This window comes from Gorilla gorilla, chromosome 10, assembly GCF_029281585.2.
Source record: "Gorilla gorilla gorilla isolate KB3781 chromosome 10, NHGRI_mGorGor1-v2.1_pri, whole genome shotgun sequence".
In the NCBI taxonomy this organism is placed as follows: domain Eukaryota; kingdom Metazoa; phylum Chordata; class Mammalia; order Primates; family Hominidae; genus Gorilla; species Gorilla gorilla.
Window position 1 is genome coordinate 125060271 of NC_073234.2, and position 115381 is coordinate 125175651.

A 115381-nucleotide genomic window follows, 5' to 3' on the forward strand; every position below is an offset into this window, starting at 1 on the left:
ATGAGATATCAGGCATGACCCATAATAAGTACCCAGAAAATAGGTCGGGGGCAGTGGCTCAAGCTTGTAATCCCAGCACTTTGGGAGGCTGAGGCGGGCAGATCTGTTGAGGTCAGGAGTTCGAGACCAGCCTGGCCAACATGGTGAAACCCTGTCTCTACTAAAAATACAAAAATTAGCTGGGCATGGTGGTAGGCACTTGTAATCCCAGCTATTCAGGAGGCTGAGGCACAAGAATTGTTTGAACCCAGGAGGTGGAGGTCGCAGTGAGCCGAGATTGTGCCACTGCACTCCAGCCTGGGCGACAGAGTGAGATTCTGTCTAAAAAAAAAAAAAAAGGTACCCAGGAAATGATATTCCCCCTTCCACCCACCCATGCCCCTTTGGTGGAGGACCAAGCATCAGCATACACCCACAAAGTGGGGACAAGTGGCTATCCTGCCCCTCAGGAGCCTCGTCAGCAGGGCCCGCTCCAAATTGATCTTTTCCCCCCATTTTTGCAGACAACATCAGCATCTCTTGGGGCGGGCGAAGAAAATGCCAGCGTCAGCACACCACATGCCCCAGCCAGACACCGCTGCTCTTTATTAATTAACCGCCAGATGTTAGTTTTGCATCTTTTATCAGAGGGAGGTTTGTCATTGGGACCTTGTATGTCAGGCCATTAGGGAGAGTCAGGAAAACATCCCTGGGGGGACCCTGGAGTTGGCAGGGAGCCGGGAAGGAGGACATGAAGCCAGGTGTCCGGCCCTCTCCCATGTGAGCCACACAGCCCCCAGCCCAGTGCACGCCTCTGCCCCAGCCGCCCCAGCCCCCAGTGCCTCCCTGGCAGTGGCTAGAGCAGCCAGCCATCTGGTCCTTCAAGAAAGGTCCCTGAGGAGGCTACTCGGGCACCAGTTCACTGGGGCCACCTTGGGAAGCAAAATAGCCCCAGCCCTGCTCTCCAGAGCTCACAGTCACAATGGAGAGACAGCCACAATCCAGTAAACCCACATCAATAACATGATGACAAATTGTGATCTGTGTCATGAAGGAAACTGACAAGCTTCAGAGAGAGGGCAAACAGCAGGCAGGGGACCTAATTTAGATGAAGCGGTTCCCCTGGGGAGGTGACATTTAAGTGGAGTCGTGAAAAAGGAGCCAGGGGCAGAAGGTTCCAGGCAGAGGACACAGCAAGGACAAAGGCCCTGGGGCAGGAGCGAGCTTGGCACACTTAAGGAACTGAAGAAAGATCCGCAAGGCTGGAGCGTGGTAAAGGGGGCAGCCACCAGGCTGGCAGGGTCAGCTGGGCCCAGACCAAGGGTCCTCAGGGGACATGGGGAGGAGCATGAAATTCTTGTCCAGAGGGCACTGAGGAGCTACAACAGGCTTTGGAGCAGGGGAGCGATGTAGTGAAGGGATTTTCACGTTAGGAAGGTCCCTCTCTCTGCAGAGCAAGGAACAGATTGGCTGTGATATGGTCAATTGCAAAGGACAGCAGGACCCAAACAATGGCTTCATCAGGACACAATATATTCCGGGTGCTTCCTGGGTGCCAGGCAGGATTCACACTTCAAAGTTTAGGAGGCAGAAATGGCAAGTCTTATTCCTCCATCAGATGTGGGGTGTGATGAAGAGTAAAGCATCTAGAGGGTTCCGAGTTCCTTGCTGCAGCCACCCCTGAGTCTTTTCATGCTCCCAACACCCTCCAAGACTGGAATTATGGGTTGTCTGCATTTTACAGATGAAGAAATGGAGGCCCAGAGACATGCAAGAGTGTGCTCAAGGTCACACTGCTAGGAGCAGCAGGTCTTGCATTTGAACCAGGTCTGCCTGCCACCGTCTTTACTGTGAACAGCTGTCCAAGCTCAGGCAGGTGGCAGGTAACAGCTCACCTTTACCCTGCTGCTTTGCGATGCCTGTTTCAACCTCTCCCAGTGACACAGCAAAGGCCACTGGGCAGAGCAGAGAGAGGGGTCTGCCTCGCTATCTGACCTGACCAGGCAGGGGTCAGTAAGTCCCAGCTCCAGGCTGTCCCAGCCCAAAGGTCAGCATCATCTCCCTGCAAATAGATATGGCCCCATTACTCTGGGTTATTATTTTCCACCTGATCCACGCACCATAGGATAAACAGGTGATTACTTCTCCCCTCAGTTCAGTTTCTGATTTGCACATAATAAATATCACCCCCAGGAAGTGTGTATGTGTTGTGTGTGTGTGCGTGCGTGCACACACACACATACGTCGGGGGTTGGAAAACAGAGCTCATGTCTTATTTATGAGGAATAAACAGGAGCGCAAGCTCACATAATCAACACATATTTAAGCTGGCTCTTATTCACCCTTTTGACTCTAATCAGGCCGGGTCTGTGAGTGGCTGTGTGTGTGTGTGTGTGTGTGTATCTGTGTGTGTGTGCATCTGTGTATGTGTGTGTGCACAGGCTACAGAGGGATGCCCCTGCCAGAATCTTTAGTCCACCCTGGTCAGGGCTGATGGTTGGGGCATAGATGGCTGAAGACATCACCTGACCCTAGGGGTTCACCCTGGGGGTTCCTCAAGAGGTAGTTGGGGGAATCCAGACTTAAGATCTGGAAGGAGGGCATTTGCTCCCTCCAACAAGTTCATAGCGCAATTTTTTAAAATGTTGCCATAATGTGTCTGAGCTATCCAAAATACTTGCAACCAGCAATATAAATTGTGCAGCATTAGCCACAGTTCTGTTTGCAGTGACATGTAATATCACACATTTTTCAGCAAGATAGAAAAGCAAAAGTGAAAAAAAAAAAAAGCCAAGCAGAATCAAGGTCACGTGCTCATGCACACCAGAGCCAAGACTTGAACTTGGGACTCAGGCTTCACAGCCCAAGTTAGTGCTACCTCATCATGCTGGCTTCCTGATCATGAGGAGAAAGAAAAACAACGGGAGAACCCATCAGTGTGCCCACCTGCTATTCTTCAGCTCCTGTTCCAATGAGAGAGAAACTGAGACCAGAAAAGTGAAGGGATTCGCCTATGGTCATGCACAAAACCATGCAAAGCTTGAATTCAAATCCAGGTCTTACTCTTTTGTTACAGTCACTATTTTGTGGACTGGGAATTCAGTCAGGGCACAGCAGGGACAGCTTGTATTTGCTCCATGATGACTGGGCCTTCATTTGGGGTGGCTCGAATGACTAGAAATATGTCCCAGTTCTGCCGGGCATGGTGGCTGTCACCTGTAATCCCAGCACTTTGGGAGACTAAGATAGGCAGATGGCTTGAGTCTAGGAGTTCAAGACCAGCCTGGCCAACATGGCAAAACTCTGTCTCTGCAAAATATACAAAAGTTAGACAGGCATGGTAGTACACACCTGTAGTCCCAACTACTTGGGAGGCTGAGGGAGGAGTATCGCTTGAGCTTGGGAGGTCGAGACTGCAGTGCGCCGTGATTGCACCACTGCACTCCAGCCTGGGTGACAGCAAGACCCGGTCAAAAAAAAAAAAAAAAAGAAAAGAAAAAAATGTTCCAGTCAAATGGGTTTTCTTGATTTTTCTCCAAGTTGAATATGCTGGGGCTGAAATGCCCACAGTGGCTCTTTCACTCACATATCTGACTCCCGGAATCAATGGCTGGGACATCTAGAGCTGGCTGAACATGTCCCTCCTCTCCACCCAGCCTCTCCACTTAGCCAGCTTTGGACTTCCTCACAATATGGCGGTCTCAGAGTAGTTAGACTTCTTACGTGGCAGCAGGCTTCCACCAGAGAAAACATTCTGAAATCATGGATGTGTTTTCTATTTTGGTATGCTTGTTTATTTCTATGAATACATTGTTTTTGTAAAAACACAAATGATGAGTGTGTGGTGTAAAAATTCAAACAGTGGGTCAGGCTCAGTGGCTCATGCCTGTAATCCCAGCACTTTGGGAGGCCAAGTGGGGTGATCACCTGAGGTCAGGAGTTTGAGACCAGCCTGGCCAACATGGTGAAACCCCGTCTGTACTAAAAATACAGAAAATTAGGTGGGTGTGGTCACAGGCACCTGTAATCCAGCTACTCGGGAGCCTGAGGCAGAAGAATCGCTTGAACCCGTGAGGCGGAGGTTACAGTGAGCCAAAACTGCACCATTGGACTCCAGCCTGGATGACAAGAGCAAGACTCTGCCTCAAGAAAGTATGGAAAGTATAAAGATTAGAGCCAAAAAAAAAAAAAATCAGAATTCTACCACCTAGAAATGAACGTTTGGTGAACTTCAATCAAGGAATTCTTCTGCAACCAAATTGAAAATCAAAGGGTGAATGGATGAATGAGTGACAGGCAAAAGGACGAATGGGTAAGTATATGGGTGGTGACTGAATTGATGGAGAGAAAAAAAAGAAAATTTGGGAGGCCAAGGCAGGCGGATCACTTGAGGTCAGGAGTTCGAGACCATCCTGGCCAACATGGCAAAACCCCGTCTCCACTAAAAAATACAAAAAAAATTAGCTGAGCATCGTGGGAGCTTACCTGTAATCCCAGCTACTCAGGAGGCTGAGGCAGGAGAATGGCTTGAACCCGGGAGCAGAGGTTACAGTGAGCTGAGATGGTGCCACTGCACTCCAGCCTGGGCAATAGAGTGAGATTCCATCTCAAAAAAAAAAAAAAAAACTGTGACTGTTGAGGATTCTAAGAGTTGAGGAAAGAGACAGCTAAGGTTCTGTGGATGTTGGAAAGGTGGTGTTAAGAGACCTGGCTCTCCAAACCTTCACCCTAGCCACTCAGCAGCCATGACTGAAGCTCATCTGCTGCAGAGTCCAGTTCCCATAGAAATAGAGCATTCTAAAAATAGAACACTTCCCTCCAGTGAATCATCTAAGAGGAGATGGTCTCTTGCACGCGGGAAGGGGGCCCCCACCACACAGAGCCAGGATGGTTTACCCTCGACCGTGCCTCCACGCTAGTTACCTGCCTGAATCCTCCTTCAACTCAATCCACCTTCAACTCAGACTCTCATCCTTCCCTGCCCTTGAGTGGCTCCTGCCACCTACAAGGTGGAGTCCAAACTATTACTACCATTCCTACCACCTCTACTACTATTACCACCATTCCTACCACCACTATTACTATTGCTACCATTCCTACCACCACTATTACCATTACCACTATTCCTACCACCATTATTACTATTACCATCATTTCTACCACTACCATTCCTATCACCACTATTACTACCACTACTATTACTATTACCACCATTCCTACCACCACTATTACTATTACCACTATTCCTACCACCACTATTACTATTACCACCATTCCTACCACCACTATTACTATTACCACCATTCCTACCACCACTATTACTATTGCTACCATTCCTACCACCACTATTACCATTACCATCATTCCTACCACCATTATTACTATTACCATCATTTCTACCACTACCATTCCTATCACCACTATTACTACCACTACTATTACTATTACCACCATTCCTACCACCACTATTACTATTACCACCATTCCTACCACTACCATTCCTGCCACCACTATTACCATTACCACCATTCCTACCACCATTCCTACCACCACTATTACTATTGCCACCATTCCTACCACCACTATTACCATTACCACCATTCCTACCACCATTATTACTATTACCATCATTTCTACCACTACCATTCCTATCACCACTATTACTACCACCACTATTACTATTATTACCACCATTCCTACCACCACTATTACTATTACCACCACTCCTAACACCACTATTACTACCATTCCTACCACTACCATTCCTACCACCGCTATTACCATTATCACCATTCCTACCACCACTATTACTATTATCACCATTCCTATTACCCCTCTTACTATTACTACCATTCCTACTGCCATTATAACTACCACCACTATTACTATTACCACCATTCCTACCACCCCATTACTATTACCACCATTCCTAACACCACTATTACCACCATTCCTAACACCACTATTACTATTACCACCATTCCTACCACTACCATTCCTGCCACCACTATTACCATTATCACCATTCCTACCAACACTATTACTATTACCACCATTCCTATGACCACTATTACTATTACCACCATTCCTACCACCACTACGACTATTACCACCATTCCTACCACTACCATTCCTGCCACCACTATTACCATTGTCACCATTCCTACCAACACTATTACTATTACCACCATTCCTATGACCACTATTACTATTACCACCATTCCTACCACCACTACGACTATTACCACCATTCCTACCACTACCATTCCTGCCACCACTATTACCATTATCACCATTCCTACCAACACTATTACTATTACCACCATTATTACTATTACTACCATTCCTAACACCACTATTACTATTACCACCATTCCTACCACCATTATTACTATTACCACCATTTCTACCACTACAATTCCTACCACCACTATTACTACCACCATTATTACTATTACCACCATTCCTACCACCCCATTACTACCACTATTGCTATCGCTCCCACAATTACCATTATTACTCCCATGATTGCTGTTACTACTACAATTACTATTACTGTCCCCACTATTACTATCATTACCACCATTATTGCTACCTTTACTGCCACCACTATTACTGCTATTACTAATTACTACCACTATTACTATTGTTACCATACTATCAATACAACTAATACTGTTGCTACCACCACTGTTACCACAATTACTACTGCCACTATTACTACCACTATTGCTATTGCTTCCCCAATTACAACAATTACTCTCACAATTGCTGTTACTACTACAATTATTACTACCACCACTATTCCTATTACCACCATTGCTACCACCACTATTACTACCACTATTGCTATTGCTCCCACAATTACTATTACTCCCACAATTGCTGTTTCTACTACAGTTACTACTATTACTACCACCACTATTGCTACTTTACTGATTACTGCCACTATTACTACTATTACCACTACTATCAATACCACTGTTACTATTGCTACCACTATCACTACTACTACTCATTTGCCTTCTCTTTTATTCTTCTGCAGTAATCTTTATTGTTATTTACAATTTTTTACTACAAAGGTAACACATAATTCACTATAGAAAAATTAAGAAATTAGAGATAATTTGAGAGCTTGTTGGGAGGTTCTAGCAGGGGAGTGCAGCTACTCGTATACCCTTGACTGAAGACTGGTCCTCCTCTCTCAGGGATTGTTGTCCTCTTTGACCAAGTGTGCAGCTTCGGTAGGGACGCACATGGAGTGGTGAGGGAGGAAGGGGACACCTACCTAGCCAGCCAGATCAGCCGAATCAACCCTGGCGATCAATGGGTTGACAGACTTCACAGCCAGATTGCCCTCACATCCAGGAAATTAGAGATAATTTCAAAGAAGAAAGTAAAATTCACCCCCAAGTACCGCCATCCAGAGGTGTCAGCCACATTAGGTCCCCAGTCCTGAGTGGAGTCTCAGGCGCTCCATGGCCAGCTGCACGCCACCTTCACACCCCATTTCCTCTCTGACCGTGGGCTCCAGCTGGACTGAGTCTCTAATGTTCCCACAGGCACCTGCCCGCTGTCCCCTTGCCTCTGGGCCTTTGTCTATGCTGTTCCTTCTGTGTGGCATGGCCTTCCTCTTGGACTTCATCTGGCTACCCCCCTGCCCTGAGCTTGCTACACTCCCTAGGCTCTGAGCATAGACCAGGCCCCCTAGGGAGCCTTCTCTGAGGACCCACACCCCTTAAGCTGGGTCTGGGGCCCCTGATGGACCCCCACAGTCCACAAGCATCCCCAGTTGAAGCCCATCTCACCCTGTGTGATAAGTCCCTGTGTCCCTGTCTGTCTCCCCCACTGTAGAAAGTAGGGGTCATGACTGGGCCACCTCTGTATGCCTGTCACAGGCCTGCCACAGAACAGGGGGGTCTATACATGCTCATTGAATGAATGAGTGAATGCCTCAGTCTGGAAGGGCTTCTTAGAAGAGGTGGCATTCAAGCCAAGGTCTCAAAGGTGGGAAAGAAAGTAGTCCAGACATGGGGCCAGGCAGTTTTTCCTGCACCAAATGACGGCTCTTCTGCATTGACTTTGACCTGGGCTGTCACCTGGGCCCAGAGCGTTTGCAAACCCTCTAGGCTCCCAGCAGCATGTTTGAGGAAGCCAGGCAGCTCCTGCCCTGTCCATGCCACCACACAGACACGACCAGATGTGAAGTGCAGGGGACCTCTGTGTGCTAGTGATTTCTCGTAACCGCCCGCCAACAGACAAGGTGAACAGTTCACGTTTACGAATCCTTGTTAACAGTGTGGCAGGAGATATTTCACTTTAAGTGCCCCTTTCTACGGAAAAAGAGAAAAAAATGATAACAGAAAATGTAAGTTATCTCATCATGGAGAGATGCTGAGAGCTCTGAGCCAGGCCTTCAAGGAGACAGAACAGAGGCTAGAACATGAGGAGGGGAGTCCCTTTCATGCCCCGCCCCCACAAGTAGTCAGGCCCCAGGGGCATTCCCAAAGCAGAGATTGGCAGGAAAGCCAAACCTAGCAGGGGAGTAAGGTGGGCACAGCATAGCAGCTGGCTCCACATATCCAAACAGGCAAAGAGAAAAGTACAGGGCTGGTTATGGCAACCTTTAGAAAACAAAAAAAGAACAAAACTGGAAACAACCTAAGTATCCATCAGTAGGGGACTGCTTAAGTATAAATTATAATATGGCCATTTGAATGGAGTACTATACATTTAGGAAAAAGAATACAGTTTTTCCATGTGGACCAATAGAGAAGCATGTGCATGAAATATGACTAATGGAACAAGCACATTATAGGACAATTTATAGCATGGTACCATTTATGTAAAAGGAAGCATGTATGTGCTTGATATGCACATAGAAGTATGTGGAGAGAGTTACACAAAAATCTATTCACACGGCTACTCTCTGGGGAGTGAGATGGCAGAACTGGGGATGGGGAACAACTTTTGACCTTGGTTTCATTTACTTTTGTGTTAGTTTTTACTGTGTACAGTATTACTTATTGTTATTCTTTTTGTTTGTTTTTATGCTTTTTTTTTTAAAGACAGGGTCTCACTCTGCCACCCAGGCTGGAGTGCAGTGACACCATCATAGCTCACTGCAGCCTCAACCTCCAGGACTCAAGCAATCCTCCAGCCTCAGCCTCCCAAGTAGTGGGAACTCCAGGCACTTGCCACCATGCCCGGCTCATTTATTTATTTTTTGTAACAATGAAGCCTCACTATGTTGCCCAGGCTCAATATTACTTTTATAACTTAGAAGTTTAAATCTTTTAAAATGTTAACTTGAGAGGAGGGAGTGTTTTATTTTTTTCCTTTATATCCTTCTCTATTGTTTGAATTTTTTACAACCATTATGTCTATAAATATAAAAATATAATACAATTTTTTTTTGAGATGGAGTCTTGCTCTGTCACCCAAGCTGGAGCACAGTGGCATGATCTCGGCTCATTGCAATCTCTGCCTCCTGGGTTCAAGAGATTCTCCTGTCTCAGCCTCCTGAGTAGCTGGAATTACAGGCGCATGCCACCAAGCCTGGTTAATTTTTGTGGGTTTCATCATGTTGGCCAGGCTGATCTTGAACTTCTGACCTCAGGTGATCCACCTGCCTCAGCCTCCCAAAGTGCTGGGATTACAGGCATGAGCCACTGCGCTCGGCCATATAATACAATTTCTTTTTTAACAAAAATATATTGGCTTTGATGTCAAGCAGACCTTGTTCTTGTTCTCAACCTTTCCTTTACCACCTGGTTGGCTCAGCCTCTCTGAGTATCAATTTCCTCTGCAGCAATTTTGGATATTAACAGAATGTACAGGCCAGGTGCTGTGACTCATGCCTATTATCTCAGCACTTTGGGAGGCCAAGGTGGAAAGATCCCTTGAGGCCAGGAGTTCAAGACCAGCCTGGGCAACATAGTGAGCTCTCATCTCTACAAATAATAATAATAATAATAATAATAATAAAGAATTAGCCAGGCATGGTAGTGCATGCCTGTAGTCCTAGCTGCTTGGAAGGCTGAGGTGAGAGGATCACTTGAGCCCAGGAGTTCAAGGCTGCAGTGAGCTCTGATCACACCACTGCATTCCAGCCTAGGCAACTGAGAAAACTTCATTTCAAAAGGGAGAGAGAAAGAGAGAGAGAGAGAGAGAGAATGTATGGAGCAAGCGTGCATTGCAGTGAATGTCAGCTTTATCATTATGATTATTATACCCCATCAAGGGAGATGGCAAGCTCTTGTACACCATCCCAGTTGGTGAGTTAATGCCCATCCCTGTGACAGACTCTATAAAGCTACTTAAAATGTTGTAGACCAGTGGCTCACAAACTGTTTTTAGGAATGTAATTCAGTTACAAATGAAATCTTAGGGGGAAGCCCAGAATGTATAACACAGGAAGGAGAAGATTGTATCAGCATTCAAAGTGTAACACCCATACTGAGTGGATGTTTGCAGCCTTATGTTTGTCCTGTATCCTGTCCCCTTCTTTTGGTGACAATACCCTGGTCTTCCTTTCGGGGGAAATGTCCCTCCCCCAACTCTCAAGCCCCTCCACAGCATCAGAGGTGGGCGTGGACCTGATGCCTAAAGCATCCTCTGGACACAGGGAAAGAAAGGTTCAGGGACCAGAATAACCAGTTAGGGCCAGTCAGTCTTGTCACTTCCATGCAAAGTGTGAAGAGAGGGAAGGTCTTTTCCTTTTTTTTTTTTTTTTTGAGACAGAGTCTCCCTCTGTCACCTGGGCTGGAGTGCAGTGGCGCAATCTTGGCTTACTGCAACCTCTGCCTCCTGGGTTTAAGCGATTCTCCTGCCTCAGCCTCCCGAGTAGCTGGGACTACAGGTGTGTGCCACCACTCCCGGCTAATTTTTTTATTTGTTTAGTAGAGACAGGGTTTCACCATATTGGCCAGGCTGGTCTCGAACTCCTGACCTCATGATCTGCCCTCCTCGGCCTCCCAAAGTGCTGGGATTACAGATATGAGCCACCATGCCCGGCCAGGAAGGTCCTTTGCTTCCTGGATTTGAGCCTGGGATGGGGGTGGGGTAAGCCTAGAGCTGCCAGAGGCCATCCTTAGAGCCTATGAATGAGGCCCATGCTGGGAAAGGTGAACCAGGGAGACGGAGAAAAATGGGCCCTGGTGACAAGGAGGAAAGCCCCTGAATCGCACTGTGCCTGAAGCCAGCACTATCCTCTGGAGTTTTTTATTGCAGGAGCCATTATGCTCTAGTCAGTTGGGTTTTCTGTCACTTGCAACCAAAGAAGAGCTAAATGATGTAATACATTTATTCATAAAGCCAGTTAGGAAAAAACAATGAAGGTGCTTTGATAGACATTAACATTTGAAATCAGGAGTTAGGGATGACAGCTGATGTCTTTTATCATCCTTGCATTCAATTTCTTCTTCTTTTTTTTAGTATTAACTTATTTTTTTATTTTAGTTTAGTTTTTCAATTGACACATAATAATTGTACATATCATGATGTTTCTATACATATAATGTATAGTGATCAGATATCAGGGTTATTAGCATATCCATCATCTGAAACATTTCTCATTTTACATGCAACTTATTTCTGTATTTGGTTTTCGTTGCCTGATGGTTCCACTATCAAGGAGATCTGGATTCACAGGTAAGAGGTTGCAAATTGTTTGTGGTTTAATGTAGGACTTGGGTGCCCAAACGCTGGAGCAAGACAGTCGGAGCTCAAATACTCCCCAGCTGCGGAGTCTGGGGCAAGCCACTTGACCTCTCTGAGTCTCAGTATACTAGCACCCACCTCACAGGAGGGTTGGGAATAGGAGATGAGTGAATACATGATACACGTGAAAGCATTTAGACAGTGCCTGACACCTGGTTTGGGTGAACTCGTGTTCTTATTCTGCCACATTCTAACTCATCGGAGCACCTGTGTGCTGCCTCGGGCTGACAGGTTTACCGGAATAAAACTTCACCTGCTATGTCGGTTTCATTGGCAAACATCCTGAGATGGCAGGGCATGCTTTTATAAAACTTATTTGCCAATGCTTCTCTGTGATTTAGGATTTTCTGGATAGTGACCTCAGAGCCGTGCTGCAGGGACAAAGAAACCTCTAGAGACGTTTTAGGAAAGTGATTTTGAGCTCAACATGCAGAACATGTTCCAGTGCATGAAGCTGTCTAGAGTGGACCAGGCTGCCCTCCAGGTAAGAGCTTCCTGTGTCAAGAAAGTGTTCATAATTAGGCTGATTGTCGTGCCGTGAGCATCATAATAAGGATGCCAGCACCAGATGGAAGGAAGACTTCATTCACGCATTCATTCATTCATCAAACGTTTACTGAGTTCTTTTTTTGTTTTGTTGAGAGTCAAGGTCTCACTTACTCTGTCACCTGGGCTGGAGTGTAGCGATGCCTTCATAGGTCACTGCGGCCTCAATCTGCTGGGCTCAAGGGATCCTCCCAACAACAGGTGCATGCCACCACACCCAGCTAGCTTTTTAAATTTTTGTAGAGACAGTGTCTCACTTTATTGCCCAGGCTGGTCTTGAACTCCTGGCTTCAAGCTATCCTCCCACCTCGGCCCTGCAAAGTGCTGGATTACTGGATTACCATGCCCAGCCTCCAGAGTTCTTACAAGGAGGCAGGCACTAGGCCGAACGTCCCCTCTAACTCTCAGATTAGGTAATTTCACAAATAATTTCTTGCAAAGGTAAGAAAGACTCAGCCGGGCGCAGTGGCTCATGCCTGTAATCCCAGCACTTTTGGAGGCCGAGGCAGGTGGATCACCTGAGCTCAGGAGTTCGAGACCAGCCTGGGCAACATGATGAAACCCTGTCTCTACCAAAAATACAAAAAAAAAAATTAATAACAATTAGCTGGACATGGTGGCATTTTAAAAATTAGCTGAGCCTGATGGCACACGCCTGTGGTCTCAGCTACTCGGGAGGCTGAGGCAGGAGGGTCACCTGAGCCCAGTTCAAGACCAGCCTGGGCAACATAGTGAGACCCTGTCTCTACAGAAATTTTAAAATTTAGCCTGGCATGGTGGTCCACACCTGTAGTCCCAGCTACTTGGGAGGCTGAAGTAGAAGGTTCTCTTGAGCCTGGGAGGCAGAAGTGGCAATGAGCCGAGATCACGCCCCTGTACCCCAACCTGGGTGACAGAGTGAGACCCCATCTCAAAAAAAAAAAAAATGAGAGAGAGAGAAAGATTCCTTCCACCAGCCTTCTGTGGGCTGTTTTCATTTTTAAAGAGTATCAAGTGTGCATGCTTCATGCTAAGGACTGGGTTTCTGATGGTGGCCCCTCAGACACCACTGCAGCTTACCTGGGAGTAGAGAGGAAAGGCAGCCCCACCTGCCTTGCTACACATATTACCTGCCGGTGTGAACAGAACAAGGGAGAAAGACACACCCCCCCAACACCTCCGACCAAGGTAGGGTTTCAGATCATAACAGCAGTATTAAAAGTGACCAGCTAAGCCGGGTGTGGTGGCTCACACCTGTAATCCCAGCACTTTGGGAGGCCCAGGCGGGTGGATCACTTGAGGTCAGGAGTTCAAGACCAGCCCAACCAACATGGTGAAACCGCCTATCTACTAAAATACAAAAATTAGCCAGGCATGGTGGTGGCTGCCTGTAGTCCCAGCTACTCAGGAGGCTGAGACCGGAGAATCGCATGAACCTGGAAGGTGGAGGTTGCAGTGAGCCGAGATTGTGCCACTGCACTCCAGCCTGAGCAACGGAGTGACACTCTGTCTCAAAAAAAAAAAAAGTGACAAACTAAGCATGTAACACATGTGAGCTCATTTCATTTCAGCTGCCCTGGGTCGGGGAGAGGGGTTGGGTGGGAAGGTGGGGATAGGTAGGCAGTTTGGAAGCAGATCGCCCTCCCCTACTCACTCACCAACACCTTCCCTCCACGTATGCACAGCGGAAGACCTCAACCTCCTCTATCCCCTGGTGAACAAACAGGCAAGTTGGAGAGCAGACGGTGGTACCAGCAGCAGGAACAGCAGATCAATCAAATTGTCTTCACCAGAAAGCTTAGATCAGGTGCCCGGAAAGAAAGCATCCATCAAGGGGTAGAACATTGGCCTTCAAGGAGTGTCCAGTAGGCCCTGGAAGGTCCTAGCTCCCTGGAACAGAACATCTCTATCTATTGAGCATTTTCTGTGTGTCTGATAGTAATGACAATAATAGCTGGCATGTATTCAGTCCATGCCCAGTTTAAGCCTCATAGAACTTCTGTAAGGCGATTGAGGTGACCCTCTTTTTATTTCAGATAAGAAACCTGGGGCTCAGAGAGGCAGAATGTCTCTTCCAATCAGCAGGCCTGCCTGGCTTCAAAGCTCCTGCCCTCCCTACTCTGCTACCCAGCGTTCTGTGACTCCCATAATCCTCCCAAAACCTCCAAGGGTGCTTTTATGCCCATTTCACAGGTGCAGAAACAGAGGTCCAGAGAGGCAAAGTCACTTGCCCAAAGACCCACAAGAGCTGAGCTGGCCCTCAGCCCGGTTCCATCTGATCTCCAGTCCTCGGGCTTCCCCTCACCTGTGGCCTCCCTGAGCAAGAACCTGAAGGAGACAGAGTGTGGTACACAGGCTCATTTCTGGTTCAGGGGACAGTGTGTGCGGTAGCAGGAGAAGCCTCCAGGCCCATCGTAGAAAGGCATAGCCCCCCGCCTCTCTTTCTCTGCAGCCTGGGGAAAATCTCACTTCCTATAGGGGCTGCTGCTCTAGCCAATTAATCTCCACATTTCTCCTTCTAAATGTAAATGGCAGGTGAGTGGGATGTTATGGGTTTTGGAAAAATAAAAAGCAACACAAAAGTAATTTGTGTTCAATTTGTGTGCAGCTCTTGACAAAAGCCCCAAAGAGACAAGGACTCCCCAGCCCTAAGTTCCATTCTGGGCCTCCACCTTGGAGGGTGGGGAGGGCTCAGTGAGGAATGAACGGGTTCTTCACATCTCACGACTTCTGGGAAGGACAGCCTCCCCCGCCCAGCGCCCCACCCTCCTTCTCCTCCCCTCACCTCTCCTTTGTCTCTCTCCCTCCCTAACCTCTCCTCCCTTTCCCAGCTCTCTGCTTCTCTCTCTCCCCAACCCCCAGAACTCCGCTGGTGCACTGCACCGAGAGGCAATTTATAAAGCAGATGTTTACTGCAAGGTTTTACATGAGCTTGGTGCCTCGCCAAACGTTATAGTAATTGGAGGCTGCGTTTAATTACTGATCAATGTAAAGTTAGGAAGAGACAGGCTCGGAAAATGCCTCTGGTCTAGACTTTCCTCTCTGCCTCCAAGAAGGCAAGAGCTCCTGAGCCGAGGCCTGAATAGCAGCAAGAATTAGTAAAACAGGCTTGCAAGTAGCTACTGGCCCACTGGGCTCTAGGAAATGGTACTGGGGAGAAGAGACCAGATTTTGCTATAACCATTCCTCTTCTTGCTAGTTCATTATTGATGGCTTCTTTGTGCCAGAACTGTGTTGGGCACTGGGGTCACAGGGAGTAATGAATTTCTCCCAATGCCTGGGCCAGGTGATTTACATACATTATTGTTCAACATAAGACAGGTATGCTAGCCAGGCTCTAAGTCCAGAAGTGATAGCTTGTGACTTCCAAGGCTAAGTCATTACAGACACCGCAGCCTCTGTCTTGTTCTCTTAGATCATTTGCTCCAGGGGAAGCCAGCCACCATATCATGAGGACACTCAGGCAGCCCTGTGGGGAGATCCACGTGGGGAGGAACTGAGGAGCCACCTTGAGGATTGGATCCCCCAGCTCAGTCAAGCCTTCAGATGGCTGCAGTCCTGGCCAACATCATAACTGCAACTTCACGAGGGATACCAAACAAAAGCCATCCAGCTATGCCACTCCCAGGTTCCTGACTCACAGAAACTATGAATGCTAAATATTTATTGTGTTAACTCACTGCATTTTAGAATAATAGGTAACTAATACAATAGCCATGGAAAAGAAGGAAATACAAGGAAGCCTGATAAGTAGGAAACACAAATAAATATGGCAAGAAAGAGTCCAGCCATATAGTTATGTAATTATTTAATAGATATATATATATAAAAGATAGATTGAGGCAAGGTGCAGTGGCTCATACCTGTAATCCCGACAGTTTGACAGGCCAAGGCAAGAGGATCAGTTGAGGCCAGGAGTTCAAGACCAGCCTGGGCAATATAGCAAGACCCCATCTCTACTAAAAATAAATTGTTAAAAAAGATAGATAGACAGAGATAGATATGGTCATAGATACCTATGAATGTAGATATGGATACAGATATTTTGATATATTGATATATATTTTATATATGATATAACAATATAATCACAATAAATGTGAATGAGTTAAATTCATCAATTAAAACATATTATTTCATTCTTTCCTCACAATAACCCCAGGAGATAAACATTATTATATCCACTTTACAGGTGAAAAAATTGAGGCTCAGAATGGGAAAGAAACTTGCCCAAGGTCTCCGAACTCAAAAATGGTAAGGTTGTGATTCAAACCCGGGTCCTTCTGAATACAAAGCCCAGAGACTCTGATACCACACTGTCTTCCTATTTCCTTGTGATAGAAGAGGAAACTGAGACTCAGAAAGGGTGAGTGACTTGCTTAGGGTCACACATCAAGGCATTGCAAAGCTGGAGTCAGAGCCAAGCACCTGACTCATTGTCTGGTGTCTGCCCAGTGACCTTTGGAGCTCTGCCATCAATGCACAAGCATCTCAGGGGTCTTCTGTCTTTGTAGCTGTTTAAGACGGCTGGGGACCCTTGACTGTGGTCAGAGAGATGCTGTAGAGTCAGATGGTGGGGCCTCCTCAGGGGAGGACACCAGCACAAAGCAACATGCAGGAGTGCAGGGTGGGGGTGGCTCGATGCATTGAGCTGAACTCCGGTAATTACATCAAGGCCAGAAGCATAATTTGTATCTGGGTGATGAATGTCTGTGTTTTCGGGCCTGATTGCCCTATTTACATTTGGAATTTGCTGATCTATTATTAATGTTTCCTGGAGGCCAGGGTGACGGGTATGTGCAGCTGGGGAGCCCCCTTCCCCCCAATCCAGGGAATATTAGTTCTTAGGCTCTAGCTACTCCAAGCCCCATTTACCTGCTCCTTGTGTAACCCTGACCTTCATGAGGCTCTCTTGGACCAAATGGCATGGGGCTACCTGAGATGAGATTTCCCAACCTCTTACAGACCTGTGCATGCACACTCAGATGTACGTATGTGGCAGGCACAGTAATTGCATACTCACACACTCACACCTATGTATATACATACCTACCTCCTTATCTACCCTTACACACCCTCACACAAACATGCACCTACATGAAATGCATATGCATGTGCATGCAAACACTGATGTGTACATGTGCACACACATACAGCATGCACACACACCATCACATGCACCGACCATGCTGAGAACAGCACAGCAGCTTGCCATGGTCTCCCAGCCAGAGTGGTGATGGTCGAGTCCATGAACCATGGGCCCAGATGGTTAGCATTTGAATCCCAACTCTGCCGCTTACCAGCTGTGTGATCTTAAGCAAGTTACTTCACTTCTCTGTGCTCTGTTTCCCTCTATGTAAAATGAGGATGATAACCTTATTCATCTCATAAGATTGTTGTGAGGAAGTAGTGAGCTAATGAAACACCCTTGCCTAATGCGTGGTAAGCACTGGATATGTATTTGCAATGTCGTTATTAATGTTATTGCTTATGTTCCTGAAACATAGTAGACTCTGAGTCATTTTGTTGAAGGGATGGTTAAACACACCCTTCCAAGTTCAGGTACACAGTCCCACTGTCCCTCCCCCAACATTTCTGCTTCTTCATTTCTTCAACCCCTCCTGAGGTCAAGCTCCACAGCCTCTTCTGAAGCCCCTCCTGTCTGTTCACCCCTCTGTGTCTACCTCAAGGCTTCAGACCAGACGGAACTATAGAAAGAGCACTGGAGTTGGAGTCCCCAGACTAAGAATCAGACCATGGCTCTGCCACTTGCCAGCAGCATGACCCTGGCCCTGCAATTCTAAGACTCAGTTTCATGATCTAGCCCATGGGGTAATGATAGAAATTACCTTAAGAAACAACCACCAATGGATGGCTACTGGTGGAGGGACGGATAGGCAGTGTAGGGATGAGCATGTATATTCCCTGGCCAGGCTGGGCCCTGCTGGGGGCTGTTTGTGGAGGGGAGTGACTACACTGTCATGCAAATGAGTATGCAAATTACATGCTCACATGTGCATGGGCACCCACATCCTTATAGGGGCACTTTCACACAGACATGTACCTACAAGGGAATGCATGTGTAAATATGCAAACACACATGATGCAGCCACACGGGAAGTGCCAGGACTTGGAGGAGATGGTGCTATGTGACCTTGCCTGAGTCTCCATACCTCTCTGAGCCTCCATTTTCTTTGTTCGTTAAATACAATGAGCTGCACCTGGCCCATGTTTAATTGTGTTGAGGACTGAATAGACAATGATTGGTAATTCTGATCATGGTGCTTAGTATACAGTAAGCACTTAATACGTGGCAGCTATGATGAGCTTCTTCATTTGCGAAGTCTCAGGCTGGAAGGAGTGCTCTCTGAGACCCCCACCAACTCCAAGGTCCTGTGAGTCTGTGGTTTTCGGCCCCCAATCCCTTAGAGTTTGTCAGCCATCTAGACTGGAAGGCCCTTGTGTAGTTTCCAGAAACTGGCTCCCAAAAGTTGATTCTGCCATTCTTTGCCTATGCTGGAATCTCTGGCCTGTGGCAACTCTAAGAGTTATGCTGGTGGACCCAGTGACAGATGAGGAAACTGAGGCCCTGGGTGAGGCAAGAGTCACCAAGGCCAGCCCAGAGCTGGAGGTGGGACGGACATTGGAACCTAGACTACTGGTTACCCTGGGCTGGGCTTCTGCAGGCAGCATTTTTTTTTTTTTTGAGACAGAGTCTCACTGTGTCACCCACGCTGGAGTGCAGTGGCGCGATCTCGGCTCACTGCATCCTCTGCCTCCTGGGTTCAAGCGATTCTCCTGCCTCAGCCTCCAGAGTAGCTGGAACTACAGGTGCATGCAACCACGCCCAGCTTTTTTTTTTTTTTTTTTTGTATTTTTAGTAGAGATGGGGTTTCACCATGTTGGCCAAGATGGTCTTAATCTCCTGACCTCAGGTGATCCACCTGCCTCAGCTTCCCAAAGTGCTGGGATTACAGGCACGAGCCACCGCACCTGGCCTGCAGCCAGCATTTTTGCAGCCTTCTCTGTGCAGAGCAGAAGCTGGGCGTGTTGGCTCAGTCTGAGTGTCCTACTTCAAGATGTGACCCATCTCAGGGTCACCAAGCCCTAAGCAGTGCTCCCCACCACACACACAGACACAAATCAAATACATTGTATGTGAAGACCCCATAACAGGAATAGGCACTACCCTGTATTGAGTACTCACTACGTAGAAGCACTTCCCACCTGTTTCATCTCATCCTCATGTGTAGGAAGCTGAGGCAAGGAACGCGTTCAAGGACACACAGGTCAGAAATAACAGAGTTGGAACTTGAACCTGGGTCCTCTTGACTCCAGAGTCTCTGCCTTTAACTTTGATGCTCCAGTGTCTCCCCAGTGAAGTCAAGCAGAGAAAATGGGTTTGCAAACTGCAACAGGCAGGGCCGACCTGGGATCAGAGGCCTTGATTGCTCCTGGGTTTGGGGGGTGGGGGAGTAGGAAGAGGTGCCTGGCCTAGAGGCTGCAGTAGCAAGAACCGCCCACTGCGCCCTCCAGAAAGGGGCCCCCGTTTTCTTGTGATGCCAGGGAAGGTCGGGCAGTGAGCACATTAAATAAGGCCATAAATTTGTCATGAAGACTGGAAATGAACAGGGCTTATCATTTATGGATGGAATAATTAAGCCACTGCTTTTGGTGGCTTTGCTGAGGGCTGTGCCTGGACTCCAGGCGTCGCCAGCAACCAAGTCAGGGACCCCTTGGGGGATTTCACTGTCATTCCCCGAAACCCCAGCATCTCACACCAGACACTGAGGAGACTCCACCAGCGGCCAGGACAGCCACCTACTCAGTCAGTACAGACCTCCCGGGCTGCATGAGGTCATAAAAACCCTGACCAATCCCAGGGAGACCCCTCTCTCAAACTCTGCCCATGGAGGGGTTGCCCACCTCCTTAGATAGAAGTGGTAGACCTGGCTTCCTGGAACGAAAAGAGGCCCCTGGTATGGTAGAAAGTGTGAAGCATTTAGACCAACCTGGGTTCGAATCTTGGCTCTCTCATGCTCCAGCTGTGTGCCTCTGGGCCAGTCACTTCACCTCTCTGAGCCACCTCTCAAAAATGGGCAAAATAGACCAGGCACAGTGGCCCATGCATGTAATCATTGTATTTGGGGAGGAGGTAGGATTGCTCTAGGCCAAGCGTTTGAGTCCAACCTGGACAACACAGTGAGACTTCATCTCTACAAAAAACATTTAAAAAGTAGCCGGTATGGTGGTGCACACCTATAGTCCCAGCTACTCTGGAGGCTGAAGCAGGAGGATTGCTTGAGCCCAGGAGTTCCAGGTTACAGTGAGCTATGATTGCACCGCTGCACTCCAGCCTGGCAGACAGAGTGAGACCCTGTCTCTGAAAAAAAAAAAAAAAAAAAAAGAGGCAAAATAGTGTTTAGTGTTGTATGAGTTATGTGGAGGATCGAGTTAAATCATAGCTATGAAGTGCCTAGTGAGGATCAGGCATCTTGTAAGTGCTCTACAAATCCAGCATGTCATTTCTTTCACCCAACAGAGTTCTCAGGCAGGACTAGAAGGCTCAGAGAGGCAAGGAGACTCAACTGAGGAAACACAGCAAGTGAGCAAAAAGTGGTGCCTACTTCCTTCCCCTGGAGTTCCCTGCCATCTATCATGCATGGTAGAGGGCTCAGCTCATTCCCCAAGAAAAGACTGAGTTCCAGTCCCCTCCCTGCTCCCAGCTACGGCAGGTCAGTGGAGAAGAGAGGGAGGTCATTGTACAGGTGATTGTAGCCACTAATATTTCCAGAGCTCTTGCAGTGGGGTAAGAGCTATCCTAGGTGCTCTGCACTTGTGATTTCATTTTATTCTCCAAACAACACTTTGAAGTAGGAACCATTATCATCCCCATTTTAGAGGTGAAGAAACGGAACTCACACCCAGATCCTTGACCTGAGTCACTTAGCCAAGATGTGGAATTTGTGTGTGATTTCTTGGGTCCCAGCAATGTCAGGCTTGGGGGAGGATAGCAAATTAAGACTATTTGGATTCTGCCGGCACATTCCAGATTTCCAGCTTTGCTATTCCATGTTCTTGAGTGGGTTCAAGCCCTTTTTTACAGATTGGGAGACTGAGGTCCAGCCATTGAGGCAGAGCCTTAGAGCTTGCCCACTAGTTCTCCAGGGCCTGTCCCATCAGTGGCAGACACCAAGGCTGATGCAATCAGAGAGGCCTCGGCCACCTGCCTTGGGGAAAGGTCTGGACCCTCCTTGCCTCCCCACCCCACCCACTCTCCATCACTATGGCAACCATGCAGGTGAGCCTCATCACCGCTAATCCTCTAATTACCAGCCACCTCTTCAATCGGCTGTAATTACTTTGGGGACACAGTTAACCTCTCATTAGGAACGCACGGCCGCTTTCTCCAAAAGCACAGCAGTGACATGCCTAGTAATTTACCGCCCCGGCTCGCAGGGCCGCTTTGTATTTAACTTGGGCGCCATTGCATCCCTGTCATTACTCCAGCCCGGTTGTCATGACGATTAATCATTCAATCCCTCATCAGCAACTTTTGCCAAATGTCACCCTGCTCTTGATCAAAATCCATCCTGCAGCCCGACACTGGGGGACTAATGACTTGGAAATAGGCTTCCCCATTCCTGAGAGCTTTTCCCCAAAACTCCTTTTCAGCTCCTTCCAGGAAAGGGAAAGAAAAATGTGAGCTCAGTGTGAAGGGGGGTGAAGGGGGGTGAAGGGGGGTGGTGAGGGTGGCAGAAAAATTAGCAGGTATTGAGTGCTTACTCTGTGCTAGGCACCTGAGGGACATCTATGCACTTAACCCTAATGGCAACACATTTCCTAGAAGGGGAAATTGAGGCTCAGGGAAGCTGAGTGGCTTGCCAACAAGGAAGTATAGAGAGAGTCTTCTTTAGATCTCTCTGATTCCCAAGCTGGCCTGTTTTGACCAGACCTCAAGAATCTTGACTATCACCAATTATCAAGGATCCTGGAATGCCAGAGTTTGGACAGCCCAGTTTAATGGGCCAGAAATTAGCTGGCCCATAAAATCCAGGGCAAAAAGCATTAAGAGACAAACCTGGGCACTTTATGATAAGGAGCCCAATCCAGGATGAACAGATAACTGTCGTGAATACCTATGTCCCAAACAACATGGCAGCAACATCTGGCAGACAGCAACCTCAGAATCCAGATGAAGAAATAGGCTGAAACATATTGGTAATAATGCCATAAAATTATCTAGACTAAGATTCTTGACCTGGGGTCCTTGGAGCTTCATGATGGACCTTGGTGACCCATGAGCCCCCTGAGAATCATGCTACATTTTGATTGGATGTATGTGCATTTTTCTAGGAAGATGCTACAGAAAATGCTAAGAACTGCTCTAGCACGTTTGTCTCATCTTTCCCCGTATCCCTATTTTATAGAAGGGAATACTGAGGCCCAGGTAGGGGCCATGGCTTGTCCAAAGTTCCATAGCAATTCAGGGTGGAAACCCCAGGTCCAAGCAGTGATGAACTCTTTCTCAGATGCCTAGAGCAGCCAAGTAGGGCTGGGCAGGCTGTGCAGTGCACAACCCCAGGGGCCTTCATGAAGACAGTGATGTGCATGACACCCTCCTCTCTGGGTTCTGCTAGATCAAGGGGAAGAATTTTTTCTCCTTCACAGTGGCTGCCAGCCCCCCTGGTCCTCGGACTTCTAAGGAAGCCCAGCCCCCAATCCTGCTAAAGGAATCTTTCCTAGGCCCCTCCCAGGGAACGTTCCTGCTGGCTGGGCCGCCAGCATGTGTGAGACATAATTACAGCACGTTGTAAATGGCATTAACAGACTGTCACAGCAGCCACATGGTATTAGCAAATGGCTCTATCTTCATCAGGCAGTCCCCGCAGCCCCCGGGATAGAGCACTTCCCAAGGGGTCTTCTTCCAGGTCCAGGTTGCATAAGCCTCCTGGTGGGGGACTAGGGGTGGGGGCAATGATTCAACTAACAGAGACCTGGCGATTCTCCAAGGCTTTCTGAGGTCTCAGCAAAGAGCTGAGTAAAAAGTTAGGAAATCTGATTTGTAAACCTAGTTCAGCAGCAAACTTTCTGTGGGGGACAAACTAACCTTTATCAGGCAGCTACTTATGTGCCAGGTGCTCTAGAATGTAATCTTATTTAAACCTCATAACAACAGCTAAACAATTTTATTCACCTTGCTTTACTGAGGCTCAGAGGGGAAAGGTCGCTTGTCCAAGTCCCTTCAGCTAATAAGTGGCAGGTGTAGGATTCAAACCAAGGTCTGATGCCTTCAGAACCTGGGCTTTTCCATATATCATGTTGCTTCTTCGGAAAATTCTTTGATCCGTTTTCTGACAATAGAATCTATAGCCTTGAAGGTAATTGTCTAAAGCTGCCAGCCCGCTGGAAAGTCACCAGCCCCTGAGCTCTACTTAATGGGGCTTCCATGGGAGCAACATAGTAACAATATGGTAATAATTGAGATAATAACAATTGTTAAATGTTTCCATACAGTTTATCCTATGATTCTTTGTAACAAACCTATGAAGAAAAAGGAACAAGTAGTCCTATTTGAGAGAGTTCAATACTAAGGTCCAGAGGGGGAAAGGAACTTCCTCAAAGCTCCACAGTAAGTCTGTAGTGGAGCCAGGATGAATTCCTCTTGTGTCCTAATTCTCAGTCCTGTTGTTTTCCCACAAGCCACTGAGAAAGGTGTCCATAGGGCTGCGTCTGGAGACTGAGCAGGAGAGCATTCATTCTTCCGGGTGCTTCCTGCCCTCCCACCTGCCCAGTGGGCACCAGTGATTTATGCTTTATCTGGGAGGCCTCCAGGCTGCAGGCAGCAGGATAGGCTGCTTCCCGACTGGTAAGCAAATCCCCCGCTGAGCAGGTCATATTTTATCCGGGCCACCACCTGCCAGCTCATTTGCTTACAGATACAGGTGCTTCATCAGGAAGGAATTAACGATTACTTAGCCCAGAGACCCCGGCAGATAGAGAGCAAGCCTGGGCCATAGCTGGGGTGGGAAACCAGGAACCTGTCTGTGAGGTCTCTATCTCCTCCCAGACCCTTAGCCTGATCTGGAACCAAAGGATAGGTAGGAGTCAAGCAAGGATAGAAGGAGGGGCCAGGTGCAGTTGCTCACACCTGTAATCTTAGCACTTTGGGAGACCAAGGTGGGAGGATCTCTTGACCCCAGGAGTTTGAGATCAGCCTGGACAACATGGCAAACCCCATCTCTACTAAAAATACAAAAATAGTTGGGTATGGTGGCGCACACCTGTGGTCCCAGCTACTCGGGAGGCTGAGGCTCAAACCCAGGAGGTGGAGATTGCAGTGAGCTGAGACTATACCACTGTACTCCAGCTTGGGAGACAGAGCAAGACTCTGTCTGGAAAAAAAAAAAAGAAATAAAAAAAGGATAGAAGGAGAAACCTACCTGCTTTGGAGGAAGCTGATCTCCTGCTCCCAACCCCATCCACATTCTACCAGTTCTTCAGAGTTTGGTGCCAATAACCCCATTCTCGGCAGCCTTCCAAGATCTTCTGCTTACCTTACCAAAAATAATACTATAGTAAATTGAACAGTCCCAGATTGTTTATTGGTGCCTAGTACTTTATAAACATTGCCTCATTTAATCCAGACCAACAAATAGGAGGCATTTTTAAACTCCTATTTTACATATAAGGAAATTGAAGCTCAGATTAAGCAACTTGTCCAAGGTCACACAATGAGTAACGGGCAGCGCCTACGCTTCTCTGATTTCAGATCTCCATTCTAAGCAGGATGTACTGCCCCACCCAGCCTGTTCCCTGAACCCCAGACTTTTCTTTTTCAGTGCTTTATTTACTTGCTCATTTATTTATTTATTTATTTTTGAGACAGGGTCTCATTCTGTCACCCAGGCTGGAGTGCAGTGGTGCAATCATAGTCCACTGCACCCTCAACCTCCTGGGCTCAAGTGATCCTCCCACCTCAGCTTCTCAAGTAGCTGGGACTACAGGCGCACCACACCTGGCTAATTTTTATTTTTATATTTTTTTGTAGAGCCAGAGGTTTCACTATGTGTCCCAGGCTGGTCTCAAACAATCATCCTGCCTCAGCTTCTCAGAGTGCTGGGATTTATAATCGTGAGCCACCACACTGGGCCTATTTACTTATTTTTAAAATAATTTTTAAATTTCAGATCCACAGAAAAGTTTTTCTTTATTTTAGAAACATTAGATTTTGGATTTACAGAAAAATTACAGATGGTTCAGAGATAGTACAGAGTTCCCATATACTCCACACCATTTCTCCTATTATTAACGTCTTATGTGAAGATGGTACATTTGTCACAGTTAATGAACCGATATTGATACACTATTATTAACCAAGTCAAAACTTTATTTAGATTTCCTTAGTTTTTACCTAATATCCTTTTCCTGTACCACGATCCTATGCAGGATACCACAGTACATTTAGTAGTCACTTTTTCTTCGGCTCTTGTTATGTGGGTCTGTTTCTTGAACTTTCTTTGTTTTGATGACCTTTAGGATTCTACAGAGTACTAGTCACATAATTTGTACAATGTACCTCAGTTGGAATTTGTCTGATGTTTTTCTCGAATTAGACCACGGTTATCTGTTTTAGGAGGAAGACCACAGAGGTAAGTTGCCATTCTCATCACATCAAAGTACGTATTATCAACATGACCTGGCCAGGTGTGGTGGCTCATGCCTATAATCCCAGCACTTTGGGAGGCCAAGGTGGGTGGATCAGGAGTTCAAGACCAGCCTGGCCAACATAGGGAAACCCCATCTCTACTAAAAATACAAAAATTAGCTGGACGTGGTGGCACACACCTGTAATCCCAGCTACTCAGGAGGCTGAGGCACGAGAATTGCTTGGACGTGGGAGGCAGAGGTTACAGTGAGCCAAGACCACACCACTGCACTCTAGCCTGTGTGACAAGAGTGATCCCCTGCTCCCAACCCCATCCAAATTCTACCAGTTCTTCAGAGTTTGGTGCCAATAACCCCATTCCCAGCAGCCTTCCAAGATCAAAAAAAAAAAAAAAAAAAAAAAAACAAACATGACCTATCACTGTTGATCTTAACCTTTATCATGAGGCTGAGCTAGTGTTTGTCAGTCTTCTCCACTGTCCTATTACTCTGGAGAGCAGTGGCATGATCACAACTCACGGCAGCCTCAACCTCCCGGGCTCAAGCAATCCCCCCACCTCAGCCTCCTAAAGTGCTGAGATTACAAGTATAAGCCTGTAATGTTACTTTTGTGTTTCCTCCTTTCCATATTGCACTCTTTAGAAGGAAGTCACTAAATGCATCCCAAACTTAAGGAGTGGGAAGTTACGCTGCACCTCCTTGAGGGCAGAGTATTTACATAAATTATTCAGAATTATTCTGCAAAGAAGATTTGTATATTCTCTTCTTTGTTTGTTTATTCAATCATTTATTTTTATTAGTGTGGACTCATGGATATTTGTTTTATACTTTGAGTCATGATCCAGTACCACTGTGTGCTTTTTAAATGATACTTGGCTCTTTCTTCCTTGGTTCATCAGTAATTGCCAAAATCCGTTCTAAGGCAATCTTATTCCATGGCATTTTAATAGGCAATCCCCTCAAAATAGATTTTGGAGGCAAGTCATTTGAGTAATGGTGGAAAAGGATTGGAAAGAGATCTTGACTGCATTGACTGGTCAGATTTTTTTTTTTTTTTTTTTTTTTTGAAGCTAGAATCTTGCTCTGTTGCCCAGGCTGGAGTGCTGTTGTGCAATCAGAGCTCACTGCAGCATTGACCTCCCAGGCTCAAGGAATCCTCCTGCCTCAGCTCTCAAGTAGCTAAGACTACAGGCATGCACCACCATGCCCAGCTAGTTGTTTTTTGTTTTGTTTTGTTTTTGTTTTTCAGAGATGAGGGGGTGGTCTTGTTGGTCTTCAACTCCTGGCCCCAATTGATCATCCAGTCTTGGCCTCCCAAAGAGCTGAAATTATAGGTGTGAGCCACCATGCCTGGCCCAAATCTTTTAATGGGCTAATAATGTGAGTAGTGAATCACTTAGAGGAAGGTCTAATAGGCAACATTTCCCTCATTTTTTTTTTCCTGGAACCCTGTTCTGGGGGCAGGGAAGGAGGGACAGGTAAAGGACGCATAGGAGAAAATCATCAAACCAGGAGCTCTTAAGAGCAAAGATTATGTTTTATCCTCCTCTTCCTCTCCAGAAATTAGTACAGAGAAGGTGCCAAGGAAAAGCAGTTAGATAGGTGGAAGGATAGATAGATGGATGGAAGGGTGAGTGAAAGGGTGAATGGATGGATGGATAGATGGATGGATGGATGGATGGATGGATGGATGGATGGATGGATGGGTAAGTGGATAGTTATGTAAATGGATAGATAGAAACATGGAAAGATGAACAGACAGAAGGATTTGTGGTTGATGGATGGATGAATGGGTGAGTTGGTAGGTGGATGAATGGATAAATAGTTGGGTTGGTAGGTGGATGAATGGATAAATAGTTAGTTGGGTTGGTAGGTGGATGAATGGATGGATAAATGAGTTGATAGGTGGGTGGGTGGATACATAGATGGGTTGGCAGGTAGATAAATGGATGGATGGATGGACAGACAGAAGGATGGATGGATGAATTGATAGATTGGAAGGTGAATGGGTTGGTAGATGTTGACTTCCAGGTTTTTGTTGTTGTTGTTCTTGTTGTTTTGAGATGGAGTCTTGCTTTGTCACTCAGAATGGAATGTAGTTGTGTGATCTCGGCTTACTGCAACCTCCATCTTCCAGGTTCAAGCAATTCTCCTACCTCAGCCTCCTGAGTAGGTGGGACTACAGGTGTACATCTGGCTACAGGTGTAGCCAGACTACAGGTCTGGCTTATTTTTATATTTTTAGTACAGACGGGGTTTTGCCATGTTGGCCAGGCTGGTCTCGAACTCCTGACCTCAGGTGATCTGCCCGCCTCGGCCTCCCAAAGTGCTGGGGTTACAGGCGTGAGCCACTGTGCCTGGCCTCTGACTTCTGGTTTTGATAGTTTTCTTTTTTAGTAGAAAGACTATCCCCCACTTCTGTTACCCACAAGCTCCCAGAGTTAGGGCTCGAGATAATTGGTCACTGCTGACAGAGGCAGTGAAAATAGTGACCATTTATTATACCCTAACTCATGCCAGGCACTTTGCATGCTCCTTCATCCTCACAACAGTCTATGTGGTAGGTATTATTATTTCTCCCCATTATTCAAAGGAAGAAACTGAAGACCAGAGAAGTCAAGAAACTTGGACAAAGTCCCCCAGCAGGAAAAAGTGATGGAGCTGGAATTGGAGCTGAGATCTAAGTCTCTTTACTCTCTGGATTCCCCACAATGGCCTTAGGTCTCTAGGCTTATCATCACTTCTCATCCCTTTGCTGGGCCCCACCAGGTCAGTGGGAAGATGACAAAGATCTTCAGTGACCTGGAGAAGAGAGAGGCAACATTACAGGACTTGCTATATCTTTTCATCCAGCACCAGGCTGCAGAATGGTCCCAGCTGAGATAGAACAGAGTCCCTGGAAACAAAGCACCAAGGGGTCTTCAGACCACATGCGCGTGTGTATGTGTGCATACATTTAAAGATCTATAGAGGTTTTTTTCTTTATTCTTTCTTTCTTTCTTTCTTTCTTTCTTTTTTTTTTTTTTGAGACGGAGTCTTGCTCTGTTGCCCAGGTTGGGGTGTAGTTGCACGATCTCAGCTCACTGCAACCTCCACCTCCCAGGCTCAAGCGGTTCTCGTGCCTCAGCCTCCTGAGTAGCTGGGATTTACAGGCATGCACTACCAGGCCCGGCTAATTTTGTATTTTTAGTAGAGTAATTTTGTATATTTAGTTTCAACATGTTGGCCAGGCTGGTCTCGAACTCCTGACCTCAGGTGATCTGCCCACCTCAGCTTCCCAAAGTTCTGGGATTACAGGCATGAGCCACCACACCCAGTTTATAGTGTTTTATATAGCTACCTGTGTTGCTTCCAAAAATATGATTTGAAGTAGTTGACATTTTAAAAATCCCTGCCTAGTTATGCCATTAAAATTAGAAATAAAATACAAGAGAGTTAAGTATAAAGAGGGTTGGGAGCAGAGAGGTATCCAGGCTCTCACATCAGAGGGAGTGAAGTAGGGAAAAGGCCTATACTATTAGATGCGGGAATGGGGAATATGCACAAAAAAGACTCTATTCTCTGACCGCCCTGTCTCTGCTTTTCATAGTCTTGCAAGGTCCTCATATTCCCTTAAAATTGTTTAAAAGCCACATTTAAAAAAAATGTTTTTTCCTATCAGTATAGAAAGAGACAAATTACATCAGAAAATCTAGGTTAAGGCAATAATGGCAATTGAAGTCTAAACCTGGTCTGAGCTTCCTAGCAGCCGTGGCAAAAAGGCAAATGGGTTTGTTTTCTTAGTTCTCATGGTCTTCCAAAATCAATGTTTAAGGAAAGTATAATAAAGTCTAGGTTTTCCAGAGAGAGAGACTTTTCTCCATGCTGAATCCTGAGAGAAGTATGTCCCCTGGGCCATTGGAGCCTCCATGTGACATAGAATGACCCTGAATAACATCATGGTTCAGTTTCTTTATCGCTGTTTTGCATTCTACATGTGGTTCCTTCTCATGTCAACCCTCAGCAACCACCAAGGGCTCCATCAGTTTGTGGCTTTTAAACGATTTGTGGCTTTTAAACAATGGGTAAGCAGTTCTCCTGGGGAAGGAATAATTTGATCTGACTTGATCCAGGGACCAAGCTTGGATCATCTGGAGGGTGGAGGATGGGTGTCTTCGGGTGGCAGCAGCAGCGGCAAATAAGACTCCAGCAGCCCTGGGAGCAAGAGGGGGGTGTGGGAGGCAACGGACACAGGGCGTTAACATTCCTAGTATCCAGGATTGGACCAGAGAAACCAAGTCTTTCACTCCTTTCTTCCTCCCTGGAAAGGCCTAACCAGGGCATCTGCCCACCAGGAAAAGCCCTCAGCCAAACCTAGTAGAATGAGCTTTGAAATCAGATCATCAAGACTCAAGCCCTGGATCAGATCATCAAGACTCAAGTCCTGGCTCTGTCGCTGGTTAGCTGTGTGACCTTGAACAAGTCTCCAAACCTTTCTGGTTCTCCATGTCCTCATCTGGAATGCGGAAATAGTCACTGCTCCATGAGGTTGCTGAGAGCCTTAGATGAGGTAACGCATGTAAAGTCAGGTTAGTATTATAGTTGCCAGTCTCCTTTCTGCCTTCATTTTCTCTCCTTGTCTTGGAACAATCCAGTGTGCTAATGGACCCCATGTGGGAGAGCAGAGCCTGATGCTTCTAGAGTGGCCTTCTTGGGGGTCCATGGCTAGGTTTTACTATGCTCATGAACCCATGAAACAATAGGCAATATTAAGTGTACAGAGGCATTTTTCTAGGTAGAAAGTCCATAGCTTCTATCAAGTGCCCAAAGGGACCCAGGACCCCAAGAAGCCAGCTGTCACTGCCCTGAGGGGTGGCTCTGACCCTCCTGTCCTTTGCCGCCCTAACCCCAGACTCCAGGCCCAGTCCTCAGGTCATCTGCCAGCCTCAAGCGTCATCGGGCCCCAACCTGGCTGGGTTCCTCCTTTGCCACAGCAAGGGGGATGGGCAGACCTGGTTCTTAGAAGGGTGCAGCCTTGATCTGGGCTGGTACCAGGAAATAAAGCTCCAAAAGTGTATTGAGGTCAGGCGCAGTGGCTCACGCCCATAATCCCACTGCTTTGGGAGGCTGAGGTGGGAGGATCACTTAGGGCCAAGAGTTCAAGACCAGTCTGGACAACAAAGCAAGACCTCGTCTCTACACAAAATTTAAAAATTAGCTGGACACAGTGGTGTGAGCCTGTAGTCCCAGCTTCTCAGGAGGCTGAGGCAGGAGGATTGCTTGAGCCCAGGAGTTTGAGGCTGCAGTGAGCTATGACCGCACCACGGCACTGCAGCCTGGGTGAGAGTGAGGCCCTGTCTCAAAACAAACTCCAAATAGTGTATTGAGAACTTATAATGAGCTACAACTGTCTGCACATGTGATCTTCTTTAATTGGCCCTGAGTCCTGGGATGATTATCCTCATTCTAAAGGTGAGGAAACTGAAGCCCAGAGAGGGGAGTGGGAGGGCTCACTCAGAGCTAGAGGCAGTGCTGGGATTTGGGCCCAGTGCTGGTTGATTCCGGAGCCCGTGCTCTTTCCATAGTGTCACAGGGGGCCCAGGAAATCCGTGGGGGTCTGAAGATGGGAACAGGCCTGCAAGGTACCGTTGTTCAGGTTGTACCCTGCCCAGGGACATCTGGTTGAGGGAGTGGCATTGGGAGTGAAATGCGTCTGAAATTTGGCTCGAGGCCCACTACTAGCCTAGGCTTGTCCTAAGGGCCTTCAACAGCCTAGAGAAAGAGTTGCTTTTCTTTTCTGGGGACAAATTATTGTCCCCAGAATGGGGCTTTTTCCTAATGGGTCAGCCCAGAGTGAGCACCATTTTTTATCATTTCAATAAAGCCCCCAGAAAGGCTCCCTGCAATTCTGGTGGAAACACATTTTTTGGGTTTGTTTGTTTGTTTGTTTTGAGACAGGGTCTCGCTCTGTTGCCCAGGCTGTGGAGTGCTGTGGTGTGATCATAGCTCACTGCAGCTTTGACCTCCCAGGTTCAAGCAATCCTCCCACTTCATCCTTCTAAGTAAATGGGACTATAGGCATGCACCACCACACCCAGCTAATTTTTTGAATTTTTTGTAGAGATGGAGGTCTCACTATGTTGCCCAAGCTGGTCTCGAACTACTGAGCTCAGATGATCCTCCTGCTTTAACCTTCCAAAGTGCTGGGATTACCAAAGTGCTGGGATTACAGACATGAACCACCACACCCGGCCATGAAACACATTTTTAAAAGGTGAGCACACTGGCATGAGCTGAGACTCTCTGCCTAGCTTCTACAATGACACTTTCAAGATGGAGTCCCATGGGACCTACCTGCCCAGAGACGCCAGCCCAGCCTCAGCAGGCAGAAGACAGTTCCTGACACTCTCCAAGATAAGCCAGGGCCGAGGAGGTACAGGGATTGGGACATCATTTACTCTGCTCGGCTGTTCCTAGAGTGCCCCCTCCCACCCCATCTGGCCCCCATCTCCCAACCCCCCGCTAACACGGGACCCTCAGGCATGGGATGCAGAGCCCCCTAGTAGAGAACCATAGAGACCTCAGGCCTATGGTCATTTTCCTAGCCACGGTAGTAATCTACAAACCAGTGGTATCTTTTCAGGAAAGGGTGGGCAGGCCCTCCTGGTCCCTAGAAAATCCCTCCCATGACTGGCATCTCCCAGAAGCATCCTCCCCAGGCCAGCCCTATGGTCACCTATAAGGACTGATTGCCCAGGTCCACCACCACTCAGCACCCATCCTGTCCTCTCTCCTCCTCCTCTCATCCTCCCCCTCCCTGCTACCACTTTGGGCCTGATTAACCCCCTGAAATCTGCCATGCCACAATGACTAATCAGGCTCATGCCCTACTAATTGGCACTGAGACCTGACAAATGGCTCTGCTGTGGGATTCCAGTGCTGGGCTGGGCTAACTTTCCATACCCAAGCAACCTCCAGTTTGCCCCTAAGACAGGTGGGCTGGAGCCCTAGCAGAGAGGGGGAAGCAGAGGACCCAGGACAGAGGGAGGGTCGCTTAGCAACCCTCTGATTAACTCAGGTCTGCCACTTCCTGGCTGTGTGTCTTAGAGCAAATTATCTCCCTCTCTGAGCCTGGCATTCAGACTCTGAGCTTCATCTCCAGTTTTAGCTCCTTAGGTACCCTGCTCCTTCTGCTCCATCCAAACCGCCCAATGACCATGGTCTAGTCTCAGCACTCTGGGGGAAAAAGGTGTGGGCATTATATGTGTGCATGTGTGCATAAGTTTATTGTAAACTTTATTGATATGACAGATGTGTAGCACACAATTTTTTTTTTTTTTTTTGAGACAGGGCCTCCCTCTTTTGCCTAGGCTAGAGTGCAGTGGTACGATCATGGCTCACTGCAGCCTCGACCTCCTGGGCTCAAGTGATCCTCCCACTTCAGCCTCCTGCATAGCTGGGACCACAGGCATGTGCCACCACGCCTGACCAATTTTTTATTTTTATATTTTTGTAGAGACAGGGTCTCACTATGTTGCCCAGGCTGGTCTCGAACTCTTGGCCTCACGTGATCCTCCTGCCTCAGCCTCCCAAAGTGCTGGGATTACAGACGTGAGCCACGGTGCCTGTCCTCTAGCACACAATTTTAAAACAATAGTAAAATACACAATAGCCTTTTATTGTAGATTCCATAGAGTCAATTGATTCTCATAAAATGCTTTCATGGATTTTTGCCAAATTCTGGTATTAGTAGCCAATCTATGGTTAAAATTGATGAGCAAATGTAGTTCAGGCATGAATATTGGTTGGTATTTTCATTTACGTGTTAAAGGGTAAGCTGAAAGTGAAACAACGACATTGTATTCCAGAACTTCGCTCATTCAGCAGTGATGTGAGCAACTTCTTTGTTGAATTGCATAATAATTTTTGAGTACAGGAAGAATATTTTCTCAATTTTTTATGCTATTCACTTGCAATGGCTATAAACACAACATACAGGCCAGGTGCAGTTGCTCACACCTGTAATCCCAGCACTTTGGGAGGCGGGGATCACTTGAGGCCAGGAGTTCGAAACCAGCCTGGGCAACGTAGCAAGGCCCCATCTCTACAAAAAAATATTTGAAAAATTAACCAGGCATGGAGGTACATGCCTGTAAGTCCTAGCTACTCGGAAGACTGAGGAAGGAGGATCGTTTGAGCCCAGGAGTTGGAGGCTGCAGTGATCTATGATCACGCCACTGCACTCCAATCTGGGAGGCAGATTAAGATCCTATATCTAAAGCAAGCAAACAAACAAAGTCTACAAGCACATATAAGTTTAATCTGTGTTATTAACATATTCTGCATTTCTTTCTTTCTTTTTCTTTCTTTTTTTTTTTTTTTTTGAAGCAGAGTCTCGCTTTGTTGCCTAGGCTGGAGTGCAGTGGCGCGATCTCAGCTCACTGCAACCTTCACCTCCCAGGTTCAAGCAATTCTCCTGCCTCAGCCTACGGAGTAGCTGGGACTACAGGCACGTGCCACCACGCCCAGCTAATTTTTTGTATTTTTAGTAGAGATGGGATTTCACTGTGTTAGCCAGGATGGTCTCAATCTCCTGACCTCGTGATCCCCCTGCCTTGGCCTCCCAAAGTGCTGGGATTTCAGGCGTGAGCCATCACGCCCAGCCTTTTTGTTTTCATTTGAGACAGAGTCTTGCTTTGTTGCCCAAGCTGGAGTGCAGTGGTGTGATCTCAGTTCACTGCAATCTCTGTCTCTGTTTCCCAAGTTAAAGTGATTCTCCTACCTCAGCCTCCCAAGTAGCTGGGACTACGGGCATGCGCCACCATGCCCAGCTAATTTTTGTACTTTTAGTAGAGACAGGGTTTCACCATATTAGCCAGGCTGGTCTCGAATTCCTGACCTCAGGCAATCTGCCCACCTTGGCCTCCCAAAGTGCTGGGATTACAGGCATGAGCCACTGTGCCTGGTCATTTTCTACATTACTTTCTAAGTTTGGAGTATCAACAAAACAATAAAGTAAGCCTTCATTTGTATCACTTGCCAATTTCTGTGGTGTAAATACTCTAATTTCAAACCACCAACATGATGTTAGTAAATGCAGAGAGGGGGAGAGATGGGTAGATACTATTATATGGTTATCTCCACTGTATAGATTCCACAGATGCAAATAACCTCAAGAAATTATTTACATCTATTGAATATATATTATACAGATAATAGCAAGATGTAGTAAAGCACTAAGGATTGATGAGTTTTGAGTATTTATTACTGTTTTAATATGAATGTATTTAGCTATATGTTTATATAATTTAAATTTTAATAATCACCAAATGTTGTATAAGGAAGAATTTGACTGGCTTTTGTCTCTTATTCCTGGGAGGGAGACTCTAAATCCTTGGAATTTCTCAGAGTAATAGGAGTGACTTTGTTATTTATGAGCTCTTTGGCTTGTTTGTTTGAGATAGAGTTTTGCTTTGCCGCCCAGGCTAGAGTGCAGTGGTACAATCTTGGCTCACTGCAAGTTCCGCCTCCCAGGTTCAAGTGATTCTCCTGCCTCAGCCTCCCAAGTACCTGGGATTACAGGTGCCCACCACCACGCCCAGATAATTTTTATATTTTTAATAGAGACAGGGTTTCACCATGTTGGCCAGGCTGGTCTCGAACTCCTGACCTCAAGTGATCCACCACCCCCCCCACCCCGCTCAGCCTCCCAAAGTGCTGGGATTACAGATGTGAGCCACCATGCCTGGCCTATTTGTTTTGAGATGGGATCTTGCTCTGTCACCCAGGCTGGAGTGCAGTGACATGATCACGACTTGCTACAGCCTCAATGTCCCAGACTCAAGTGATCCTCCTGCCTCAGCCTCCCGAGTAGCTAGGACTACAGACACACACCACCACAACCAGGTAATTTTTTTATTATCTGTTAAGACAGAGTCTCACTATTTTGCCTAGGCTGGTCTCGAACTCCTGGGCTCAAGCAATCCTCTCACCTTGGCTTTCCAAAGTACTGGGATTATAGGCATGAGCTACTGCACCCGTCTTATATGCCCTTTGGATCACACCTGAGTTTATACTAAGAGATGAAATGACTCAGGATGGGGTTGGTCACCAGAAAAATGAACCATGTGATTAGAAAGTCTCTGAGGCTCCTAACCTCCAGGCGGGGGAGATGTCTGCAGATTGGCTTCAGTCATATGGCCATTATTCAATCACATCTACATAATGCACCCACAATAAAAACTCTTGACACCGAAGCTCAGTAGAGCTTCCTGGCTGGTGAGCACACTGATGTGCTGGGAGGGTGATATGCCATGACCCCACGGGGAGAGAAGCTCTGAGGTCAGGACCCTCTCAGACCTCACCCTATATGTCTCTTCATTTGGCCAGTCCCAATTTTATCCTTTATAATAAGACTGTAATTGTACATATAGTGCTTTTCTGAGTTCTGTGAGCCACTCTAGCAAGTTACCAAATATGAGGGGGGTCATGGAAACTCCTGAATTTGTGGTCAGTTGGTCATATGTGCAGGTGGCTTGGGGATCCCTGATCTTGCACTTGACATCTGAAAGGAGGGCAGTATTTTTAGGACTCAGATGCTAACTCTGGGTGGTCAGCATCTAAATTGGATTGAATTGCAGTACACCAGCAGGTATCAGATACTGTGTTTAACAACTGGCTTATAAAATTCCTGAAATTGTAGCAGTTGGGTTTCACTGAGGTGGCACGAGCACCCCTGCCTTGTACTACCTATGAGCCTTCGCATATGCCATTCCTCCTTCTGGAATGCCCTCTTTACACTCAGCTTCATTCTTTATTGACTGAGTTATTCAAAATCTTTCTTGAGTGCATGCTCTGCATCAAGCACTATGCTAGGAGCTTGGGAAAGTGAAGAAGATAGACAACCTCTGCAGTGGGTGCTATCAACACCCCACTCAGGTCCTGTGGGATCCTTTTGTCTATTGCTCTGCACCACTCTGCAAGCTTCCATGTGCTGTCCTTCATCTGCCTGCACTTGAGACTCTTCCTCAAAGGACTATCTCTGGGCTTCTGGAGCCACTCTTCTGCCATGTGCAGAGACCCCAGGGGTCTCTCCCTTCACCTTTCTGCTAGGGCAGTTCTTAGTCAATGACTGACAGTGAGCATGAAAGCCCAGCTTTCTTGCCTCAGACCAAGATAACCCTGCCATGTAACTCACACTCCAGAGCTCCTGTGTGGGACCGTGAGTCTTGTCCTGAGGTTGTACCCTGCCTGGCTTCCTTCCCTTCCCTGTCCTGTTTTCCCCACACCCTTCCTCATCTCCCTTGGGATCACTGGCGTAAACCATCATTTGCACACCAATTCTTGTCTCAGGGTCCAAACCATCTCTGTTCTGTGGAGCTCACAGTCCAGTGGGAAGCCCCCAGCCAAGAAAAAAAAAACACCCCACATTTCTTTACAAATGAAGATCAGCGCTCTGAAGGAGCAAGAACAGGGTCTCTGAAAGCTGTAGCTCAGACTTGCCCAGTCAGAGCAACTAAGGAAGGCTCCCTTGAGGAAGGGGTGCTTCTTATAGGATGAACTCTGAAGGATGAGGGGGAGTTTAGCCAGGTTAAGGAGCAGAGAGGCTTTGCAGGCAGGTGGCCTAGCAGGTGCAAAGGCCCTGTGGTAGGAGAGAGAGAGGTGGGTGTGGCCTGGAATGCAGAGTGAGATGAAGCTGGAGGAATTGGCAGAAACAAGACTGTGTGGCTTGTCAGCCTGAGTGGAGATTGGGGTCCATGTTCTGACAGGACTGGAAACACACCTAGCATGGCAAGAGATTTAAATTTTGAAATTTATCCAATTGTAAAATATAAAAGATCTTCAAGTCACAGGAATTAACCATGTGAATCAGCCCACCCAATGAAGAAGGTGACTGCATGAACAAGCATGTTCACTGCGGTGGTGTATGTGATAGAAAAGGAAACTGAGAAGCAACCTGAATGTCTGCCAAGAGAGGACAGGTTTAATACATTTGGCTATTCATTCATCGGATCCTCTATCACCTTTAAAAAGCATGAGGGAGATGTGGACATGCTCACACAGAGCTCCCTCTAGGCTGAGCTTTCGGGTGCAGAAAAAAAAACACGCAAATTAGATTATTGTACGCTCACATCCTCTGAGAAACAGGGCATATCCAGAAAACATTGACAGAGAGTTAACACACATACACGCAATTGTTAAAAGCAGCTACCATGGTGTATGACACATAGTAAACAGTCAATAAATAGTCGAGTCACCAACTGATGAATGAATGAATGAATGAATGAATGAATGCCTTGTTGCTTCTGGGGAGTAGAAATGAAGGTCAGAGAGAGTTTTACTTTTTTTATCTTCTATGCTTCCCTGTGACTAATTGTTTTCTATTCGCATATTTTCTTTTATAATTTTAGCTGTTGAAGTATAATTTACAGACAACAAAATTCACTGGTTTTAAGTGTATAGTTTGATGAGTTTTCACAAACACATACAGTCATGTAAACAACAACACAATCACTATGTAGAACATTTCCCCAAATTTTCCTCCCTGCTGGGGCCCCAGCTTTGCCTCCTTTCTTGCCTTGGTCCTGAGAAAGGAAGTTGAGCTCAGAGAGGAGGCAGGAGGGACCCCGGGCTCCTCTGAGGGAGTTACCTCGTTTAATCCCCACACAGCCTGGCATGGTACGAGGCTCCCTGTTTTAGAGGGGAAGGACAGCTCAGAGGGTGATGAACTGAGGATTCACCTCCTCCCCTGTATTTGCCTACTGAGATGCTTGGAAGCCCTTCAAGATCAAGGAGTGAAGGAAAAAACATCCTAGAAGCACTTGGACCACTGTGAATGTAAGAATGGAGTTGGAGGCCGGGCATGCTGGCTCACACTTATAATCCCAGCACTTTAGGAGGCCAAGGCAGGAGGATCCCTTGAGGCCAGATGTTCAAGACCAGCTTGGGCAACATAGTGAGGACCCCCCCCCATCTCTACAAAAAAAAATTTTCTTAATTCGCTGGGCATAGTGGTGTGTGCCTGTGGTCCCAGCTACTCAGGAGGCTGAGGTGGGAGGATCACTTGAACCCAGGAGGTCAAGGCTGCAGTGAGCAGTGATTGTGCCACTGCACTCCAGCCTGGACAACAGAGCAAGACCCTGTCTCAAAAAAAAGGGGGCCAGGCGTGATGGTTCACACCTGTAATCCCAGCATTTTAGGAGGCCAAGGTGGGTGGATCACTTGAGGTCATGAGTTTGAGACCAGCCTGGCCAACATTGTGAAACCCTGTCTCTACTAAAAATACAAAAATTAGCCGGGTGCGGTGGCTCACGCCTATAATCCCAGCACTTTGGGAGGCCAAGATGGGCGGATCACGAGGTCAGGAGGTCGAGACCAACCTGGCTAACACGGTGAAACCCCATCTCCACTAAAAATACAAAAAATTAGCCAGGTGTGGTGGCGGGCACCTGTAGTCCCAGCTACTTGGGAGGCTAAGGCAGGAGAATGGCGTGAACCCAGGAGGTGGAGCTTGCAGTGAGCCAAGATTACGCCACTGCACTCCAGCCTGGGCAACAGAGTGAGACTCCATCTCAAAAAATAAATAAAATAAAATAAAATAAAATAAAATAAATACAAAAATTAGCCAGGCATGGTGGCTCACTCTTGTAATGCCAGCTACTTGGGAGGCTGAGGCGGGAGGATCACTTGAACCCGGGAGGTGGAGGTGCAGTGAGCCGAGATCGTGCCACTGCACTTCAGCCTGGGCGACAGAGTGAGACTGTCTCAAAAAAAAAAAAAAAAAAAGGAGGAGGAGATGGACAAGGTCATCCTGTCGCCCCCTCTGGTCTCGCACCACTGGGGCATTGCAGGGAGCAGGAAACACCACTGCTTCTCTGGACTACTTGGGTCCATCTCTCCGCTGCCCCCACTGCACCGCCATGAGCTAGCCCAAACCCCTCCAGCTGTGACCTGTCTGACTACAGGAGGAGGAACGAAGGAGTCCCTCCCTACCTGCAGGGTGGAACGTTGGACCCCAGGGTTGGGAAGACGGAAGGAAGTAGACAGCCTCAGGAGACCCAGCTACCTGCCTCGCTAAGAGCTGTTCCTCCTACCTTCCTATTTATATTTCTTGTCGCTTTCCCTACCAATAAAACGGTAATAGTAATCCATTTTTAGCACCCCCAAAGTCCCTACTGCTGGGCTCAGGGACACGAGATGCAGCCTCTGGCTGTCCATAAACACGAGAGACAGATGTTGTCAACATCTGGAGACAAGGGAGGCCCTGTTTGTGCCTGGGTCTGGGAAGTGTGCCCATCTGGGAGGAGTGTTCCCAAGGGTAGGAGGCCCCCATCTGTCACTCACCTGGACTGAGGACACTTCCACCCCAGAGGAAGGCCCCTAGGCCCTGGCCAGGGCTTCCAGGCTTGGAGCCCCTTTGGAGGGGAAGCTGGGCAGGCGCCGACTGCCAGGAGGGGACTTCAAAGGCTCCCCTAATCCCTGTGACATTTTCAGACACAGGAGTTGGCTTTTTTCATGCTGAGGATCAAAGCCCAGAGCTTTATAAATAACCCTCATAAAAGCCAAGGAGCTTGTAAAGTCAAACAATAAGTCACAAAGAGTGTGAGCCTTTCGGAGTAGGAGAGAGGCTGGGGAAGTCCAGCCCCTATCCTCGCTCCGCCCCACCAGATGGCCACTCACCAGCACTCCCGGATGAGCCGAGAGATAGAAGGCCCTGTGGGAGGTCAGGAGGAAGGTCTAGGGGTGGCCTGGGTTGGACTTGGAGGTTCCTCTGCCACCCCTAATAGACATCCTAGATCTGGCCATTCATTCATTAAATCATTCTTTTGCTCATTCATTCTTTCAGTCAATCAGTCAATCAACAAACATTTCCTGATCCCATCCGTGGAAAAGACCTCTGGCCAAGGAACATGCACTTTGGGGTCACTAGGGTTCAAATCATAGCACTGCCTCTCCCAACTGGGTGACCTCCAGCAAATTACTTAATCTCTCTGAGCCTCAGTTTCCTCACCTTTAAAATGGGGATACATTTTGAACCTGTCCTAAGAGAGTTCTTGAGGAACTTCAGTGGGCATGGCAGGTGGGAAACACTCAAAACGTGGGTTATTATTACCGTTAATCAGACAGCAATAGTAGTCATCAAAGGTGGTCTCTACAGGGTTGTTTTTGTTGTTGTTGTTGTTTTGCCTGGCTCTCAGTCTCCCCTAAATAACTTCCCCTTCTGCAGGGCCTAACTGGGAGGTGGGTTTTGGTTTGTGTTTTCTGTGAGTCACAGAGGCCATGAGTCATCACCCAAGAAGAGGCTGTTTCAGAGCCAGGGGGTCATAGATTGTAGTCCCATGCCCAGCACTTTCCAGCTGTGCGCCCTTGGGGGCCCCTGTCCTCCCTCTCTAAGCCTCAATTTCCTCATCTGTAAAATGAGGGCAGTGGGGAGGATCCAGTGAGGGTAGGAATATCCAGTGACTGGCGCATAGTAGGTGCTCAGTAAGTGGCTGTGGATGCTTTTTTAGCCCTTTTCCCAGTGAGAATTTCCAAGAGAGAGGTCAGCATCAGTGTGGAGGAGATTAGAAGATGATGGGGGTCCCTGAAGCTCAGCATGTTGGAAGCTGCGGCCTGGGACCTCCCTTGGATGAGGAGGCCAGGAAGTAGGACAGACTGTACCAGTGTGTTGCCCTCACCTCATCAAACGACCTTTTCTTTTTTTATTTTTCCTTTTTTTGTTTTTTCTTTCATGAGATGGGGTCTCACTGTCGCCCAAGTTAGAGTGCAGTGGCATGATCTCGGCTCACTGCAGTCTCCACCTCCCAGGTTGAAGCAATTCTCCTGCCTCAACCTTCAAAGTAGCTGGGACTACAAGCACACACCACTACACCTGGCTAATTTTTGTTTTTTTGTTTTTGTTTTTTTTTTTAGTAGAGATGGGGTTTTGTTATGTTGGCCAGGCTGGTGTCGAACTCCTGACCTCAAGTGATGCACCTGCCTCGCCCTCAGAAAGTGCTGGGATTACAGGCATGAGCCATTGTGCCCAACCAAAAGAGCCTTTTCTAATTGCAGAGAGTAGCTTCAGGATATCAGTAAGTTCATTTCATAGATGAGAAAAACTATAGTCCAAGGTGGTGAAGGCATCTAAACTGGAATTCAAACCCAGGCCTGGCTGATTCCAGATTAGCCTTTTCTGCAGCTCCTGTACAGGCGCTAAAGGTGGGCAGCCCGGAGCCAGCTTCTCCCTGGCTTCTCCTAGGCAGCATCTAGCTGACCAGGTTATTCCAGAGAAGGCAAATTAGTGTCCAGGGCTGGCCTCACATCCAGGCATCTCCTGTTACAGGGGATTCAAATTTAGCTGCATCCACCCCAGCTGCCAGCATCCTGGTTCTCTGCAAAGAAGGTCGAGGGCCAGGAAGCCAGGCAGGCGTGCCAGCGAGTGCCATTCATTGGTTCAGCTACTCACTCATTCAGTGCGCGGTCAGTCACCGAACAAATGCTTATTAGCGCCTTCCACGTGCCAGGCCCATACAGGACACCAGGGCTACAGTGCAAACCAGATTAAGTGTGGTGCCTTATCTAACCTCCCCTGACCCCGGAGCTCACAACATGTGAGTAGATGATAGGGGTATTGTGATGAAGCTGAGGGTGGGGCGTGTAAAGATGTTGCTTGGCCTCTCATGGAGGAGTATCAGTGAGAACTTCCCAGTGGAGGTGACAAGTGAGCTGGGACCAAACTCAGTAGAAGGTAACCTGGGAAAGGAGACCAGGAAAGGCATTCAGGCCAAGGGAACAGCCTGGGCCAAGGTGGGAAGGCACACAGTATAGACATAGAAGAGCCCCTTCCCCCAAACACGCCTTTGTCCTGTTTCAAGCACCCTCTGGCCAGGTGCGGTGGCTCATGCTGGCAATCCCAGTGCTTTGGGAGGCCGAGGCAGGAAGATGGCTTGAGCCCAGGAGTTTGAGACCAGCCTGGATAACACGGCGAAACCCCATCTCTACAAAAAATACAAAAATTAGCTGGGTGTGGTGGTAGGTGCCTGTAGTCCCAGCTACCTGGGAGGCTGAGGCTGGAGAATCATCTGAGCTCAGCAGGTCAAGGCTGCAGTAAGCTGGGATCACACTGTTGCACTCCAGCATGGGCGACAGAGGAGACTCTGTAAGAAAATAAAAATTAAAAAAAAATCCAACTCTGAGTGACTGGTGTGTCTGGTATTCTGTGATCCTCATATCCACCTTGTCGTCCACCGCCATGCCCAGGTAGATATTATTATTCCCTTTATGGCACCTGAGTCAAGGGAGGCTCAGAGAGGTTGATAATTCGCTCAAGGCCACACAGGATCCAGACCAGCCTGATAGATGCAGCTGTCAGTAGCTGTTTTCTATTTTGTTTTGTGATGGAGTCCTGCTCTGTCGCCCAGGCTGGAGTGCAGTGGCGTAATCTTGGCTCACCGCAATCTCCGCCTCCCAGGTTCAAGCGATTTTCCTGTCTCAGCCTCCCGAGTAGCTGGGACTACAGGTGCCCACCACCACACCCAGCTAATTTTTATATTTTTAGCAGAGATGGGATTTCACCATGTTGCCCAGGCTGGCGTCAAACTCCTGACTTCAGGTGATCCGCCAACCTTGGCCTCCGAAAGTGCTGGGATTACAGGCATGAGCCACTGTGCCCAGCCCCCAGCTAAATTTTTTTTAAAAATGTTTGTAGAGATGGGGTTTTGCCAGATTGTCCATGCTGGTCTCAAACTCCTGGGCTCAAACAATCTTCCTGCCTTGATTTCCCAAAGTTCTGGGATTACAGGTGTGAGCCACCTCACCTGGCCCAGGAGCTGTTTATCTGGGGCTCTCTCAGAGCCTCCGGGGCTTACAGTCTGCACCTGGGCAAGTCATCTCTCCTCGTTAAGCCTTAGTTTTCTCATCTGCAAAATGAGACCCAAGTGGCTGACTCCCCTGGACAGCCCCCACCCCACACCTGTTATAGCCACTTCTCCCACTGACCTCATCAGGGCAGGTGGCCTGGAAGCAGTGGTCCCTGGGGGAGGCGCAGCCACAAACCCTGTCCCAACTAGGGCAGGGACAATGGGATCTCCCTGGTGGCTTCTGGCCTAATTGCCAGCAAACCCCAGGGAGCTGTGGCTGCTTCATGCTACTTCCTTAGGATCATTTCATGACTCGAGAGGCATATTGGGAGCTCCTCTGAGCCAGCCCTGGGACCTAGCTCCTCTGTGGCCAAAGGACGGGCTTCTAACACCAGACTGGGCACCTCTACCTGCTGATCCACACTGGGTGCCTCTCATAGCTGCTCTCTCCCGATTCCCAAGGTACCTTGTGAGGTCAGTACCTATGTGCCCCCTTTCCAGACAAGACATCCCAGAGAGGGGGAGGACTGCCTCAGTTCCTCCTTCTGGGAGATAAGAATGATGAGGCCTGCCTCATGGGCAATACTGGCCCTTCCTGAGCCTCAGTTTCCTCATCTGTAAAATGGTGTGAATCTGACTTGCCAGGTTAGTGTAAGAATTTACCACCAAATAATAACAATAGCACACAATTATTATTATTATTGAGATGGAGTCTTGCTCTGTTGCCCAGACTGGAGTGCAATGGAGCAATCTCAGCTCACTGCAGCCTCCGCCTCCCAGGTTCAAGCAATTCTCCTGCCTCAGCCTCCTGAGTAGCTGGGATTACAGGCACGTGTCACCATGCCCAGCTTATTTTTGTATTTTTAGTAGAGATGGGGGTTTCCCCATGTTGGCCAGGCTGGTCTCGAACTCCTGACCTCAGGTGATCCACCTGTCTCGGCCTCCCAAAGTTCTGGGATTTCAGGCATCAGCCACCAGGCCAAGCCAATAGTGCACAATTATTGAGCACTTACTACGTGCCAGCTGCTTTTCAGGGGTTCTGTGTGCATTAACTCTTTTAGTTCTCACAGCAATCTTAGGAGATAGGGTTTGCTATTATCCTCATGTTACACCTGAGCAAACAGAGGCACCAAGAGGCTGAAAAGAAACTCCCCCAAACACATATAAAGGTCTTAGCACAGAACAGGCCTCCATAAAGGTTAACGCTTATTTCTCCTTCATTCCCTCCAATATCAAGCGAAGCCCTTTCCCACCATCCATACCCTTCCAGTTTCCTCTGCCTTCTCTGGACAGCCACAGAGGGTGTCATTCATGGGATCACCTGGGGACCAGAGTTGCAAAGCTTTTACCTTAACTAAAGTTAGACACAAAAGGAACTTCCAGCCCCATGGGGACCGTGAACAAAAGAACATGCCCCCCGGTGAGAGATGCTGAGATATAAACCAATCCTGGGACAGAAATCGGAACAGGGGTCCTTCCTAAGTCCCTTCCACTCTTAGATTCTAAAAGCAGGACTGCAGTGTGGTCTGTGTGGTGCCATCTCTCTTGCATGTTTCTCCCTGGGGCTGGGAAATGCCAAGCTATTGTCTGGCACTGGGGGAGGGGGAGTTTCTCTGTGACAAGGTCCTGGGATTGGTGAGTACACCTCCTTCCACACCCCATGCACGCCAGCCCCCCAGAGCAGCTGGGCAGCATTTCTGCTGTCTGTGGGCTCATTTATCATTCAGAGGGGGGCATTGCTGCCGTGAGGTCCCCAGGGACGGCTCTGCCATGGCCCCATCTGATTGAAATCCAGGCCCAGCACACACTCAGCCAGGAGAGTGGCTGCCTGGAACCCGAAATAAATAACACCATGGGCAGGAGGCACAAATCTGCTGCTAATTATGGCATATCCTGATTAAATGGGGTGCGTAAATAAATATTTCAGCTCAGAAGATGAATAGGCTGCAAGAGCTGCTGTGGCCAGCCCTGCTCCGAGCCCCTCTTGCCCTTCTTCTTCCTCATGGTGCCAAAGGACAGGGCCTTGGCTCCACTTGCAGTGTGGCTCAAGATCTGTCACTCCCCTACTCTGGACCTCAGTTTCTTCTTTGTCAAACAGTGCCAAAGATCACCATTCAGCCAACTTTGCAGTTCTGGGGTGTGAATATGAACAGAGCATTTGGGGCGATCAGATTTTGACAGAGCCAAGGAGGCAGTGATTATGAATGGTAAAGAATTTGGAATTTGGGCTGGGTGCAGTGGCTCACACCTGTAATCTCAGCACTTTGGGAGGCCAAGGTGGGAGAATAGCTTGAACCCAGGAGTTTCAGATCAGCCTGGGCAACATAGCGAGACCCTGTCTCTGTAAAATAAAATTTAAAAATAAATAAAAGCATGAGAAAGTTGGAGCCCACCAGTCTTGAGTTTGAATGCCAGCTGTGGAACTCTTTCTGTGCTTCAGTTTCCCCTTCTGCAAATTGGTGGGATGTGAAGAGCCAGTGAACCCTCTGGGCTGTGGTAGCTACTCTTGATGGTAACCCAACTCCATACACTTGAGTCCTGGTAGTTATTGTCATTATACATGGAGGTGCCCAGAAGACCCAGCCTCAGGCAAGGCCCGCATTCTCCACTCCGTGCCCATGTGGACGCCCTGCCTGGAGACCGTGCTTGCTCTCCCAGATGCCACCTCCTTATTTCCGTGAGGCAGAGCGATAATAGAATCGGGGGCCCAGGGGAGGGTAGGAGGAGGGAGAATCATCCTGGAAAAGTTTAAATCAATTAACTTCCTTCCAGAAAACAGACTGGGAAATGTAATGGAGAAATAATGACTCTTCTCCGCAGGATTAAATGACATAGACCAGGGCCCAGCAAGGAACTGCAGAGGCAGGCTCAGAAGTCTTGTCTCTGACTGCCTGTGTGGCCTTGAGCAAGTCTTAGTCCTTCTCTGAGCTTCCTCTGAGCTGCCCTCTTCCTTCTCTGAGTTTCCTCATCTGTACAAGGAGAGGGCTTGGACCAGCATCAGGAATGGCTAATCAATAGCATGGCTTCCCTAACTCTCCCCTTCCTTGCCCACTGCAGGCATTGCTAATTGGTTGCAGCACCATTCTCACTAAGCCCAGATGAAATAGCAAAACAACCCAAGCCAATGCTCCAGGCATTCCCTCCTGATGAGTCAGAGTGGGCACCCAGGCACCAGACCAGTTTAGATGGTCTCCAAGTCCTCATCTAGCACTAGGCCAATATTGGTGTTATTATTATTGCTATTGTAGGTGTTATTATTGCTGTTGCAGACTCAGTGTCCATCATAGCACTAACAACAAACGTTAAAGTTCACTGAGTGTTAGCTGTGGGCCAGGCACTATTCTAAGCACTTTCACATTTTAACTTACTACAGCATCATAACCATTGGACAAGGCAGTTCTTCTTCTTATTATTATTATTATTTTACAGATCCAAGGCCTAGAGAGGGGAAGTGATTGGCCCAAGGTCACACAGCTAATAAGTGAGGCAAGGATTCAAATCCATGCCTCTGAGGCCAGGTGTGGTGGCTCATGCCTGTAATCCTAGCACTTTGGAAGGCCAAGGTGGGCAGATCACTTGAGTTGGGGAGTTGGAGACCAGCCTGGCCAACATGGTGAAACCCCGTCTCTACTAAAAATACAAAAATTAGCTGGATGTGGTGGTGCACACCTATAATCCCAGCTACTCAGGAGGCTAAAGCGGGAGGGTCTATTGAGCCCGGGAGGCAGAGGTCACAGTGAGCTGAGATCACACCACTGCACTCCAGCCTGGATGACAGAGCCAGACCCAGTATTAAGGAAAGAAAAAAAAATCCATGCCTCTGCCTCAACTGAAACAGTCCAGATGGGGTAAAGAGACCCTTCCCTTCTCTTGTAATTGGAAGTCAGGGGAAGAGAGCCATCCTTTCTCCCTGCTAAGCTCTGTGCCAAATTCATCACACACATGATCAGTTTGGAACTGTAATTATCCTCATTTTCCAGATGGGGAAACTGAGGCTCAGAGGGTTGATGGGACCTGCCCAAGGTCACGTGGCTGGTTGTTTTCAAGGGGTAGGGGGGTGGCACTGCTCTTCTTTTCCCATCTGCCCTCTCCCCACCTGCACTGTGAGCCCCTGAGGGCAGAAGCAGTGCCCGTTTATCCTGGAATCTCCGGCCTAGCACCTGGCACACTGGAGTTGCCGAATGAATGAAGGATGCAGCTAGTATGAGAGGAGTGCCAGGCTTAGGGTACCTGCCAACTCTAAGACCATCACCAGCTCTCAGACCCGAGCTGACTCCTCGTCCCTGTCCTTTGCTGACTCACCTGCCCTGCATGCGTGACCTCTCACCTCTGTTCATGGTCCCAGATGACCCAGGGGCTTCTGGTTGGGGTCCAAATCCATCATTCCTGCATGGTCTGTCCCAGCCCTGCCTCCTCCCATCCATCTTCCCACTGCAGCTCCAGAGAAGGGGACGGTGCTGGGATGGAGGGGGAGGGGCATGGTCCCACCCCAGGATACTGTTGGCTCACTGAGTCCTCCCCAGTGTCCTCCCATCACCTCTCAAATAGCCACTCCCCAGGGCCAGGCACAGCGGCTCATGCCTGTAATCCCAGTACTTTGGGAGGCTAAGGCGGGCAGATCCCCTGAGGTCAGGAGTTCAAGACCAGCCTGGACAAACTAGTGAAACCCTGTCTCTACTAAAAATACAAAAATTAACTGGGCATGGTGGCAGGCGCCTGTAATCTCAGCTACTTGGGAGGCTGAGGCAGGAGAATTACTTGAACCTGGGAGGTGAAGGTTACAGTGAGCTAAGATCATGCCATTGCACTCCAGCCTGGGCAACAAAGTGAGACTCCCTCTGAAAAAATAAATAAATAAATAAATAAATAAATAAATAAGCCACTCCCCAATCACATGTCCCTTTGGTCAAATACCATGATACTCAATGTATAAGACAGCCAAAAGCAGAGGGCTCTGGCTGGTGGGTGCGGGTTAGGGGAGTTCAAACTTGTGCCCAACCCTCACTCCTTCGCTCTCATTAGCCCCCAGGGTGGAGTCTCCCCAGAAACTTCCAGAAAGAAACTGTCCCAGGGACCAGGAAGGCTGAGTTTGAGTTTGATGAGCAGCCACTGGCTCACTGTGGCAAATCTCTTCCCCTCTCTGAGCCTCAGTTTCCCCAGTGATGACATGAGAGGATTGAACCAGAAGTTTTCAAACCTTTATTGTTGAAACTGTAAAAACGCTGAACCCCAATTTGAAAAGGGGTTCAGACCCCAATTTGAAAAGGGATTTATCCCCCTGTCTTCATGCCACCCCATGCCAGGTCAGAGGGGGCCTAGCCATCTCTCCAGAAGAGTTCAACTTTGTTCAACAAGCACATATTGAGCTCTTGTTGTATACCTGGGCTCTGTGCCAAGCCTTGACCATACAAAGATGAAAAAGACCAGGTCCTTGACTTCAGATTAAAATTGAACATGCCCTAGTTGAAGTTGGCAGTGTAGGGACTGGAGTGCAGATTCCAGAGCTTTATCTTTTCCACTACCTCCGCCCACCCCTTTCATCAACTAGAGGTCCCTGAGGCATCTTCCTAAAACCCTAAGGCTCCTAGAAATGTTTTGAAAGTACCAGATTAGACTTTTTTCAAGCATTTTATTATGAAAAAATTCAAACATACAGCAAAGTTGAAAGACATTTACAATGAACACTTTAATATCCACCACCTGGTGTCTACCATTAATATTTTACTGTAGTTGCTTTATCCAATAAGGGCACCCTCCCAGCCCTGCAAGATTTCATGACTCAGAGAGGGCTATAGTGAGGAGTTTGAGTTCTTTTTGGGAAACCCTATGAATCTGTGATGGCAACACCAGCGGCTGCAACAGACACAGGCATTTAAGCAGTATATATCATGCAGCAGTTTCAAAGCTTATGGCATTGATCAACAGGTGGGCAACTTTCATCCACAAGTGATTCAGGGATCCAAGCTCCATCCATCTTTTAGCCCTGCCCTGCCTAGGAAGAGTCGATCTTCTGCCTCGGGGCACAAGAGAAAGTTGGTGGAAAAGGGGCACAATCACTTTTTTTTTTTTTTTTTGGACGCTGGGTCTTGCTCTGTTGATTAGCCTGGAGTGCAGTGGCACAATCTTGGCTCACTGCAGCCTCCACTTCCTGGGCTCAAGCAATCCTCCTGCCTCAGCCTCCAGAGTAGCTGGGACTTCAGGTGCACACCACCACGCCTGACTAATTTTTGTATTTTTTTGTAGACACAGGGTTTCACCATGTTGCCCAGGCTTGTCTCGAACTCCTGGGCTCAAGCGATCCTCCTGCCTCAGCCTCCCAAACTGCTGGGATAACAGGCGTGAGCCACCGCGCCCGGCCTCACAACCAATTCTTATATCACACTTGCTCACAGTTCATACACAGATGATAGTATGCATGTATGTATCATACACAGATACATAGTTCATTAATACAGAGATGAAAAAGACCAGGTCCCTGACTTTAGAGCCTTCCAATAAGTGAAACAGACGCTTATTTCCTCTTAGCTGTCCCTTTCCTGAGAGAAAGCCCATCAGATTTTCCATTTTGCAAGGGTGGGTGGATCTGACATTGGAACACTGGAGGAGGGATTTGATTCAATAAATCTTTACTGGGCACTTTCCATGTGCCCAGCATATTCATGTGGTTGAACTCATTGAATTTTTTCCTTCACTCTTGCAAGAGCATTTTCCCCATTTTATATGAGAGAATGTTGAGATTCAAAAAATAAGCATATATATATATATCTCGGAATGGATGCCAAGGCTCAGAGTGGTGAAGTAACTTGCCTAAGGTCACATAGCTAGTGATGGAGCTGGAATTGAACCCAAATATCACTTCCTAGTTCCTTGCTTTTTTCTGCATCATCAGGGTGTCTGCTGGAATCAGGGTGAAAACATACAGAGGGTAGGTTTCCTGACAAAAGCCATTCCTCAGGCCCAAGCTAGGGTCTCCATATGCATCTCTTCATCTTCTCCTCCCTTACATTCCATGAGGTTGGTGCCGTCATTCTTGCCTTTTCAGAAAATGGGAAGCTGAGGATCAGAGAGGTGAAGCAACTTACCTGAGGTCACACAGCCAGTTTGGTTTCATATTTCAACCCATTTGACCTGGGGCACATCTTGATGTATCACTGGTTTTTATGCTGAACATAAAGGCAGCAGGATTGTTCCTTGTCACAAAGATGGTTTAAAAGGCAATGAGACAACACTGGCTCCACTAACAATGGCAAGAACATATTTTAAGGCCATGGAGTGGCATCTCTGAGCGATAATGGTTTACAGAACAACTCCAGGCAATTTAGTAGATCCCCTAACTCCTGGATCCCAGCCAGAAAGGGGCTCTGTGGCAAGGGCAGCCAGAAAGGGAGCTCTGTGGAGCTCCCTGGGTCTGAGCCCAGGTCTGGGGCTGCGGGAGGGAGCCCAGTGCAGCTGGGCAAGAAGTTGGGACCCAGCCTATTGATGACGAAGGGCCCAATCAATGCTATCTCCCTGGGCCATGCCTGGCCAGACATTGATTTCTACTGCTGTTGTTAACTCCCTGTTTATGTAACGCCTGAACTTTGCACAACTGAACTGTTTAATGTGCAGAAGAGGGCCTGTTGCCATGAAAACCAGGCTGCTCATGGCAGCTGGGATGCAGCGGTATCCCTGTTTTATTGGCCTGAGCTGAATGTATTTTAACCTTGATAAGTCAATAACTTTTTGTACAAAAGGAAATCTGCCAGGAGGGCTTAGGAGGACCTGGGAGAGCCTGCTGGCCTTTCCAGGTTGGAGAGGAGGCGGGGCTGGCTGGGTTTAATCCCCTGGAAATATCCCTGCCACTCACAGCCTGGGAGAACCATGCCCAGCTGGCCAGAGGACAGAGAGAACCTTGGAGGGGGATGGTGGGGACCACCCATGCCTCCAATCACTATTTCCTGTCTGGTAAGGACTGCAGCTTAGTCAGAAACCCACTATGGCAAAGAAACCGACCAGGGTTCAAATATTGGCTCCACACACTCAGGAGCTCTCTGTGACCTTCAGCAAGGCCAGTGACCCCAGCCTCAGAATCAGCATCTATAACACAAGCCATCAGTTCCTCTTCATGGGTGTGTTGCAAAGTTAACAGATCATGTATGCAAAGCACCTGGGGTAACTCCTGGTCAACAATGGGGCCTTCATAGATTATTGTTGTTGATATATTTTACAATAATAATCATTGATTATATTTGTAGAACACATTAGGCTCCAGGAAATGTTATATCCATTTTCTCATTACACGCCTGGCTAATTTTTGTAGTTTTAGTAGAGACAGGGTTTTGCCATGTTGGCCAGGCTGGTCTAGAACTCCTGGCCTCAAGTGATCTGCCTGCTTGGCCTCCCAAAGTGCTGGGATTACAGGCATGAGCCACTGCGCCTGTCCATCATTACACTCCTTGATTTAGGCAGGGCTGGGGTTGATAGCCCCACTTTTTAGATAAGGACACTGAGGCCCAGGGAAGTTGGCTCTCTTATCTGAGGGGTCACGTGATGAGATGGTGGTGCCGACTGAAGGAACCAAGTCTCTTGACTCCCAGCTTAGTGCTCTTTCAAACTCAAAACCACAAACACAGAAATAGCCTCCATGCTATCAGGAATAGCCCAACATCCAGCCCCAGACTCATGGCAGACATCATTAATCCACGGCAGCACCGCAATCTTTCCCTTCTGAGCCTGGGCGAGACCTCAGAATCCTCCTCAACACAGAGCAGGTGTTTGAGATGAGACTCATGTGGAACCAGATGCCCTGAAAGGGCTCTGGGTTCAAGTTCCACTCCTGGCCCAAACTTGCATGACTTTGGGCAAGTGCCCTCCCCTCTCTGGGCCTCCTGGTCCCCAGTGGTGAAACAAGGGGGACATTTAATGGTTCTTGATTCTGAGGGGGTCTCCCAGGTGGAAGGGACCCCCTACCGCCTCCTGGTTCCTATCCCAACTCCCCTGCAACCAATCCCTCTGAACCTTCTTCAACTCCATCCACAAATAATGACCTAGATCCTACTATGTGCCAGTGACTATGCAAGGTGCTGGGGACACAGCGGTGAAGAAATGACAGTCTCTCCCCTCCCAGAGCTAAGTCTAGAGAGGAAAACAGAAAATAAACGTCATCCAGGCCGGGCGCGGTGGCTCATGCCTGTAATCCCAGCACTCTGGGAGGCCGAGGCGGGTGGATCACTTGAGGTCAGGAGTTCAAGACCAGCCTGGCCAACATAGTGAAACCCCGTCTCTACTGGAAAAACAAGAAAATACAAAAATTAGCCAGGTGTGGTGGTGCATGCCTGTAATTCCAGCTACTCGGGAGGCTGAGGCAGGGGAATCACTTGCACCTGGGAGGCATAAGTTGCAGTGAGCCGAGATCACACCACTGCACTCCAGCCTGTGCAATGAGTCTGTCTCAAAAAAAAAAAAAAATAAGAAGAAAATAAATGTCATCCTGCAAGTGCTCAGAAAGCTGCCAACAGCAGTAAGCACTGAGGAGGGGCAAAGCAAAACAAAAGGGAGGTGTTCTGGGGGAAATAACTTCAGATCGGGTAGTCAGGGAGGGCTTCCCCGAGGAGGTGACATTTAAGCTGAGACTGGAAGTATGAGAACAAACCAGAGAGCAAAAGGAAGAATGTTCCAGGCAGAAGGAACGGCTTGGGTCAAGGCCTTGAAGTGGGAGATAGTTTGGCACCTTCAAGTAACCAAGAGGAGGCTAAAGTGGCCAGAAGGGAGTGAGGGTGGGATATAGTCAGGGAGATGGGCAGGGTTCGGTTCCTGAGGCCACTTGGACCTCCTCAGCCCTACACATAGCTCACCCCCTCCTCCTTGCCCCACTAGGCCTGCCCCAGAGAGAGACTCAGGTACTGGGGGGCGGGGCTGGGTGAATAACAAGGTTACACGTGTTTCTTCTTTCCCTGTTTCTCCAGGAGGAGCATAAAGAGCTCTTTCTTTTCTGCTTATTAATAGCTCTGATTAAATTATCTCTGAAAAACCTACGTGGCGTGCACCAATGGGGGCTCGGCTCCCTCCGGGCTCTGGCCTAGATCACAGCAATGAGGGCAGGTGAGGCAACTGGGGGTGGGGTGGGAGGCTGGAGCAGGCCTGCCCCCTCTGCCTGCATAAATGCCCCGTCTCTGCCTGCTCGCCTCTCCCCAGCCCCAGCTCAGCCTCTCACCCACCTCTGCTTTTGGGGTGTTCACATCTCCCTCACTTGGAACAGTAGGCCTTTGCATTGGTTGTTTCCTCTTCCGGGGGTGCTCTTCCCTCACCTCTGCCCTTGGCTACCTCCTACCCATTTTTCCCAGGGTAGCTGACTTGCCTTTTTACCATCACTGGCCCTCCGCTGAGTCAGGTGCCTCCTTCGGGTTGTCCCCTCTACTGGTACCCTGGATGACACCTGTTAGTTGCCTTCTCTGTGCCCCATGAAACCTGAGTTCCAAGAGGCCTATGTCTTGGTCTGAGTCACTGCTGAATTCCCAGTGTCAAGCACAGGGCAGGTACTTAGAAAATGTTGAATGAATGAGGGAATTAGCAGACTTAAAGGGGGAATGCTCAGTCTTCAGTGCGTGAGACCAGAGAAGGGCAAGGCAAAGATGGACCAGGTGGCTCACGTCTGTAATCCGAGTACTTTTGAAGGCCGAGGTGGGAGGATCACTTGAGCCCAGGAGTTTGAGACCATCCCGGGCAAAATAGCAAAAGCCCGTCTCTTCAACAAATTTAAAAATTAGTTGGGCATGGGGGCATGCACCTTGTAGTCCTAGCTACTCAGGAAGCTAAAGTGGGAGGATCACTTGAGCCCAGGAGTTCAAGGTTGCAGTGAATTATGATGGTGCCACTGCACTCCAGCCTGGTGACAGAGTGAGACTTTGTCTCTAAAAAACAAAAAAAAACAAAAAAACAGAGAAGAGCAAGACTAGCCTTACATACGTGGGAGGGTGGGAACAAAAGTTCCAGCCTCCGGGCCCCTTGAGTGATGCCTTGATTAATTGAAATGGCAATTAATCCCATTTCAAAGATGGGGAAACTGAGGCACAGAGAGGCTGAGTCATGTGGCTAGTAGCCCAGTCAGCCTGACTCCACTCCCTTCTCTTCATTCTCCCCCTCTAAGTGAAAACAAAACGAAACAAAAACTTGGGCCACATTCATTCAGTGATTCAGAGATTAAGTCAACAGACCTTCATTGAGTGCTGACTCTATGTCAGGCCTGTGCTAGGGAATAAAATGAACTGAATGCAGCCTTTGCCCTGGAAAAGCCCTCAGGCCAGTGGGAAGCCTGACAAAGAAGTGGGCCATTATAACACACACTGGACACATCTGTGAAGGGGGAAGTGCTCCAGCCTGGAGCAGGGTAGTCAGGGAAGGCTTCCTGGAGGAGGCAGCACTTTGGCTGAACTCTGAAGGAGAAGCAAGAGTTAGCTACCTGGAGGGAGGGCATTCTAGGTAGAAGGAACAGCATAAGCAATGACCTGGAGGTGAGAGAGGCACGTGCAAGGATTTGTAGATATTTCAGCAAGGATGGTGTGTGGGAGGCAAACAAGAACAGTGAGAGATGAGATGCCCTCTGCCCCCTGCCCCCTCAGGGCCTCTTGGACCCCTGGCCAGAGCCAGTGTTCTGGGGCTGGCCTGCCTGGTGGTTTTATGGACCGTGGCAAATCCATCTTGACACTGTCTCCAATCACATAATGCAGTGATTGGAGTCGACCAAGAGCAAAGGCACGAGGGTCTGATCTCAGGGAGATGGGCATATGGGGGAGGGGGGCACTGGGAGTGTGGGGAGTGGGGCAGAGCATCTTACGGGGCATTCACCTGCCTGGAGGGGAGCAACAGGCATCTGGAAGGCTCTGACCTCTCCTGCTGGACAGCTGCCTTGGAGCCTGCTGCTGTTGGAAATTCCACCATGAGCACATCATGGACTCATAGAACTTCAGAGATGGAGGGGTCTTTTGAGATCTTCTCGACCTGGGGTTGTCAGCCCTGGCTGTATCAGAAACCACATAGGAGCTTTGGAAACTGCTGTCCCACCAAGGAGAGTCTGATTGGTAGGGCTGGGGTTTGTGTCCTACCCTCCATTTCATGGCAGGGGAAACTGAGGTCCAGAGAAGAGAAGAAACTCCCCTCAAGGTTGCACACGGTCAAACAGTGGCTGCCACAAGGTGCAATAAATCAACGTCAGGGCTCTGGACTTTGGTTCTGTCATTTGTGTGACCTTGGGTAAGTCATGTGGCCTTCCTCTGCTGTAGGATGTGCATAGTGATCGTATATACCTTATAGGGTTTCTGCAAGGGTAAAAGGAGTTATGTGACATAAATAGCAGTGAGCCCATGCCTGACACACAGTAGGTGTGAAGTCATGGTGACCTACAATGAAAAAAATCCCAAACTTTTGACAGGCTGTGGTGCGACCTGCTGCCTTCTTCTCCTCTTCGCGATCTCTCTCATTTCCCAGGGTTTGCTTGTTACTGTCCCTCGCCCTGTCCTCAGCTGAAGTCTGGTCTCCCCACCTGTCCACACTGGGTCCACCCATCCAGTCGCCCCGGCCGCCCTCCCTGACGTCCCCGCAGCCCTGGCTGCTGGCCCGAGCGGGAAGCAGATGGAGGCATATCACATTTCCAGGTAAATCCCCACCCCCACCTTCAACCTGGGGAGGGAAGGGGAGGAGACGGGGGCGGCCGCGGAGAAATAGAGCGGAGCTGCTGGGAACAGCGCGCCGAGCAGCCGCTTAGAGGCCTGAAACAGGGCCAGCTCCTGCCCTAGATAAGGCGGCGGGTGGCCTACTTGGGCCGGCCCTGGAGGTCCGCCGCGGGCGCCTCTCCCGGCGGGGTGGGTTGGCTCCTGGAAGTAGGCTAGGGCCCGTCTATGATCAGCCCGTCCGCTGGATACACTCCCCAGGGTCTCCAAAGCCCTCCAGCCCGGGTGAGTACAGAGGGCATTTATTGAGCACTTAATGTGTGTTTTGAGTCCTTTACATGCAAGAATTCATTTTGCCCTCAAATCTACGCTGTAAGGTAGGAATTATGATGCCCCCCATTTCACAGACAAGAAACTGAGGCGCAGACCCGTGAAGGTAAATGGCCAAGACCAACAACCAGCAAGGGCAGGGCTGCAATCCCACCCAGTTTCGGTGGGACTCCAGGTATCACACGGGCATAGCCTGAGGGGTGGGGGGTCTGGCTGCTGCTCTGCATTTCTGTGGGGATCTTTGTTATTATCCCGGAAAGCTGGCTTCCTACAGTGCTGTGTGATGGACACACAGCAACTGAGGGAACTGCCCCACCCAGGACTCAATTTCCCCATCTGTAAATGAGACTGCTAGACGGGCCGCCCATGGGCTGTGAGAACCCAGGAAGCTTCTTTAAAAGTAAAAGGGAAAGCACAGTATAGTTTGATAGATTCATATTTGAACCCCAGGTTGATGTGAAACTATGCCTCAGTTTCCCTATCTATTAAGTGGGGGAGTAGGCTAGTGCCTGTCTCCTGTGGGCGTGGGGTACGTCTAGAAGGTGTAGCTTGCAAATTGCTCAGCGCTGTGCTGGGTTATATAGTTAGCGCTCCACAGATCACAACTGTGATGCCAAAAACACATCGCTGCCAAAAATAAGCCTTAGGACAAAAACATCCAGGACCATGTCACTTCACATCTCCTTACCTCAGTTTCCTCTGTAAGTTGGAAGTATAATAATAGTACCTACCGTATCAGTTTTCTCATCTGTAAAATGGGGGTGATAGTAATACCCACTCACACGGTGTTGTGAGGATTAGATAAAATACTTTGCTACATAAGTATTAGCTACAGTTGTTATTTTTAACAAATTCCTCATGAGGTTGGTTCTTGCCAAGATTAAATGAAATAATGCCGATAATGCACTTATACAGTGCCTTGTCCCAAATATGTGATCAGTAAATGACACTGGTTTTGCCACCCCTAGTTCCTCGACAAAGGGACTACAAAAACCAGCACGCCCTGCGCCCCCAATCGGGGCCCCTCCACCCGGCGCCGGCGCGCAGCATGCCGGGAGTTGCAGTCCTCGCGAGGCAAGTTCCGCCTCGTCCCTGCTTGGGGGAGGAGGTTGGAGAGCCGCCCTGCCGGCCTTTGAATTTTGCCGCGAAAAGCGCGCGTGGCGGCACCCGGCTCCGCCCCTCGCAGGACGCGGCGCCGCGTCACCCTGGTAACCGCCTCTCAGCCGCCGCTGATTGGGCTGGACCGCGGGGGGCGGGCGGGGGACGAGACGCGGGGGCTGCTGCCGGCGCTCGCGCCTGTCAGTCGGGCCGGAGCGGAGCAGCGGGTAGGACTGCCTGGCCGGCTGCTCCCCGGAGAGGCTGCGCGAGCCGGCCGGGGGAGGCGGACAGCCGGGCCCGTCGCCTGTGGGGGCGCGGCGCGCGGCACCCGGGCCTGAGACCAGGCGAGGCTCCGGCGCGCGCCAGACGGCGCGAGGCTGCGGCCCCGGGAGCCCCCGCGCGCCGCCCGGGGCCATGGGCGCGTGAGAGCCCAGCGTGCGCGGCCCCTGCTGCGGCTTGCGAGCTCGCACACCGGGTGCACAGTCCCCTGCGCCGTCCCCGTGTCCGCCCTGCGCCACTGGGATCGGCTGTTCCTCAGCGCCGAGGCCCCCGAGGCTGCATCCGAGCTTGCGTCGCCCGCTGCCGCTGCCGCCGCCGCCGCCGCTGTTCGCCGGCTTCCCCTCCCCCCACACCCGGGGCTCAGAGCAGGAGGAGGAGGGGCCGGTGCATTCTCGCCGCTGTTCTTTGCAACCTGCAGGGGCCGGTGTATGTCCGGCGAGGAGCCGGGGCCGCTGCGGGTGCGTGCAACCCCCGAAGGAGACAATCCCCCCACCTCGGGGCGAACCCGGGGGCTGCAAGCCGCGGGCGGGCGGGTGAGCGAGAGGAAGCAACAAAGACAGGCTGCAGCTGGGGCTGGCGAAAGGGGCCGCGGCCGCCGGGCTCCCAGCGCGGGCGGAGAGGGCGCCCTGGGAGCGGCGCGGGCCGAGCTGCAGCCTTGAGCGGGGCCCCGAGGGGAGGCGCAGCGCCGCCCGCCGGACGTGGCGATCACGGGCCCCGGCGAAGATGCGTCGCCTGAGCGCCCGCGCGGCCCCCGTCCGGGGCAGGCGTGACCCCCGCTGAACGGAGACCTCCCCTCCCCCCCGACTTCGGACGGCGCAGGCCGGCGCCAGGATAGCCCTCACCGACAGCGCCCCTTCCCACCCGGAGAGAGGCATCGGCCCCCAAGGGGGGCTTCCTCAGGCAGCCTCTGCCACTCCTGCATGGCTGCGACCCGCCGAGCGGAGCGTCGTGGTAGCTGAGACCTGGTGCCCTTCGACGGCCTGGCTGATCCGGTGAGTTGTGCGGGGCGGGGTTCTGCGCTGGAGCTGGGGGCACCCCCTGGCGTCCGGGCAGCCAGGATTGGACAGAAGGGGTCCTAGGCTGTTGGGGGTCCTGAAGCAGAGATAACCCTTGTCCGCCCCTTTCCTCCCTCCAAACACAACTTGTTCAGATGGGCCAGCCGATGGGAGTGGAGGTTGGGGGGCCCATTCGGATTCCGCGGGGCCCTGGGCGGGTTGGTTGCCAGAGAGGAAAGGTCACCCCACCCGTAAAGCTAACAAAGGTAGCGGCTGTGTCATCCGAAAATTCCCCGGGAACTCCAGTGTGTTGGAAGGGCTGGGGGGTGGGGGGCACCCAGGATGGGAAAACGCTGAGGGTCTCCCGAGCAGCCTCTGAGATCTTCAAGGGAAATCACCTCAGAGGGGGATTTGGGGTTCCAGAAACGCAGGTGGCCACGTTTGAGAATTGTGCCCCATGGGGCTAGACCTTAGAGCCCTCGTTCAAACCACGTTCCCACAAATAACTCGCAGGGACGGTAGGTTCCCCAGTGGGGGCACGACATGACGTCAAACCTTAGCCTCTGATGTCACCGGGGTTGCCGTGGCAACGCCACTTGCCTTGACCCAAGGCCGGAGGGGGCGGGGTCGTGGTAACAAGGGGCGGGGCTGGATGCCTTTGGGTAGTGGAGGGGTGAAGGCAGACTCCCCCCACCCCTACCATTGCAGTCCTCTGACCTAAATCCTTAGCGCCCCATAAGGTGGGGGAGGGAGGCAGTGCCAGCTGTCCCTGTTGATGCTCCTCCCCGCAAGGACAGGTGTTCAGAGCTTTGCCCATGTAGCCTGGCCTGTGCCTGGGGGCTCAGGCCTCCCAGACAGAGCAACTTTCTGTTTTGAAAAGAGATGCTATAGAAGAGACCTCCCTGAACCCCACCATGTACCCAGCTGGCAGGCGGAAGTTCCCAGGGTCCCCAGAGAGATGTGGGCCTCTGGCCCTCCAATAGGCTACTTCTGCTGGGGAAAATGTGGGTGCCCCTCCCACAGCCAAGGAAGGTGCAGAGGAGCTGCTGCCTGCTGCACCCCCAGTCCAGGGGCTCCCCATGCTGTTCTACCCCAAGGTCAGGGGCCTTGGTCAACCTGGAACTCCTGATTGCCCCCTGCTCCTTCTGGTGTTTAAGAGGATTTCAACGAGCATATTGTGAGGCTGCTTAAGTGAATGGCGGGCAAGTGAGGCCCATCAGTGCCAAGGTCTGAATAAACTGTGTCTCTGTCAGGGCACCCCCAACCAACACACACCCCAGTACTGGCACTCTTCCCTGCAAAGGCCCAGAGAACCCCCAGCAAGCATCCTGCTGCTGGCTCTGGGATTCGTCTAGGTCCCTTCCAGCAATTATTGCCAGTGTCGGGTGCTGGTGAAACTGCTGTGATCACATTTCTAGGAAAAGGTTCGAAAACTGTGTCATTGCTTCAGCAGCGTGGGGCGGGGTAAGAGCAGAGAAAGTGTGTGTTCGGGTCATTAGGAGAAGCCAGGCCCCAGTCTCTGCAGCGAGCATTTTCCCTGCTCTTCTACCAAGCTCTCTAGCTAGATTAACAGGTCAATAAATATCGGTGGAGCTGCTTTTGGGGGCTTGGCAGGGAGATGGTATTTCCAGCTGAAATGGTGTCGTTAAACACACAAGCTTCCAAGGACAGAGGAGCAACAGCAGATTGGGGGAGAGCCGGGAGAGGTGGGCAGAAGGGCTGTTTGCGCTGCCTCTCGAAGCTTCCCAGTTTAGAAACAAACTCGGAGTGCGCGCCAGAGATTCACAAACACAGGCAGTTGGAGGCCCTCCGCCGAGTATTTACACTTCCACAGCCAAGGCAGAGGGAAAGGCTGTCAGAATTGGGCAATTCCTTCTGTTCCCTTCCCTCATCTCCCTGGGCTTGGCAATCAGCGTGCCAGACGATGAGCAGGAGGGAGTGCTAGCTTTCTCAGCATCTCCCTATATGCCAGGCGTTTTACACGATCTCAGTTACTCCTTGGAGTGGCTCATACGCTGTGGCCCATTTTATAGATAATGAAACTGAGGCTTAAACAGAGGAAGTGATGGGCTACAGGTGATCAGCCAGGCAGCTGCAGAGGTTCGGCCCTGAATTGCCCTCCTGGCTCCAGAGTCCTTGTGTCTTACCACCTCCTCCCATGGGGTTGGGGGGACACTCCTACTTATTGGACAGGGGTCCCTGCAGGCATCAGAGGCTATCAGCCATGGAGGGGGGAGTCTGGCCCCACCAAGATGCTTTGTCCACACCAAAAGGCAGATTTGAATCCTCTCTTCCTATGACCTACAGGTCAGCATTGAGTAGAGTAACAACTTCCGCCCGGCCTTGTGGTCTGTCTGGTCCCCTCACCCCCAGGACTCCTTTCTCCAGCACTAGGGGAAAGAAGGTGTAGCTTGAAACTCGCTCCTTGTCACCTGCCCTTTTGGGCTTGCTTGGAGGGAGGCGGTGAAGCTGCCCCTGGCCGCCCCAGGGACCTTCTTGGGATGTAGACGGAGCAAGGGCAAACTAGTAGATGAGGTTCCTGACCCAGCCTGAGGGTCAAAAAGCCCTAGAGGAGAGGTGCCACGTGAGTCACGAAGAGGACAAATAGGAATGTGCCAGACAGGAGTGAGAAGACTGTTCTGGGTGGCCGGAGTGGCCCTGGAGCAGCCAGTGATGTGTGTGGGCCCTCGTGCCTGATGGGGAAAGGGGCAGCCATGAGTGGCTGTGTCCTGGAGCCTTAGGTGGATAGGGAAGGTTTAAGCAGGGCAGAGGATCCAGTGATCTCCTTTGACAAGGACAGTAACCCTGGACATCTCTTCCCGTAAGCGTGGAAGTGGCCACCTCGGTTCTGGGGGCAGTCTCCTCTCTCAAGGTTGGCCCCACCCCCACCCCCACCCCCACCCCCACCCCCACCCCCACCCCCACCCCCACTAATCCTTCTCACTTATCTAATTCCTGTAAGCTCGTCCATCCCCTGTCCCTTCTGAGCCTTAGGGCTGCTCTGGACTAAACCGGGACTGGGCTGGACTGCTGAACCCCCTAGATGAGAACCTTGAGGTGCCCTGGTGATGGGCAGTGGCTCCTGATTAGGTGCTAGGCTTTGGCGTGGGTTGGGCCTGGATCGTACTCTCAGCCTGTGGCTTGCAGGCTGTGTGACCTCGGGTGAGTACCTTTGCCTCTCTGAGCCTCAGTTTACTCATCTGTGAGAAGGACCATAGCACTCACTGCGCAGGGTCTGGTGAGGATTCAGGGAGGGCCTAGCACAGCACACAGTATACAGTAAGTACTCAAACGCATGTTGTCATGGCTACTGTTACCTCCTCCTCAGAACGGAGCCTTGAATGACTCAGTCCCTTGGAGCCAAAGGTTGAAGACCCCATTTGCAGGGAGAGGCCCGAACTCTACCAGCTATCTCTGCCAGGGGCTTCTCTGTCCACTGAGGCCCCCAACCACCCACCCACCCACCCACATGGTGAGCACCGGTGGCTCTTTTCTGAGCTTCTGCGGGGGCTGGGACTTGGCCGGGGGTCCCTCCCCAACCTCCCTCCAGCCCCCTCTGCCTTCCCATCCCTCACAAACCAGAGGAAGGCAGCGAAGCAGCTCATATTCATGAACCGTAATTCAATCAGGCGGCGATTCCTCTGGGCTCCGGGCGGGGGTGAGAACGAAGAGGCGCGCACAAAAGGGCCGCTTTATTACCTCCCGCGGGCCGGGAATTGCTGCTCTCCCCCAGCAGCGGCCGGAGCCGCCTTTATTGTGTTAACCCATTTGCGTGTCAAGAGCTATTGTGCGCTTTCTCTGCCTGTGCGTTGCGGGCCGCGGGAGGAGGGCTGCGGTGCCGGCCGGTCACCTCCGCGGGCGCCGCCCGCCGCCCTGATTGGTTGCTAAGTGATTTGCATCCAAGGTAATCACTTTTATCTCAGAAGGATGTCGACTATAATTATAAGCTACTGACATCTTTTGAAATCTGCCTAATGACTATTTTAGTCTGCACGGGCTGGGTGTAGGGAGGGAGATTCTGGAAAGGGTGGAGGCTGGGAAGAGGGATGGATTCCTTCCACCTGGACCCCTGATTGCTTAGTTGAGAAATATCTGAGTACTACTGCATGCATCAAACAAAAGATGGGGTCTCTGTGATGGGGGGCTTGCATTCCTGTGGGCAGAGTTAGTGCCACTTCAGAGATGGGGAAACGGAGACCCTGGGGAAGGGGCGACCTGCCCAGACCACACAGCCAATGTGCAGCCACCATCTGGGTCTCTCTGACCCCAAATTCATGCCCTGGCCACTCCATTGGCCACAGTCAGGAATCATGTAATCATGCCTGGATACAGGTCACCAGACTAGTACCTTCCAGAGTTTACGTCATAACCCTAAGAAATGCACATGCTGGTACCACCCCCATTTTGCTGAGAAGCAGGGGCCCAGAGAAGGTATTATACTTTGCTGCCCGAGGTCACACAGCCAGGGAGTGGCAGAAGTATGAGGTTCATTGGCAGCCAGAGATGGGAAGGCAGAGGCGGGGTTCCAGCTTCCCACTCCTCTTCCCACCCACTCGTGGTTCCATTCGGTAAAGCCAGGCATTAGGTAAAGACTGAGCGAGGACACCCTGTCGCCCGTGTCCCAGTGGTCAAGTGATAAGAAATCAGACGGCCCACAGCCTCTAGAGGGAGTAAGATGAGTCTGCAGTTAACTGGAATTCTAGACAGGGCCGGAGCAGGGCTGGAGGAGGGAAAACCTGCAGCTGGTCCTGGAGGGCTTCCTGACAAAGGGGGCTGTGCTCTGTGCCCTGAGGACTGAGTGGCTCTCCCCAGCATGGAGTAAATGGGGGTGTCTCTGGCAGAGGGAGTTTGGAGACCCGGGAGCATGACCAGGAAGGGCAGGGGGAGCTTATAAGATGGTGGAGGTGAAAGGGAGATAAACTAGGAGGGTGTGCAGGGGGCATCGGGTGCTGAGCTAAGGGTGCTGTGAGGCCCTGAGGAAGAGGGAAGCCAGTGAAAGCATCTGAGAGGCAGGGGCCAGCTAAGATCCCGGTGCCTTAGAGGCCAACAGAGAGCTTGGGAGTCGCAGACCTGGGCTGAAACCCGGTGAGAGAGAGCACCTGCACTCTCACTCGCTGTGTCCTCAGATAAATTATTTTACCCCTCTGTGCCTCAGTTTCCTCTTGTTCAGGAGAGTCTCAACAGCTTTCTCATGGGCTTGTGGGTGGGGTGAGCTTGCATGTGCAGAGTGCTTGCAGGGGGCTTAGCTGAGCCCCTCAGAGCTGGGTGGGCTGGGCTTGAATACAGGCCTGGGCCAGTCCTGGCCCCACAGCAAGCCAGCGTCCCAGCCGCAGCAGCTGTTTGGGGCCCTGGGAGCCCCTGCTATTGTGCAGAGGGCACAGGGGACAAAGGCCTGGGAGGTCAGGGGGTGAGGCCGAGACTGGCTGTGAACAGGCTCCCGGGGATGGGGACTTAATGACGCAGAACTTAATGACCCAGAGTCTGTGGGGAGGGGGGCCTCCCTTGGAGGAGGAGGGAGGTCCAGCCACCAGCTGTCTGCTCCAGGATTCGCTGCCAGGGCACGGGCAGCTGCCTCACAGAGTCCAGGCCTGAGCTTGGCACTGGGGGAGGCAGAGGTGGCAGGGCCTCCCGGCATGAAATCCCCAGGCCTGAATGCAGGGCTTGGCCCTGCCCCTCGGCATCTGCAGATCTCCGTCTCTTCATCTGTGATGGGCCAAGGGACCACCTTAGAGGGCAGCTGTGAGGTTTGGCAGTAACCGATAGCCAATGGGCAGTAAACAGGAACTGCTATTTTTGCTCTTTATCCATCCGTTCATTCAGAGAGCTTCCCTGCTCCAGGCCAGGCTCCCTGCCAGGTGCTGGGGACATGAAGATGAACAAGCCCCAGTTGCCTTGAAAGGTGGTGTGTACCGAGGGAGAGGCCTCGAGCGCACCCCCTCAGCCACCCAACAAGTGCATGTGGGTTAATCGCCACAATGGAGGAATTCACAGTATGTGGGCACTGTGCCAGGGGCAGGGGGGCACAGCAGTGAACAAGCCAGACGTGGGCCCTGCCCTGGGCCACCACCAGTCTCTCAAAGGAAATCAGAGGTGGAAACAATTACTTCTGGCTAGAGTAGCCAGGGAGGGCTCCCTGGAGGAGGTGGCACTTGTAATTGAATACTTTTGCCTATTATGAGAATCACAGGACACTGGTATCTGCTGTGTGCCAGACTGAGTTTCCTACTTTGGCATTTTGTTCTCTCATTTAATCCTCATATCCCTCTCTGAAGGGTGTTTTTATCCCTGTCGTGTGAATGAAGAAACTTAGCCTTGATGATGTGAAGCAGCAGCCCTGGGCTACATGGCAGGCCCACAGAACCCCCTTCATTATCCACACAAGCTTTTGCCTCTTCACTGCCTGTAAGGGTACTGGGCATGGTAGGATTCTCGGGCAGGGGCCGAGGGGACCCTGTTCTGGGCCAGCTGTCTCCTTTATGAGCTTCACGACCTTCAGCAGGTCACCTTCCCCCACCCCTCCCAACCCAGACTCAGCCGCGTCCTTCATAAATGTCAAGGATGGCAAATCTGTGGCAGGCCTGGCTTGCCTTATGCCGCTGTGCCCTTGGCAGACATTGCCAATCAATTGCTGCCCTCTTTCCCTGCTGAGTTCTTCCCCTGACCTTGGGTTCCTTCCAGGGCTCTGGGCAGGCAGCGCCAATCAATCAGCAGGGCCTGTGAGCTGAAACCAGTTGCCTGCCTGGCCTCAATGAGCTCAGGGTGCTTCTGGTCCATCTCCATGTGGCTCAGAGGACCAGGGGGGACAGCGAGGGATTCTAGGGGATCTCTGTGTATCCAGGTTGTTCTTAAGCCACAAAAGCCTTTTAGGTGGGAGGGTCTGTTACCCTCTTCTAACTCCCACTTGTGTTCATCCGTGCAGATTCCGAGCACTGACAGTCTGGATGATGATAACAGCGTGTATTGAGTTCTTCCTGAGAGCTAGGTCCTTCTTGGGCACTCTTTCGTTCATCATTCTGCAGAACACCTGCAGCAAGCCTCCCTGCATCTCCAGGGAGAATTCTTAACCCATTTTAGAGATGAGGGAACTGAGGCTTGGCTCAGCTAAGCAGAGTAGGGTCACGCACTTGTTGGGTGGTCGAGCTGGCATTCAGACCCAAGTCTGAAAGTTCACAGCCTGGGACAGGGCTGTGGGTGGCAGGCAGACAGGGGAGCCCTCCCAGAAAAGATGTCATTTTTTTGGAGGCTTTAAAGGCTGATGGGCTTCTGACGGGCAGAGCCAGGAAGGGTGAACGTCCGGGTGGAGGGAACAGCATGAGAGGCAGCTCAGAGGCAGACAGGTGAGAGTGTTTACTAAGGGAGCAGTGTGTAACCAGATGTGGCTAGAATGTGGAGAGAGAGGACTGTGGAAGGAGCCAGGGCTGGCCTGGATGTTTGGGCTTTGCTTTCCCATAGTAGGGAGCTCTGGCAGCTCTTTCAGCAGAGTAACAGTGAGGTCCCATCTAAGAGTACTTATTCAACAGCTCTGTGAATCCTGGGTGAGGTTGCTTGGGGGGCTACCTTCAGTCTACTAGAAGCTTTGGCCTAGAACAGCGCCTAGTGCACAGTAGGTAGACATCCAAGAAGTATTGATTGAATGAATAAATGAATGAAGACTCCCCGGACTGAAATGCTCCTGACCTCCCCAGGGGCCCAGCTGCAAGGAGAGGAGAGACCAGAGTCCCCCTCTCCAGGCAAAGTTGAACACCAGGCCTGGCAGTGACGGGCAGGAGAGGGGGCCAGGCAGGTACCTGGGACAGGGCTTCCCTTTCACCACTCCCCTACCCTGCTGCCTGTCCCCAGGACCCCTCCTAGACCTTCCTGCTGGGCTGTCTGCACCTTTCGAGCCACGCCTGGCGGGCAGTGTGGGCCCAGCGCTTGGGGGGATGAAAGATGAAGGTTCGTGACCATTTTTTAACTCAATAAAGGGAGAGACAAGCTGCAGGCTGCAGGCCGGAGATATAATTAGTTCACAGCAGTGGCGCTTTCTTGATTTAGCTTCTGAGAGAACAAGACAAGGATGTTATACCCAATTAGCAGTAACATCCAGTCGGAGCCTCAATAGGTGAGATAACAAGCTATTTTTATGACTTTTCTTTCCCAGCTTGGAGGGAGTGGGGGGGAAGGGGGTATCAGGGCCTTATTTCTTTTCATCAGGGAACAATTATTAGCGATCTCAGGATTTCCCAAAGCCAAATGATGCATTTGTTAACCCAAACATGCAAGCATCCCAGGGTAGCAGCAGGGGTGGCAAGCTGGCATTTTGAGCCCGGGGTGGATGGGAGGGGTGCAGGCCCCTAGCCTCTATTCTGGAAGCCCTCTGAAAAGGTTCCCAAATGTGGGCAGCAGAAGCGCAGGCCCTTGAGATATTCTTAGTATTTGCCTTGATTTCCCTACCTGCGTTCAAAGGGACATAAGGAGGCCAGGCCAGTTTCCCTGGGGATGAGGAAGGAGCCAGTTTTGGCCCTTGGCAGCCCTTCTTGGCACCACTGTAGATTCTTTCTGCCAACTAGGCCAGAGGTTCTGGCACCTCAGTCTTGAACCTGCCATTGCACTTTGCCCACCAAACCCCCATTATGGTTCACCCCACCCAGCCACCCTTCTCCTGTCCTGGGTCCCAGGCCCAGTCCCTGGCAGGGGCAGACTGGTGATTAGCTCCTTTCTCTCCATCATCATTAGCCCCGCAGTCAGGGCACCCAGCACTGGCCAAGTCCCTACTGGGCAGGGAAGCCCTGCCAAGCCCCACCCCAGCTGCCTGGCTGTGCTCCCACTCCTGGCGAAGGCTGGGGGATGCCCGGAGAGGGAGCTGGCAGGGCTGCTGTGACGCCGCATCGCATCAGCCTGGGCCCCAAGCCCAGAGCAGGTTCCTGGGCCTCCGCCCCTCCTCCTGAATCTTGTCCCGCCCTGTCCCACATCCCATCTTCCTGTCAGTGTGGAGCTCCCCACTCCCGGTTCAGACAACTGACAAATCCAGCCATGCAAAGTGGGAGTTTAATTGCAAACAGTTTTTACGGATCATGGGCCCATCTGTGCCACCATATGCAAAAGAGAAAAAAAAAAATCCCCTTTTTTTTTCTCCCCACCCCACAAACTACAAAAGAAACAATTGCCAAGGTTTTTCTAGCTGGAAGCAAGCACAGAGCTGGGACCCATCCCAGGGGGCTTCCTGCAGGGTGGTCCTGGCAAGGCCAGATAGGGCAGAGATGAGAGAATCCCAGGGGACCCACCCAGAAGTTGAGATCTGACTGCAGAGAGGCTGTGACAGCCTCAGCAAACTGCTGGCAGCTCCTGAACCCACTGAGATCTCTCACAGCTCTGGGCCTTGGCACGTGCCGTGCCATGGTTCAGGTACCAGGTCCTGGCCTTTTCCAGCTACCTGGCTGACACTATGCATGGCCTGTGAGACAGGGCTTGGTGTGGAGTGGGCACTGCACAGTGTTCATGGAAACATGTGAAAGAGCCGTGTCATGGGGCCCCAAGGACGAGGCGCCTCCTGTCCCCTTCCTACCCAAGAAATGCAACTCCAGGAGGCTGGGACTGACCAGGCCTCACAGACTCCCTTCTTCCCAGTGGTGCCTCTTGCCCTGGTGCCCAGCCTGGCTCTGCAGATGAATGCCACCCAAGATGTAAAGGACATTGGGCGCCAGCAGCCCACCCTCCTCGGGCCCTCAGATGAGGCTTCCCCCGGGGCCTGCATGAGCTTCTGAGAGGACTCACCTGAAGCAACCTGCCAGGGTTCGATTCTCATGCCACCCCATCCTAGCTGGGTCACTTCAAACTGTCGGTCCTCCCTCTCTGTGCCTCAGTTTCTTCCTCTGTAAAATGGGAGTGCTGGACGTAAAGTGCTTCTCTGCTTGTCATCTCTCTTCCCTTGTGAGGTGGGGGTGAGGGTCCTTTGCTTTGCACACTAATGTCTTCCCAAGTTTCTAATTGGAACACCCAATGTTGAATGAATGAGTGAACGAGTGAGTGAAGGAATGCCTGAGGGAGGTATTTGGAGGGCTTTCCGGAGAGGAAATGGGACACAGGCACTTGGCTTGCCGGGAATTCAGGATTTTTACTCCCTTTCTTGTTGGCATCCGGAAACCACCCTGCGATCTATGGGAATGATGAACTCCATTCTACAGGTGGGGGAAACTGAGGCTCAGAGAGATTGAGGGACTCTCCCAAGGCCATATAGCTGAAAAGAGGCCAGAGCTGGGACTGGAACCCTGGGCTGAGCAACTCCAGCTGGCCAAGTCCCTGCCCCTCAGGTGAGGAGAGTCCAGCCCAGAGCTGGGAAGGAGCTTGGCCAAGGTTACACAGCAAGAAAATAGCAGCCAGCATTTGTGGGGCACTTCCTACCCCCATTTTACAGATATACTGTGTGCTGTGCTAGGCCCTCCCTGAATCCTCACAAGACCTTGCGCAGTGAGTGCTATGGTCCTTCTCACAGATGAGTAAACTGAGGCTCAGAGAGGCAAAGGTACTCACCCGAGGTCACCGAGGTACTCCAGCCTCAGAGCCAGGCCAACCAAGTCCTGCTTGCTCTTCCCTCTTCTCCCTCTCCCTCCCCCTCCCTCCCCTGGGTCTGCACCCTGTGGATTCCCCATGCGCCTTACCAACTGTGTGTGCCAGCAGCCCGGCCCCGAGCGGGGGTTCCAGTGTCCAAGGCTAGGCACCTTGCACAGCCCTCTTGCAGCAGGTAGCAGGGGAAAGTGGGACGCAGGAAACATCCCCATTTCCTGGGACCCAGGTGAGACCAGGCCAGGCACCAGGCAGCCCATTCCCGGCCTGTAGTGATCACCAGCTCCCATTGTAATCATTAAAACTATTAGAAGGAAACGTTTGCTTGAAGCAAATGTCAGGCGCCGAGTTGTGCTTTGTAAACGCTCACAATTAATGCCAATCAGGCCCGGAAAAAAGCCGGCCCGGAATCCTGTCTGTTTCGTCTCATTTGTCAGCTGGTGCTGCTCCATGTTGCACATTTTCATACAATTGCTATAAACATAAAAGGGAAACTCCACAGTGTTCCCGGGCGCCCGGATGGTGCGCGCCGGCTTAATTACTTGGTATTCTGCTGTTCATTTGGCCGCCCTGAGCTGGTGGGAGAGAGAAAGGGGGACTTTGTGTAGCAGGGCGAGGGTTGCTGGGGGTCAGCCAGGGAGATGGGTCAGGCTGCTGGCCTGGGCCTCCTGCCCCGTTCTCTGTAGGCTGTGTGACCCACAAGCTAAGCTGGGAAACAAGAAAAAATTGCTAAAAAAAAAAAAAAAAAAAAAAAAAAGTTGGCAAAACCTTCAAGTAGAAAAGGGATTCAGAGTCCACCAGACTTGGTTTCAAATCCCTGTTCCCTCTCCTAGAATAACTCATCAGGTTTATGGTCCACCTCCTGCATGCCAAGCATGGGGCCTCAGTTTTCCTCATCTGTGAATTGAGGGTAACAGCCCAGCGGTCAGGATTTCAAGCCTGCCGGGGCCTGGGGACATCATGGTTTGGTTTTGTTTTCCCATTTGGTTGCTGCACAGACCCTGTGAGGGTGAGCTGCCCCTCTTAGCAGAGTGTGAGGGCCACAGTCCCACAGCAGGAAGTGGTGGAGCCAGGATTTGGCCCCGGATCACTGGCTGCAGAGCCTGTAACCATTGTACCATCCTCCTGCACCCACCCCGGGCAGCCATGGGGCTGAAAGAAGATGTGATGTCTACAGGTCCCAGCACGCAGTAGGTGTTTGGTAAACAGTGGCTGCTGTCTCCCCACTGCCTGGAGATGGTCAGGAGCAGCAGGGGTGCTCAGGCCTGGCTTAATGGTCAGCACCAACGGGATGTGGACCTTGCCGGGTGGAGGGTGAGAATGGAGTGGTCTAGAAGCAGGTGCTGTTCCCGCTTCCCTAGGGGCCTGGGTCCGCCTGGCTTCCAGGGTGGGACTTAGGAGGGAGATGCTGAGAACATGCCTGGCCAGGCCCCAGGGGACTCCCGCCAACCCCCATCCGCCCTTGCCTTGCACCTGGCTCTGAGGTGCTGGGTGTGGTTGCGCACTAGGCCCCATGTTGTCTCACCAGACCTCTGACAGTCCAAAAAGTTGGGTGTGCTATCGTCATGGTCCCCATTGTACAAATGAGGAAGCAGAGGTCCAAGCTGACCCAAGGTGGCCGGGCTGGGAGGTGGGGATGCTGGAGCCAGCTCCTGCCCAGGTTCCTCGTTCCCAAGTCTCTTGTGCCCTCCTAGCCCCCTCCCTGTAGAGACTGGACGCGGCCCTGCCACACCTTACACGCCCTCCCCAGGGCCCTTTTGAGCTCTCCAGCTCTCTGTGGTCGGGGTCTTCTGAGGCCAGGCTGGGACACACTGGCCTTTGTGTGAGCTTGAGCCGGGCCGGGCGGCCAGCAGAGTGGGGAGAGGGCGGTGCAGCCTGGCCGGCCAGGGACAAATGCTCAGAGCGGGAATAGAGGCCCTTTTGTGTGCCTCTCGGAGGGGGAGGGGGTGCTTCCAGCTGCCATCCCGTGTGACTGTGGAGGCCTGAGCCCTCCACAGAGGTTTGGCCGACACCTCCAGGGGACTGGCCAGGGAGCCTGTCATCATCAGCTCTGCCTCCTTCTCTGACTATTTTGTGTCTTGCTCTTGTTTCCTGGGGGTCCTTGGCTGCTAGAGGAGCCAAGGCAGCCATTAACCTGGTTTGCTGTGGGCCTGCTGTGTGCCAGCCCTGAGCCCAACACTCCAGCCACCCTTCAGGCAAGGGGCGGTTGTCTCATGTTTCAGATGCAGACACTGAGGTTCATGGAGGACAGGCAACTTGCCACGCTGGCACGTGGTCATGGGGTGGGGATGTGGCCGACTCCAAAGCTTTCTCTGTCTGTAGAGTTGCCCTTTGTGTCATGCCCTGGGGTCCAGGTTTGCAGCTTAAGGTGCTCTCACTCCCCAGGGTAGGCTAGGGGAAGAGCAGAGATAGGTGCTGGGTACTGGGCCTCCAGGTGTACCCCACCACCAAAGTCCTGGGTGAAAACCAGCAGGAAGTCTTCAGGTGTCTCTGTTCCTTGAGGGACATTCCGTCCCTCAATCGTGGCGGGACTCTGGGCTAGTGGCTGCAGGGCATTCATAAACAAGCCCAGGGCCCTGTTGAGGGCTACCATACCTGTTCAACCCGCTCTGAGCCTCGATCTCCTTAACTGAGAAATGGAAATGAAAGAGAACCCGCCCCAGGGGCACTGGGGGAAGATGTAGTGCCAGGACCTGAGTAAAGTGCTGAGCTTGGTACCTAAGCACACTTGGGCCACACAAGCATAGGCTGGGGTTTCCCAGCATTCCTGCTGCCTCCTGGGAGGGGAAGAATATGAGCTACAGCAGTGGGTGGGTGGTGGGTGTTGAAGTCTCTCCCAGGAGCATAATCATGCACCAGGGACTGTCCCACTGGGTCCCTGCCACAGCCCACTTTACATGTAAGCAGTGTGAGGATCAGAGAGCTAAGGTGACTCGTCAGGGGTCCCAGGGTCCCAGGGTCCCAAAGAGATAACACGGGGATTGTGGCTTCTGGTGAGGCCCAGCCCTTAGTCTCTTCCTAATCCCCACTTTGCCTCGTCGGTAGAAGTCCACTATAGACACAGAGTCCCTTTTCTATGAACCCAGCCCCGTGGGAGAGCAGAGCCATGCAGGATGCCCTCAAAGGCCACTTGGCCTCCTGCAGCATATTCCAGCCACCTGGGATGGGCTTGCATCTGCCAGGCCGTACCTTCCTCTGTGCCTTTGCTCAGACTGGGGCATCTGCCAGGTGTACCCTCACCATCCGCAGGGCTAAGGGTCCGGTACCTGCTCACCTCCAGAGCCCCACCCAAGCCCTTTTCACCAATCTCCCATCTCTTCGTGCACAGTGTGGCACATGGTAGGCATTCAGTGAAGTTGGAACCAAAGATCCAGTCCAGCCCTCAGAGACCTGGTTCCCACCTAGCAGGAGAGACAGACAAACAGGTCAGTGACAGGGCTACACATCCAAGGATGGAATCAAGTGCGGGACGCCCACAGAGCAGGGAGCTCCCATTCCATCTCTAAGACTAACCGAACCCATACTATGCTCCTGAAAACTCTGCCATCTCCTTTCAGTCTTCCCAGGGCAAGGCAGTGGGGTTACAGGTAAAGAGGCTCAGACAGCCAGGTACTGACAGGTCACATGGCTGCCCAGGTCACGCCTTGGCCGTTCCAACTCCAAAGTCCCACTCCTTCTCCAGGGTGGAAAACTCAGGTACCCGGGGACCATGCAGGTAACATGAGGAGCAAAGCCATTGCAGCCACCTTCAGGACACATCAGCCCAGGGGTTCCAGCGCTGCGAGGTTTGGGTTTTTCCCCGAAGAGAAAGGAGACAATAAGAATTTTAGGTAGAATTCTAGTTTTTATTTTTCTTTTGGACATTGGCAAACACATCATAAGTTTTTAAATGCAGCGAACAGGGCAAAGAAAAAAAGGTGTGGGCAGATTTGCACCCTTTAATGACCCTGTATTGTCTGGGTGAGGGGCATGCCGGGGGTCTCAGGACGGCTTGCCTTCCCCATCCCCGGCCAGCAAGAGCCCCCGGAACCCAGTGGCATCTCCCTGAGCCCCTCAAGACACCCCCAGCCACCGCCTTCACCGCCAGAGGCAGGAGGCAGGGCCTGAGCCCCACGAGGGCACCACCCAAATAGCTATAATCAGCAGCCTCGCCAAGACTTCAAACTCACCCAATTATCCTGCGAGGGAAAAAAAACACAAAATGAAAACAAATTAACATGTTTGCATAGAAGCCGCTGCAGCAACACACACAGACGCGCGCACGCATGCACATGCTGGCGCATGCCCCAGCAAGGCTGGGAGACGGCGCCGCCACCCCCGCTCCCTGGGCCTGGCACCCACCTGGACCAAAATACGGGAACAGGCCCAGCAGCCAGCTTGTCCCCAAACCTGACTGGGCACTGACTCCCTCCACCAGCTTTCAGTTTTTCTTGTTTTCGATTTAATAAACACATACAATTCATTGTGTGCCAAAATGCCACTGCACCAATCTGTGAGGCAGATATATTATGAGCCCCTTTCTACAGATGGGGCAGATAGCTGACCTGCCTGAGGCTGCACAGCTAGCACGTAGGGGAGCCAGCTGGGGCTTGAACCCAGACAGGCCACTTCCAAAGTCCCTGCCATGACCACCGCGCCTTCTCTGTGGCTCCTTCTTGCCTGTGGGTGGTATGCCAAGGCCTCAGTCTGCCTTCGAGGCCCCTCCTAACCCCTGTGGCCTGCGTCCACTCTTCCCTTGCCCACGCCACCCAAACAGCCCACCCTTACCCTACAGGCTGGCTCTCCTCAGGCCGAGGGGCTGTGATGATGATTATTACGGAGCCAGGTGAATGTGGGTTCAAATCCCTGCTCCACCAGTTTCTTACCAGATGGCTTTGGGCATGTGGCTTTGCTTCTCTGTGCCTCAGTTTCCCCCCTGCTAAAATGGAATAACCAAGGAGGTGAGGAAGATTCTGCAGGCGAGTGGCTGCCTACAAGGTACTACTTCTGGCACCTGCCTGGGGGCGGGGTGGGGGGTTCCTCCAGCCCACACCATTCATTTAGTGCCACAAGGCCCACCTCATCAGACTCACTGAGCCCCTGTTGGTGCCCTTGGGCTCCGTGCCAGGTGCTGCCCTTGCCCTTGGGACACTCAGACAAGAAGCTCAGATACTCCTTTTTCTGGGAAGCAGCCTGTCCTCGGAAGGACCCCTCTTCTCTGGGCCCCCTGAACCTCTGTCTGACCTGGGATTGGGGTTGCGTGGGCGTGTGTCTGGTCATCTTTGCCGTGTTTGGTTTTTCTCTGGGTTCCTGCAGCCTGGCACACCACAGGTGCTCAGGCAGGGTTTGGTGACTGCACTCGTTGGAGCATCCCCTCTCACTCTCAAGGCACACTTGGGGCCTTGTCCCTGGCATTAAAGGATAAACTGCTGGAAGGAATTGAGGTTTAGGTCCTGGGGTTCAAGGATCCCTGCCCTCCTCCCCTGCTGCTGTGTGACCGCAGGCAAATTGCTTCACCCCTCTGAGCCCATCACTGTCATCTCCTGGGGTGAGAGCTGGGCGGGCAGTTCACGAGTGCTGCACTGCATGTGTTCATCACCGGCTTCATCCTCACAACCGGCTGGTGAGGAAGGTGTGGTTTCTACTTCCATGTTTCATATGGAGAAACTGAGTCCCCAAGGGACTCGGTGGCTTAGTCGAGACAGCCCTGCTAGTGAATAGCAGAGCCAGGGTTCAAACTGAGTTCTGGGTTTTTGCCTTAGCTGAGGTGCTGTTTCGTCCTTCCTAGACACTGTCCGTCAGGAGCCAGAGGGGTAGTGCCTTGTGGGTCTGGAGAATGAGGGCTACTAGGATGCTATGGTGGTGGCAGGAGGGGTAACTCAACTGGCTGCAGGATCACCCCTTTGGCATGCTGGGGAGGTGACCCAGCGCCTACCCCAGGAGCGGCTGGTCCTGTGGGACATTGGGTGCCCACTCAGAATCCGGCCCTCCCACAGCACAGCCATGCCATGGGCTTTAGAGTCCAGCAGACCTAGTTCGCATCCAGACCCCACCAGGAGCAAATCCTCTTCCTCTCGGAGCCTCTGCCCCTGCTGGAGAATGGGAGGCGTGGATGTATTCACACTCAAGAGAAGGGCTTCCAGCTCCACATGAGCTGAGGCATGGCACCCGGCACACAGTTGCTGCTCGATGAAGCCACCCCCTGCCCAGACCTCCTGCAGGAGAGGCCCTCTCCCTTATCCAGAAGCTTCCCAGCCCTGGAGCCTCCATGACACAGGCTGGGGGTGGGGCTTGTGTTGCCTAGTTGGTAAGCTGGGCCCGGAGGAGGCTCTAGCCCTGCCCCTCTGCCCACTCATGTTGAGGGTCTCTGGGGCCCATGTGTTCTGGGTGTGTGGAGGGGTTTGTCGGGTTGAGGTGGCAAACTACAGTGAAAAGAGCGGGGAGAGACCCCGAACTGTGAACCCTGGACCATGCAGGGAGTGTGGGAAATAAAGGTCCCAGCCCAGCTCTCTGTTCAGGTAGGATTTATTGAGCATCTACTGTATGTCTGGCCTTGGAGTAGAAAGAGACCAGCGAAGGGTTTGTGAGGCCTGAGGCCCAGCCTTCTCACTGCTGTGCACCCTGGGCAAGCCACACCGTCTGTGGACACAACCTTCTCACGCAGGGCTGTAGTCACATCACAGTAAGAGGACGTTTGTTACTCGGTGGTTGAGAGTGCAGGTCTAGAGCCCCCCAACTAACCCCTGGGGATAGGGCAAGGGCCGCTTTCAGTGGTCATCGTGAAGCTGTGTACAACCCCCTCACACCCATGCTTCTGAGGCTCTGAGTGCAGAGACTGAGTGCCGAGTGGGAGGAGGTTCTTTCCCCCTCATTACAAAAGTCATGTTCATCTTTTAGTATTTGGAAATGAGTCTGACAAAGAAAATAAAATTCAGCTGACATCTAACTGCCCAGAACTAGCACTTGGTCTCATGTGGGAACATTCTGCCCAGGTGCTGCGCATTTGGGGAGTGTCTGGCCCCAGGAAGGGCCACTCTGTGCTAAGCCTGTCCTGGGCTCCTGGACGCCACCTGCCCTGCCGCCTGCCTAGCAGCCCATTGTCTGGCATGTGGGGGCGCGGAGCAGCCGTTGTTCTGCGCACATCTGATCCCGTCTTTTCCACATCAGATCATTTGTAACCGTCACCAGGCAATCGGGCCCGTCGCTGATTCAATCTCGGCTTTGTGCTGTCACAGCCGTTTTTCTGCACCGGGCTGATTTTGAAAGGACGCCCATCCTCTGGGCCCACTTTTCAGAAGGAGGGGAGGTGGGTGGGGGGAGGTGTGTGTGAGAGTGTATGCAGGACATGTTCCCCTCACACGTGTACACACACACACATACATTCCACTGCTACATCTCATCACTTAGAGTAGAATTTGGGATGAGGTAGATGAACAAGGGCCTCAGGCCAGGCCCATCATCCCTACCTCTGTCCCTGACCATCTGCCACCCTGAGTGCCTACTGTGTGCCCCATCGTGCAGACACAGTAGAACCGGCACTCCAGTGGAAGAGACAGACACTAAACCATTCATCAAGATAATTTCAGAGCAGTAATGACAGTGAAAGAACTGCTGTGGTGATGGGACAATGGCCAGGGCAGAAGGTTGCCAGCTTGACCAGGTGGTCAAGGAGGGTCTCTCGGAGGAAGGTGATGTTTGAGCTGAGGTGTGAATGGGGAAATGGAGCTGGCATGGAGAGTGGGGGAGTGGTGTGTACTGGGGACAGTGTGGTGTTGCACTGTCCACAGGTGGCATTGAACATTTGCAGTGAGGCAAGTCTGAACTGAACTGAGATGTAAAATCCATCCCAGGTTTCAAAGACTTAGAATAAAAACAAGAACATAAAATATCTCAGGAATTTTTAAATATTGATTACACATTGAAGTGATACTATTTTGGATCTATTGGGTGAAATAAAATATATTATTAAATTTAATTTCCTCTTACTGCTAGAAAATGTACAATTACATATGAGGCTCCCATTATTACATTTTTTTTTTTTTTTGAGACGGAGTCTTGCTCTGTCGCCCAGGCTGGAGTGCAGTGGCGTGTGATCTCAGCTCACTGCAAGCTCCGCCTCCCGGGTTCACGCCATTCTCCTGCCTCAGCCTCCTGAGTAGCTGGGACTACAGGCACACGCGACCACGCCTGGCTAATTTTTTGTATTTTTAGTAGAGAGGGGGTTTCACCGTGTTAGCCAGGATGGTCTCAATCTCCTGACCTCGTGATCCGCCCATCTCGGCCTCCCAAAAGTGCTGGGATTACAGGCGTGAGCCACCACGCCTGGCCCCCATTATTACATATTTCTATCAGACAGCACTGGTATAGGGTATTTAGGTAGAGGCAAAACCATAAGTGCAAAGGCCCTGGGGTGGGGACAGGGTTGGCTTGTGAGAGGACCAGAAAGCAAGCCAGTGTGTCTGAGCAGGATCAGCCTGGGACAGGGACAGTGCAGATAGACATTGGGAAAGGGATTCACAGAGGTCCTTCAAGGATATTGTTAGAAATGCCACGGAAGACTGGCGGGATGGCTCATACCTATAATTCCAGCACTTAGGGAGGCTGAAGTGAGAAGGTTGCTTGAGGCCAGGAGTTCAAGACCAGCCTGGGCAACATAGCAAGATCCCACGTCTACAAAAAATAATAATTAGCTGGGTGGGGTGGTGCATGACTGTAGTCCCAGCTACTTGAGAGGTTGAGGCAGGAGGATCACTTGAGCCCAGGAGTGAGCTGCAGTGAGCCATGATCATGCCACCGTACCCCAGCCTGGGTGACAGGGCAAGACCCTGTCTCAAAAAAAAAAAAAAAAAAAAGCTATGGAAGCCACTAGGTGAGCTCTAAGCAGGAGAGAGGTGCGCTACACACAGAAAGGCTTGGTCTGGTTCCCTTGAGGTGGAGATTGATGGCAGGGGAGCGATGGGGCACAGGGACGGGCAGGAATCTGTTGTAGAAGAGTCACTGCCGGGACCTGCTGGTGAATGGCTCCACCGGATCCGGCTCCGCAGAAAGCTCACTGCTTCCTGTGGCTCCTGGATTTCCAAGCCTCTGGGGTTTCCTGTCTCTCCCCGCACCCGCACCCGTCTCCACCTCCCCAGCAGCTGTTCCCTGTCATGTCAGTGCATTTACAATGAGCGCCAGTCGCCTGTCTCCAGGTGGTCAGAGGTTGAAATCCCTTTTGAAAAGTTCTTTAAAAAAAAAAAAAGAAAGAAAGAAAAACCAGAAGTCATGCATGTTCATTGTGGAAAAATTAGAAATACAGAGAAGCACAAAGAAGAAAAAGAAAATTCCCCAGAGTTAACCGTCAGCCGCTAGGCTATGACAGGGGGAGGGGGTTGAACCCAGGCGGTCTGGCTCCAGCACTTTCTAAATCACAGTGCCTATGGCCGGATGACATGGAGGGAGCTCCCTGACCATAGGAGGGGTTAGAGACACGACGCCCCTCTACCCTCACTCACAGCAGAGGTGGAAAGCTGGAGACTGACCCACACATGGGTGGTGAGTGGTGTTTGACTCTTGGAGATTTAAATAAAACAAACATTGAGAGAGCTTATGAACTCTGGGATGTGGAGTGGTGGCGCTGTCATTTGGGCCGAGTGTCCTGTCCTGTTTCCTAACCCTGCCTCGAAGGCTCCATTTATTTCTGCCCCAGCCTGACCCCCAGAAGCATCTACTGATCTTAGCATTGGGCTAAAAGCTAAGGCCAGCCCTTGCCAGCCACTTTTGTCCACTCTCCCCCCCCCCCCACCACCTGGGCCACTGCGTCTTTTAAACACTCTTGGGACATTCTTGCACAAGGACCCAGTCTTCTTCCTCCCCGTCCCTTGGGGCCTGAATCCTCAAACCCTGTCTGGCCCAGACCAACCCCCTGGTCCTGGACAGCTCCTTTCCCTCTCTGTTTCCTCGTGGGTACAACGCCAATCATGTCTTTCTCCCGGTTGTGGCGTGGGTTACGTGAGGTGACGTCTGTAAAGTACTGAGCCTGTGGAGAACACTAAAAATAAAAGCTAGCTCTTATTATTGCTCTTACTATTAGATTTTTCTCCTTCCCCGTTGCCTGCTTTAACCCTGAACTGTGGGTGCAGGGACTGGGGGAATAGGTGGGAGGAAGGCTGGAGATACCGGGCCCCTCCCATCTCCACTGTGGGTCTTACCTTTGCCCGTTGCACACAGTGTTCCGTCTTCCGGGATCCCAGTGTCATCTGGTGGCATCCCTCCTTCCCTCTTTTGGTCTCCATTTCCATGTTGTTTCTCCAGAGAGATTCTATGACCACTTCCAAAAAAAACTGGGCGGGGGGCTTTCCGCTGAGCTCACAGCCCCATTATGGCATCGTAGTACTGAAGCTGTTCAGTATCGATTCTCAGATCTCCCCACTCATTCTTTGCTGGAAGGTGATGACGGAGTCTTGACTGACAATTTTCATTAAAGAGCCGAGGCTGGAACTAGGAGAACAGAGGCTCAGCCTGCCCCTGGCTCCAAACTTTGCACCTTGGGATCCCTGGCTCTCTGGGAAGAGTGAAACTGCCCTTCAGAGGTCCATGGCTCTGGGAGAGGGCCAGCCAGGCCTGTTGCCAGTGGCAATGACTGCCCCTCCTTCTGGCACCTTCTCTGAGTCCCTGTCCTGAACTAGCACTAGTGCAGAGGAAACAGATCTCCCCGCCCTGAGGTTGGGGGTCCCTGCCTGGCCCTGCATAGGTGAGGTGCTCTCAGTGACTCACCAGGAGGGTTTGCTCTCCAGCAGCCTGGAGCTCCTTCATGTTCTCTGTTTGCTCCTCTCTCTCAAGTCTCCATGTGGTGGCCTGTGCAGTCCCTTCTGTGGGAACCTTCCCTTCCCCTAGCTTTTTCCTACTTACCTGTTGATAGCGACCATAAACAATGCTAACAACGGGTACCACTTAGGCAGCTACCACAAGGACCCTGGCACTTTGTTGTAAGGAATTAACCCCTTTTGCAGATGCAGAAACTAAGGCTCAGAGAGGAGGGAGGGATTTGCCTAAGCTCACAGAGTTAAGGTGTAAAGCTCAGACATCCGGATGTGAAGTCGGGGACAGACACTGTCACTCTGCTAATGAGGCAGCTGGTGTGTCCTTACATCATGACCCCCCCAGGCCAGGTAGGGTGACCCCAACATGGCCACCGCTTGTCTCCCTGCCTTGTAATTACCCCTCTGATGCCTCCCATCCACTCAGGGTCTGTCACTGCCCCAGCATCTAGCACAGGGCCTGGCCTGGCACATAGTTGGTGTTTAATCTGTCATGCCGTCCCCAGTGGTTGGAGTGCTGACAGAGGCACATCGCAGTTGTCAGTTCCCATGGCGACTGACATCACTATGCTCTCAGGCTGTACCCCGCCCCTTTCTCCAGGGCTTTTGCGCTGGGAGCTGGCCGTGGTGCTGACAGGCCCAGGAATGGCCACCTACCCCAGACCCCAGCTGTGTGTCCCAGTAGGACACTTCCTGAGGCCCACCCTGCCCCAACTCCCTCGGACAGCCTCTTGCCCATCCTTTGTTCAGGAGACGTTTTCCTGAGGGCCCTGTGCTCAGGCACTGCTGTAGCACCGTGAACCCATAGAGGAAGGATCAAGGAGAGCCATATGGGACTCCAGTCATTCGACGATTCATCAAACATTTATTATGCACCTTGTATGTCTTGGAGAAGCCCTGAGGAACCCAGACTCCAATTGAAGGTCGAGTTGAGTTTTAAGGGGTAGAGAGCCAGAAAGGGCTTTTGAGCAGTCCTTCTGCTCAAAAGTCCTTCCTGGCTCTTGGGATTGCATGGGCCAAAGCCTGCAAGTGTGCAGGTGAGAGGCTTGTGCAGAGGGAAGCCCACCTCAGGACTCTGGCTGCCAGCCAGAATTGGTGATTGTCACTTTACTTTTTGGTCTCCCCTTTGGCTCAGAACTGCCAGCATCTCTGGCTCTAGTGCCCAGCCCAGAACCAGGCACAATGGAGGGGTGTTGGAGCCAGGCAGGGGACTGGCATCTTTGTCCTGGAAACCAAAGAGCCAGGTATGCTCTGTGACCAGATCTGCAGCATTTTAGAGAGCCCCTGGCCTGCTGGGGTGGGGGCAGATACAGTGGTAATTCTGGCAGAAGATGAGGCCTCCTATTCAAGGGGACAGTACCTCCCCAACCCCCAACCTTAAAAAAAAAAAAAAGGTAAAAATCCCCTTCTGGTGCTGAGGCCCAAATGGCAGTGGGAAATAATCACTTTTCACAGGCCCCTTATCCACAGCCAAGCCCTGTGCCAGTTTAATCAGCAGTGCCGGTGTGACTTGAAGAATCCCCGGCTTGAGAGATCAGGAGAGGGGTTAAAGAAAATTACCCTCGCCTCCTCCATGCTAATGTAATCTCTAACCAGATCTGCCTAGCCGCAGCTCAAATTGCTTTTTAGATTAACATTTAATTATTAACAGGGTCCCTTGGAAGGCCTCCGGCTCAGAACAGAGATGGGGGAGGGAGCGGCAGGAGGGAGGTGGGGATGGGCTTCTACTCTGGCTGCCTTACTGAGACAAGCGGGGTGGGAGAGAGAGGAAGGAGCAAGGGAAGAGGGGTCAGGAAGGGAGAAAGAAAGAGAGAGAGACAGCAGGAAGGAGAAGGGAGGCATCAGGACAGGAGGCAGGTAGAGCTAAGGACAGGGATGTAGACAGAGGAGAGGAAAGAGACAGACAGTGGATCTTCCTGTCGTGGGAGCCCCTAAGGGGGTTGGGGGAAGCTTGCACCTAGATTCCTGAGGACATTCCTGGGCTGGGCAAGGGTCCCTCCACTCTTCCTGGCCAGAAGCAGGTTTGCTGCCCCTCGTTATTTAGAGAGATCTGGACTTTCTGAGGCTTTCTACTTGCTCAGCTCATGGTGCTGGGCACCAACACAGAGAAGTGACCCGTTTAGGGCCACACCGCCAGGGTCTGACCCTAGTATTCCCAATCCAGCATTCATTCTCTTCCCCGGGCCCTGGGCCTCCCACCACCATTTCAGGCTCCTATCTGCCTTTGGAGCAGGCTGTGTGGCCAGGCAGCGTGAAGAGACTTGAATTACAGCCAGAGGGATGGAGGTGAGAACTGTGGGAGGGCTCCCTTACCACCCACCTATCCTGCCACCACCCCCAGGAAGGCTGCAAGGCCCTGAGGAGTGGCCAGCATCTCATTCACTTCCTGAAAGGGAATTCAGAGTCTGAACCATCTACTCTTCTCCTTGCATGATGAATTGCTGGGTTTTGCCAGCTTCCTATCTTGTCCCTGCTTGAGATTCTAAGTCCCTCAAAGACAATGGCTACATCTAGAGCCCCTTTGTGTGCCCACAGGTCAGGGACTGCCCCACACCTTGCACACAGCTGGATTAAGTTTGAAAACCAAATGATCACATCCTCTTATGTCCAAGTTAGATGGCCCTCATACTATCAGCTGGTCCACTCCCCATAAAGGTTCATTTGGGAAACAGACTCAGAGAGGTGCTGTGACTTCCTCCAGGTCACCCAGCCAGTGAGAACCCCAGTGCCTGGCCCCTGCCTGGCAGGTACAACCCAGAGGCCTCCGGGGCCAGCTCTCTTCTCTGAACTAGTCCTGTTGGACACCAGGAAGGGCCTGGCATGACCTTCCCCTCCAGGTCACAGCTAGGCTTTGGCCTTGAATGGAGCCACAGAAGCCAGGTGGGTAGCTCTAGGGATTGGAGGTAGAGGAGGAGATGGGGGCTCAGAGGGGCGCAGCCCATGGCTTTCCCGGGGTCACAATCTCAGGGCCCTGCCGTGAAGCCAGGTGTGTCCTCCTATTCTGCCTTGGGGTCAACCCAGCCTGGCAAGGGGCAGACTGCTGACCTGCGGACACATGAGGGAAAGTTCCAGATGCCTGCCACATCAGGAAAATGCTGGAGGCAGAGAGAGGTCAGGAACATTCATTTTTATTGGGAGGTCAGTTCTGGCTAGATGTTCCTTTCTGGCAGGACACTTTGAGTCATTTCCGTCCTCCCAGTACATGGCACAGAGCTGGCCCTCAAAAGATGCTTGGGAAGTGTTTGCTGCCTAAATGAATGAATGGGTGGGTAAGAAGCAAGGCCTGGGCTTTACTCATCTCAGTGTTGTTCTGCCCAATGCTGGCCTCCTGAGTTGCGCTCCTTGAATGTTTATGGGATGAATAAGTGGCCTCTGGGAGCCCTTCCCCTCCTCTCACCCCTTCCTTCTGTGATCCCAGCCCCTCCCACAGTAGAATCAAAATGGATTTGGGCCCTGGGGAGAAGCAGACCCTTGCTTCCATCCCTCCCTGCCCAGTTGACTGGGAGCTGAGGGCTGACGGGCCCCCAACCACGATGGAGCTGCTGTACAGTGTGGGTCTGAGGGACTGACTGGCATTGGCATCCTTGGGCTCTGCTATCTAAAAGCTGTGTGACCTTGCACAGATGACCTCCCCTCTCTGTGGCCATTTCCTAAGCTGTGAAATGGAGCCACAGAGGCCACGAGGAGGAGGCGCATGGGCTTGGTACAGAGGGCAGTCAATACATGCTCACCACCGTTAAGAGCCCAAATTGCATGTTGCTCTTTCAGAGCTTCCCCTCCCACTGGCCCGTGGGCTCCCTGATGCCCCCTGCAGCCAGACAGGTGAGGGCGAGATGACAAAAGGCAAGCAGGGCCCAAGCCCCCAAATCCCTGTTCTTTTCATAAAAACAGAGACAGCCTCCTCCCATTCATTGTTCTGCTAAGGCGAGCATCACAGACTCAATTCCTCCTCGGACCTGAAAAGTTCCTTCCTTCCTTTCCCCTCCCCTGTCACATTTCCTTTATCTAAATCCTCAGCTATGAAAGGACACATCGACAGCTGGGGGCGTTATCTGGTGGAGGGGACCTTTTCCTCGGGTGTCTCCGAGATAAGGCGTCTTATCAGCCCCCATGTCAGGGAAGGTGCCAAGCATTCTAATCATTGAGGCATGCGACATTTTTCCCCTCCCTGCCCCCCCCCCTTTTTTATTAAAGTCACAAAAGACCTTGAGCTTATAAACAGTCTGATTTGCAGATAGGGTTTCAAAATGAACAGTGCTCCCTGGATGGTGCTTGGCCAGGGGGGTAATGAGTCCAGGCGGGGACTCTGAGAGGCTGGCCTCCTGCAGATGGGATGATGCCAGGCAGGGAGGGGACAAGATGGGGTCACAGAAAGAACATGAGTGTTTTAGGCGCATGCCCCAGTCCTGTCCCTGCCTTGCTGTGTGACCTTGTTTGGGACGCTTGGCTTCTCTGGGCCTAGATCACTTTATCTGACAATAACCAATTCATTGATTCGGCCATTCATTCAACACCTATTTAGTAAATGATTACTCTTGCCAGGCACTGGGGAGAGACAGACAAATAAGACACGGTCCCTACCCCTAAGAAACAGTCCAGTGGAGGGAGAGAGATGTGAAAATTGGCAATTACACCTTGGTGTGATTAAAGCAGAGATGGTGGATATCTAGAGGAAGGGACGGGTGAGCCAGGGTCTGAAGACAGATCTGAGTTCGAACGGATCAGGGTCACGGTGCCATAGGCAGGAGAACCAGCAGGGGCAGGGGTCTGGAGGTGTGAGGCAGCCTGGCTGGAAGGAGGGCCGGGGGAGCCAAGAGGGAGATGAGGTGTGGTGGGCAAAGAGGGCTGGGCTCCACGCCGGGGCCAGAGAGGTTTTAAGGCCAAGGAGGGGGATTTGACCGTCTTGGTTGCAGATGATGGGGATGATGCAGGAGTTGGAGGTGGTGGTCCCCTCCCCACTTCCCTCCTAGGACACCCCACCACCCTGTTATGTGCCCCCAGTGGCAGGACACAGGGTTCCTGGGAGAATGGGCAATGAGTTGGGAGAACTGGGGGTGCAGAGAGAAAAAAGTCCCTCCTCTTTAAGTGAAGAGCATCTCTCAGGCTGCCTGTAGCCCTCCAGAAGCAAGGAATGGGAGGATGCAGGCAGCTGCCCTGGCAAAGCTGAGCCAAAGCTGAGGCCTACACTTGAACACCATCACACCCTGAAAACCCCCGCGCCCTGAGCTCAGTCGGGTGACCCTTCCCAGCTCCCAGAACTGCCTGGCATCCACCATAAGAGCACGCTGACAACTAGAGCCCTGCTGGGAAGGGAGCTGATGGGGTCCCAGGAGGCTCCAGAATAGGCGACCTGCCCCTCCCCCAACAATTGCAGTCCCCAGCCCACCCTTTTTCAACTGCAAAGCATGTGGGATGTATGGCCCAAGGGACATTAGGGCACCTAGAGAAGGGCTGGACTTCTGGACCCCAGTAGAAGGCTGGAGATAGGGCCGGGCATGGCCAGGACTCTGGAAGAAAGTGACCTGGAGGTACCCACAGGGATCATGGAGCCACTGTTACAGGCCAGAGAGGGTCATTAACCCAGCCGGGGTCACACAGCGTGTGCTGGGAGGCAAGGAGGTTTCAGGCTTCCAGCCCAGGTTTCCACAGAGCACCAGCCTCTGACCTCCCTCCTTACTGGCCTGGGTGCAGCCAAGCTCAGTGGTGAGGGGGTAAGTGCACCCAGCCACTCCCTGCCTGGCAGGCCACTGCCCCCTGTGGCTTGGGTTTCCCATTTGTGGAGGGAGAGGTCTTGGACTGGCTTTCTCCGGATCTCCCTCCTTTCCCCCAACCCCTATGTCAGAGCAGTGAGAGATGGACTCTGCCCTGGAGCAGGGGCCACAGAAAGAGGCTGGGGCAGGGTGAGGGAGGTTGCCACAGGCCTCTTACCTTCCAGATTGCACACGATTGTGAGTCCCCATAGACCATCTGACTGTGCGTAAGAGGGTGCCTGTAAGTGCAGAGGAACTTGCCATGCAGCAAACACATACGTACATAGGTGAGTGTGTACCAGGGTGTGTGTGCACACCCAGCCCTCCCTGTGCACATGCACGGCGTGTCCTCCAGGGCTGGTGTCCAAGGCTGTGGTGATGGCAGGCCCGAGTCAGGCCTGCTCCCGCCACCTGCTCACGTCCCAAGTCCCCGAGGAGAGGAGCAGCACTGCCTTCCTGCAGTCAAGGACTTTCATCCCTGCAATAAGCCCCACTTCATTCCCTTTTTAAACTGTATAATTTCTGCCTGATTGTAATGGCCTATTTTAAAATTACCAGAAATCAAAGCCGGGAAGTGGATACTGCAGCTTTTATTGCGTCTCTGTGTTAAGGCTGGCGACTGGGGAGGGGGCGGTGAGAATCACCTCCCCTCCCCTCCATCCCCCACTTTCTCTCTCTCTCGCTCTTTTTTTTTTTTTTTTTTCTTGAGACAGTAATAGGAGAAAATTGGTTTTGAAACTGAATAAAAGTCCCTTTCAGAGGAAATCATTTCTTTCAGGGTACCTTTGCTGAAAGTAAAATAGGGCATAATGAAAGGTGGTTACGCGATTGTCTTTCATTTACCGAGAGGCCAGGACAGACGGGAGGCTGCAACCGTCTCCGGGAAATACAAGATTGGAATAATTGCGCCGTAACAAGGAGCTTGTTGTGAAATTAGTATCTTAAGAAAGTAGTGAAAAAAGGCTTTTCCTCATGAATACTTCATTATTAGAAGAAAGCGGCAGAATTTAGGACTCCAGACACCTGTTTAGTATTAAATAACTTCCCTTTCTTCCCCTTCAACACCCCCTCTGCTTTCTTCTTCTTTTTTAAAACCAACAAGAAGATTGAGGTGATCCAGCTTGGCTTCTCAGGACTGTGGGAGGTCAGGAAGTGGTGGGGACAGAGTGCTCGGGTAGATGGACATCAGGGGTGTCCAGGGTTGAGTTCACCCTGAGACCTGCCTTCTCCTTAGCAAGAAGGGAGGAAGGGACCTCTGGGTAAGCTCCCACCGCCACCCTCCCATGGGGGCCTCACAGGCAGGCCCACTCTGACCCTGCCAGTCAGGGGCTTTGGGCTCTCAGGAATGTGCCTGAGCCTCCTGAAACGTTCTCTGCAGGAGAGTGGGTTTGGGGAAGCTGAAGGCAAGTGTCTATGTGAATGTCAGGCTCTGGCTGTTGGGGAAGGTACCACACGGGCCTGTGTGCAGCCATATCTGAGCTGCTGCCCTGCGGGGCACAGACCTCTGCCCTTCCCATTCAGGGTAAGGAGCTCAGGCAGCGACAGGGATCTCGGGTCAGGGCAGCCTTGATGGCCCGTTGGGGCTGGGCTCAGGGTGCAGCATGGATCAAGGTTCAAGAGCCCCTTGTTCTCCCAGGAACGCCATCCTGACATCTCCCCTCCAGGGGGGCTATGAGGATGCCCTGGGCGGGAGACAGACCAGTACTTCAGTAACCTGGGACACCCACTGGCATTTCCCGAGCACCCCTCTGTGTAGATGCCCAAGATGACCAAGTGGGGTCTTCAGGCTGACTTGCTTACAGGGGGCCACCACGGGCCGGAAGCACAGCCTGCTGCGGGGCATGGAGGGAGTGAGGATCTCACCCAGTTGGGGGCATCAGGGCAGGCCCCAGAGCAGATGACCCAGATGCGGAGCAGGGCCGGGGCATGTGTGATCCATCAGTCCGGCCCCTACTCAAGAGCCCTGGATTCTGTCCCTTCCCGTGAGGCCACAGATGGGCCTCTTGATGCCTCAGGCCTTGGTCCCCTCATTGGTCGAATAAGGGAAATGGGTGTCTGCTTTGAGAGTCTCTGATGTTCTTCGGGGTTGCAGGGAGACTCCCGGGGGGAATGGTGGGAGGCGAACACGGAGCAGCCCCCAAGTGACAGAGCACCCCATCTTCCTCCTGCAGGGACCCAGTCGCAGAGCGCGTCCCACTGGGGACCCCCAGCTCAGCCATGCTGGCCTGTCTGCAGAGGACCCAGAACGCCCCGGGCCAACACCTGGCCTGCCCGAGCAAGAGCCTGGAGCTGCGCAAGTGTGAGTAGGACGCCTCCCCAGCCTTTGCAGGGCAGGTCGTGGGCAGAGAACGCCATTCACCCCCCAGGATGTCCACCTACCATGGCCCTGTCGGAAAGTCTCTATGCTCTCTTAGGCCCCCAGGCCTTGGCCCCGGCTGTGCTGCCTTCCTGGTCTCCATCCCCAAAATGACACCCACTCCTTTGTCTGGCCGGCTCCTGTGGAGCAAGACTCTCAACTCTGGCTTGACCTCCTTCCCAGCAGCCTCTTCTGACCACCACCATCGCCATGCCCCAACCCCGCCTCTGCAACTTCACCACCATTATCTCGCCATGTGTGTCTCCCTTACCACCATTAAAGTAGGATGACGCGGAAGCAAAAAATAGACAGAATGGGGTCCCCGCTTGAGGCCCATGAGCTGTGTGGTCTTGGGTGTTTCCTTCCCTCTCTGGCCGTGCTTTTTCACTGGGACCTAGACCTGGTGACCAGGGGTCTGTTCTCACTATCTAGGACCAGGATCCGAAACGCTCTGATTTGGTTATTTTTAGCTATCATAATTTCTTTTTTAATGAAGTACTTAGAAACGGAGATTTGCATTAAAATATGGATTTCTGCTATCTCTTGAAAAAAACAAAAACAGAGGCTCTGGTAACATAGGCCTGTGTGCCTGTACTGCAGCTACGGTTAGAGCTGAATGACTGCCTCTTTTAAAGGGATGTCTGTCTCCAGGTCACCGCAGTCCCCACCCCTCCCTATTGCTTCTGTGCTGTAGCCCAGGATCCATTGCCATTTAGCATGATGCTTACAATGTGAAAATATTTTTTTTCTTTTAAATATTTATCTTTAGACAAGAGAACATATTCATGTTATGCAACACTTGGAAGAAGGAAGGGGTATATAGACAAAAGCCTCCCTCTGGGCCAGCCACCCGCTTCCCTCGCAGAGGGGGTCCATGTCGTCAGCTTCCTGGGTGTCCTTCCAGATGTTTTATGTGCACCCCAGCAAATATGTATGGAGACGCATATTTTACACACTATCCTGCACCTCACTGTTTCCCTTTGTAATCTATTCTGTATGTCAGCTTCTAAAGAGCTTCCTCATTCTTTCGCCACATAGTTTTCTCTAGCAGGGTTGCCCATAATTTATTTGGCCAGTCCTCTATTTAGACTGTAACTGACCTGTTGCCGGTACAAGCAGTGCAGCGGTAAACCCTGGATGTATCACGAGGATGTGGATAAAACTGCAGGGTACATTTCTGGAAGTGGAAATACCGGGTCAAACGGATGTGTGTTTGGCATTTTGATAGCTGTGGTCTGATGGACATCTTTAGATGGTGTATCTGTGGATACCTCACATTGTGGTGTGAGAGTCTGTTCCCCACCCCTCACCATCACAGCATCATATCACACTTTTAGGTTTTGCTCACCTGGGCAGTGACAATAGGATCACAATGTGGGTTTGGTTTTGTTTTGTTTAGGGATACAGGGTCTAGCTATGTTGCCCAGGCTAGTCTCAAACTCCTGGCCTCACGCCATCCTCCTGCCTCTGCTTCCTGATCAGCTGGGATTACAGGTGTGAGCCACTGCACCTGGCTACAGTGTAGTTTTAACTTAGTTTTATATGAATGAGGCTGAGTATCTTTTTGTGTCTGTGCCATTTGTTTTTCCTTTGACTAATCTATTTATCTCCTTGGCTCCTTTTTTTTTTTTTTAATTAGGTGGTGGTTTTTGTTCTTATTGATTTGTAGGAGCTATTTGTGTATGATGGAATCAGACCTCTGTCTGTGCTATGAATTGAAGACATTTTCCCCAAGTTCATTTTTGTTTTTGATTCTGCCATGGAGGAATTTTGTTTGGAAAGTGAGACTTATCAGTATTTCCTTTTATGGCATTTGGATTTTGTATCATACTTGGAAAGTCCTTCCTCAGGCTGAGATTATTATTTTTTAATTCCCCCAGGTTTCTTATAGATCTTTGATGGTTTTTAAGAATTGTATGAGGCCGGGCACAGTGGCTCATGCCTGTAATCCTATCACTTTGGGAGGCCAATGCAGGTGGATCACGTGAGGTCAGGAGTTTGAGACCAGCCTGGCCAACATAGTGAAACCCCAACTCTACTAAAAATACAAAAATTAGCCAGGCATGGTGGCACATGCCTGTAATCCCAGCTGCTCAGGAGGCTAAGGCAGGAGAATCGCTTGAACCCAGGAGGCAGAGGTTGCAGTAAGCCAAGATAGCGCCACTGCACTCCAGCCTGGGCGACAGAGTGAGACTTGGTCTCAAAAAAAACAAAACAAAAAAAAGTATGATCTCTATATGACTTATAGTTTATTGGGTACAAAGTGTGAGGTGTGGATCTAAATACATTCAAGTATCAGTGCAGTGCTGTTTTAATTAATTATTATGTTTAAAAATTTTAGCCTTATTGAAATATAATTCATATACCATTCACCAATTTGGAGTGTACAATTCAATGATTTTTAGTATATTCATAGAATTATGCAGCCATCACCGCAGTCAATTTTAGAACATTTTCATCACCTCAAGAAGAAAACTGACACCCATCAGCAGTCACCTCATCTCTCCTCACCAACCTCCTCCCCTTTCTCTACAATTTCCCTATTCTGGACTAGTGACTGGCTTCTTTCACTTAGAATAACATAAGTTCATCTGTGTTGCAGCATGTGTATATCCAGGTCGAGTAGCCCTTATCAGAAATGCTTGAGACCAAAGTGTTTTGAATTTTGGAAAATCTCATCATACCAGTTGAGCATCCCAAATCACAAAATCTGAAATGCTCCAATGAGCATTTCCTTTGAATGCCATGTCAGCACTCAAAAAGTTACAGATTTGGGAATACTTTGGATTTTAGATTTGGGGTGCTCAATCTGTAATACTTTTTCTTTTTTTGTGACAGTCTCACTCTGTTTCCCAGGCTGGAGTGCAGTGGCACAATCTTGGCTTACTGCAGCCTCTGCCTCCCAGGTTCAAGTGATTCTCCTGCCTCAGCCTCCTGAATAGCTGGGATTATAGGCACGCGCTACCACACCTGGCTAATTTTCATATGTTTTAGTGGAGACGGGGTTTCACCGTGTTGGCCAGGCTGGCCTTGAACTCCTGACTTCAGGTGATTCACCCGCCTTAGCCTCCCAAAGTGGTAGGATTACAGTCATGAGCCACCGTGCCCAGCCCTGTAGTACATTTTAGTATTTGGTAGAGGTTGCTGCTCCTTGTTCTCCCCCTCTACCCAAATTTCCTTGGCTCTTTTATTATTTTCTTGTCTGAACTATAGAATCAATTTATCTAGGTCAAAACAAAAATCCTATTTGTGCTTCTACCGGGATTGCATTACATTTACAGATGAATTTAGGAAGAAATGACACTTTTATGACACTGCCTTTCCCACCAAAACATGATACAGTTCTCTTTCATGTCTCTCGAGAATGTTTTAACATTTGCCTGGTTGAAATCTTCCACACTGTGTTGGTTAAGTTTATTTCTGGATAGTTTAGCTTTTTTAGCTAGTCTTTTCTTCCAGTGGAAGGTCACTTATATGAAGGCTGTTAACTTCTGCCACCTTACTGAATTCTTTAATTGTTCCTAACAGTTTTTCAATTTAGGTTCTTGGGTTTTCCAGTTATACTATCATATGATTTACAAATGATAAATTTACCCCCTATTTTGTTTTATACCTTAATTTCTTTATTTTAATAGTTGGCTACTATTTCTGGAACAATGAAATAATAATAGTGGTGATAATAGACATTCTTGCTTTGTAGCTTCTAGATTTCCCCATTAAGCAAATGCTGGCTTTGGGGCAGATAGTTTATCAGGTTAAATAAGTATCCATCTATTCCTGTTTTGTTGAGGATTTTAAAAATCAAGAATGGAAGTTGAACTTTGCCAAAAGACTTTTCAGTGTTTATGATCACATTTTTTCCCATCGGTGAATTCATATGAATAATAGATTTCTTAATATTGAACTTATTGAACTGGGGTTTAATCCTTGCATCCCAGATTAAACCCCAGTTGGTCATGGTAAATATTTCTTTATAATACACTGCTGGATTGAATTTGTTATTTAGGATTTTTGCCTCAGTCTCGTCAAAGAGATTGTTCTTTGGTTTTCTTTCTTTCTTCTTTTTTTTTTTTTATTTTTTGGAACAATTTTGGTTGGGTTTTGCTATGTTACACTGACATCATGAAGAAAATAGAGGCTTTCCTTCTTTCTCTTTGAACAGTTTAAATAGACATGGAATTATCTGTTCTTAAAAGTTTGGTTGATCCTCCATGAAACTGTTTGGGCTAGTGCAGTTATTTGGGGTGAGTGGGTAGCTCTTTGATAATGCTATTTCTTCTCTAATAATTAGTTTGATTGTTTGTTCTACTCTTTTTGAATGACTTTGGTAAATTATGTTTCTCTAGAAAAGTATCCATTTTATCCGGGTCTTCAGATTGATTTGCATTAGTTTGAACTAAATAATTTTTATAACTCTTAAGTGGTGAGTTCACCCTTATTTCTTATATTGTATATTTTGTGCTCTTTTTCCTGTTTTTCTTCATTAGGTTAGTTAGCTAATGATACTGTCTATCCCCTTTCCCCAAAGATTCATCTTTAGGATTTATTTATTAGTAATTATTCTTTTCTGGTTTCTAACTCATTAATTTGTGCTTTTATCTTTATTAAAACCTTCCTTCTGCTTTTAGTTTTTTTCCCTTAGAGAGTTACATTTTTACATTAATCTTTTTTAAAAAAAGGAGAAATTCAGGCTACAAAGTCTCTGAGCACTTCTGAGCTATATGTAGTATTTTCATTATTATTATTTTCTAGATATTTTAAATTTTTAACCTAAGACTCATTTGAGTCCCACACATCCACACAAATAGTAGGTGTTTTGTGTGTGTGTGTGTGTTTGTTTGTTGTTTGTTTCGAGATGGAGTTTCGCTCTTGTTGCCCAGGCTGGAGTGCAGTGGTGCGATCTCGGCGCACCATAACCTCCACCTCCTGGGTTCAAGTGATTCTTCTGCCTCAGCCTCCTGAGTAGCTGGGATTACAGGCATGCGCCACCATGCCTGGCTAATTTTGTATTTTTAGTAGAGACGGGGTTTCTCCGTGTTGGTCAGGCTGGTCTCAAACTCCCGGCCTCAGGTGATTTGCCCACCTCAGCCTTCCAAAGTACTGGGATTATGGGTGTGAGCCACCATGCCCAGCCTTGTGTTTTACTTCTAGGGTGGTGGTAGTGTTTTTTATGATCAGAGAATCTTGTCTACTATTTCTACTTTTTAGGAGTTTTTTGAAGCTTTCTTTGTGATATAACCTATGGTAATTGTTGTGAGCTTTGTGGATTTTTTTATGGGGACTTAAAAAGGTGTTCACTTTGTTTTCAGGATTCAGTTTGGTGTATACCAATTTTATCTCCCATTAATTAGGCTATTAGGTTTTTTTTTTTTTTTTTTTTTTGAGACGGAGTCTCGCTGTCGCCCAGGTTGGAGTGCAGTGTCGCGATCTCGGCTCACTGCAGGCTCCGCCCCCCGGGGTTCACGCCATTCTCCTGCCTCAGCCTCCCGAGTAGCTGGGACTACAGGCGCCCGCCACCTCGCCCGGCTAATTTTTTGTATTTTTAGTAGAGACGGGGTTTCACCGTGTTAGCCAGGATGGTCTCGATCTCCTGACCTCGTGATCCACCCGCCTCGGCCTCCCAAAGTGCTGGGATTACAGGCGTGAGCCACCGCGCCCGGCCGGCTATTAGGTTTTCTATATCCTTACTTACCTGTCATGAATAGAGAAAGGAACTAGACACCTACTGCTAACATGTTCCTGTCTATGTCTTCTTGTAGCACCTGTATCTTTGGCTTTTGAATGGCGATGCAATGTTATTTAATGCATAGATATTAATAATCTTAAATCTTCACAGTGCATTATATCCTTAGAGATAAAATTGAATCCAGGCCAAAAAGTCCAGGATTCAATTTTATCTGTTAAAATGGTAATCGCTGCCTTTTAAATTCACATTTTTCTTAAAACCTTTGCCAATCCTTGTATTTAAACCTTTCTGAATTACTTTGTTTAGATGTGACTCATATACTATAGAGTTGGATTAAGCTTTGTGATCCAGTTTGAATGCCCTTTTTTTCTTTTAATAGGAGAGTTTAGCCCATTTACATTTATTGATATGACACATGTGGTCTTAGTTCAGTCATTTGTGCTTTATTTAAGTTGTCCTAAAAAGTCTTTCACTGTATGATTTGTGTTCTCTGCTTTGTGTACCTACTAATAATAAGGAAGGTTGGTGGCCTTGTTCTAGTAGTATAACTATTCCTTAATTCTCTTAGAATAGTATCTGTTATTTTCCCTAAGAGGAATAAAATGATGAAATTGGTAGATTTTTTCTCTCCACAACATTTTCTTAGAGTTCACTTCATATTTTCAAAACTCTATTGTCTAACATCAATTTTAATGATATCTTTTGATTCCAGCTATTAAAGATGATGATTTCAGGCTTGGCACAGTGGTTCACGCCTGCAATCCCAGCACTTTGGGAGGCCAAGGTGGGAGGATCGCTTGAAGCCAGGAGTTTGACATAAAGACTAGGATATCAGTCTACTTATAATTCTGTCCCCTTCTTTCTTCCTTCCTTTCTCATTTGTTATTAGCGATGCTATTAGTGTATTCTCAGGGCTTATAATATAGCATCTGATATGTCACCACAATCCCCACATTTGTTTCTTTAATAAGAATAGTGCTCACTACCAAATCTTTTGCCTTGGTTCACCCATTGTCTGAAGTTGGTCCTCTAGTATATTCCTTAAGAAGGCCTCATGTGAACAATACTCCTGGAGTTTCTGCACAATTCAGAACGGTCTCTCTATTGCCTTTCTACTTGAGTGGGTTTAAAAAAAAAACAAGTTCCTGGTTCACGTTGTTTGCTTGAGGATTTTGTAGGTTTTGTTCTACTGTCTTCTAATATTGCATGTTGCCATGGAGAAGCTGAGGACTGATTTTTCCCCCATCTATTTGATTTCGATCTTTCCATATCTTTCATGTCCAGTTACTTGACAAGGATGTGTCTTCGAGTTGACCATAGAGAGTCTATTTTCCCTGGAACACAGTATTGTGCCCTCTCAGCTTGCAGATCCGAGGCTTGTATTTTAGTTTCCTTCCTTGGGGACTCCAGTTAAGCACATATTGGCTATCTTTCACCTATCTTCCCTATGTACCTTTTTCTGATTAGACCTTTCTGACTCATTTTATGTTGCTCACTTTTTTCCCTATGTTTTCTGCACCTTTTTTTCCCCCCTGTGCTCATTCTATTTCCCCCTTTACTTGGACAGTATGCTTTTTTTTTTCTTCTGCTCTTGTATATCTTCTTTGTGTTTTTGCTTTATAGAAAGAACTGCTTACTAAATTTTTTCCTTCTTGATGAAATACTTGTCTATGATCTTCATCTCTTCTGTGACTATATCCTTCTGATGGGAGGTGTTTTTGGCCAACCATGAATTTATTTATGCTTTTCCTTGCTTTCATTTTTTAGTATATTTTTTATTAGGTCCTATGCTGGTTCAATTTAGATTACTAGGAGGAAATGAGTTTTTCCCAGTCCATTTGCAGGAGCTTCAGGTTGGGGAAAAGCCAGGGCCATGTCCTGAGCTAACTAAAAATTTCCATACAACCCAGAGTTTCCTATGTGTGCTTATTTATCCTCTTTTTCCTCAGACCCAGGTTCCTGAAAATATGGTTTGTAGCCCCACCTATTTTTCTCTTCTAAACCAAGTAGGTCTAAGGGAAGAGCCTGTCACCAGCTGACAAACCCCTACTTTCACTGCTTCAAATAAGGGGTTTAGATTTTGTACTCAGGGCGTGCCCCTCACTTTTGGAAAGTGTTCACTGCTGACTTTGAAATCTGCAGGTGTGGCCCTTTTTTCTGCTTCTTAGCCCTACTTGATCTCTGCTACTATTGGCAGCCTGTTCTTTTTTGTTTAGGGGTTTAGCAGCTACACTGTATTACACTGCAGGAATAAAAAAAATGGTAACATTTAACCAGCCCTTCCCTGATGGACATTTAGGTTGTTTCTAGTCTCTCACTATTCTAAACATTCCTGTAATGAACATCTTTGTACATGTGCCTCTGTGCAAAAAAAAATTCCAGGCTGGACTGTCTCAAAGGGTCTGTGCCTTTTAACCTTTGATTGCTACTGTCCAGCTGTCAAGACTCCCTGCCCTCTGCTACCAGATGGCTAGAGGAGGGGCTGGGCCTGATGACCTGGGCTGGCCCTTCCTTCCTGCTCCAAAGCCAGAACAGGAGAGTGTGGATGGTCACCAAGGACATCCTGCTTCCCCCACCCATTCAGATCCTTTGACATCTCTTTACTTATTGGAAAAGACAGTGACTCTGCCTGTAATTGAAGAGCACAGGAAACAGGAAGGCAGGAAGAGAGATAAGCAGCTAATTGAATTGGGTGCCCTGCTGCTGCCAATCAGTGCCTGGACGCTAAGTCAAGGAGGCTCCTGCCCTTTCCTCCCAGGCATGGTTCTTGGGTGATACGGCCCAGATCTCTTCTCTTGTCCCTGTTGCCCCTGGGCAGAACCAGGACAGGAAGGGCTTTGTGACCAGACCTGGGGCCATGCTGTGTTTTCAGCCAAGGGAGAAAGGTCTCGACCAGGCTATGGACAACATGACCTTGGATGAGTGGTTCAGCCTTTCAAGGCTTCTGTTCTCCTCCCTCTGTAAAACAAGGGCTCAGATGAGGTGGACCTAAGAAGCCACCCAGCTCTGGCCCTCTGTGATGATAACGTCAAAAGCTTGGTGGAGGGGGACGAGGTGGTCCAGTCTGAGACCCCTGTCTCCCTTTTCCTGTAAAACAGGGATCAGAGTAGCTTGTGATGAGGTCTGGCTGTATGCTGAGAAATGGCCAGGGAACCAGAAAGAGCCACAGTTCACTTCTCTGGGATCCAAGGTCAGATGGGCCAGAGGAGGTGGGTTGCAATAAGCTGTGGGTCCAGGAGTTGGGGCGGCAGGCTGTCGTGGCCTGTCCTAGGTGACTGGAAACAGTGACCTGCAGAAAAACAAAGGAACCTGCCTACCCCTGGGCCAGCAGCCTGTGGATCTCAACTGCTCAGGGCCTTCCCCACTAATTAATAAATATTTGACTTTCCCATTATGGAGTTAATATGCAAACTTTGAGTCACACGCTGCTGAAAACACAGGCTGTGCAGAAGCCCCAGAGAGGCACCGTGGGGGCCTGTGGCGAGGTGGGGGTACTCAGGGACTGGGCCTCGTCCCTGTCCAAGGGTCCAAGGAGGGTGGAGCCAAGGCAGCTGTCCCAGGAGGCAGACATGAGCACCCACCCTCCTCAGCTGGACCTTGGGTAAGTGATGTGGCCTCTCTGTGCCCCATGCTGCTCTTCTGTGGCTGAGGGTAGCGTGCCCACCCTGCCCCATCCCCATGAACCCCTAGGGCACAGGCTTTGGGACTGTCTAAGGGTCAAATACAGGCTGTGCCCTGATGGGGGTGTGTATGTATGGTCTTGGACAAGTTAGTGACTGTGCCTTGGTTTCCTCTGCTGTGACATGGAGATAGGAATGGAAGGAGAGGATCCCGCAGGGCCTAGCAGCTGACCCAGATACCTCACCTGCCCCCATCCCAGGGGCGGGAGCCTCTCCCACAATATCCATACCCACAAGGGGGCAAGAAACTCCACCACCCATATTGCTCGTGATAGATGAGAAGCTTTGAAGGGCTTGTCGTCCAAGAGGATCAGGGAGCAGCTCTTCCCCAATTCCCACCCTCACCCCACCCCCGCCCTACAGACCCTCAGGACGCCGACAGGCTGGAGCTACTGCCTAAGTGAACCACTGCCCACCAGCATTCCTGCAGGTGCCACTGCTTCCACTGATGCTAATAAAAGACGGAAGAAACAAAGCAATTTAAAATTCCAATGAAATTAAAAATAAATCTAGGGCCGCACAGCAGATTCAGTTACGTAGCTATTGCTCAGTGCAGCCTGAGGGATGGAAGGAAGGTCTGGGGCCGCCCCTGCCGCAGGTACCAAGCCTGCAAGAGGACAGAGGCTCAGAGATGAAGGGCCAGGAGCAGGCCAGATAGATCTCATCCCTGTTTAGGATTTAACAACTAAAAATAAGCTCCAAGCCAACTAGGAAGGAAGTCAGCCTCTTTCATTTACCAGAGTCCAACCATGATCCACTACAAACAAACTTGAGGCTTGATAAAATCAGAGGGAGACAAAGATCCGAATCACTGCTTGTCCACACACTGCAGAGAGGCTGTGGCCAGCACAGGTAAGCTAGGACAAGTAAATTAAAAGGTAGTATAAGGATTAGAAAGGAGTAAAATTATCTGCGTAGAAAAACCCAAGAGCCCAGTTGCAGTAGTCCCAGCTACTCAGGAGGAGTCCAAGAGATCAGCCTGGCCAACATATTGAGACCCTGTCTCTAAAAAAAAAAAAAAAAAAAAGAAAACCCAAGAGAATAAGACTTTAGCAACATAAGATCAACATACAAACACAACCGTACTCCTTGACAGCAGAGGTTGGCAAACATTTTCTACAAAGAGCAGATATTTTCAGCTTTGTGAGCCATACAGTTTCTTTTGTAATTTATTAACACTCCAGTTCTTGCAGGAATACAGCCACAGACATACATAAATGAATGGGTGTAGCTGTGTTCCAGTAAGACTTTATTTACAAAAGCAGGCAGCAGGCCAGATTTGGCCCACAGGCAGTAGTTTGGGACTCTTTTTTTTTTTTTTTTTCTTTGAAACAGGGTCTTGCTCTGTTACCCTGACTGGTGGGCAGTGGCATGGTCATGGCTCGCTACAGCCTCGACCTCCTGGGCTTCAGTGATACTCCCACCTCAGCCTCCTGAATAGCTGGGACTACAAGCTCATGCCACCATGCTCAGATAGTTTTTTAATTTTTAGTAGGGATGGGATCTCACTATGTTACCCAGGCTGGTCTTGAACTCTTGCCTCAAGTGATCCTCCTGCCTCAGCCTCCCAAAGCACTGGGATTACAGACATGAGCCACTGCGTCTAGCCTGTCCATTTTTAAATTCAGCAATTTGTCTTTTTATTAAGTTGTAAAACTTCTTCATATATTCTAGATACAAGTCCCATATCAGGCGCATGATCTGCAAATATTTTCTCCCATTCTGGAGTTGTCTTCACTTTCTTTGTGGTATCCTTTGAAGCACAAAAGTTTTGAATTTTGGTGATGTCACAATGTCTTTGGTCACTTGTATTTTTGGTGTTTTTATCTAAGAAGGCTTTGCATAACCCAAGGTCATGAAGATATACACTCTTGTGTTTTAAGAGTTTTCTGATTTTAGCTCTTCCATTTAGGTCTGTAATTCTTCTTCTTTTTTTTTTTTTTTTTTTTTTTGAGACAGAGTTTCACTCTTGTTGCCCAGGCTGGAGTGTAATGGCGCAATCTCGGCTCACCGCAACCTCTGCCTCCCGAGTTCAAGCGATTCTCCTGCCTCAGCCTCCCGAGTAGCTGGGATTGCAGGCACGCGCCACCATGCCCAGCTCATTTTGTATTTTTAGTACAGACAGGGTTTCTCTATGTTGGTCAGGCTGGTCTCGAACCCACGACCTCAGGTGATCAGCCTGCCTCGGCCTCCCAAAGTGCTGGGATTACAGGCATGAGCCACCGTGCCCAGCCTGTAATTCATTTTGAGTTAAGTTTTGTGTACATCATGAGGAAAGGATCCGACTTCATTCTTTTGCATACCAGTACCTAGCTGTCCCAACAACATTTGTTGAAGAGACCAATCTTTCTCCTATTGAGTTGTTTTGGCTCCCTTGTGAAAATCAATTGACCATAAATGTAAGGGTTTATTTCTGGATTTTCTATTCCATTGACCTGCATGTCCATCTTTATGCCAGTACCACATTGTCTTGATTCCTGCAGCTTTGTATTAAGTTTTGAAATCAGAAAGTGTAAATCCTCCAACTTTGTCTTCTTCCTTCAAGACTGTTTTGGCTATTCTGAGTCCCATGAAGTTTAGTCTCAGCTTGTCAAGTTCTGCAAAGAAGCCAGCGAGGTTTTGATAGAGATTTGCATTGGATTTATAGATCAACTTAGGGAATATTGCCATCTTATTATTGTCTTCCAATCCATGAACACAGGGTGTCTTTCCATTTATTTTTTTCAACAATGTTTTATTTTTCTTTCAACAATGTTTTGTAGTTTACAGATTTTGAGTTTTACTCTTTTGTTAAATTTATTCCTCAGTCTTTTTGATGCTGTTGTAATTGGAATTTTCTTAATTTTTGGACTCATTGTGAATAAACAGAGTTGATTTTTGTATATTGATCTTGTATCCTGCAACCTTGCCGAACTTCTTTATTCTAATAGTTTTTTAGTGAATTTCTTAGGATATCCTATATCCAAGATAATGGCATCTGTGACTAGAGATGGTTTTACTTCTTTCTAATATGAATGCTTTTTTTTTTTTTTTTTGTCTAATTGCTCTGGCTAAAACTTTTAGTACAATATTGAATAGGAGTGGAAAGATACTTTGTCTTATTCCTGATTGTAGAGGGAAAGCATTGAGTCTTTTACCATGAAGTATGATGTTAACTATGTAGTTTTCATAGTTTTTTGAGTGTTTTTATCATGAGGGATATTGATTTGGCAAATGCTCTGTGTCTATTGGGATGAAGATGTGGTAGTTGTCCTTCTGTCAATACGGTATTAACATTAATTGATTTTTGGATGTTGAACCAACCTTGCATTCCTGGGATAAGTCCCACTTGGTCATGGTATATGGTCCTTTTTCTAAGTGGCTGGATTTAGTTTGCTAGTATTTTGTTGGTTTTTGCATCTATATTCATAATGGCTATATGGTCCATAGTTTTTTTGTGTGTAATATCTTTGTCTGGTTTTAGAATTAGGGTAATACTGGCCTTACAGAATTCATCTGGAAGTGTTCTCTCTTTTTTTTTATGGAAGAGGTTGTGAACAATTAATTCTTATTTAAATGCTTGGTAGAATTCACCTATGAGGCCATCTAGGTCTGGGCTTTTCATTGTGGGTAGTGTTTTGATTGCTAATTCAATCTCTTTACTTGTTATAGGTCTATTCAGATTTTCAATTTCTCAAGTTAGTCTTGGTAGTTGATGTCTTTCTAGGAATTTGTCCATTTCCTCTAAATTATGAAACTCTGACAAAAGAGGCAAATGGCCTTTATGGAGAAGATAAGTTTATTCAGTGGTATTTTTTAAAGACCTAAATAAACTTAGAAATATGTCATGCATATAGACAGAGATTCAAATGGAAGAAATTCAGTCCCTACATCTTGAGCATTTGTGTGTGTGTAACTCAAAAGCTGACTTAATTGATAAAAACAAAGGGACCAAAAATGGCCAAGGCACTTTTGAGAAAGAAGTATCAGGGTTGGGGAAGGGGCTTGTCCTGTTACAGCTTAAAGTTGAGACAGTGGGATCAGCACAAGGACCAGGAGACAAAGCAGGGGTTGCAGATCACTGGGGAGACATATGCCATGCTGGGAGAAGTGGTTATCCACAGGGAATAAGTGACAGAGGAGTCCTACCTCACACCATACCCAAAAACGAATCCCAGGCAGACTAGAAATCTAACTATGGAAAGCAAAACCATATCATTCTTCGAAGAAAATGATGGAGAATATAATCCCCAGGATAGAAAGGATTTCCAAAATGAGAGAAAAAAAAGACAAGCCACAAATTGAGAGTGGGTGTCTGCAACACTTATAATGGACCAGGGTCCAGAATAGAGAGCCACGGATGTGGCTGCAGAAAGACAATGATGGGAACAGGCAGGGAGCCAGGGGTGGGGAGGGGGCGGGACAGGTAGGTGAGTCAGAACAACACGTATATGGCTGGAGACAGACAGGAGTAGGTCTATGTCTGGAGAAGGCGAGAGATGAGGCTGGGCTGAAGGCAAAAGGAGAGGCAGCAACATCAGGACAAGACAGGGAACACAGACAAATCTGGGGCCCTGGGTGCAGGCAGAGAGTAAGGTGTGGGCTCCCAAAGACAGAGCCCAGCTAGGGAGTGGGCAAGGGAAACTGAGGCACATGGGAGTGTCAAGAAAGTCAGGCTGGAGAGGGATTAAAGTGTCCCCAGCCCCACCAGCAGGGCCACCTTGGCCGCTCCAGGGCTGTGGGGTGTGGAAGGTGTGTGTGGATAAATGTGTGCCCGGAGCACCTGACTGTCTTTGTATGTTGAGGGTGTCCCTGAATGTCTGGGCACACATGTGAGCATCTCAGCACATGTATGTAGCTTGCGTGTGTGCACGTTAGAGAACGAGAGGCAGGGTCCTTTGTACAGGGCCCATTGTTCACTGCTACCCTCCACTGCCAGTTCCGGCCCAGAAAGAGCTAGAAGGAAGGTGGCCAGCCTTTTCTGAGCACCTGTACCAGGCTGACTGACATGCATTCTGTCATTTCATCTCCATTCCCCTGCCCTCACGGGAAACAGACATCAGGAGAGCTGCAGTCACTTCCCTGAGGTTCCCTGGCTGGTCACTGGGATGTGTGGATTCACACCTGTGGCTGACCTCAGGGGCCCTCAGGCTACCACCCTAGTCATTCAGCTGGGGCAGGGTCCCTGGGACAGCCAGGAAGGTATGGAGCAGCCACTCCTGCCCCTCCCCACACCCCTCCCATAGAGGCTGGAGAACAGCTGTGTCTGCCCTAGCCCAGCCGCCATCCCTGCCTCCCTTCCTGGGCGACCTCATTAGGGATTCTGCCTCTGCCACCAGCTAATTAGTGTCACGTTAATTGAGCATTCAGGAGGCTGCCACCTCCAAGGGCAGAGTGTGGCAGCAAAGGGGAATGCAGATGTGGAGCTGCTCCCCCCAGTGAGCTGGGGCCAGGCCCTGTGCCAGGGACCCCTTCCATCCTAGAGAAGCCCTGGACACCCCTTGCTCCCCCATTTCAACACAGATAATACCCTGAGCCCTAACAAAGGAGGCAGTAGACAAAGTGTGCGACGGCTTGAGAAAGAAACGACACTGGGTGAACACCTACTGTGTGTTTGCACACCTTTCACTCTCCCCTCTCCTATGGGAAGGCGAGAATTTGCTCCCTTCTACCGTCCAGAAAGCTGAAGTCCACCAAGGGAACCCCTTCTCCAGGGGCATGCCCAGTGAAGCAGTAGGAACCTAGGACCGCAGGGGGATCCAGGAGGTAGCTCTAGTGCCAGCAGAACCCACCTCCAAGCCTCCTGACTGCTACTCCCAGCTCCTTGGACAGGCGACTTGCCCTCTCCAAGCCTCAGCTGCTTATCTGTCAAATGGGGGCAGCCCCAGAATGCACCCCACAGGATGGTGAGGGCTGAAGAACACACGCCTCTCCCTGGACCCAGCCTGGCCCTGCCTGGCTCACTCTGCGGTAGGTGCCTGGGGTCCCATATCACAGGCCCTGTGGTGCAGAGTGTTGCAGTCCAAGCTCCCCGCTGCTCCGTGTTCCCTCTGGCACATCCCCAACCCACTCCACCTGCCCTGCCCCCTCCTCAGCTTCTGGAAGGCCTGCTCTTGTGTCTCCCTATAGCAACATTAAATCCCACTCAAAGGGCTGGTTTTAATTGGCTTAATATACTTGTTAATAACCGCATCTATTTACACACCTGTAAAAGGCCCATAACATTAACTTAATGGCAGTGGCAGCTCATCCAGCACTTCCAGCCCAGCCAGCCTTTTAAATTTCCCGACAAGTCTTTAATGGGGGCCACAGCAGGCAGAAGCAGAGTGGGGGAAGGAGTGGCCCCAGTACACAGTGGGGAGCACCCTGGCTTCTGCACGTTTGAGTCCAGATGCTGCCTGGCGGCTGCCCCTGCAACATCTCAAAGGCCTGGGAGCGGGATTCTTTGGCCTTGGAGCCGCCATCCATGGGACGCTTTCCAAGCACCTTCGTGGTGGCAGCTGCAATTATTTAGATGTCAGGGTGGTGAGAAAAAACAGGATCTGCCCTAGAAGGTCTCCAAATCTAGCCCAGGAGAAAAGTAGACCGACAGCTACAGCATGGGGGTCCTACGAGGACACGTCAGGGGCTGCCTGGCTGGGGGACACCTTGGCTGAGACCTGAGGGTCAGGAGAGCCAGTGGGCCAGGGGTATGTAGGCAACCCCTCTTACTGCATTTACCCAACACACAACGCAAGCTCCTACTGTGTACCACGCACCAGTGGGCACCAGTGCATGGTGGAACGCTGGGTGTAGGCCGTCCCTGCCTCATGGACAGCAACCCCCCACACATATTTCACCACTTTGGATCAGGTGCTGTGACCCACAGATGAGGCCCTTTGCATAGGGGCGTGGGGCAGGGGAAACACATACAGACCCGAAGAGCAGTCTGTCCAGGTGGTCAGCACGGGGAGGCAGTGCTTCAGTTAGACCCTAAAGGACCAGTGAGGCTTCAGTTATGGAGGAAAGAGGGCACATCAGTGTGAGAGAATGGGCCCGAGCCACAGTACCAATGCTGCCCAGTGACTGAGAGCAGGAGCCAGGGGGATGGAGGACCTGGGCTCAAATCCTGGCTCACAAATCCTCTCTCGGCCACCAGTGGTCTCAAACTGGCAGCCTGTGGGCCACATCCCGCCCACCTGGTGTGTGGTTGGCCCTGCTGGGTATTTGAACACTGCTTAAATGTGAACATTCTCTGGTCAGGACACACCCTCCCTGCCCACCTCAGTCCCTGCCATCTGTCCTCTCTAGGCATTTGTTTGTGACCCCCGCTTGACACTCTACTCCTTGAACGTCTGACCTTCTCTTCTGAAGCACGGGGCTGCCACAAGGACTGCGGAAGGGCAAGGCCATGAGGGTTTGGCACAATGCCTGGCCTGGAGGGAACAGTCAACAGAGGGTGGCGTATGAGAGGAAGCTGGGGACGCTGTGTGTGGCTCCAGGGGCCTGCGGGAGGGAGGCCTGGGCCAGGTGGCCAGGGCCTTGAATGCCACCCTCAGCAACTCAGACTCACACAAGCAGGAGCTCAGTGGAGGGGTTACAGAAAGAGGCAGCTGGGAGCTGGGAGCCTGGAGGCAGTGGAGGGGGCTCCGACGAAGTCATCAACCCCACAGCCATGCCCCCACTGAGGGCAGGCACTGAGCTAAGCCGGCTCTTAACACCTCTCACAGAACCTCCCAGGTCAGCAGCAGCATTCACCCATTTCACACAAGGGAAAATGAAAGCTCAGAGAGGGACAGTGGTGTGCCTAAGGCCACACAGCCAGTGTGTGGCAGAGCTGGGACTTGAACCAGATCTGTGGCTCAAGAGTCCACGTTCCACCTGCAGCCCCACCCCCAGATGCTGTAAGGCTGTCCCCCAAGCCTCTGTGCTCTTCCCAGGAGCAGAAGCTGCCTCACCAAGGCGGGTGGGGAGCCAGAAGGGTCCACGGGAGTACGAGGAGCTTTGATGCAGCTGCCAAGGGCACTACCCCAGGCTCCAGGCAGGACCCGAGGAGGACAGGGAGCTGTGCGCCCCTCCCCCCATCCTAAATCAATACTCAGTCACTGGCTGCTGGCAATTATAGAAAAGCACAAAGGAGTAAAATCCCCCTGCCATCCCATAACCCGGGCCCTCTTCCCCAGGCAGGCTGCTGTCAGCATTTGGGGCTTGTTCCTTCACACCTTGGTTCTACCTCCTTCCAGAGAGAAGGAGAGAGCCTGCGAGGGTGTAGTAAGTTACAGGCATGTGGGAGCTGCCTCTTTCCATGTGCCTCCCCATCCATATCCCCCACATCTCCAGGCCTCTCGAACCTCATGTTTAGGGCCCAGCAAGTCCCATTGCTTCTGAGGGCCCCTGGGTGTGGGTACTCTGCCTGGAGCCGGCAGTTGGGCAGCTCCCAGGGCTTCCTTTGGCCCCTTTCCAGCCAGCAGCCTGAGGGGTCGTAGGAAGACCTGAGTCAGATCTCTCCTCTCGGCTCAGAACCTTCCAACGCAGAGGAAACCCCCTGGGTCCTGGCAGTGGCCCTGAAGCCTGCCGGTTTGCAGTGCACTCCCACCTCTCCAGCCTGTCTTCCCCACCCACCCTCACCCTGCACCAACTGCTTCCCCAGCTGTGCCAGGTCCCATGCATTCACCAACCCCCCAAGACTACCTTCCATCAACCATCCACATGGCTCCTTTGCCCACCTCCCTCCAATCTGTACTCCAAAGCCACATTATCAGAGGAGGCTTCTTTGCTGACCACCCTGTCCAAGCAAGGTGCCCCTCCCTCTTGCCACTCACAGTCCCATGCCCTGCTGTTCTGGTTACTGTAGCTGTGTGGTTACCCAAAACCAGCAGTGCCAGACAGCCGGTTATGCTTGGGAATAGGGGCCGGGCACAGTGGGGAGGGTGCAGCTGCCCTGTGATGTCCTGGTGATGGTAGGGGCCACGGAAATCTTCTGAAGACCTGCATGCTCACATGTTAGGCCTCAGCTTCGTCAGAACGCAGTGGCCAGGTTCCAAGGATGGAGGTCCCAAGAGAACATATTCCAGGTGGAAGGCACATTGCCTCTTACAACCCAGCCATGAGAGTCACACGGCGCCACTTCCATGGCATCCTATTTATTTGATAGAATGGAGTCACGAAGCCGCAGGCCCCCTCCCCACCATCCTTGCCACTGCTGAGAAGCCTGCCCCAGCCCACTGGCTCACCCACTTCCTTCATGTAAGACCTTTTCCTGTCATTACATTTACCAAAACGGGACTGTGCAATTGCACTAAATACTCGCAGCTGGGCCCACTTTCAAGGAAGAGTCTAGAGCCTTCACCAAGCTGGGGTCAGGGCCCCAAGTAGTCTGGGACCCCAAGCCACCTCCATTGCTACTCTGGTGGAACAGGTTGGGTTTGAGGCACCCATGGGTGAGCTCAGGAAAGTCCTTCAGGGAACAAGATGTAAAGGAGGAGCTGCAAACCCATTGGCTTCCAGGGGCCACCGGAGCACTGTGGCCAGGCCAGGCTTCAGACAGGGACTCCAGTGACCTGGAGGCTCATGCCCCACCTGAAGGTACTCACATTCAAAGCACGTTGAAGCACTGAGCAGCTCCCCCAAGCCCATCTCTAAGAGGGACTGGGGCTCAGGGCCACCAGCTGGAAGTTGCTAGGTGCCAGGCAGAAGCCCAGGGCAGGTGTGAGAGCTAACTCCCTGGGTGGCCTCCCTGCCTCCTTGAGCCTCTAGGCTGACTCTGTGGTCCCTCCTCAGGACTGTCCTCCTCCTGATTCTAGGGAAGAGGAGGGCCTCATGAAGACCCTGGCTTCGCCCTGCCTCAAGGTGGAGGTAGGGTGAAGACAGCCTGGAAAGCAGACAGACTGGGCCTGAATCTCAGCTCCACCCTTTGCTGATTGCATGCTCTTGGGAAACTCTGAGCTTCCACTTCCTGCTCTGTACAGCGGGAACTGCATGAGTCACCTACCGCCGTGTGACAAGTAAAACTCAGTGGCTTAAGGCAGCAACAGTCATTTAATATCTCTCATGGTTTCTGTGGCTTAGGAAGTTGGGAGCAGCTTGGCTGAGTGGTTCTGCTCAGGGTCTGTCATGAGGTTGCAGTCAGGATATTGGCCAGGGCTGCACTCTCATCCAAAGGCCTGACTGGGGCTGGAGGATCTGCTTCCAAGAAGTCTCACATGGTCTTCTTGGCTGAAGGCTGCAGTTCATGGCCACATGGGCCTCTTTCTCCATGGGCTGCTTCAGTGTCCTGACACAACAGTGGCTTCCCCCAGAGCAAGTGGTCTGAGAGAGCAAGTGAGGAGGAAGCCACAACTACTTTTATGACTGAGCCCTGGAAGCCATATTCTTTCACTTCCAGAGTATCATCCTAGTTATATACAGGTCAGTCCTGTTTGGTGTGGGTCCCAGGGACTGGACAAGGGCATGAATACCAGGAGGTATAAAAAATCATTGGAGTGAGTGGCAGATCATGGAGGCCAGCTGCCAAATGTCCTAACTTGTCTGTTTCCTCATCAGTAAAACGGGGACCATCTCCCACCTCTAGGTTGTTGGGGCCTCCAAACGAGAGTCATCAAGAAAAGCCATGGAGGCTGGGTGCCGTGGCATCTCACAGTGCTGACCTGTAATCCCAGCACTTTGAGACACCAAGGTGGGAGGGTCACTTGAGCCCACGAGTTCGAGACCAGCCTGGGCAACATAGTGAGACCCCATCTCTACAAAAAATACAAAAATTAGCCAAGTGTAATGGCACACCCTTGTAGTTCCAGCTACTTGGGAGACTGAGGCAGGAGGATCACTTGAGCCTGGGAGGTTGAGGCTGCAGTGAGCTATGACTGTGCCACTGCATTCTACTCTGAGTAAGACCCTGTCTTCAAAAAAAAAAAAAAAAGAAAAAAAAAAAGCCATGGCCCTGGAGCCTAGCACATACTAGACGCTCACCAAAATGAGCTTCTGTATTATGGCACTTTCTGTGGAATGGCAGAGGGACCAGGTCACCCTCAATGAGCCCTGTTGACCACATGGGGGCAAAATGCCCCTTCTTTCAGTGAATGGGGACTAGGAACAGGCACTCCTTTTTTTCTTCTTCTTCTTAAGGTTTTAAACACCTAATTTATTCCATCCATTAGATAGATTTTGTAGATTTAATCATTTTCACAGTTGGTGGCTCATTGGATACTCAAGATAAACTCCAAATGAAAGTATAATGGTGAGGACAAATGAGTTTTCACACCACAATGGCAGAAACTTGCTTGGGAAGAGAGTTTAAGAGGAACAAAAATACATACAGATATAATTTTTTTTCCCCCGGCAGCTGCTTTTGCTGACTCCAGTAGGTTACCACAGTTAATTTCACCAGTTTTGTTCATCTGTAAAATTGCATAAAAGTGACATTTTTGTGCTCATTATAGCAACTGCTGATTTATGGCTGGTAAATGAAGAGCTGGTCCCTTTTTTGCGGGACTCTCCGAGTGGCGCTAAGTGCCCATGAAATTGCTTGTATAATGTAGTTTAAATCCAATCTCGGAGAAAGATTCCCCCGTTGGCCAAAGTGACATTTCCATTCTCCACACCGAGTTTATTTTAGGCCACTTAGGAGGAGGCTGCCCCGGGCAGAGTCGGGATGGGGGTCCATGGCTGGGTCCACTTGCCCAGCCCCAGTGAGGCCAGATGGATGGAGAGCCACCTACTTCTTCACTCCCTGCTGCCCTGGCCAGGTCAGACCACACCCTTCACCCCAGGGCAGAGGCAAATAAGCCCACCGAAGCTCATTTGCCTAGGCTCATAGGCCTGCCCATGCCTTACCCTGCTTAAAACCTCCCATGGCTGCCCAGTGCCCCACGTCGGGGCCTCTCCCCCCTTGGCCCTGCTGACAGTTGGGACTGGACCCTTTTCTGTGGCAGAGCTGTCCTGTGCATTGTAGGATGTTTAATGGCATCCCAGGCCATGACCCACCCGATGCCAGTAGCACCTCTACCCCTAGCTGTGACAGCCAAACATGTCTCTACACACAGCCAGAGTGCTCCGGGCAGTGAGAGCCGCTTTCCTGCAGCGAAGAGGCCCTCCCGGCCGGCCACCTCTCTTGGGCTTCTCTCTGCAAGCCTGCCCCGGTGCCTCTCTCCTCCAGAGTCATTTGCAGTTCCCACCCTGACTACTTCTCTGCCTCAGGGCCTTTGCCTGGGCTGTTTACTCTGCCTGAAATCTGTTTCTCCCTCCCTTTTCACCTCTTCTACCAGTGGCCCAGGACTTAACCAGGATACAGTTCCTTTTGGGAAGCTGTCTCTGGACCCCCATGTCCCGCCACCGCCTGTTCCTCTCCATCCCATTTCAGTTCCTCTCCATCCCATTTCACTTGGATTGGTTGTGAGCCCACGAGGTGTCAGGGACGATGCTTTAGAAGGTTGGGACATGGCCAGCGGCCTTCTGATCAGTGGGGAGGTAGCAGGGTCTGCACTCTATCCCCAGCTGTGATGCCAGTCCCACCTGTGCCTGTCGGAAGGGTGGCGTGAGTCCCCTGCCCCTTTTCTGGGAGGGCCCTTTCTCTGGGCAGATGGGGAAGGTATTAATACTCACGCTCACAGAACACCAGCTTTTGTTAACGCCATCTACCACACATGACCCGTCAAACCCTCCCAGCCATCTTGGGAAGTAGTATTAGCAGTAGCATCACCCCATTTTACAGATGAGGAAGCAGAGGCCGAGTGGTGAAGCTCCTCTCCCAAGCTCCCCCGAAAGTAATGAGCTCCAAGCGCCTATCATGTACCTCACCCCCTACTGAGCCCCCTGGCGCCTCCATTCCCTGAGCCACCTTGGAGACCTGGCATGATCATGACCCCCATTCTACAGGTGGGAAAACAGGCTCAGCTGGGCAAACTACATGCCCAGGGCCATTCCATCTGCCTCATGGAACTCCACCACCACCACTCTCCATACCCCCTCAGCCCCGGGAAAGCCGTGGGCTGCCCTTGGGAATGTCTCAGGACCAGGAAGGGGCTATGGATGGGGGCAGGAGTCTGCCCGCCATGGCCCTCCTTCCCCATGGCAGGGCCAGTTGTGTCCACTTATAGTGGGGACAGTCAGCCTGTAGCACAGAGCGTACCCTTCAGCCCCATGCAGGCGGCTCACTAAAAAGGCAGCAGCCATGCTGGCCTTACAGGTGAACAGTAGACTCAAGGAGGGGCCAGGAAGCAAGAGGCAGCAGCTCACCCTGGCGCTAAGCCCCATCTGCCGTGTTCACGTAGTAGCACACTTAACCAGCCCATGAGGTGGGCAGGGGGTCATCATCCCGTTTCACAGGTGAGGAAGGAAGGCATAGGGAGGATAAAAGGGTTAGAAGGAAGGAATGTCCCCCAGAGTGGTGACAGAATGAAAGATGACACCAAGCACTGGCAGGTTGTGGGGCCACTGGAACTCCTGTGCTCTGCGGGTGGGAGTGTAGCCTGGCATGGTCTCACGGATAAACGGTCAGGCATTTTCTCCCGAAGCCGGGCAGGGGCATCTCCCCTGTGACCTAGAAATTCCATTCCTGGGTATATTTCCAACAGAACTCTGCATGCACTAGGGGCCGTGGCACTGTATTTATTTACTTTTATTTTTTTGAGACAAGGTCTTGCTCTATCGGCCAGGCTGGAATGCAATGGCACAGTCACAGCTCACTGCAGCCTCCAACTCCTGGGCTCAGGTGATCCTCCCACCTCAGCCTCCAAAGTAGCTAGGACTACAGGCATGCACCATAATGCTTGGCTTTTTTTTTTTTTTTTTTCTCATAAAGACAAGGTCTTGCTGTGTCACCCAGTCTGATCTTGAACTCCTGGGCTCAAGCAATCCTTCCACTTCAGCTTCCCAAAGTGCTGGGATTACAGGTGTGAGCCACCTCACCCAGCTAGAAACAACCCAAATGCCATCAAGAATAGAAAGGATGGGCCAGGTGCAGTGGCTCATGCCTGTAATCCCAGCACTTTGGGAGGCTGAGGCAGGAGGATTACTTGAGCTCAGGAGTTTAAGACTGGCCTGGCCAAAGTGGCACAACCCCATCTCTGCAAAAAATACAAAAATTAGCCAGGCATGGTAGCGCATGCCTAGGATCACTTGAGCCTAGGAGGTCTAGGCTGTAGTGAGCCATGACTGCAACACTGCACTCCAGCCTGGGTGACAGAGCAAGACCCTGTCTCTAACAGAACAGAAACGATGAATAGATTGTGGCATAGTCACACAACAAATACCATACAGCAATGAGACAGACCAGACTACTCCCCACACAGCCACCTGGATGACTCTCACATAGTATGAAGTGACAGAAGCCAGGTGCAAATGAGTACATACTGTAGAATCCATCTTACCACATACACAAACCAGGCACAACCAGTCCATGTTAGAAGTCAGGATAGTGGTTAGCGTGGTGTGGTTAGAGACTGGGAGGGGCCCAGGGACCCTACAGGGGATTAGCAATGTCCTGTCTCCTGGCCTGGGTACCATAAAACAGGTGTGTTCCTTTTGTGAAAGTCCATCAAGCTTATGATGCGGGCAGTTCCCTGCACTTTACACTGAAATTTGAAGTTTAAAAATGTAGAAGGAATAAGGAGTAAAATGAATGGGAAATGAGTGGAGGGGGTGGGACTCGTGAGCCCTGTGGGGAGAGGTTGGCATGGCCTCCTGATGGGCCCTCACACCTGCTTTCCTCCCACAGGCGAGGCGGTGGCCAGCGCCATGCATTCCTCCCGCTACCCGAGCCCAGCAGAACTGGACGCCTATGCCGAGAAGGTGGCCAACAGCCCGCTGTCCATCAAGATCTTCCCCACCAACATCCGTGTGCCCCAGCACAAGCACCTCAGCCGCACAGTCAATGGCTATGACACCAGTGGCCAGCGCTACAGCCCCTACCCGCAGCACACCGCTGGCTACCAGGGCCTTCTGGCCATTGTCAAGGCCGCGGTTTCCTCCTCCAGCACGGCCGCACCAGCTGGGCCTGCCAAAAGTGTGCTCAAGAGCGCCGAGGGCAAGCGGACCAAGCTGTCACCGGCCGCCGTGCAGGTGGGCATTGCGCCCTACCCAGTGCCCAGCACTCTGGGGCCCTTGGCCTACCCCAAGCCACCTGAGGCACCTGCTCCACCACCCGGCCTGCCCGCAGCCGCCACTGCCGCCTCCGTCATCCCCCTGCCGGGCCGGGGCCTGCCCCTGCCACCTTCCAACCTGCCCTCCATCCACAGCCTCCTGTACCAGCTCAACCAGCAGTGCCAGGCCCCGGGCGCCGCACCCCCTGCCTGCCAGGGCGTGGCTGTTCCCCATCCCAGCCCTGCCAAGCACGGCCCAGTGCCCAGCTTCCCCAGCATGGCCTACTCGGCTGCAGCCGGTCTGCCCGACTGCCGGAAAGGCACTGAGCTGGGCCAGGGAGCCACCCAAGCCTTGACGTTGGCTGGGGCCGCCAAGCCTGCAGGGTACGCAGACAGCGGCCTGGATTACCTGCTGTGGCCACAGAAACCGCCCCCACCGCCGCCCCAGCCACTGCGTGCCTACAGTGGGAGCACGGTGGCCAGCAAGTCCCCTGAGGCTTGCGGGGGCCGGGCATACGAGCGGGCCAGCGGGTCACCCCTCAACTGTGGCGTGGGGCTGCCCACCAGCTTCACCGTGGGCCAGTACTTTGCGGCCCCCTGGAACAGTGTGCTGGTGACACCCACCAGCGACTGCTACAACCCGGCGGCGGCGGTGGCGGTCACGGAGCTGGGGCTGGGGGCAGCCCGGGAGCTGGCTGGGCCCCCTGCAGATGCCCTCTCGGGCCTGCCCAGCAAGAGTGTGTGCAACACATCGGTGCTGAGCAGCAGCCTGCAGTCACTGGAGTATCTCATCAACGACATCCGGCCGCCCTGCATCAAGGAGCAGATGCTGGGCAAGGGCTATGAGACGGTGGCCGTGCCCCGGCTACTCGACCACCAGCATGCCCACATCCGCCTACCCGTCTACAGATAAGGCCTGCCCTGCGGACATACGGACATGCGGACAGGGCGCAGAGCCGGGAGGCAGGCCGCAGAACAGGGTGGGCGGCTCGCAGGGGTGCTCAGCCCCACCCTGTGCCTGCTGATGCCCACAGGGGGAGCCAGGCTGGCTGCCGCCTCACTGTGGCCGGATGGAGGGTGGCAGGGCAACCTCACATACCAAGGCCCCTCCCCACCATCGGTTGCCCCAAGACACAGTGAGGGCCTGGGGGCAGCCACTGACGCCCATGCCTTCCTTTATCTAAGCTGGCAGAGGCAGGGAGAGAGAAACCACTCAAAAACAGGAATGGTTCTTTCTGGGCCTCCTGGGACAGGGGCCCAGGCCAAGGTGGGGTGCAGGAGGAAACAGGTGCACCAGAGTCAGGGTGGGGGCAGAGCAGCCCCCCAGGGGTCAGGCAGCTGTGTCTCCCCACACTGGCTCCCCAGTGTTCTGGAAAAGGGGTACAGGAGGCCGATAGGAAGTCACTGGGCCCAAAGTGTCTCCCCACCAGCCAGGTGAAGACCACTCTGACAGAGGCTCCAGGGACTATACCAGTCCCCCTGTTCCTCCTTCCCCTACCCCCACCATTCCTTCCTAACACAGAGTTGCACCCCCATCCCCATTCTCCAAACCCTGGACTACCATATTCCCCCTTCCCTCCAATACATCTTATAGGGCTGCTGGGTACAGTTGTTCAGGCTGTGCACTGCACAAGGGCACCTTGTCCAAGGAGACACCACTTTCACCCAAACTTGTATATTTATTACAATTTTCTGCATCTTGAGGAAGGGGCGTCATTTTCCTGTTCGCACAAAGGCACCACAGGGGCTAACAGTGGGCCTGCAATCTTAGATCCCATCCTTGCCTTCTTCAAGGGATCTCTTGGGACCCTCCTGGCTTTAACTGGGAGGCCCAGACCAACTCCTTTCCTGCAAACCACCCTCTAAGGCCTGTCCCACACGATCAAGGCAGGGAAAGATAGGCAGGAGTCCCCTCATGAAGTCCTCAAGTCCTGGCCCCTCTGGCGCTCTGGAAGCGGTACTGTATCTCTCTCCAAGGCCTGGTCAAGCACTAAGTGCATTTACAAATCTCTGAGAATGTTTTTTTTATACTAAAATTGACCATTATATTCTACTGTGAGAAGTGCAGTCTGCACTATATTGTTTTAAAAACGAAGAGAAAGAAAAAAAAAGGAAAACACAGATGGTGTCTCAGCTGTCGGGTTGCTTTTGTAGCTCTTGTTTTCGTTTTCTTTCTTCCTCCCCTTAGGAGTGAAAGGGGCTGTCTCCTCCCAGCTGACCAGGCTTGCAGCCCGGGAGGGAAGCAGGCCAGGAACCTCCGGGTACCTCCTGTGCGTGGAGCATCCTGCCCTCAGTGCTTCCCCTATTCCAGCTCTTTCAAGATGGACATTGTCATTTGGCACACAGGCTAATGGCTGCTAGGTCACGGCCATCAGTCGATCCCTAGAGCAGCAGAGACAGAACCAAACGGGGGCCCTCTTCCTCATTCCCTTCATGGTGGTCTCGGGGGGGCATCTCCCCTCCATCACAATTTCTTCCCAGCTCTTCCTCTGTGCCTGG

At 50.6% G+C, this 115381-nt stretch overlaps 1 protein-coding gene and 1 long non-coding RNA gene across 6 annotated transcripts; one reads left to right on the forward strand and one right to left on the reverse strand.

Moving 5' to 3' along the window:
• The first annotated feature begins 57987 nt into the window (after positions 1-57987).
• Positions 57988-115029, forward strand: FAM222A (family with sequence similarity 222 member A). 4 transcript variants are annotated; one of them, XM_004053870.4, is made up of 3 exons: positions 57988-59055; positions 88300-88427; positions 112519-115029. In XM_004053870.4, the coding sequence occupies exons 2-3, from the start codon at positions 88346-88348 to the stop codon at positions 113793-113795; spliced, it is 1359 nt and encodes a 452-aa protein (XP_004053918.2). In that variant the 5' UTR covers positions 57988-59055; positions 88300-88345; the 3' UTR covers positions 113796-115029. The 4 variants fall into 4 exon arrangements, with proteins under 4 accessions (XP_004053918.2, XP_063550371.1, XP_018894816.2 ...); XM_019039271.3 differs by lacking the exon at positions 57988-59055 and adding an exon at positions 81030-81301; XM_063694301.1 differs by lacking the exon at positions 88300-88427 and having other exon boundaries at positions 58950-59055.
• LOC129526024 (uncharacterized) lies at positions 79423-80928 on the reverse strand. 2 transcript variants are annotated; one of them, XR_008670603.1, is made up of 3 exons: positions 80335-80928; positions 79770-80058; positions 79423-79609 (listed from the first exon to the last, which is right to left on the reverse strand). It is a non-coding gene; the product is annotated as an uncharacterized lncRNA (long non-coding RNA). The 2 variants fall into 2 exon arrangements; XR_010129412.1 differs by having other exon boundaries at positions 79770-80000; positions 80780-80917.
• Positions 115030-115381: the final 352 nt, after the last annotated feature.

What these genes read in the sequence shown, in the direction of transcription:
- FAM222A (XM_004053870.4), top strand. Translation starts at nt 88,346, where the DNA reads ATGCTGGCCTGTCTGCAGAGGACCCAGAACGCCCCGGGCCAACACCTG. An exon ending in GAGCCTGGAGCTGCGCAAGT is followed by an intron (nt 88,428 to 112,518) that starts GTGAGTAGGACG and finishes TTCCTCCCACAG; the next exon opens with GCGAGGCGGTGGCCAGCGCC.